The sequence below is a fragment of the Dipodomys spectabilis genome, unplaced genomic scaffold, assembly GCF_019054845.1.
Source record: "Dipodomys spectabilis isolate Male_0828 unplaced genomic scaffold, ASM1905484v1 ptg000002l, whole genome shotgun sequence".
Classification (NCBI taxonomy): domain Eukaryota; kingdom Metazoa; phylum Chordata; class Mammalia; order Rodentia; family Heteromyidae; genus Dipodomys; species Dipodomys spectabilis.
The window spans coordinates 2,094,977-2,239,155 of record NW_024870679.1 but is presented as its reverse complement, the minus strand read 5'-3'; the positions used below and the strand labels follow the sequence as shown (position 1 = coordinate 2,239,155).

General features: G+C 40.2%; 3 protein-coding genes and 1 pseudogene across 9 annotated transcripts; 2 read left to right on the top strand and 2 right to left on the bottom strand.

Annotated features, from left to right (window-relative positions):
- Positions 1–36,506: 36,506 nt before the first annotated feature.
- Positions 36,507–37,271, top strand: LOC122109041 (annotated as a pseudogene).
- Positions 37,272–45,902: 8,631 nt separating this feature from the next.
- Positions 45,903–67,153, bottom strand: Dram2 (DNA damage regulated autophagy modulator 2). 3 transcript variants are annotated; one of them, XM_042674228.1, is made up of 10 exons: positions 67,047–67,153; positions 66,544–66,687; positions 64,655–64,724; positions 59,699–59,843; positions 57,152–57,219; positions 55,162–55,301; positions 49,140–49,317; positions 48,563–48,645; positions 47,016–47,108; positions 45,903–46,189 (listed from the first exon to the last, which is right to left on the bottom strand). In XM_042674228.1, the coding sequence occupies exons 4-10, from the start codon at positions 59,827–59,829 to the stop codon at positions 46,082–46,084; spliced, it is 801 nt and encodes a 266-aa protein (XP_042530162.1). In that variant the 5' UTR covers positions 59,830–59,843; positions 64,655–64,724; positions 66,544–66,687; positions 67,047–67,153; the 3' UTR covers positions 45,903–46,081. The 3 variants fall into 3 exon arrangements, with proteins under 3 accessions (XP_042530162.1, XP_042530154.1, XP_042530170.1); XM_042674220.1 differs by having other exon boundaries at positions 66,544–66,645; XM_042674236.1 differs by lacking the exons at positions 64,655–64,724; positions 66,544–66,687.
- A 76-nt stretch (positions 67,154–67,229) lies between these two features.
- Cept1 (choline/ethanolamine phosphotransferase 1) lies at positions 67,230–114,567 on the top strand. Of its 3 annotated transcripts, XM_042674219.1 has the most exons (10): positions 67,235–67,314; positions 75,360–75,366; positions 75,859–76,265; positions 84,234–84,381; positions 87,433–87,574; positions 102,531–102,615; positions 110,688–110,819; positions 111,993–112,151; positions 112,887–113,012; positions 113,797–114,567. In XM_042674219.1, the coding sequence occupies exons 3-10, from the start codon at positions 75,927–75,929 to the stop codon at positions 113,914–113,916; spliced, it is 1,251 nt and encodes a 416-aa protein (XP_042530153.1). In that variant the 5' UTR covers positions 67,235–67,314; positions 75,360–75,366; positions 75,859–75,926; the 3' UTR covers positions 113,917–114,567. The 3 variants fall into 3 exon arrangements, with proteins under 3 accessions (XP_042530152.1, XP_042530151.1, XP_042530153.1); XM_042674218.1 differs by lacking the exons at positions 75,360–75,366; positions 102,531–102,615 and adding an exon at positions 95,597–95,681 and having other exon boundaries at positions 67,230–67,314; XM_042674217.1 differs by lacking the exon at positions 75,360–75,366 and having other exon boundaries at positions 67,231–67,314.
- Positions 114,568–117,166: 2,599 nt separating this feature from the next.
- Dennd2d (DENN domain containing 2D) lies at positions 117,167–141,058 on the bottom strand. 3 transcript variants are annotated; one of them, XM_042678584.1, is made up of 12 exons: positions 140,947–141,058; positions 134,118–134,293; positions 133,178–133,290; positions 131,736–131,805; positions 130,981–131,058; positions 129,707–129,847; positions 127,428–127,576; positions 124,567–124,744; positions 119,977–120,018; positions 119,263–119,347; positions 118,463–118,702; positions 117,167–117,667 (listed from the first exon to the last, which is right to left on the bottom strand). In XM_042678584.1, the coding sequence occupies exons 6-12, from the start codon at positions 129,809–129,811 to the stop codon at positions 117,591–117,593; spliced, it is 876 nt and encodes a 291-aa protein (XP_042534518.1). In that variant the 5' UTR covers positions 129,812–129,847; positions 130,981–131,058; positions 131,736–131,805; positions 133,178–133,290; positions 134,118–134,293; positions 140,947–141,058; the 3' UTR covers positions 117,167–117,590. The 3 variants fall into 3 exon arrangements, with proteins under 3 accessions (XP_042534518.1, XP_042534511.1, XP_042534503.1); XM_042678577.1 differs by lacking the exon at positions 140,947–141,058 and adding an exon at positions 140,453–140,645; XM_042678569.1 differs by lacking the exon at positions 140,947–141,058 and adding an exon at positions 134,872–135,176.
- Positions 141,059–144,179: the final 3,121 nt, after the last annotated feature.

Here is a 144,179-nt window from a genome sequence, read left to right as displayed (position 1 = left end):
AGGTTTGTGCTAAGATGTCTGATATAATTCTGGGAAATTTGCCTTTGTAATTTGACACATTTTTCTGACAGCTTTCAATATTTTTCTATACTTTGGGCATTTTAAATAAAATACTACATGGAGACATCCTTTTCAGTCATATATATTTGAAGGTTTGAAAGGCCTCCTATATATGGATATCCACAGTTCCTCCTAGATTTTGGAAATATTTCTGCTATTTTCACCAAATAGTTTCTCCATGGCTTCGGTTTGTAGGTAAGGTCCTTCTTATAAAACAAATGTTCTTATCATTCAACTATGGCCTCAAGATCTCGAATATTAGGGTCATGTTTGTTTCTTGCTTGCTTGCTCTATCACATTCCCTTGATTTGACCTCAGTCTCTGATATTCTTTCTTCTGATTGGTTTAGACCATTGATAATGCTTTCAATTGTGTTTTAACATTAAAAATTTTATTACCAAGGTTTTAAGTTTTTATATAATCTCACCTTCTTTGCTGAATTTCTCATCCAACTTAGTGAATTTCAAATCCAGGTATTGAACTGATTTCCTTATCTATTTGTATGTATCATCCTGAAGTTATTGATATTTTTTTAAAAACTAGACTTTTGAGTACTTTTTGCAGTATCCAAACCATTTCAGTATCTACTTTGGGGTCAGTTTTGGAGGAAGTATGAATTTTCATAGATGTCACTTAACCCTTTTTCATATTTCTTATTTCTTGTTTCTACTATGTGGCTTAATGATCTTTTGAAATGGATACTTCTTTCACTTTTTAAATTGTATTTTTATTATGTTTAAGTACTTGTGCAAAGAACTTACCATTCAATGTGTCAGTTTATGAATACATTGCATCTCAATCAATGTCACTTGTTTCATCCTTGTTTCATGCCTCCCCACAGCACCCATCCCCAGTTTTCTTAGTTTCATAGGATATACACTAAATAGTATGACTCTGTTATCCCTATTCCTCTCTTCATTTATCTACTCCTTTGCCTTCACTGTACACACACACACACACACACACACACACACACACACACACACACACACACACACACTTCAAGTACTAGCCTGATATTCATTTTGGTGAGTTGCTTGCTATAAGGAATTACACCATTTGAATTCTCCTTTGCATATATGATACATGACTTAATACATTTGTGTGCATGTGCATATGATCCCATATGTGTTTATTTGTATATTTATACATTATACCTACCTTCCCCATAAGAGAGAAAGCATGCATCATTCACATAAAATGGTTTTTCCAGGTCCATTCATTTCTTTGCAAATGATGTAATATCATCTTTCCTAATGAATTAGTAAAACTCCATTATGTGTGCATACCATGTTTTGTTGAAGGACATCTGGGCTATTTACATATGTAGGCTATGATGAATACTGCAGTAATGATCGTATTTGTGCAAGTGGTTTAACTATCCTGTAGCCTTTGTATGCTACCCATCTCTCCCCAAAGCCACATACCTGATTTTGTTTCAGAGTTGTGGAGACACAGTACAGTTCTGGGTGTGTTTGACACAAAATCTTTCTGTTACCAAAAACAAAATAAAAAACAAACAAACAAAAAAACTTACAGAAACCCTTGAATGGAATATTCTTCCTGGTGCTATTCATAAATTTGTGAGCCATACCTGTATCTTTTTTCTTGTCTTTGGCAAGATTCTTTTTTTATTGTCAAGGTGATATACAGAGGGGTTAAAGTTACATAAGTAAGGTAATAAGTACATTTCTTGTCAAACTTATTTTTCTTATTGTTCTCCTACTTTCTCTCCCCCTCATCCCCAGCTTGTACAGATCATTTCCAATATATTGTCTTGTGTAGATCACTATTGCATTGGTTCCCCCCTTGTCCTTTGTCTCACTATTCTGTTATTCCCCTTCCCTTCCCTAATTCAAATAAATGTATATACAATGCCAGGGTACCAAAATCAAATACAGTGGCAACAAGGGATATACCATTGGGGGAAGAACATAAAAGAGAAGTAAAAAAATCGCATAGTACATTTAAAAACAACAATAAAGAAAAGCCTTTTCTGTCCCTGTCTTGGAGTTCATTTTGCTAGGGTGATCTTATATGGCCATATGTACATAGCTATTGAGCTATTCGGCTCATCTGCTAAGATTATCCTAGATGTATACTAATTATTCCAAATAAGGGGAAACCTATGTTTCTTTGGATTGGGCTTACTACACTTAAAATAATTTTTTCCAAGTGTTTCCATTTCCTAATAAACGGGGCGGTGCCAATCTTTCTGATGGAAGCATAGAATTCCATTGAGGGTGTATATATATATTATATATATGTATATATATATATATATATATATATATATATATATATATAATATACCACATTTTCTTGATCCATTCATCTACTGAGGGGCATCTGGGTGGGTTCCATATCTTAGCTATGGTGAATAATGCTGCAAAAAATATAGTTGGGCATCTGGGTTGGTTCCACATCTTACCTATGGTGAATAATGCTGCAATAAACACATCTTTTTTAGTTTTTTTTTTTACATTTTTTATTGTGAAAATACTGTACAGAGGGGTTACAATTACATGAGCAAGGTAATGAGTACATTTCTTATCAAGCATTGTTGCCTCCTCCTTTGTTTCCCCTTCCCATCCCTTCCCAACTCCCCCTCCGACCCCCACCCCCCATTCTCACCCCCGCGCCAAAGTTGTAAAGTTCGTTTTTTAAAATGGGTCCATCTGTATCCCTATTTAAACATTTTGTTTTTTCCCTTCCCCTCCACAAAGTATACCAACATCAAAAACAGTGAAAACAGGTTATACCGTGGGGAAGGGACATACAAAGCAACAATGAAATCATCTTACAAATATGTTAGAAACAATAGCAAGAAAGAAAAACCATTTGGATCCTTATCTTGGGGTTCATTTCACCTTACATCAACTTATCGGACCATTTCTGCTTGCTCAGACATATACTAGTTATTGCAAATAAGGGAAACCATGGGAACTATGTTTCTTTGGGCTTGGCTTACTTCACTTAATATAATTTTTCCAAGTCTTTCCATTTCCTACCAAATGGGGCAATGTCATTCTTTCTGATGGAGGCATAGAATTCCATTGTGTATGTATACCACATTCTCTTGATCCATTCATCTACTGAGGGGCATCTGGGCTGGTTCCATATCTTAGCTATGGTAAATAATGCTGCAATAAACATAGTTGTGCTGGTAGCTTTAGTATGGTCTTGTTTGTGATCATTCAGGTAAATGCCCAAAAGTGGGATTGCTGGGTCATAGGGGAGCTCTATGTGGAGTCTTTTGAGGAACCTTCATACTACTTTCCAAAGTGGTTGAACAAGTTTACACTCCCACCAATGCAGTAGGGTCTCTTCTGTCCCCTCCAGCATCTGTTATTGTTATAGTTCTTTTTTTTGGGGGGGGGGGTCCGGTCGTGGGGCCTGAACTCTGGGCCTGGGTGCTGTCCCTCAGCTCTTCAGCTCAAGGCTAGCGTTCTACCACTTGAGCCACAGCGCCACTTCTGGCTTTTTTTCTTTATGCTTATGTGGTGCTGGGAATCGAACCCAGGGCCTCAGGCATGCAAGGCAAGCGTTCTACCACTGAGCCACCTTCCCAGCCCCTGTTGTTACAGTTCTTGATTACAGCCATTCTGACGGGGGTGAGGTGGAATCTCAATGTTGTTCTGATTTGCATTTCTTTTATGGCTAGGAAGGTTCAGCATTTCTTCATATGTCTATTGGCCATCCTTCTTTCCTCTTCAGAGAAGTTTCTCTGTAAATCTTTAGCTTACTTATTTATTGGGCAGTTGTTTCTTTGAGGATGTGCTATTGAGGGATTTAAGTTTTTGAGTTCCAGGTATATTAGATATGAGACCTTTGTCCATTGTATGGCTAGTGAAGATCTTCTCCCAATATGTGGGCTTTCTATTGATCTTTGCCATGCAGAAGCTCTGCAATTTCACGCAATCCCATTTGTCGAACCTTTCTTTGATTTGTTGTGTTTCTGGGTCTCTCTTAAGAAAATTTCGCCTTGTGTCAAGGAGCCCTAGAGTTTTTCCTATTCCTACCTGTAATGTTTTCAGGGTGTTGGCTTTTACTTCGAGGTCTTTGATTCATTTGGAGTTGATTCTGGTACACGGTGATATATAAGGATCTACCTTTAGTTTTCTACAAGTGGTTAACCAATTTTGCCAGCACAATTTACTGAAGAGGCTCTCTTTCTTCCATTCTATTTTTTTAGTTCCCTTATCGAAGATTAGATGGCTATAGGTCTGTGGGTTCATTTCTGGGTTTTCAATTCTATTCCATTGGGCCTGAGGTCTGTTCTTGTGCCAGTACCAAGCTGTTTTAATTACTATGGCTTTGTAGTAGAGTTTGATATTTGGTATTGATATTCCTCCAGCACTGTTCTTTCTTTTAAGGATTGTTTTGCTACTCAGGGTCTTTTATTGTTCCATATGAATTTTTGGATTGCCTCTTCTATTTCCTTGAAGAATGAGGCTGGAATATTGATAGATATCGCATTGAATTTGTAGATAGCCTTGGGAAGTATTGCCATTTTCATGATGTTGATCCTTCCAATCCAGGAGCATGAGAGGTTTTTCCACTTTCTAAGTTCTGTTTTGATTTCCTTTTTCAGGTTTTTGAAGTTTTTATCATAGAGGTCCTTCACTTCTTTGGTTAAGTTAATTCCTAGGTATTTTATTTTTTGTGTGGCTAGTACAAAAGGAGTTGCTTTCCTGATTTCAGCTGTGCTCTTCTCTTTATTGCCATACACAAAAGCCATTGATTTTTGAGGGTTTTTTACACCCTGCTAATTTGCCAAAGTTTCACATCAGCTTGAGTAACTTCAGGTGAAGTCCATGGGGTTCTTACATACAAGATCATGTCATCTGCAAAGAGGGAGAGCTTTACTTCAACTTTCCCTATTTGGATCTCCTTTATGTTTTCATCTTGTCTTATTGCTCTGGATAGGCATTCAAATACTAAATTGAAAAGGACTACAGAGAGTGAACATCCTTGTCTTATTCCTGAATTTAGATAAGACTTTAGCTTTTCGTCATCAAGAGTAATGCTGGCTATAGATCTGTGATACATAGTCTTTATTATATTGAGGAATGTTCCATGGATTCCTAGTTTTTCTAGAGCTTTCATCATCAAGGGGTGTTGGATCTTGTCAAATGCTTTTTCCGCATCTATTGAGATAATCATGTAGTTCTTATCCTTGCTCTTGTTGATGTGATGAATTACATTAATTGATTTGTGTATATTTAACCAGATTTGCATCCCTGAAATGAATCCTGTTTTATCATGGTGTGTGATTTTTTTTGGTGAGTTGTTGAAGTCAATTGGCCAAAATTTTGTTAAGAAGGTTTGCATTGAAGTTCATCAAAGATAAGGGTCTTTAGTTCTCTTTATTTGATTGGTCCCTGTCTGCTTTTGGGATGAGGGTTATGATGGCTTCATAGAAAGAGTTGGGTAGTGAACTTTCAATTTCATTGAAGAGTTGGAGGAGTATTGGTGTGAGTTCTTTTGAAGGCCTTGTAGAATTCAGTTCTGAACTTATCTGGTCCTGGGATTTTCTTGGGTAGGAGGTCTCTATTGTTGTTTCTACTTTGATGCTAGAGATGGGTTTGTTAAGTTGATTTCAATCATTATGGCCTAGTTTGGGCATATCAATATTTGCTAGAAATTCATCCATTTCTTCCAGATTCTCAAACTTATTAGCACAAAGTCTGAGAAGCATTGCCTTACAATGTCTGAATCTTGGTTGTTTCTGTGGTGATGTTCCCTCCTCATGTCTGAGTTTGTTTATTTGGGTGTGTTCTATTCTTTTTCTGATAAGATTTGCTAAAAGCCTGTCAATTTTGTTAAATTTTTTAAAGAATCAATTCTTTGTTTTGCTGATTCTTCTATGGATTTTTTTGAACTCTCATTCATCTAATTCTAATTTTAATTATTTGTTTCCATCTACTGGATTGGGATTGGCTTATTGCTCTTTTTCTAGGAGCTAAATTTTTGGCTACAGATCTCTCCAATTTGTTGATGTAGGAACTGAGAATTATAAATGTTTCTCTGAGAACTGTCTTTGCTGTGTCCCACAGATGATAATTTTTATGTTCACTTTTTTTAAAAAAATCACAAAAATTTGAATATCCTTTCTAATCTCTTCCATGACCCACTTGTGGCTCAACAGTGTGTTGTTCAGCCTCCATGTGTTACAGGGCTTTCTTTGGTGGCTTTTGGTGTTGAATTTCTAATTTTATTCCCTTGTGGTCTGAGATAATGCAGGGCATAATTTCAGTATTTCTGAATTTGGACAAATTTGCTTTGTGACCTAAAATGTGGTCGTTTTTGGAGAATGTTTTGTGTGTTGCTGAGAAGAATGTGTATTCTGATGCTGCTGGGTGAAATATTTTGTAGATGTTTGTTAGGTCTGGTTGGTCTATGCAATTGTTTAGATCCGAGGTTTCTCTGTTGTGTTTTTGCCGGGTTAATCTATCTAATGGGGATAGTGGTGTGTTAAAGTCCCAAACAATTAATGTCTTTGGATCTATGTATGATTATAGGAAAAGTAGTGTTTCTTGGATAAATTTGAGTGTTCCAGTATTTGGGGAATAGTTGTTTAGAATTGTTACATCCTGAAGTAGAGTTCCTTCTATTAGTATGCAATGACCTTTTGTATCTCTTCTCACTAATTTGAAGTCTATTTTATCTGCTATTAGGATTGCAACTCTGGCCTGTTCATGGGGGCCATTTGCTTTGTAGATTTTATTCCAGAATATGTTCACTTCGGGGGGCAAGCTGTGTCTCCTGAAGGCAGTAGACAGAAGGATGTTGCTTTGTTGTTGCTGTTGTTTTGTCAGTCATGGGGCTTGAACTCCGGGCCTGGGTGCTGTCCCTCAGCTCTTCAGCTCAAGGCTAGTGCTCTACCACTTGCGCCACAGTTCCACTTCCGGCTTTTTCTGTTTATGTGGTGCTGAGAAATCGAACCCAGGGCCTCATGCATGCGAGGCAAGAACTCTATCACCAACCCACCTTCCCAGCCCAGATCTTGCTTTTTGATCCAACTAAACAAGCTATGACACTTAATTGGAGAGTTAATTCCATTAATATTGAGAATTAGGACTAACAGGTCTTTGGTAGTTCCTGCTATGTTATCTACCTTCTTGGGGGCTGTGCCCACTGGGTTCTTCCTAAGATTCTTGGATTCTCTGTTTGGGGGCCGTTTCTTGGCCTTTATTGTGCTCTTGTTGGTTTTTCTATGTCTAGGACATCTTTAAGTATGTTTTGTAGGGCTGGTTTGGTGGAGATATAGTGTTTCAATTTTTCTCTGCTGTGGAAGGTTTTTATATGTCCTTCTCTTATGAAGGAGTGTTTATCTGTGTATAGTATTCTTGATTGATAGTTGTTTGTCTTTAGAGCATGACATACATCATTCCTGTCTCTTCGTGCTTTTATTGTCTCTGCTGAGAAATCTGAAGTTTTCTTGATTGCTTTCCCTTTATGGGTAATTGGCTTTTTCTCACTGACAGCTTTAAGGATCATTTCCTTGGTCTGAATTGATTTTGCAAGGATTGCAATGTGTTGTGGTCTGGTCTATTTGGGGTTCTAAAGGCTTCTTGTATCTGAATGGGCCTATCTCTTTGTATGTTTGGGAAGTTCTCTGCTAGGAGTCTGGTAAATAAATTTCCTAGACCTTTTGTTTCTGTCTGTAGGCACTCCTCAACACTCATTAGCCTTAAACAAGGCCTTCTGCTGGTATCTTCTATCTGTTGAATAGATCTATCATATTTCTTGGACTTGTATTGAATACTTGTCTGCTCTTTTTCTATAATGCCTAGGCTATCTTCAATCCCAGAGATTTGATTTTCTTCAGGGACTAACCTACGTCAAGACTTTCTACTTTGTTTTTTATTTCCTTTCCTTTTAATTTGTCAGATCTGATGGCTTCAAATTCTTTGTTGGACCTTTGTTTTAGATCTTGTATGGGTTTTTTTTTTTTTTTTTTAACCTCCTTGATTTGGTTTTCAGTGTTCATTCTCAAATACCTTAGTTGATTGGTTGTTTCATTGGACTCCCTTACCTTCTATTGGGTTTCATTCAGCATTCCCATTTTAGCCTCCATGGATTCCTCCAGCTTTCTGTTTGTGGATTCCGTGAATCCCTCTATTAATCTTTGTTTATTCTCATCCCACTCACGCAATTCCTCTATTAATCTTTGATTAGCCTCACCTCAGTCATGGAATTCCTCTATTAATCTATTAATCTTTGGTTAGCTTCATCATGCTCATGCATTGTCCTATCATGGTCACACAAAGCCCTTTGCAGGCTTTCAATCTTTTCATTCACCATGTTTACCAGGAGTGTTTGTAGAACATTTTGGGACTTTCCTCTGGATTATTCATTGCCAGCCCTGTTGCCTGATGATGATGAGTGGGAGATGAGGTTGCTTGACTTGCCATTTTTCTTGTCTCTACAGCTTGTTTTGCACATTTGGATATGAAAACAAAACCAATTCTGTTTTAAGGCAAGCATCAACCAGAACCCTGTAGTTTTATACATTTTTTGACAGTGAAACTGAGTACAGATACAACCTAGTTCAATAACAAACTACTAGGGATCAATGGACTAAGAAAATCAAAGGAGTCAGGAGACCAGAAATTAATTGGCATAGGGAGAACTGTGAGGAGAAAATAACATTAGAGCAATGAAAGGAGAGAGAGAAAGAGAAGGAGGATAACTAAGACCTAAATTCAGAGAGCAGAAAAAGAGAGAAGGAAAGGAGAACTAAAGAAAAAGTAAAAAATAAATTAAAAAAATTTAAATGAGAAACTTTAAAAACTATATAAGTTAATCAAATTTAAAAAACTATGTTAGTATAATGAAATAGTATTACAATTAAAGGAACTAAGGTTGGGAAATTGTGAATTAAGTAATCGATATCTAAATTAAGTTTGCACACAATGAAGGATAAAGTCTAATAATCAAAGATGGGTATGTATCTGGGGATGAACAAAGCAGCAATTAAGTAGAGCAAAGAAAGAAAAATGACCAAAAGGGAAAAGGGGAAAAAAGAGGAAACAAAATGAAAAAAAAGCAAAAAATTAAAATTAAAAAATTAAGAAAAAAGAATTCTTTGACTTATTTGGTGGATCTTGTGTCTCCTCTGTGTCCGTATTCTGTCTCTTGGTTGTATCTCTGATTTGCTTGTGGTGTCTGGTTTTCCTGTAGCTTAGTAGTTTCTTAAGTGTGTTTGAGCAGGCAGAACAAAGCTCTGCCTTACTGGCTGCAAGTACTTTGTGACCCTCCTCCCAGACTAGTTCAGTGGGAGGATTACAAAAGAGGGAGATAGCTTAGAGTTGCTGTGAGGGAGCTTGAATGTGAGTGGGTTTGTGGCCTGTCAGCAATCAGTAGCTTTTCCCTGAGGGGCTAGCTTGTAACACACTCTTGTGGCCCAGCCTGGAGCCACTCTCAGGACTTATACCATTTGCAGTTCCTAATTGTTTCTTTTACCCTCCTGCAGCTGGGAGAGCTGCCTGTGCGGCAGAATGGCAGGGCATCTTCTAACTCTGTTTACCCAGTGAAGAAAGTTACCCTGCCCTGAGCAGAGCTCCCCAACCTGGGAAGGGCAACCTTTCCCTGGGTGTTGCTGAACCTGGTCAGGTTCTTTTGACCTGTTCAAAAATGGCTGTTCAGTGCATGCTTGTAAGACCTGAGTTATCTGCTAGCTTCTCTGACCTAGGCTTTACCAGTATCAAAGATGGCATTCTTCTGTAGTGGTAGGGAAGGGGCTACCTTCCAAATGCTCTTCTGTGAAAAAGAGTGAGGATGTCTTGTGGGTAGTCATGCCTTTCCTTTGGCTTTAGGGCCATCCATCGTCTGTGTTGGTCTCTGGTCAGCAGGATGATTTCCACTCCTTGTTGGTTCATGTTGGAAGTAAGTAGAAGCTGCTGTCACTCTGTCTCTGGTGCCTTTGTCCCAGGCTCTGTTGATATGGCAGGAGTGGCACCTGCCACTGCTGCTGCTGCCCTGGCCCCCAGCGAGTGCTCAAATCTCTCCTTAGAGAAGCTGCCTGAATTTTTTCCTCTCTGGCCAAACTCTTTGTACTATTATGGCATATTTGGTGTGACTCTTTAGCCTTGGATTTTTCACTGGAACTCTAAAACTAGTTTCTATGACAGCGCTTGGTCAGCTCCTAGTTGCTCCTTTGCCATCTTCCTCCATCTCTGGGGTGTACCTTTTAAAAAATCAATTTCATCCTTCCATTTTCGATCTTTGCTACTGTGTGAGTTTCTTGCAGACATCAAGCCATTGGTTCTTGACTTTTCAATCTAATCAGCATCTTCTAATTGAAGAGTTAAAGATAATTTACACCTAGTGTTAGAATTCAAAGATGTATACTATTTCCTACTATTTTTGTTTGCTGGGGTATAGTTGTTTTTTAAATATTGGGTTTCCTGTTCTTTCTTATCTGTCTTAGAGTTTTGCTAGTTTATTGAATTAATATTCTTTACTACTTTCCATTTGTTTTTCTAATTTTCTAGTTTTGTGATGACACTGATTATGATCTAATAAAAAAGAGAATGGGACCAGATAGTGGTAGCTCACACCTGTAACCCTAGCTACTCAGGAGGTTGAGACCTGAGGATCACAGTTCAAAGCCAGCCTGGGCAGGAAAGTCCATGAGACTCTTATCTCCAATAAACCACTCAGAAAACCAGAAGTGGTGCTGTGGCTCAAGTGGTAGAATGCTCACCTGGGGCTGAAGAACTGATGGACAGTTCCCAGGCCCAAAGTTCAAGCCCCATGACTGACAAAAAAAAAAAAAAAAGAATGGGTACGGAAAAAAGAAAGAAGTAGACAGAAAAGGAAGGAAAATAATATGAGATAAAGATATGAGGAAAATTTGTTAGCAAAAATAAAACAAATGTAAAACAAAATAATCAAATGGGGGATTGCAAAATGTTCTCCATACTGAGTAGGTTGAGATGCTGCAATATTTATTTTCAAGGCTTCAGGTTTTACTTTGCAAGCCAGAGAGACATGGCTGTTTGTTATGTTCTTTCACAATTCTAATCAGAAAGGTCAAATCACATGGTACCATATTGAGTCGGAGCCCTGACCTACATTACCTGTTTACATGATCTAAGACGATGACTGAGGAGAGTTTGTATTCATACCAATGACCTCTACGTGTATTTATGAGGATGCTAGAAACTGGAGCTAGCTATATATGAACTATTCTTGACATCATTATGACAAAAATAAAACATTTATAAATATTGATGTTTCAAAGTGGGCAATGGAATGCATAAATTAGGTATCTCTACCTATGCAATATATGAATCTAGGGGTTTTTTTCCCATGGCAAATGTTTACATAAAGTGAAATAGATCTTTGGGACTGGTTTTATTTTTTAGAAATACTGGGGCTTGAACTCAAGGCTTTGTATTTGCTAGGTAGTTGCATTTAACATGAGAATAATAAAATAATAATGTTTATTATATTGTATAGCTAATCGTTTTTTTAACTTCTTATATTCTATACTTACTTGATTGGGAGCTACTGGGATGGTTGGGAAGTATGCCTTCACATTTCTCTAGAAACTTTAAATGAAGGTATTTGAATTCTTTGTATTAGATTCCTAGCACCCAAGCCATTGATGCAAAACCCATAGACTAGCACTTAATACAGATCATGGTTCAACGCCAGCTTGGGCAGGAAAGTCTGTGAGACTCTTATCTACAATAAGCCACCAGAAAACCAGAAGTGGCACCGTGGCTTAAGTGATAGAGTGTCACTCTTGAGTTGAAGCACTCAGGGACAGAGCCCAGGTCCAGAGTTCAAGCCCCACAACCAACAACAACAACAACAACAAACCTGAGCCAGGCACTGATGGTTCACATCTGTAATCCTGGCTACTCAGGATGCTCAGATCTGAGAGTCATGGTTTAAAGCCAGACTGGGCAGTAAAGTCTGTGAAATTTTTTTTCCAGTTAACCACCAAAAAATCCAGAAGTGGATCTGTGACTCAAGTGGTACAGTGCTAGCTCTGAGCAAAAAGAATTCAGAAACAGTGCTAGGAACAGTACAGAAGGCAAGAAAGAAGGAAGGGAGGGAGGGAAAGAGGGATGGAGGGAGAGAGGGAGGGAAGGAGGGAGGGAGGGAGAGAAGGAAGGAGAGAGAAAGGAAAAGAAAAAAGTCTGAATGATACTCCATTCTTAATATTGACATAATATTTCACATCTAGGCTACTACGAATCAGGCTTACTATGGTGGATATGGAAGTTCAAATGTCTCTTCAAGATCTGATTGTGATTTTTTTGAAAAATTTCTAACAAGAATTACTTGACCATTAACAGTTTTTCTATTTTTAACTTTTTGATGAAGAATCTCCCTGTTATTTTCAAATTGGCATTCTCACCAACAATGTACCAGGGGCTCCAATTCCATACAGCAATACTTACATGTGTTTCTTCTAAATAATAGCCAACTTAGCCAGGTGCTGGTGGAGCACTTCTGTAATCCTAGCTACTCAGGAGGCTGAAATCTGAGAATCAAGGCTCTCAGGCAACCTCAGAAAGGCAAATCTGAGGGGCTCTTGTATCCAATGAATCAGCCAAAAGTTGGAAACAGAGCTGTGGCTCAAGTGGCAGAGCACCAGCGTTGAGTAAAGAAGCCAAGCAAGAGCACAAGGCTCTGTGTTCAAGCCCCTGTACTGACACAATAAATACACAAATATCATCCTAATAGGCATGACACCTATTTCTGCTCAAATGTTTTATTATTTTTCATTGCATTTTATTGTTATTGTAGAGGTCATGTATACAGGGGTTGCAGTTATATAAGCCAGGTAATGAGTACACTTTTTTTCTTTTTTTTTTTTTTTGTTGGCCATGGGAATTGAACTTTGGGCCTAGATACTGTCCCTCAGCTCTTCAGCTCAAGGCTAGCACTCTACCATTTGAGCTACAGCACCACTTCTGATTTTCTGGTGGCTTATTGGAGATAAGAGTCTTATGGACTTTTCTGTCCAGGCTGGCTCTGAACCATGATCCTCAGATCTCAGCTTCCTGAGTAGCTAGTATTATAGGTGTGAGCCACCGGCACCCGGTGAGTACACATCTTTTTGAGCCACGTCCTTCCTTCCGTTGCTTTCTCCTGGTTTTTCCCTCCTATCATCACCACAAGTTGTACAGTTCACTTTGGACATAGTGTCTTTTGAGTACCACTGCTTTATTTGTTCACCTTTTGTCCCACATTTTCTGGGCCTCCCTTTACCCTCCCTTCCAAAGACAAATAAACTAATAAACAACACAAAAGGAAAAGGCAACAATAGCAGCAGCAACAACAACAACAAAAACCTCTTGTTTCCATTTCTTGGAGTTCATTTAGAAAAATATTTTATATGATCATATGTACATAGGAATTGAACATTTTTTATCTGCTTCTATGAATATCCTCTTTTGATTTTGCAGTGTGAATGTCTAGAGCCCTGTATAATTTATCATGTGCCAGTACATATATATATATGTATAGATGTGCATATATGTATATATACATATATATGTAAACATACATGTATACACGTGTAAGTATACATATGTGTATATATGTGCTGGGACATGACAAATTATATGTATATGTGTATAAAAATATATACCTTTATACATATTTATACACAATATCTACATATATTTTATACATATTTTGGGGGGAGGATCCAGTCATGGGGCATGAACTCTGGGCCTGGGCGCTGTCCCTCAGCTCTTCAGCTCAAGGCTAGCATTCTACCACTTGGGTCACAGCGCCATTTCTGGCTTTTTTCTTTTTGCTTATGTGGTGCTGAGGAATCGAACCCAGGGCCTCATGTATGCAAGGCAAGCACTCTACCACTGAGCCACCTTCCCAGGCCCTATACATATATATTTAAATATACATATTTTCCCCTTTACCATCAGTGTGTTTACTTGCAGATTTATTGACATATTCTAGTTACCACAAGTGAAAAAAACTACTCAATCCATGGTTTTGCATCTGGCTTACTTCACTTCATAAGTTTTTTTCAAAATCTTTTAATATTTTGAAAAAAATTATGAAGTGAAGTAATCTGGGCCTAAAGAAATATAGGTCCCATGGTTTCCCTTATTTGCAATTACTAGTATGTTTAAGACAAGCAGAAACGGTCAGATAAGTTGATATTAGGTGAAATGAACCCCAAGATAAGGATTCAAATGTTTTTCTGTCTTGCGATTGTTTCTAACACATTCATAAGCTGATTTCTTTGTTGCTTTGTATGTCCCTCCCCCAAGACATAACCCCTGTTTTCACTGTATTTGATGTTGGTATACTTTGTGGAGGGGAAGGGGAAAAAAAACAAACTGTTTAAATAGGGATACAGGTGGACCCATTGCAACAATGAGATGTACAAGACGTTCTGTCGAAAAACGAGCTTTACAACTTTGGCTGGGGGCTGGGGGGCGTGTAAGGGGGTGGAGGGGTGGGGGAGATGGGAAAGGATGGGAAGGGGAAACAAAGGAGGAGGCAACAATGCTTGATAAGAAATGTACTCATTACTTTGCCCATGTAATTGTAACACCTCTATATGGTATTTTCACAATAAAAAAATAGTTGTAAAATGAAAAGAAAAAATATTTCCATTTTCTTAAGAATGGTACAATATCATTCTTTCTGATGGAAGAGTATAATCCCATTGTGTATATATACCACATTTTCTTGGTCCCTTCATCCACTGAGAGGCATAGGTTGATTCATATCTTGACTATGGTAAACAATGCTGCTGCAATAAAAATAGTTGTGCTGGTAGCTTTAGTATAGTCTTGTTTGTGTTCTATAAGGAACGAACCTCTATACCACTTTCCAGAGTGTATGAACAAGTTTACATTGCCACCAACAGTGTAGAAGAGTTCTCTTTTGGCCACATCCCCACCAGCCTTTTTATTGTTAGTTTTCTTGATAATGACTATTCTAACTGGGGCCAGAGGGAAACTCAATGTTGTTTTGATTTGTATTTCTTTTATGGCCAGAGATTTTGAACATTTCTTCATAAGTCTATTGGCCATTCTTCTTCCTCTAAGTTTCTCTTGAAGTCTTTAGCCCATCGATTAGTTGGGCTGTTGATTCTTTGAGGGTTTATTTTGGGGGAGTTAAAATTTTTAGCTCTACGGTTTAGATATGAGTCCTTTGTCTGATGCAAAGCTGGTGAACATCTTGCATTCTGTGGGTTTTCTATTCCTTGTTATGTTCTTTGCCATGTAGAAACTCTTCAGTTTGATGAAATTCCATCTATCCAGTCTTTCTCTGTTTTGCTGGATCTTTACACTACTTTGGAAGTTTTGACCCATGCAAGGAGCCCTAGTGTTTCTCCTACCCTTTCCTCTAATATTTTCATGGTAGTCAAGTCTTTGATCAACTTTGAATTTATTCTGATGCAGAGTGATAGACAAAGACCTAGCTTCAGTTGTCTGCATGTGGATAGTCAATTTGCCAACACCATTTGTTGAAGCTCTTTCTTCCATCCTGTGTTTTTGGCTCCCTTATCCAATATTAGGTGGCTTCATGTCAGTGGGCTCATTCCTGGGTCTTCTGTTCCATTCTGGTCCTTAGGCATATTCTTGTGCCAGTTTCAAGCTGTTTTATTGTTTGTTTGTTTTTAATGACTCTAGCTTTGTAACCGTGTGAAGTTTGGTACTGATGTTCCTCCAATACTATTCTTCCTGCTAAGTAGTGTTTTTGCTATTCAAGATCTTTTCTTATTCCATATGAAATTTTGGATCTTTCTCGATTTCTTTGAAAGAAGTTGTTGGGATTTTGATGGTTATTGCCTTGATATTGTAAATTGCTCTGGGCAGTATTGACATTCCTATGGTGTTAATTCTTCCAATTCAGGAGCATGGAAAGTTTTTCCATTTCCTTAAATCTGCTTCAATTTCTTTTCTGATTTTTAAAGTTTTCACAATAGAGGTCCTTCACATCTTTTGTTACATTAGTTACTAGGTCATTACAAATGGAATTGCTTTCCTAATTTCAGTCTCAGTTGTCTCATTGTTGGCATGCAGAAAAGCTACTGATTTTTCTAGGCTGATTTTAAACCTAGATAATTGGCCGAAGTTTGGAATCAGCTCAAGTAACATGAGGAAGGAATCAATACAGTTCTTTAAATACAGGATCATGTCATCTGCAAAAAGGGATAGTTTTACTTCTTTCCTTACTTGGATCCCCTTTATGCTTTTCTCTTGCTTTAATACTCTTCCTAGAAATTCCAGTACTATGTTGAAAAGGAATAGAGAGAGTGGATATCCTTGTCTGATTCCTGATTTTAGAGGAAATGGCTTCAATTTTTACCACTAAGTATAATGCTGGCTGTAGGTTTGTCATATACAGCCTTTATTATATTGAGGAATGTCCCATGGATTCTTAGCTTCTCCATAGCTTTTATCATAAATGGATGTTGACTCTTGTCAAATGTTTTTTCTGAATATATTGAGATCATCACATGGTTCTTGTCCTTACATCTGTTGATGTGTTGAATTACACTTATTGACTTACATATATTGAACCAGCTTTGCATTCCTTGAATAAAGCCTGTTTTATCATAGTGTATGATGTTGTTGAATTTGGTTGGCCAGAATTTTATTGAGAATTTTTGCATTGTTGTTTATCAAAACTGAGTTTATAGTTCTCTTTCTTGGCTGGATCAGCATCTGCTTTGGGGATGAATGCTATGCTGGCTTCAGAGAATGAGTTTGGTAGTGATCTTTCCCTATTTCATTGAAAATTTTGAGGAGTATGGGAGTTACATTCTCCTTTGAAAGCCTTATAGAATTTGGCTGTAAATCCATCAGGTCCTGGGCTTTTCTTGGATGGGAGGTCATATACTGCCATTTCTATTTCATTACTTGTTATAGGTCTATTTAGTTGGTCTAAATGTTGTTGGTTCAGTTCATGTGTATCAATGTTCTCAAGGAATGCTTCCATTTGTCCCAGATTCCCCGATTTGTTGGCATAAAGGTTGGCAAAATATTCCCTTATAGCATGCTGAATCTTGCTTGTTTCTGTTGTGAAATTCCCATTTTCATCAATAATTTTGAGTGTGTTCTCCCCTTTTATAAGTCAGATTTGCTAAAGGTCTCTCAATTTTAATTTTTCCAAAGACTCAACTCCTTTTTTTTATTCTATGTTTTCTTTAGTCTCTAATTCATTTATTTATGATTTAATTTTTAATTATTTGTTTCCATCTACTGGTTGGGGTTTGGTTTATTTCTGTTTCTCAAGGAGCTTGAAGTGCATCGTTAATATGTTCATTTGAGCTTTCTCCAATTTGTTGATATAGGCACTCAGAGCTATAAATTTTCTTCTGAGTACTGCCTTTGCTGGTATTTTGTGTACATTTTTACTGAATTCCAAAAGCATTTGAATTTCCTTTCTAATCTCTTCAGTGAACCACTGGTCATTCAGCAATGTGTTGTTCAGTCTCTATGAGTTAGAGTATTTTCTGCAATAGCTTTTGTTGTTGAACTCTAATTTTATTCCATTGTGGTCTGACAGGATGCAAGGAATAATTACAATTTTTTTAAATTTTCACAGATTTGCTTTGTGACCTAAAACATGGATCTGTCATAGAGAATGTTTCATGGGCTTCTGAAAAGAATGTACATTCTGATACTGCTAGGTGAAATATTCTGAAGATATGTTAAGTAGTTAGTCAATGCAATTATTTAGGTCTGAGGTTTTGTTGCTGAGGGTTTGTCTGAAGGATCTATCTAGAGGTGACAGTGATGTGTTGAAGTGGCCAACAATCAATGTGTTTAGATATGTCCACTTTTTGATCAAGTAGTATTTGTTTGGTGAAGTTGGGTGCTCCAGCATTTGTAATCTCAACTACTCAGGATGGTGAGATCTGAGGAATGCAGTACAAGACCAGCCCAGGAAGGAAAGCCTGTGAGGCTCATCTCCAGTTAACCAGCAAAAAGCTGTAAGTGGAGGCATGGCTCAAGTGATAGCTAGTCTTGAGCAGAAAAGCTAAGCAAGAACATAAATCCCTAAGTTGAAGCCCTAGAACACACACACACACACACACACACACACACACACACAGAGAGAGAGGTAAAGTCTAGGACAAAGTAGACAGGTTGCTGGGGACAGTGATGCTTAAAGAGATTTATGTAGTATTTGTGGGATCCCAGTTAGGGAACTTAAGGTTGATTTTATTTTTAAAAAAGCGAAACTGTTCTTTACTTACTCTCTATCTTACCATGTTTTTGTTGTTACACTAAGCACTATGATGCCTTCTGCCATTATGTGACACAGAAGAGACTTCACAGAACTCTTGACATGCTGTATAGAACTTCTGTGTCCAAAACTGTAAGCAAAACAAATGAATCTTCTTTATATATCACCTAGCCTTAGATATTGTCATATAGTAACAGAAAATGGACTAGCATAATCTCATTCTCATGAACTCAGAAGACAGTGGGGGTTAAGTTCCACCTAAAGCTTTTTCTTAAGAGTCTATAGAAAAGTCCCAACTTAACTAGAACATCTTGAGTCCTGATTAGATTGGCGGCATCTGCTCCTTATTGTATGTAAACAAAATGGACAGAACAAGGCTTGAACTCTGGAATGACTGCATAGAGTGCTGCTGAAAGTGAAACAGATGGAAATTGCTATTAGAACCATCATTTAAAGAATACTCTTGATGGTGGGAGTATAGCTTGTGTAAGCTGTTTTGTTTTTTTTTTTCTTTTTTTTGGCTTTTCAGGGAGCAAAGGGAGGGATGAAGGGTGAATAATGTAATTATGGTACTCAGTTTACACTATGTGAAAAACGAGCTATGTGACTTATGGGCAGAGATAGGAGGGGAAAACTGGGAAAAAGTGAAGGAAGGGATGACATTGTCCAAATTGTACAAAATACCTGGATTGTGAAGTGGCAATTCCTCTGTATGACATCTTAATAATAAAAATACAATTTTATTTTAAATAAAACATTTAAAAGCCAGGCACTGGTGGTTCACACCTGTAATCTTAGCTACTCAGGAGGCTGAGGTCTGAGGACTGTGGTTCAAACTCAGCCTGGGCAGAAAAGTCTGTGAAACTCTCATCTCCAATAAACTACTCAGAAAAAGCCAGAAGTAGCACTGTGGCTCAAAAGTGTTAGCTTTGCGAAAGAGGAGGGTAGGGACAGCACTTTGACCCTGAATTCAAGCCCTAGAACCAGCAAACAACATTTCTACAAGTAGTTCTAAGGAAAAATAGTAAGTAGGAAAACATCTACTCAAGAAAATCTATAAATATTATATTAGAAAGGCTACTCTATGGAAAATGAACCAAGACAGCTCCTCTATGATCTCTCAGCTCAATGAGGTAGAAAGTCTACTGTTTGTTTCTGCACAAGAACACAGGACTTCTTGCTTTAGGTACCAAGTGGACAGCCTAAAAGACATGCCTGTTCAAGAGCACATACATATGAGTGTGTATTCTGTGTGTGGATATATACATATGTATATTTATGTATACACAACATGATTCTAACTATGGGACTCTTTCGAAAAATAAGGAAAGAGGGAGAGGGGAAAAGAAAGACGAAAAGTGAATAATGAGGAAGTGGCACTGTGGCTCAAGCGGTACAGCACTAGCCTTGAGGTGAAGAGCACAGGGACAGTGCCCAAGCCCAGAGTTCAAGCCCCACGACCAACCAAAAAAAAATGGTGAATAATTTAATATTACAATGCAACTGTGTATGAAGATAACATAAGGAATCTCAATAGAAATCTGTTGATCAACAGGAGTTGGGAAAAAAGAAACCACTTGAAAGGGTTATTCTGATCAAAATGTATTATATGCACATCTGAAGTACCCTTGGTACAATTAACACATGCTAGCACAAAATGACAAAGAAGTTAACTGGGCTCTGTTATGGGGGAGTGGAGAGTGAGTACTAGCTAGGGGCAGAGAACAGAGCACACAAACAAGCATTCTGCAACAATATAGTTTAATATAAGAGAGCTGCAATTCATGCAGCAAACAGACGACTGGAAAGGGAGTGTCTTGCAATTCTGAGCTTGTTCACTGAAACCATTTTGGGGAATGACTATGAGAGAGGTCTTATAGTCCAAGCTTTCCAGTGGGGGAAGAGAGTCCCTGCATGTTTATATATCCAAACCACTGAAGCATCCCTTTTCCACAGGCTGAGAAACACTCCCAAATGATTGCAAGTCCAGGAAATGGGTTGTAACTTAAATGTAAATCTGAGGCACAGGTCTATGTGGTTGGGGTGTGAGCCATGCAGAAGAGAAATGTAGAGGGTCATTACTTCAAGGAACAGCAGCCCAACCTCTGGGAAAGGAGTAAGACCAGCTGTGTGTGCTATGAGGAAGGGGCCAGCTAGGATACAGGCAAGGGAGGGAGAAAACTGGAAGAGAGAAAAGGAAGGAGTGACACTGTTCAAAAAGAAATGTACTGGAAGTGGTGCTGTGGCTCAAGTGGTAGAGCACTATCCTTGAACTGAAGAGCTTAGGGACAGTGTCTAGGCCCAGAGTTCAAGACCCACAACCAAAAAAGAAAAAATAGTGAAAAAGAAATGTACTCATCACCTGACTTAAGAAACTGTAACCCATTTTTTTTAAGAGGGATACATGGACAGAGAATGCGTAGTGGCAGAGTATCTCTGTCCAAGGGGGCATCTAAATTGGTAGTCCTCAAACTAAGATTGTAGGAGAAGCTTGAGAGCAAGTCCACACTTGCTGGTACTGAGTACACAGAACACTAGCAAGAATTCAGCCCAGTCACAACCAATACCACACATATATACCCAGGAGGGAAAAGCTGAGCCAGGCTTAGGCTAAGAAACAATGCTTTCTGGTCTAATCTGTTCAGAGAAAATTATTCAATACTTCTAGTCTCTACACTGGGTAAAATGGTATGTTAAATGAAAGGGAAGGGGCAGGAATCTCCATCCTCCATCTCAAAAGAAAAAAATTAAATGTTTTAAATTTGTTTTATTGTGTTTTCCTATTATTTCCTCACACCTCATCTGTTTGCTTTCTCATTTCTTCTTACTCCAGTCTCCTTATTACTTATTAATATTTTCACCTTTACTAATTTTTTTTCTTTTTTTGTCTGTCATGGGCTTGAACTCTGGGCCTGGGTGCTGTCCCTGAGCTCTTCAGCTGAAGGTGAACACTCTACCACTTGAGCCACAGCACCACTTCACCTTTACTAATTTTTAAGTACTTAGTTTATCCTGTGATTATTCTAGCACCTTTCTTTTCTATTCTGTGAAGTAGTTTCTTTTTCTTTTTTACTATATGAAATATTTGGTTAGTTGCTAATGTGGTCTGCTTTCTGTCTAGGGTTTAAGAACTGAGCAAATCCAAGCCAGAGGTGGAAATAATAATAATAGACGAAACCACTAAAATCAAAATTTGGTTCTCAGAAAACATACAAATAAGCAAACCTTCATTCAGCTAAATGAATTTTCTTTTTGGTTTGTTGTTAGGCTTGAACTCTGAGCCTCGGAGTTGTCCCTCAGCTCTTCAGCAAAAGGCGAGCACTCTACCACTTGAGCCTCAGCACCACTTCTGGTTTTCTGGTGGTTTATGGGAGATAAGAGTCTCATGGACTTTCCTGCCTGGGCTGGCTTTGAACTGCAATCCTGAGATCTTAGCCTCCTGAGTAGCTAGGATTACAGGCATGAGCAACCAACACCTGGCTCAGCTAAATGAATTTTAAAAAGTAAAGAAGACTCACATTTTTTATACTAAATAATGAAAATATAACTTTATAGTATTATAAAAACTCCCCCTTGTTAGAAGGTGATATATTCTAAGGTAACTAGTAGAAGTTCTAAAACTGTGGAGAGTTCCTAGATTAGATATATGAGGGTTGGAGGAAGTGGTGAGAAATGAGATAAAGATACAAAATTTCTATAATTCAGTAAATCAGGCTTAGATAAAAATTAATGCCACTAAAATTGGTTAATCATCTGTATAAAATTAAAGCTAGATCCTTATATATCACCCTGCACCAGAATCAACTCCAAATGGATCAAAGACATTGGAGTCAAAGCAGACACCCTGAAAACATTACAGGATGGAATAGGAGAAACTCTAGGGCTCCTTGGCATAGGCCAAAATTTTAGACTCAGAAGCACAACAAATTAAAGAAAGGTTGGACAAATGGGATTGCATGAAGCTGCAGAGCTTCTGCATGGAAAAAGACATAGCTAGCAAGATCAATAGAAAGTTCGGGAGAAGATCTTCACTAGCCATACAATGGATAAGAGTCTCATATCTAAAATATACCTGGAACTCAAAAAATTAAATCCCCCCAACAACAAATCCTCAAAGAAACAACTGCCCGATAAATAAGTGGGCTAAAGACTTAAAGAAAGACTTCTTCTGAAGAGGAAATAAGAATGGCCAATAGACACATGAAGAAATGCTCAACCTCTCTAGCCATAAAAGAAATACACATCAAAACAACATTGGGATTCCACCTCACCCCAGTTAAAATGGCTATAATCAAGAAATCTAATAACAACAGATGCTGGAGGGGATGTGGCCAGAAGGGAACCCTACTGCATTGTTGGTAGGAATGTAAACTTGTTCAACTACTTTGGAAAGCAGTATGGAGGTTACTCAAACGAGTACACATAGAGCTCCCCTATGACCCAGCAATTCCACTTCTGGGTATTTACCCAAACGATCACAAACAAGGCTACCAGCACAAGTATGTTTACTGCAGCATTATTTACCATAGCTAAGATATGGAGCCAACCCAGATGCCTCTCAGTAGATGAGTGGATCAAGAAAATGTGGTACATATACACAATAGAATTCTATGCCTCCATCAGAAACAATGACATCACCCCATTTGTTAGGAAATGGAAAAATTTGGAAAAAATTATATTAAGTGAAGTAAGCCAGGCCCAAAGAAACATAGGTCCCGTGGTTTTCCTTATTTGCAATAACTAGTATGTGTCTAGGACAAGTAGAAAAGGTAAAAAGCTATGTATATATGACCAGATAAAGTTAAGTGAAATGAACCCCAAGATAGGGACACAAGTGGTTTTTTCTTTCTTGCTATTGTTTCTAACATATTTATAAGGTACTATGTGATTTTTTTATTTCTTTGCATGTTCCTCCCCCATGGTATAACCCCTGTTTTCACTGTATTTGATGTTGGTATAATTTGGGGAGGGGAAGGGAAAAAAACAAAATGTTTAAACAGGGATACAGGCTGACCCATTGTAACAATGAGATGTACAAGACACTATGTTGAAAAATGAACTTTACAATTTAGGCTGGGGAGGGAGGAGAAGGGGGAACATAGTTGTGGAACTGGGAGGGAAGGGATGGTAGGGGAAAAACAAGGGAGGAGGCAACAATGCTTGATAAGAAATGTACTTATTACCTTGCTCTTGTAACTGTAATCCCTATGTACAGTATTTTCACAATAGAAAACTTATAAAAAATTAATGCTACTGAGTGTATCTACTCAAAAAAAAAAAAGAAAGAAAGATCCTAGGATTGGAAGAGGTGAGTTAGAATGATGGAAGGGGTAACATTGATCAAGATGCATTATACTCATAAATTGACATGGTGAATTCAAACTCCTTTGCAAAACTACTTAAAGATAATAACATTAGGGTCGGGAAGGTGGCTCAGTGGTAGAGTACTTGCTTTGCATGCATGAGGCCCTAGGTTCGATTCCTCAGCACCACATAAGCAGAAAAAAACCAGAAGTGGTGCTTGGCTCAAGTGGTAGAGCGCTAGCCTTAAGCTGAAGAGCTCAGGGACAGAGCCTCGGTCCAGAGTTCAGGCCCCACGACTGACAAAAAAAAAAAAAAAAAAGATAATGACATTAGAATAATAAAAAAAAGAAGTAAGTTTCTAGAAACAGAAAAGCAAATAAATCCAAAGTCAACAGAAGAAAAAAAACAGAAATGACAAGAAGTATTTACTGGACTATTAAAAAACGTTACATAGGTTGCTAGGCACTGGTTGCTCACCCTATAATTCTAGCTACTCAGGTTGCTGAGATGTAAGTATCGTGGTTCAAAGCTAGCTGAGGCAGGAAAGTCTTGGGAGACTCTTATCTCCAATTAACCAGAAAAAAGCCAAAAGTGGAGCTGTGGCTCAAGTGGTAGAGCACTAGTCTTTGAGCCAAAAAGCCAAGTGAGAGAACAAGGTCCTGAGTTCAACCCTAGTACTGGCACGAAAACAACAAAGATAATGTAAATAGATGCATAAATCTATATGCTAGAACTAACAAAGAATATATAATAAATGTTTTAACTCAAGGAAATAATATAATCTACTAGAAAATGTCAAGACATAAACAGTTATTGCTAGGGATAAGATACAAATGAAAAACAACCATCTGAAAAAGTCTTAGCATCTTTAACTATGAGGAAAATACCAGCTTAAACCAAAATTTAACTACTACTTAAAACACTAAAATTAAAACTAGTGATGTCATCAAAGATATCTACGTGTATACAGAATCTTAGTGGGAATGTAAAATGGCACAGAGACACTATACTGGAAAGCAGGAATTTCTGGGTTCCTTCTAACCTAAGAGAAACCCTTTTTTTTCCTCTCTTTTTGATTATGTTGGTGCTGGTCCTGGGGTTTAAAGGCCTAGACCTTACCTTTATTGCTCAAGGCTTGTGCTCTACCACTTAAGCTGTAGCTCTACTTCCAGCGTTTTGGTGTTTAATTGGAGATAAGAGTCACACAGACTTTCCTAGCTGGCTTTGACCTTGATCCTCAGATCTCAGCCTCCCGAGCAGGATTACAGGCATGGGCCATTGCTACCCAGCTTGATAGTTCTTTTTAATTATGAAAGAAACAGACTCTTGTAGAAAAGTCATATCCAACTACTTTAAAAATTAACCATAACTGTGTAATAATTGCTAACATAGTACTATCATGTTCTCTAAAAACGTACATTTAAAAAAAGTGTGTATGAGCCAGGTGCTGGTGGCTCACACATGTAATCCTAGCTACAGATAAGACAGAGGTCTAAAGATTGTGGTTTACAAAGCCAACCCAGGCAGAAGGGTCTGTGAGACTATTATATCCAATTAACTAACAAAACACAAACAAAAAGAAGTGGATATGTCATTCACATGGTAGACTACTGGCTGAGTGAGAGACTAAGCAAGATGGTGAGACATTGAGTTCAAGGCACACTATGGGCACATACACATACACAGGATATATTTGTATGTTTACACAGGATGGGCTCCTAGTTCACATGCTTTTCTTTCAGTTTCCTCAGTCACCACTTCAAGTAGTCCACAGTATGGATGGTTCACAAAGTGTTTAAACAATCATACTCACCCTTGTTTTAGGTCAGTATTGCATATAGATATCATTGCCAGGCTCCCCTCTTTCTCCCTTTGATCTGGTCTGCTTTGAGCTGCCCTATTGGGAACATGTTCCAGCCTATCACATTCCCTTTCTCTTAATAAAATGGATCTCTGGATTCCTAAGTCATAGAAGCAAGCCTGGAAGATAACTATCAGAGAGGCTCAGTGCCATAGCCCTACTAATACTGTAGGTGAGGATGCTAAAGCCAGAGATATTTTCCTCAAGAACATTCTAGACTTAAAGGTACTGCCCTACAGAAGCAACTTCTCAGAGGATTATCTGCTGCTGCCCTCTATTGGCTAAATATAGTATTGTGCCCAAAAAGTCTTCAAAGGCTGAGAACTGGTTCTTTGTGGTTGGTCCATGAGCAGTTGTGAATTCCCAAGAACTTTGAAAGGATGTTAAATTGTCTCATGACTAGAGAATGCTTAACAGATTAGCCCAGTGTAGATCCAGTGATTTATGCTTCAAGTGGGACCACTGCTATTTTGCCTGGAGCAAAAGATGATTCTTTGTGTAGATGCAAGATATTGGACATAGTATAAAGTTATGTGGCACTGAAATGGTCATGTTAACTCAGCCACCAGTAATATACATCTCAGAGGCTTTGTTAATCCTACCACCCTTCCCAGTTGTCATCACAACATTAATAGTGGCAGTCCAGAAATACTTAAGACTATTCACTGCCTAATTAATTTTCAGTTCTGATGGAGGGTTGGGGTGTCTGGCAGAGGGCCCTAAGCCTCCAGTAAATCCCAAACTGACATCTGGGGTCAGAAATCCATACCTCAAGTTCAAACACTTAAGAAACCTCCATTCTAATAGGATGCTGATCCTACAGCTAAGAGATGCTGCCAACTAGTGAATGGATGCTGAAGAAGTTGAGATCAACACCTGAATCTGCAGGAAAACAAAACCAAGGCAACGAGGGGCAAGAAAAGCTGAGTCCTAGAACATAACTGAATATCTGAAATTTGTTTCCTTCCATGCAGAATGTTGCAGGTGGTGAAATGAAGGAAAGGTGAGCAAGAAAGGGAAATACTGGTCAGTGATACAAAGTTTCAGGGAAGAGGAGGCATTCCATTTTGAGAATTTCTAATAAAACTGAATGCCCTGACCATATGACTCAGAAATTACTGTTTGAGGAATTTGTTACAGGAAAAGGAAATTATTTATTCCCACCAAAGCCTGTAGCAATGTTAACAGTAGCTGCTAGGCATTCATGATTCATGCCTATACTAGCTACTCAGAAGGCTGAGATCTATGAACTGCAATTTGAAGCCAGCCAGGGCAGGAAATCACACGAGATTTTTTTTGTTGTTGTTGTTGGTCGTGGGGCTTGAACTCTGGGCCTGGGCGCTGTCCCTCAGCTCTTCAGCTGAAGGCGAGTGCTCTACCACTTGAGCTACAGCACCACTTCCGGTTTTCTGGTGGTTTATTGGAGATAGGAGTCTCACGGTCTTTCCTGCCCGGGCTGGCTTTGAACCGTGATCCTCAGATCTCAGCCTCCTGAGTAGCTAGGATTACAGGCGTGAGCCACCAGCGCCCGGCTTCCCACGAGATTCTTATCTCCAACCAACCAGAGAAAATCTGGAAGTGTAGCTATGGCTAAAGTGGTAGAGCAGTAGACGTGAGCAAAAAAGCTCAAGGGGCAGTGCCCAGACCCCGAGTTCAAGCCCTAGAAACAAACTGAAAACAACCCAAATATCCATTACATCTGTAATGATGAATATCAATAATCAATAAAAAGAGTAATTATTGATGAACATGAACAATATGACAGGTCAAAAGGAATTATGGTTGAGGGAAAAAGTCAATCTGAGAGGATCATATAATGTTTGACTCTATAGTTAAATTGAATTCCTGAAATGATAAAACTATGAAGGAGAAATTTTCTAGGGCTTAGAGAGAAGATATGAAGGACTATGAAAATTAGCATGATAAATTTCCTTTGTGATTATGTAATCTTGAGATGGTGGTCATACATGGGATGAAATGAAAAGGAATTATATATGCACCAATCAATGAATATAAAAAATATTATAAAACAAAAGTGTATAGTCTGGAAAACAGTTTGTACCAATAGCAATTTCCTAATTCCAATACTTTACTAGGCTCTTCATGAGCGAAAAAACTAAGTAAGGGCTCAGGACTTAAGTTCAAGCCCCAGTATTAGCACAAAAAAAGGAAGGAAGACCTCAAATTTCAATCTTACTGTCTTTACCTTGTATCTGGAAATTCATTCCTTGCCTTATATTAATTTTTAAAAAATAAAAAAAAATGAACACTCTTGCCAGGTTTGGTGGGGCACATCTGCAATCGCTGTACTCAAGAGGCTGAGATAGGAGGTTCGCCAGTTTAGGACTTTATAGACTACAGTGTGAGTTCAAGACCAACCTGGGCTATATAGCTGGAAAGACCATGAAAACATAAAAAATAAAATTTAAAAAACACACTCCAAGCGGTTCCGGGAAGATGGCGGAGGAGAAGCTGGAATCTGAACAAGCTCTTGCATAGAAAACAGTTTCAGAGTTCCAGTGAACAGTCCCAAGCCAGAGAATCACACCAAGTGTGCCATCACAGGACAGAGAGTTAGTCAAGAGAGGGGAAGCCAAGCAGACACATCTGAGCGCCTGCCAGCAGCTGCTGCTGCGGCGACAGGGTCGCAGCGGCGACCACAGCCGCGGCCATACCTGAGCGCTCACACAGAGAGTCCGGGACGAAGGAGCCAGACGCAGCGGACGAGCGGATTCTAATCAACACCAGCAAGAACCGACAAGGAGCAGACAACTTCATCCTGCACTTTGCAGACCAGAGACGACTCAGGATCCAAGACTCGGCGTGAGTAGAAGCCCCACTTCCTCACTCCTTCCCAGGGAGCAGAGGAGGGAAGGCCACCCCTCCCCCCACCCAGCACCGGTGATCTCCATCTTGGATACCGACAAAGCTCGGAGGAGCGGCTAGCTCCAGCTCAGGCCTTGGAATAAAACGAGTCATTTAGCAGGTCACAAGAACTTAACTGCGAAGTGACCTCACAGACTCAGTTCCATCCAGGGAAAAGTCACCCAGCTCAGGCGCCAGCCATTGGAGTGGCTCTCCTCACCGGGTAACCAGAGCCAGAGGCTGCCCCTCCCTCTAGCAGCCACCACAATCAATTGAAAAACAGAAACCCTGAGAATGGCTCCAGGCTGGGTGCTGTGAGTTTTTTTTCACAAAATAGCCCCAGGGAAAAGCTACTGTTTGTTGAAAGGCCTCAACTCTACCCAGAACCTAGCCTCATCACTGCATCCCCCTCTTTTGTGATTCTCAAAGCAGATCACCCTCCCAGTAAACTAACCTGGGAGGGGGAATCTCAAAATCTTGGGTAAAGCCGAGAATTTTTCTGCCTGTTCCAACAAACTGACTTAAGAAACCAATCAAGCCACAGGACCTCAAGCTGACCAGAGACTCCAACCACACTCTGGTTACAGACAAAAGGGAGATACAGGACTCTTCCCACCCCTCCCAAAAAAAAAAAAAAAAATCAAAGAACTTTTTTTTTTTCTTCTTCTTCTTTTCTTTTTTTGTTTTGTTTTTTTTCGTCCTATGTTACCTTATATATATAAAAAATTTTTTTTTGCTTTTCTAAAACTTTTATTAATCTTTAATTTTTGCCTCTTCTGAAAAAATAATTGTTTTCCATTAACTTTTTTTTTTTCTTTCTCCTCTTATAATTTTTATTTTAGGAATACGTGAATGTGTGTTTTCCTTTCTTTTCTTGTCTTCTTTCTCTTTTTCTTTCATTCTTAATTATCTTTTTGTTTTTTGTCTAGCTCTACTGAATTTCTGATCATTTCTTCTCACTCTCCTATCCTTTCCATCTTTTCCTCTTTGTTCTTCTTTATATGACTTAACTCTTGTCCTGCACATCCTCAGATAAACCCGTAGTTAACCAGTAGACCCTATCCCCCATTGTGTACACACTTAATCCACAAACTTATTACTCAATTCAAAACCTCTGAGACTTAAATTCATTAATAGCAGTACTACCTCTTTATACCTATATAATATTTTAAGCATTTTTTTAAAGTTTTTCACATCTCCTCTATGTCCCTCCCTTTCTCTCAACATATTCATATTCCTCTATAAATAGATGGTCCTTTAATCTCTAAAATAACATTAATCTTTACGTTTCTTTTTTTTTTCTGGTCTCTTTTCATTCCCCTTTCCCTTTCTTCTTTTTCTCTCTCTCTCTACTTGCATCCTACTCAACCTACTTCCTGCATTGTGATTAGGACATAGTTAACTCTCCCTGTGCCTCCCCACACCAATCTATTCCTATTTTTTACCCACATCTCTCCCTAACCCTAATAATTTCTGGTTTTCCAAATTCTTCTCTGCGGTTCGAAGCCCTTTAACATACAGTTGTTTGATGTCGAATAGATGTATCTGTTGAACTAGATTGTATCTGTAGACTATTGACTGTACAAATGCAAACTTTGGTTGATGGTTGCCTTAAGATAGTGTTCTAGCACAAAACTGGTGCTATCTTCATCTCAAATAGGCAGAGTAAGCCGGAAAAACACAAGAAAAATGGCAAATTCGGGTATCTCAATTCCCAATCTTGATAATCAGGGGTTAGAAGAGATAATGAATAATCCAGAGGAGAGTTCCCAAACAGCTCTACAAACACTGGTGGCAAACATGATAAATGAAAAGTTTGACAACGTACAAAGGACTCTGTATGAGCGTGATAGGGAGAGAGAGGAGGCATCCCAGAAGTTTATACAGGAATATCATAAGCGTGAGGAAGCTACTCAAAAACTGATACAGGATTTGCGTGAACAACTTGAGAATACTCAAAGAGAAAGGGAGGAATGGCGTGAGCAGGCTGAGAACACTCAAAGAGATCTGCAGGAATCCCACGAACGGGAGGAAGCTAATCAAAGAGTAATACAGGAATTGAGAGACCAGGTAGAGAACACACAAAGATCACTAAAGGCATTCATGGAATCCATTAAGAAAGAGCTGAAGGAAGTCAGGGAGACCACAAAGGGAATGCTGAATGGAACCCAACAGAAGGAATGGGAGCCCAAAGAAACCATAACCAATCAACTAAGCAATTTGAGGACAAACACTGAACACCAAATTAAGGAAGTAAAGAAATTCATACAAGACCTAAAACAGAGCTTCAACAAAGAACTTGAAGCCATCAAAGCTGACCAACTAGAAGGAAAAGAGATAAAAAACAAAGTAGAGAGTCTTGACAGCAGGTTAGACCATGCAGAAGATCGAATCTCAGGGATTGAAGACAGCCTAGATATTATAGAGAAAGAACATACAACCATCCAAGACAAGTCCAAGAAATATGATAGATCTATCCAACACCTGGAAGACACCATCAGAAGGCCTAATCTAAGGATAATGGGTGTAGAGGAGCACCTAGAAACAGAAGTTAATGGTCTAGGAAATTTGTTTAACAGGATCCTAGCAGAGAACTTCCCAAACATGCAAAAAGATAGGCCTGTCCAGATACAAGAAGCCTTTAGAACCCCAAATAGACCAGACCAGAATAGGACATCCCACTGCCACATTATAATCCACACAGGATCAACGCAGAACAAGGAAAAGATCCTTAAAGCTGTCAGAGAGAAAAGGGTAATCACTTATAAAGAGAAACCAATTAGAATCACCTCAGATTTCTCAGCAGAGACAATCAAAGCAAGAAGAGCCTGGAATGATGTATGCCATGCCCTAAAAACAAACAACTATCAGCCAAGAATACTGTACCGAGCTAAACTCTCCTTCATAACTGAAGGCCAAATAAAAACCTTCCATAGCAAAGAAAAATTGAAACAATACATCTCCACCAAACCAGCCCTACAAAAGATTCTTAAAGATGTCCTACACATAGAAAACCAACAAGACCACAATAAAGGGCAAGAAACTGCACCCAAACTGAGAATCCAAGAACCATAGGAAGAACCCAGTTTTCGCAGCCCCCAAGAAGGTAGATAACATGGCAGGAACTCCCAAATACCTCTCAGTCCTATCTCTTAATGTTAACGGACTGAACTCTCCAATTAAGCGACATAGACTGTCTAGTTGGATTAAAAAACAAGACCCTTCTATCTGCTGCCTGCAGGAGTCACATCTTGCCCGTAAAAACAAACACATTTTCAATGTTAAAGGCTGGAACAAAATCTACCAAGCAAACGGACCGCATAAACAGGCGGGAGTTGCAATCCTAATATCAGATAAAATAGACTTCAAATTAAAATTCGTGAAAAGAGATAAAGAAGGTCGCTACATACTAATTAAAGGATCTCTCCTTCAGGAGGATATTACAATTCTAAATATCTATTCGCCAAACAATGGAGCACCCAAATTTATCAAAGAAACACTACTTTCCCTCAAATCCCATATAGATCCAAAGACATTAATTGTTGGGGATTTTAACACACCACTCTCCCCACTAGATAGATCAACTCGGCAAAAACTCAACAGAGAAACCGCAGATCTAAACAGCTGCATAGATCAACTAGACTTAACAGACATTTACCGAACATTTCACCCAGCAGCATCAGAATACACGTTTTTCTCAGCAGCACATGGAACGTTTTCTAAAATAGACCACATTTTAGGCCACAAAGCAAACTTGTCTAAATTCAGAAACATTGAAGTTATACCTTGCATTCTCTCTGACCACAAGGGAATAAAATTAGAACTCAACACCAAAAGCCACCAAAGAAAGTCCTGTATCACATGGAGGCTGAACAACACACTGCTGAATCATGAGTGGGTCATGGAAGAGATTAGAAAGGAAATTCAAATGTTCATGCTATTCAACAAAAATGAACACACAAAATACCAGCTCCTCTGGGACACAGCAAAGGCAGTACTCAGAGGCAAGTTTATAGCTCTGAGCTCCTACATCAACAAATCGGAGAGATCTGAAACTAACAATTTAATGACACATCTAAACCTCCTTGAAAAAGAGCAGCAAGATAAACCCCAATCCAGTAGACTGAAAGAAATAATCAAAATTAAATCAGAATTAAATGAATTAGAATCCAAAAAAACTATAGAAAGAATCAACAAAACAAAGAGTTGGTTCTTCGAAAAACTTAACAAAATTGACAGACCCTTAGCAAATCTTATCAGAAAAAGAAGAGAACACACCCAAATTAATAAACTCAGAGATGAGAATGGAAACATCACCACGGAAACAACCAAGATTCAGACCATTATAAGGGAATACTTCTCAAAACTTTATGCTAATAAGTTTGAGAACTTGACAGAAATGGACCTCTTCCTAGCAAATATTGACATGCCAAAACTAAACCAAGATGAGTTAAACTATCTTAACAGGCCCATATCAAGCATTGAAATAGAAACAGCAATAAGAGACCTCCCAGCTAAGAAAAGTCCAGGACCAGATGGTTTTACAGCGGAATTTTACAAGGCCTTCAAAGCAGAGCTCACACCAATTCTCCTCCAACTCTTCAATGAAATTGAAAGAGAAAGCTCACTACCGAACACATTCTATGAAGCCATCATAACCCTCATCCCAAAACCAGGCAGGGACTCATCAAAGAAAGAGAACTATAGACCCATTTCTTTGATGAACATTGATGCAAAACTTCTCAACAAAATTTTGGCCAACCGACTTCAACAATTCATCCAAAAAATCATACACCACGATCAAACAGGATTCATTTCAGGGATGCAAAGCTGGTTCAATATACGCAAATCAATTAATATTGTTCATCACATCAACAGGAGCAAGAATAAGAACCACATGGTTATCTCAATAGACGCAGAAAAAGCATTCGACAAGATCCAACACCCCTTCATGATGAAGGTTTTGGAAAAATTAGGAATCCATGGAACATTCCTCAATACAATAAAGGCTGTATATGACAAACCTACAGCCAGCATTATACTCAATGGTGAAAAACTAAAGCCATTTCCTCTTAACTCAGGAACAAGACAAGGATGCCCACTCTCCACTTCTCTTCAATCTAGTATTAGAATGCCTAGCTACAGCAATAAGACAAGATGCAGACATAAAGGGGATCCAAATAGGGAAAGAAGAAATAAAACTCTCCCTCTTTGCAGATGACATGATCTTGTATTTAAAGAATCCCATAGACTCCACTCCCAAATTACTCAAGCTGATTCAAAACTTTGGCAAAGTAGCAGGTTATAAAATTAACCCTCAAAAATCAATGGCTTTTCTGTATGCCAACAATGAGAAAAGTGTGGCTGAAATTAGGAAAGCAACTCCATTTGTAATAGCCCCACAAAAAATAAAATACCTAGGAATTAACTTAACTAAAGAAGTGAAGGACCTCTATGATGAAAACTTTAAAATCTTGAAAAAGGAAATCAACACAGAACTTAAAAAATGGCAAAACCTCCCATGCTCCTGGATTGGAAAGATTAACATCGTGAAAATGGCAATACTTCCCAAGGCTATCTACAAATTCAATGCAATACCTATCAAAATTCCACCCTCATTCTTCAAGGAAATAGAAGAGGCAATCCAAAAATTCATATGGACCAATAAAAGACCCCGAATAGCAAAAACGCTCCTCAACGGAAAGAACACTGCTGGAGGAATAGCAATACCAAATTTCAAACTCTACTATAAAGCCATAGTAATCAAAACAGCTTGGTATTGGCATAAGAACAGACCTCAGGACCAATGGAATAGAATTGAAAACCCAGAAATGAACCTACAGACCTATAGCCATCTAATCTTTGATAAGGGAGCTAAAACAATAGAATGGAAGACAGACAGCCTCTTCAGTAAATGGTGCTGGCAAAACTGGTTAACTACATGTAGAAAACTAAAGCTAGATCCTTATATATCACCCTGCACCAGAATCAACTCCAAATGGATCAAAGACCTTGAACTCAAAGCAGACACTCTGAAAACATTACACGATGGAATAGGAGAAACCCTGGGTCTCCTTGGCTCAGGCCGAAATTTTCTGAATAGAGACCCGGAAACACAACAAATCAAAGAAAGGTTGGACAAATGGGATTGTATAAGGTTGCAGAGCTTCTGCAGGGCAAATGACATAGCTAGCAAGATCAATAGAAAGCCCACGGACTGGGAGAAGATCTTTACTAGCCATACAACGGACAAGGGTCTCATATCTAAAATATACTTGGAACTCAAAAAATTAAACCACCCAACAACAAATCCTCAAAGAAACAACTGCCCAATAAGTAAGTGGGCGAAAGACTTAAAGAGAAGCTTCTCTGAAGAAGAAAGAAGGATGGCCAATAGACACATGAAGAAATGTTCAACATCCCTAGCCATAAAAGAAATGCAAATCAAAACAACATTGAGATATCACCTCACTCCAGTTAGAACAGCAAAAATCAAGAACTCTAACAACAACAGATGCTGGAGGGGATGTGGACAGAAAGGAACCTTACTTCATTGTTGGTGGGAATGTAAACTTGTTCAACTACTTTGGAAAGCAGTATGGAGGTTCCTCAAAAGACTCCACATAGAGCTCCCCTATGACCCAGCAATCCCACTTTTGGGCATTTACCCTAATGTTTACAAAAAAGACCACACTAAAGCTACCAGCACAACTATGTTTATTGCAGCATTATTTACCATAGCTAAGATATGGAACCAACCCAGATGCCCCTCAATAGATGAATGGATCAAGAAAATGTGGTATATATACACAATGGAATTCTATGCCTCCATCAGAAAGAATGACATTGCCCCATTTGTTAGGAAATGGAAAGGCTTGGAAAAAATTATATTAAGTGAAGTAAGCCAGGCCCAAAGAAACATAGGTCCCATGGTTTCCCTTATTTGCAATATCTAGTATAGGTATGAGTCAAGCGGAAAAAGTCAGAGAAGGTGATGTTAGGAAAACGAACCCTCAAATATGTATTTTAATGTTTTTGTTTCTTTCATGCATGTGTTTCTAACACATATATAAGATTATTTCTTGGTTGCTTTGTATGTCCCTCCCCCACAGTGTAACCCCTGCTTTCACTATATTTGATGTCAGTATAACATGTGGAGGAGATGGGGACAAACAAGTCGTTTAAGGATTCAGGTGGACCTGTTGCAACAATGAGAAGTACAAAATGTCATGTCAAAACCAGCTTTACAATGTCGGAGGGGGGGAGGGGGGGTATGATTGGGTGGGGGGGAGGGGGGAGGCTGGGAAGGGAGGTGAAGGAGGAGGCTGCAATGCTTGGTAAGAAATGTATGCATTATCCTGACCATGTAATTGTAACCCCTCTGTACACTATGTTCTCAAATAAAATAAAATAAAATTTAAAAAAAAAAAAAAAAAACACACTCCAGAAGCCTTATTTTCAATCTCCAATGCAAAACAGCAACAAAAAGAAATTAAAAAATCAAACAAAAAACCTTACAGATATTGAACACTAAGACATTTTATTCAGGAGTAAACTTTGGTTGTCTATGCCTTCCAATGCTGGGAGAGGTTTTTCCAGATTAGGGTTTGCTTTTATTTAACATTATGTACATGCTACGATGTGGTTCTCCCAAAGCAATGAAAACTCTTGTACGTGCAATTGAACTTTGTTTAAAGATTGCAAATTCTGACAGAAGTCTGGAAGACCAATCATGTCAACAGATTAACGGAGTTCCAGTTAGTCTGTGTGAGAAGTGTGGCAAGGGTGTTATCTGTTAACTTCAGACATGTGAATGTAACTACAAACCTCACCAGGACTCTGGAGTCTTGTAAGGACAGCAGCAGTCAGGAGAAAGAGATGGCTGCCAAAGATCGTCAATGTGAGAAGAAGCTCTATAACCAACCTATTCTACGAACACACATAAAAACATACGGCTGCAAGCAGTGATTGGCCGATGGCCCTTTTCTCCCCTGCAGCTGCCAGAAAAAGACTAAGATGAACAGAAAGGGAGCAGGGCCTAGACTCACCAAGCGCTTAGTGGCACCTTGCCACTCTTTCATTCTTTTGTCCAGATGGGTAGGGATGGGAAGGATTATTCAGAGTACACACCGGAAAATTGAGAAAAACTGATAGGTTAGATCATGATTCTTCTTGAATTCAAAACCCAAGGCTCTGCAAGGAGCCGATGTGTGAGGTGGCCTTGGGAGTAGCCCAGATCCATGGGAACACACTGGGTCTCATCAGCTTTAGTCACATAGGGCAGGCAATTGCTGTTTGAGCTAAGGCTTTTGGACTCAACATCATATTTTATAACCCCTACTTGCAGGACAGGATAGAGGGGTCTCTGGGCGTGTAGAGTGTCTACACCCTACTGGACCTGCTGTGTCAGATTGGCTGTGTTTTCCTGTGCTGCAATTTCAATGAACAAAATGATCAGCTCATCAATGACTTTGCTATCAATCAGATGAGGCAGGGGTGTTCCTGGTGGAAGAAAGCCTTAGCCCAGGCACTCAAGGAGGGCAGGATACGAGGGGCAGTTTTGGATGAATTCTGCATGAATCAGAGTCCTTTCACTTTGCCCAGGATCCACTCAAAGATGCACCAAATCTCATCTGTACCCCATACACAACCTGGTACGTGAGCAAGCCGCACTAGAGATGAGGGAGGGAGGCAGCCGCCATAGAGATCAGCAGCACCATCACAGGTTGCATCCTTTCCAGAAAGCTTAAGAAACAGTGTCAACAAGCAATTCTTTGTCACATCAGCTCCTTGGTCAGTAATGGACCAGCAAGCAATTCATCCAGAGCTCAATGGTGCCACATACAGGTATCCGCTGGGTATCATGGGTGTGCCTCACAGTCTCCCCACTGGGGCCCACCCCTTCCAGGCGCCCCCTCCCAACCAGCCCACAAAACATGGAGGCAATAGAGAACACCCCAATGAGCAATAGCAGACAATGTTGAGAAGTAACCATTCAGATAAACTGGCGACCAAGAGACAGTGCAAATGGATGAGCTGAGAGAAAAGGAGTATGATGGTCTTTTCAACTGATCCCTGGACATAGGCATCATTGACATGGCAGTGTTAAAGCTACAGGAGCTAGAAAACAAGATCTTGTCTGCTCCAAAAGCGCTGATAGGTGAGGACATGATTTATTAACAACCAACTTCTGTTATTATGTGTCATTATTTCATCTGTGCATCCAATCACAAAGAGTAAATAGAGCTTTTTTCTCATCAGTCCCCTGGGCATAGCAGTTCTTGAGCAACTTGCTCTAGAATATGGCACAAGAATTCCAAACATCAAAATAAGAATATTGAGAGGAGGGCTGGGAAGGCGGTTCAGTGATAGAGTGCTTGCCTTGCATACATGAGGCCTAGGTTCGATTCCTCAGCACCACATAAGCAGAAAAAAGCCGGAAGTGGCACTGTGGCTCAAGTGGTAGAGCACTAGCCTTGAGCTGAAGAGCTGAGGGACAGCGCCCAGGCCCAGAGTTCAGGCCCCACAACAGACCAAAAAAAAAAAAAAGAAGAAGAAGAAGAATATTGAGAGAAATCCCCCACCTTGAGTTTCCAGGGGCTTCTTACCTCTTTTTGCTAGTAGGAAGATTGAGTTACTATGAAATGGGGAGAAACAGCCTGCCTGCATCAGACATCGGCACACACAGGAATGAATCCAACAGAGTTGTGCACGGAAGTGTCTCCCATTTGACCTGCAAACTGAGCTGGCAAGTTGGTTCTAAGTTCAGGAATACCCTCTGATGATGCAAAAACAAAATTATTAAGTTTCACAAGCTGTTTGTACTCAAGTATACTTTTCTCCGTTTCAGATCTTTAGCTATTTTATTGGGTGGAAAGTCTCGAGCCTTAAGAGTTCAAGAATAATGATATTGGGGCTGGGAAGGTGGCTCAGTGGTAGAGCGCTTGCCTTGCATGCCTGAGGCCCTGGGTTCGATTCCTCAGCACCACATAAGCAAAAAGAAAAAAGCCGGAAGTGGCGCCGTGGCTCAAGTGGTAGAGCGCTAGCCTTGAGCTGAAGAGCTGAGGGACAGTGCCCAGGCCCAGAGTTCAGGCCCCACAACCGGACCCAAAAAAAAAAAAGAATAATGATGTCACATTTGCTTATATCTCAGACAACACTTTTTATGGTAAACTGTCAGATTGCCGATGAACAAAACCACTTTTTGAGACATTGATAAATTCTTTTCTTCGTAGATTTTATACAAAAACACCAGATGTGTTATTAAATGTGACTGATTTTAATAAATCTTGTTAGATTTGTATCAACTAGTTACATGTTCTATTCATAGTCTTTTGTGAATCATTACCTTTCTATTTAAAAAAGATGGCTTATTTTGAGCCTTGTATAGGTACATTCCCATTTTTATGACAAAAGAAAAACCATAAACTGTTCCAAACAGGAAAATAATAGCTATTTAGAAGTATGTTTTGTTTTATTTTGAGTTAGTTACTGTATTTACTTATTGAAAAATGGACATTTAGCATTCCTTGTAGTTTTCAATAAAAACTAATTAAAATTTGCTTTAAAAAAATCAAGGCTCTGGCTGGGAAGGTGGCTCAGTGGTAGAGCACTTGTCTAGCATGCATGAAGCCCTGGGTTCGATTCCTCAGCACCACATAAGCAGAAAAAGCTGGAAGTGGCACTGTGGCTGAAGTGGTAGAGTACTTGCCTTGAGCTGAAGAACTGAAGAACAGTGCCCAGGCCCAGAGTTCAGGCCCCACGACCAGCCAAAAAAAAAAAAAAATAGAAAAAAAAATCAAGGCTCTCTTCTCTACAGTGATAGTTTCCCTATACATGAAGTCGTGTGTGTGTGTGTGTGTGTGTGTGTGTGTGTGTGTGTGTGTGTGTGTGTGTGTGTGTGTGTGTGTGTGTGTGTGTGCGCGCGCGCGCGCGCATGTAGTACCAGGGCTTGAACTCAGGGCCTCGGTGCTGTTCCTGAGCTTTTTCCACTCAAGACAGATGCTCTATCACTTGACCCACAGCTCTACTTCTTTTTGATGGTTAACTAGAGATAAAGAGTCTCATATTTCTTCTGCCTGTGCTGACTTTGAGCCACAATGTCAACCTTCGGAGTAGCTAGAATTACAGGTGTGAGCCACCAAGATTCAGCACCAAATCCTTGTAAACAGTCCTTCTGTTTGAAGAATTGACTATAAAAACAACCTGTAGGAAAATTGTGTTCTTGTAGCAGCTCTGATAGCAAATGACCTCAATTAACCCCAGGGTGTGGCTGGACCTCAATCGTAAGAACAAACATGACATGAACATTTACTCTGGTAACAGCAGGTGGTGCTGGCAACCTGTTATTTTTCTTCTGCAAAACTGAAAGCGCCTTTGTTGAGGCTCCTTTTTTAATAAGGTTGGTTTTATTTTTTGGTAATAGCAACAACAACCAATCATGACTTTGTTGACTGTTCTCTGGGTTAGCTTCCAACAATTAAAAAAAAGTCCTTTATCTCTTCAAATCTTTTTTTTTCTGGACTCCTTTCTCACCTTTACCTTGTACTCCTCAATCACAGGACAGATAGACATTTGATTTTACTTTCACATCTTAGATGTGAATTCTTGTCTTATCAATTCATCAATTCATTCCTGTGTTTTCTTATATCAAATTCAGTTCTAGAATTGCTTCCGTAATTTCCATGGCTCTGCTAAAATCTTATTTTTTTCATATATGGTTCTCCCTAAAACAAACAGACAAACAAAAAGCCCACAAGTAGGTACAGTGCTTGTGGATCACGCCTGTAAACTTAGCTACTCAGGAGGCAGAGATCTAAGGATCCCGGTTCAAAGACAGCCCAGGCTAGTAAGTCCTACTCTTTACCTCCAACTAACCACCAAAACATCAGGAATTGGAGCTGTTGCCCACATGGTAGAATGCTAGCCTTCAGCAAAAGAGCTGAGGGACAATATCCAGGCTCTGAGTTCTGAGTTCAAGCCCCAGAACTAGAAAAACAAAAACAAAAATAAAAAAAAAAAAACATGTCTAGATCTTTCAGCATTTGCTATCAGCTACCAGTCTCCATTAATTCATACATTTAAGAATCTCAGAATCTGTTTCTATCCAATGTTTCTGGCTCAAAATTTTCTGCTCCTTTTCCTGAGTGCTACACTTGTGATTCAGGTGATAGTGCACTTGCCCAGCAAGCATGAAGCCATGAGTCCAAACCCCAGTATTGCCAAGTAGTAAAATTATAATTATAAAATTTTTAACTTACAAGGTGTTTTCTATGAAAGGATAGTACATAAGAAAATGTAACCTCCAGAAAATAACATGCCCTTTCTTTTGCCAGGTTCCTAGAGTGGGAAGACAAATCAATCTGACCAGCAGCTGAAGAGCTGGGCTTCACTGGAGCTATCATTTCATTCATTTCCCCTCAAATATTATGGGTGGCTAGACAGAATCTCTTCCCAGTAGGAACTGGGATCCAAACATTGGTGAGATTCTAGTGGAAATTTTGTGCTTTTCAGCAGAGCTACTGGCTTTCTAAATAACTTTCTCTCTGCACTTTATCACAGTAGCATGCTTTAATCTTCCAATAATCTCACTGTGTCCTTGACATGCTGTTCAGCTAAAGAATTCTCTCAGTCAAGTTATTGTATTGTGTTGGGGAAAGTGGTGGGGGTATTGGTACTGCCTAGGGCCTGGGCACTGTTCCTGAACTTTTTTGCTCAAAGCTCTCTATCACTTCTGGGTTTTAGTGGTTAATAGGAGATAAGTCTGCAGACTTCCCTGCCTGGGCTAGCTTTGAGTTGTCATCCTCAGATCTCAGCCCCTGAGTAGCTAGGGTTAGAGGTATGAGCCACTGGCACCCAGCTACAGTACCATGACTTTTGAAGAGTAGAATTGCTCTTATTGTTAAGATCAATTATACCTTGTACTTGTCCTTTGTTTTAGGTCTGTTCTACATTCTTTCCTTCCTAGTATGAGTATACCCTTTATAAAATCAGCACTTTGGCCAGTTGAAAATAGACAAGAGGTACATTGTGAGATTTAACATGCTAGGTATTTGCTGAGTGAGTCTGTAGTAAACACTGCAGGAAGGATACATTTACTGAGTAACCACTGTTTAGGACTCCATCCTAGAAATACACTAGGGCATCACAGTAACTCAAAAATAAAGACATATTAGGTTCCTAAGTTATAGTTGATCTCAAGTTTTATTTTCTAAATTTGGCCATTAGTAAATTATTGTAGGTACCTTCCACCCTGATTCTGCTAGATTTTATACTCTTGTTGTCATTACCACCCAATGGGTACAATCTGCAAGGGACCCTTCTTGTTACTCAAAATCTGAATATAAAAATAACAAGCATATGCAATTTACCTTTTATAATTCAGTCACATGATTACATCTAGGAGGCTAGGAGATAAACTGTTGCTGTGTACTGAAAACAAAAAGGAAGATTTTGACCATCAGTTCACAGTACTTGAAAACTTTATTATGTTAAGAGCTCATATTCTGAAAGCTGATTTTTAAATTTGTTTTTTGCCAGTCCTGGGACTTAAACTCTGGGCCTGGGCACTGTCCTTGAGCTTTTGTGCTTAAGGCTAGTGTTGTACCATTTGAGCAATGGCTCTACTTCCATCTTTTCTTGTAGTTTAATGGAAATAAGAATCTCATGGACAGGGCTGGGAAGGTGGCTCAGTGGTAGAGCGCTTGCCTTGCATGCTCGAGGCCCTGGGTTCGACTCCTCAGCCCCACATAAGCAAAAAGAAAATAGCCAGAAGTGGTGCTGTGGCTCAAGTGGTAGAGCGCTAGCCTTGAGCTGAAGAGCTGAGGGACAGCGCCCAGGCCCAGAGTTCAGGCCCCACGACCGGACCCCCCCCCCAAAAAAAAAAAAGAATCTCATGGACTTTCCTCACAGTCTGGCTTCAAACTGTGCTTCTCAGATCTCAGCTTCCTGAGTAGCTAGGATTACAGGTGTGAGCCACCAGCACTTGGGTGAGAGCTGAATATTTGACACTAAAAATAGTGATTGAATAAGCTGTTCATTAGCTATTCACCCTTTATATGGTCAAAATAAGGTTGTTTTTGAGGGACAGCATGGTTGTCTCTCAAGTTTAGGGATAAGCCCACATTCCAAATATCTGAGTTATAATCCCTTTTTTAAATGCACTAATATGGGGCTGGGAAGGTGGCTCGGTGGTACAGTGTTTGCCTTGCATGTGTGAGGCCCTGGATTCGATTCCTCAGAACCACAAAAGCAGAAAAAGCAGGAAGTGGCACTGTGGCTCAAGTGGTAGAGCACTAGCCTTGAGCTGAAGAGCTGAGGGTCAGCACCCAGGTCTAGAGTTCAGGCCCCACAACCGACCAAAAAACAAAACAAAAAAATCATTAATGTTTTCAGCCTATCTTACAGCTGAAAGTAAAAATAATGGGATTTTTTTTTTACTTAAAGTTTCTTTGGGGCCATGTACACATGTACAGTGGCTTACACCTGTAACTGTTGCTTAGGTCAGCCCAGGGAAAAAAGTTACCAGGACTCTATCTCATTCCAAAAGGCAGGAATAGTGGTGTACATCTGTGACTCCAGCTACACAGGAAGATCACAATCTGAGACTTGCCTGGACAAAAATAGGAGACTTACACCTACACTCCTAGGCACTTAGGAAGCTAAGAAAGGGAGGCTCATGGTTTGAGGCCAGCCCAGGGTGCCCCCTCCCCCCCAAAAAAGAAAGTTCATAAAACTCCTCATTTCATAGTTGGTAATGCTGGTGCATGCCTAATATCATTAAAGCACATGGGAGACTGAGATGCAAAGGACAGAAGTTCAAAGCCAGCCTAGGCAGAAGAGTTTTTTTTTAAGATTCCATTTAAACAAAAAGAAGCTGGGGACAATGGCACACACCTGCCATGTCAGCTAGGACAAGAGGCCTAAAGCAGGTTAACTGTCATCCTGGTGGTAACCTAGGCAGAAAACAAGACTATCTGAAAAATAACCAGTGGAGAACAAAAGGACTGGAAGTATGATTAATCAGCAGAGCACTAGCAAGTGTGAAGCCTTCTGTTCAATCTCTATGTTACTAATAAAAACACTCAAACCCTATCTCAAAAATAATTAAAGCAAGGGCTGGGAAAGTGGCTCAGTAGTAGAATGCTTGCCTTGCATGCATGAGGCCCTGGGTTTGATTCCTCAGCACCACATAAGCAGAAAAGCCGGAAGTGGCGCTGTGGCTCAAGAGGTAGAGCATTAACCTTGAGCTGAAGAGCTGAGGGACAATGCTCAGGCCCAGAGTTCAGGTCCTATGACCAACTAATAATAATAAATAATAATAATTATAATAATAATAATATAAAAAGCAAAAAGAAGCTGAGAGCACAGCTCAAAGTGTTAGAGCATCCAGTGTAGGGCTTTGAGTTCAAACCCCAGCACCACCAAATACAATGCTTTTTAATGGACGGTAATACCTAATTTAGGAATAAGTAATTCTAATAAGTCAATGGCTTTTCCCTGTGCCACACACACACATAATTTGCAGTTTTAAACACTTCGATTTAATTTGCTTCTCACCATACTATGGATGTTTCATCATATGAATTAATTTCCTCGACATCAGAACTGGATGACCCTTCCAGGTATGGCTGCACCATGATCTACAAAGACATGTTTTTGTTCCTATTATGCATCCAACTGTGTTCTGAGTGATGCCAGGATTCAATCAACACTTGCTAAACTATATCCTGTGTTCACTGCTGCTTGATATTGGGAAACAGTATTCCTCTCCATTTTCTACCTAATTAGCACAAAATATTTCTTTGGAAATACTGTGTACTTACTTCTAAGTACTCAGACCCATCAGTTCAGTATTTTCCCTTAAATTGTTCCTTACTTTTTTTGTGTTTGAGTCCTGAGGCTTGAACTCAGGGCCTGGGCTCTGTCCCTGAGCCTCTCTGTGCTCAAGGCTAGCCATAGCACCATTTTCAGCTTTTTCTGGGTAGTTTATCGGAAAAAAGAATCTCACAAACTTTCCTGCCCGGGCTAAGAACCATGATCCTCTAATCTCAGCCTCCCGAGTAGCTTGGATTATAGGTGTGAGCCACTGGTTCCCAGCTGTTCCTTACATTTTTAATTATTTTCCTCAACATCTTTTCTTCTACCCTTTCAATATATTCTCTAAAACTATAAACCTTGTTTACAGACCAGTTTGCCACAGGGTATTTCCAGATGAACATTTCTTCCTTTTAATCTTATTAAAGATCTATGAAACATTCTTCATTTACAAAGCGATCCAAGGAAAAATTATACAATCAATTTGCACCTTAAGAGAAAAAGAAAGCAAAATGGCATTTTGTTTGTCTTTTGTCCTGGTACTGGGCTCAAACTCAGGGTGTCAAGCTCTCTGTTGGCTTTTTGCTCAATTGCTGGCATTCTATACATGAGCCATATCTCAAGATTAGCTTTTTGCTGGCTAAATGGAGATTAGAATCTAGAGGTTTTTGCCCATGCTGGCCTCAAACCTTGAGTAGCTAGAATTACAGGTGTGAGCCACTAGTATAGCACATGGCAAGAAAACTGTTTTGCTACATAGAGGATTCACTATTCCCTTGGATGTAGGGGTTTTTTTTTGTTTTGTTTTGTTCTTCAGAATTTGGGTTCTTGGTTTTGTTCTTCAGAATCTGGGTTCTAAAAAGATCACATTCCATTAAAAGGTTCATTTATCTGCTCAAGAATACTTTTATTAGAAATTATTTCTGAAAGCTTCTTGACTACAGTTTGGTGTTATTTTTATTTGGTATTACCATATTTGTTGTTCTTCACTAATTTTTCAGCTGTGTTTATAAATATTAACCCTTATTTCATGTAAAAAGAAAGATGGGAGTAAATTAACATCTTTCACTAGAAATGAAAATCCTCATACCAGACAGATATCTAATAAGATCAGTTAGCTCAGTACTGGTCTATCAGCTATACATAATTGATAAATTAGTTAGCATAGTAACTGGCACCTCTCTTGTACAAAGTTTAAGCTATTAGAAGAACTCACATGAATTTAGGTCTGCTCCCATTTAATAATAGATTGGGGTGGAGAGACACTTAATACTATTAAAAATCTTTTCACATGTTAAAATTCCACCTTCAAAATTAATTGCTGACAAAAACTGATGATTTGGGGTCATGGAAATTTCTCTCATCTAAGTGCTCTTAACAAAAGATGCTTTTACAATGCATTACAAAATGTGTAAGGTGAGCTGTCCAGACTGCTTGATATACTTCAGATATTTCTCTTAAAGTAGGAAAAAAAACTTACAATGTTGTAGTTCTTTGGTTTTATTTTGAGATTTTAAAAAAGTATAGGTGTAAATGTTTTTAAATAGGCTTCTTGATGATATGGGTCTTTTTTTTTCTTTAGGCTGGGCCTGGGGTCTTGAACTTAGGGCCTAAGTGCTGTCCCTGAGTTTTTTGGTTTTTTTTTTTCCCCTCAAGGATAGAGCCCTCTATCACTTGAACCATAGCTCTATCTCGGGCTTGATTAGAGTTAAGAGTCTATGGCTTTTCCTGCTCATGCAGGCTTTGAATCATAATCCTCAGATATCAACCTCGTAAGCCACCAGAGCCTGGCTTGATGATATCCTTTAAGATAATTAATCAAATGGCTTATTTCATGTCTCTTGATCATAAATATTCATCAATGCCACTGTCTACCTTAATTAAGTGGTTGAAATTTCCAGAGTGCAATAACCTTTTCCCAATCCCTGAGAATCATGATCACCACAGAAATACTTTATCCTCTCCTCAAAAATTTCTGGAAAGTAGTGGTGTTCGTTCATTGGCAACAGGGCACGGGGCAGTGTCATAGAGGGTTAATCCATGTAAATTGGCTTCCACTCGTAAAGAAATTTTCTGGAATAGAAAAGAAAATTATATAGGGAAGTTTATTCCTTGAAGAGAGATGATCTGGGTAAAGTTACTCTTTAGACTATCCTATGTGATTAGAAATAAACATTCATCTAACAGCTAGCAAGAGAGCTACTGCATCACCAAAGGTATCATCCTCAGGACCAAATGTAAAGAAAAACAATGTTCTCTATTTAGAAAGTTCTCCATTTTTCTTTCTCCATTTTTCTTTGTGTTTTTTTTAAATGAAAAGTTAGTAAAACTAAATATTTAAGGTAGCCTATGTAAATGTACACAGATTACAAAAATTCAATGAAAGAATTTCTTCACCTGTGTGTGTGCACACGCACGTGTGTATGCATGTGTGCATGTGCACCAGTCTTGGGACTGGAACTCAGGACCTGGGCACCGTCCCTAAGCATTTTTGCTCAAGACCAGCACTCTACCACTTGAGCCACAGCTCCACTTTTGGATTTTTGTAGTGATTAACTGGAGATGAGAGTCTCATAGACTTTCCTGCCTGGGCTGGTTTTGATCTGTGATTCTCAGATCTCAACCTTCTGAAGTAGCTATGATTACAGGCATAAGCCACCAGCACCCAGCTATGAAATGTTTTCACAACTGAGTATATGGAAATATAGCAATCTACTACTTCCCCCAACTCAGGAACCATTTCAACGGAAAAGTTATTCTTGCATCTATCAATGTTTATGGTTTATGACTGTGGTGTCAAATTTTAAAGTTAATTGTTAAAAAAATTAGACACAATGGAATGTTCTGTTATTCCACTTGAAACAAGTTAGACTGTATATACTGAATACTGTTTTCTTACCTGAAAATCACGAACATATGTCAGAAAAAAGCCCAAGAAGGAAAATGACATAGACCATTCTGCTGCTGTAGTAACCAAGTGAAGTACATAACCCTTGAGTGACAGAAAAAAAAAAGCATAGTTTTGTAAAATTTTATTGAAATAATTCATAATACTCTTTAAATTAAAAAATTCAAATTCTCACCAGGTATTGGTGGCTCATGCCTAGCTACTCAGGAGGCTGAGATCTGAGCATCATGGTTCAAAGCCAGCCCAGGCAGGAAAGTCTGTGAGACTTTTATCTCCACAAAACTACCAAAAAGTAGTGCTGTGGCTCAAGTGTAGAGCACTAGCCTTTAGCAAAAGAAACTCAGAGACATCATCCAGGCTCTGAATTCAAGCCCTAGAACTGATACACACACACACACGCACACGCACACACGCATGCACGCACAAAATTTTAAAAGACCGCCGGGCGCTGGTGGCTCACGCCTGTAATCCTAGCTACTCAGGAGGCTGAGATCTGAGGATTGCGGTTCAAAGCCAGCCCGGGCAGGAAAGAACGTGAGACTCCTATCTCCAATAAACCACCAGAAAACCGGAAGTGGCGCTGTAGCTCAAATGGTAGAGCGCTCCCCTTGAGCTGAAGAGCTGAGGGACAGCACCCAAGCCCAGAGTTCAAGCCCCACGACTGACAAAAAAAAAAAAAAATTTTAAAAGACCAATCCACCTTCTGATCTATTGGAAATACCTTGAGAACTAAAGAGCAGACATTAAATATTTTAATTTTACTTACAACAAATGAAACTTACACCTAAATAACTAAAGCATAACAGAATCATGGAACTAAGATTAGGAATGTTCTCCATAAACTTTTAATAAGGTCTATTCGTAGAATTTTAAATATGTACTTTATAATTAGGAGAATCTAATAAGTTATTTCATTCAGTTTTAAAAGCTAATCCTAGGGCAAATTCTAAAAATAAATGGTTTAAAATAAAACTAAATAAATATCAGCTTGGGAATAAAATATCAGTTTGTGAAAACAGATAAACGTGCTTTATCACTTAGTGTATACACACACACACAAACACACACACACACATATACTAGACAATAAGAATTTGGAGGAGACATCTTTTTAATTATGAAAACAAGTGTTTAGAAGGAGAGACAGGGAAGGAGGGAAAAGAAAGGAAGGAAGGGAAGGGAAGGTTTAAAAAAATGAGAGAAAGAATGAAAAAAAGAAGAGAAAGAGAGAGGAAGAAAAGAGAGAGAGAGAAAGAAAAGAAAGAGAAAAACCTCAGTTGGGCGTATTGTATACTATATACATATTCTGGAGAGCCAACATCCCGGGAAACTGTTCCCTTCATGTCCTGAAAAGATCCACATTTCTCAGGTGTCAGGAAAATACGAATAAATTCTACATAAACTCTATCTAAAAAATATTCCCAATACATAGTTATTCTACTAAAAAGGACTCACTGTTGGTAGCAAAATGAAAGCATATCAAAATAAACCAAAATAATCATCTTCAAAGCTAAGCTTTATACTCTCCAAGTTCTTACTTTGTCCTCTGAATTCCAGTGGAGTTTCTGATATATATCAATGCCAAAATCACCACTGTACAAAATGACTGAGCTAGTCAACACTATAGAAAAATGTCAAGGAAGAATCTCAGAGATTTGTTAAGTTTTAAACCCATAGAACCAAAACAAAAACATCACTTTGAAAAGTCTAAAAGAGTAACTCAGACATATATAACCATTCATTTTCTTAAAGAATTAATATCACATGACAGTAGTGAAACTACAACTACCTAATATATCACCAAAAAATAGTTCTTACAGCTAATCCCTCACTAGTTTGGTTGGAAAATGAACAATTCTCTCATAACAGACTCTGGCTAGCTAACTTTGTAGAAAGGACATTAACTCAGCTTTCATTTCTTTGAATCTGATATGATTAGGCTAAATACTGGCTTTGTTCCTGATTCCCTTACTACATTTCAATCTGCATTTCAGGTTTCAAATCCTTCAGGTTAGGATTACTAACCCCTCAAAAGCTGCTGCCCACTAGGGTGCTCACTGAAATTCTATGATTCAATTCCCCTCCAACTGTATCACACTTTTCAGTGAAGGATACTGCTCAATGCACTCACTCCACACCAGATCACCAGCAGTAGTCGGATCCAAAAGATTTGTTTACTGTGAATTTTGGGCTGCATTTTGTAGGAAAGGATGGTCTGAACAAACATATACAACGAGCCCATGCTGAATGTAACCACAGCTCCAGTTTCATGTACAACAAAAATGGTTGTTTTCTGAGAAGTAGAAAAAAGGAATATGTCACAACTTCGTGCCAATACATTTAAATGCAAGAGACACCCCCCACCCCCACCCCGCCAAGGCATTCATTGAGCCAAGGAGCTCAGAAAATTCTAAATTATTTCCTTCAGTCATTTTCGCTCACAGTATTCAACATAAATCTGTAAGTTACAGCAAACCTTAATGATTTAATATTCTACCACTGGAAATGAACAAAATTTTGCTCACTTAAAAATATGGCTTGGGTCTGGGAAGGTGGCTCAGTGGTAGAGCACTTGCCTTGCACGCATGAGGCCCTGGGTTCGATTCCTCAGCACCACATAAACAAAAAAGAAAAAAGCCAGAAGTGGCACTGTGGCTCAAGTGGTAGAGTACTAGCCTTGAGCTGAAGAGCTGAGGGACAGCGCCCAGGCCCAGAGTTCAGGCCCCACGACCGGACCCCCCCCCAAAAAAAATATATACATGGTTTGGTCTATAGCCAGCATTATACTTAATGGTGAAAAACTAAGCCATTGCCTCTTAACTCAGGAACGAGACAAGGATGTCAACTCTCTCCACTTCTCTTCAATTTAGTATTAGAATGCCTAGCTACAGCAATAAGACAAGATGCAAACATAAAAGGCATCCAAATAGGGAAAGATGAAGTAAAACTCTCCCTCTTTGCAGATGACATGATTTTGTATCTAAAGAATCCCACAGACTCCACTCCCAAAATTACTCAAGCTGATTCAAAACTTTGGCAAAATAACAGGGTATAAAATTAACCCTCAAAAATCAATGGCTTTTCTGTATGCCAACAATGAGAAAAGTGTGGCTTAAATCAGGAAAGCAACTCCATTCGTAATAGCCCCACAAAAAATAAAATACCTAGGAATTAACTTAACCAAAGAAGTGAAGGACCTCTATGATGAAAACTTTAAAAACCTGAAAATGGAAATCAAAACAGAACTTAGAAAGTGGCAAAAACTCCCACGCTCCTGGATTGGAAGGATCAACATCGTGAAAATGACAATACTTCCCAAGGCTATCTACAAATTCAATGTGATACCTATCAATATTCCAGCCTCATTCTTCAAGGAAATAGAAGAGGCAATCCAAAAATTTATATGGAACAATAAAAGACCCGGAATAGCAAAAATGATCCTTAACAGAAAGAACAGTGTTGGAGGACTATCAATACCAAATTTCAAACTCTACTACAAAGCCATAGTAATCAAAACAGCTTGGTACTGGCACAAGAACAGACCTCAGGACCAATGGAATAGAATTAAAAACCCAGAAATGAACCCACAGACATATAGCCATCTCATCTTCAATAAGGGAGCTAAAAAAAAAAAAAAAAATAGAATGGAAGAAAGCCTCTTCAGTAAATGGTGCTGGCAAAATTGGTTAATAACTTGTAGAAACTAAAGCTAGATCCTTCTATATCACCCTGCACAAGCATCAACTCCAAATGGACCAAAGACCTCAAAGTAAAAGCAGACACTCTGAAAACATTACAGGATGGAATAGGAGAAACCCTCCCTGGCACAGGCCGAAATTTTCTTAATAGAGACCCGGAAACACAACAAATCAAAGAAAGGTTAGACAAATGGGATTGCATGAAATTGCAGAGCTTCTGCATGGCAAAGGACATAGCTAGCAATATCAATAGAAAGCCCATGGATTGGGAGAAGATCTTCACTAGCCATACAATGGACAAGGGTCTCATATCTAAAATATACCTGGAACTCAAAAAATTAAATCCCCCAACAACAAATCCTCAAAGAAACAACTGCCCAATAAATAAGTGGGCTAAAGACTTAAAGAGAAACTTCTCTGAAGAGGAAAGAAGGATGGCCAATAGACACATGAAGAAATGCTCTCTAGCCATAAAAGAAATACAAATCAAAACAACATGGAGATTCCACCTCACCCCAGTTAGAATGGCTATAATCAAGAACTCTAATAACAACAGATGCTGGAGGGGATGTGGACAGAAGGGAACCCTACTGCAAACTTGTGTAAACTTGTGAACAAGTGTAAACTTGTTCAAGCACTTTGGAAAGTACTCTGGAAGTTCCTCAAAATACTCCATGTAGAGCTCCCTATGACCCAGCAATCCCACTTTTGGGCATTTACCCAAATGATCATAAACAAGACCACACTAAAGCTACCAGCACAATTATGTTTATTTACCATAGCTAAGATATGAAACCAACCCAGATGCCCCTCTGTAGATGAATGGATCAAGAAAATGTGGTATATATATATACACAATGGAATTCTCTGCCTCCATCAGAAAGAATGACATTGCCCCATATGTTAGGAAATGGAAAGACTTGGAAAAAATTATATTAAATGAAGTAAGCCATGTCCAAGGAAACATAGGTCCCATGGTTTTCCTTATTTGCAATAACTAGTATATGTCTGAGACAAACAGAAACTGTCAGACAAGTTGATGTTAGGCGAAATGAACCCCAAGATAAGGATTCAAATGTTTTTTTCTTTCTTGCGATTGTTTCCAACATATTTATAAGATGATTTCTTTGTTGCTTTGTATGTACCTCCCCCATGGTATAAGCCCTGCTTTCACCGTACTTGATGTTGGTGTAATTTGTAGAGGGGAAGGGAAAAAACAAATTGTTTAAACAGGGTTAGACGTGGACCCATTACAACAATGAGATGTGCAAGACGTTATGTCGAAAAACGAACTTTACAACTTTGGCGGGAGGGGGCAATAGGGATGGGGGAGACTTGGGGGCACGGCGGGGTGGAGAGGAGAAGGGATGAGAAGGGGAAACAAAGGAGGAGGCTACAATGCTTGACAAGAAATGTACTCACTATCTTGCCCATGTAATTGTAACCCATCTGTATGGTATTTTCACAATCAAAAAAAATAATGTTTGGATGGTGATTAGTAGGTGTCAAGCATTGCTATAAGTCTTCTGATATATGACAGAAACCTAGCCGTCAGAATTTACATTCTAGCTAAAATTCATAAACAATAAAAATGAGCTTTAAAAATAAGGAAAATCTCCAGTATGCAACATGGTGATAGGGTAATAGAAAAAGAGTAGTATAAGGTAAGCACAGCACTAGAATAGGGAATTTCAATTTAAGTCTAACTTAAATTTCAATGTCATTTAAGGCCTTCTTGTACTGGTTTGGTTTAGATTATACAGAAGAGATTATCTTTTCTTCTTTGTCTTACAGGTGTCTACTTATTTTTACGTTCTAACATTTGATGGATCAGATAGATATAGAGACAGACAGATAACTTCTGCTTAAAAGTGACAAAAGGTTCTCTCCAAAATTCTATAATTAAAAAGTTTTCATCTGAGCACCAGGGGCTCATACCTATAATCCTAGCTACTTAGAAGGCTGAACCTCAATCCTAAAATCTCAGCCTCCTCAGTAACTAGAAATTTATTTTATTTTATTTTTTTTTGGTCCGGTCGTGGGCCTGACCACTGTCAGGACCCACTGGGCCTGGGCACTGTCCCTCAGCATTTCAGCTCAAGGCTAGCGCTCTACCACTTGAGCCACAGTGTCACTTCCAGCTTTTTTTTCCTGCTTTTGTGGTGCTGAGGAATCGAACCCAGGGCCTCATGCATGCAAGGCAAGCTTTCTACCACTGAGCCACCTTCCCAGCCCCTAGAAATTTATTTTTTTAGAGTTGAAATAGACCTGAACCTCTAATACTAATCTATAATAACAAAAAATCAGGTTGGTATTGGCATAAAAATAGACACGAAGAGGAATGGACAGAGTAGAACACTTGAAACAAAACTATATACTTACAGTTATCTGACATTTGATAACGAAGCCAAAGACACAGGAAAAAAAGTAGCCTCTTGGGAAAACTGGGTATCCATATGCAGAAAACTAAAAGTAGATCCTTACTTGTTACCATGCACTAATATCATCGCAAAGTGGGTTAAAGACTTCAACATCAGACCAGACTTCGAAATTACTGCAACAAGGAGTAGGAGAAATACTAGAACTTAAAAGTCATAAGCAGAAACTTTTTGAAAAGAGTTCTAGGGTCACAGCTGGTAGAAGAAAGACTCGACAAATGGGATTATGTCAAAATAAAATGCTTCTGTACAGCAAAGGATATATAATTACCTAATGAGAAAGCCAGCCAACAGACTGGGGAAACAGCTTTACCACCAATACATCTGACAAAGGCCTACTATCCCAAATATACAAAGAGTACAAGAAATTAATCCCTCTCCAAACTAATAAACCAATCACTGAATGGGCAAAGGAGCTTAAGGAGAGTCTTCTCAGAAGAAGAGGTAAGAAAGACAAAGAAACAGATGAGGAAATGCTCAATAACCCTGGCCATAGAGGACATGCAAATCAAAACAACTCTGAGATTCTATCTCACCCCACTTAGATTGGCCAATGGTCATGAATTCAAACAAACAAAAAAAAAAATGATGGCAGGGAAGTGAGAAAAAAAGAATTCTACTGTACTGTTGGTGAAATGTAAACTAGTACACCCACTCTGGACAGCAGCCTGGAGTTCCTTAAAAACTGAAACACAGCACTGAGCTACAACCCAGTCATACCACTCCTAGGCATCTTCCCAGAACATCACAAGCTAGGGTACCATAAGGACATTTGCACATTCATGCTCATTGCTGCAATAGCCAAGTTATGGAAACAGCCCAGATGTTCTACAATACATGAGTGAATCAAAAAAAGAAAAAGTGGTACCTATACACAATGGAATTTTACATAGCCATTAGAAAGAATGGAATCATGTCCTTTGCAGGGAAATGGGTGGACCTAGAACAGATCATGTTGAGCGAGGTAAGCCAAGCTCAGAGACAGAAATGGCATTGTTTTCTTTCCTGTGCAGAAGCTAGATATAAAATACAATGGGACATGATATTCTCTAGACATTTGTAAAACTCTGAAATCTGAACTCTCTGGTCCCAAGCAGTTCAGATAAAAGATATTCATCTGTAGTGCTAACCATTAATTAAAAAAAAAATAAAAAGATTGGGCATGGTGAGGCATGCCTATAATCCCAGAAAGTAGGGGAGCTGATACAAGAGTATCTTAAGTTTAAACTAACCCAGGGACAGGACTAGGGGCTTATCTCAAAAGTGCCTGCCTGACAAACATAAAAGCCCTGGCCCTAGTTTAGAAAAGAAAAAAAAATCTACAAAAAGTAGCCAAAACTAATCAAAAGCATTAAAAATTCTTTGAGACTTATAAAAAATTATATTAAATGAAGCCAGACCCTAAGAAATGTAAGTTGCACAGTTTCCCTCATTTGTAATAATTAGAATGTGCCTATGAATCTACAAGTAAAAAATGGATAGTGAAAAAAATGGATAATGAAAGACAAAAAATTATACTTGCACAAGATAAGTTAAACTGGACTCTAAACATTCACAGTGAGACCAAAGGAGGATATTCTTAGGAGAGGATCACAAGGACTCAATAGCTATGTATATATGATCATATAAAATGATGCTTATTGAAATGAACTCCAAGAAATGGAAATAAGAGATTTTTATTGTAATGTTTGTGTTTGTTTTTTTTAATCTTGAAATTACCTCCAACTACTGTCTTGTGGATCCCAGAGAAAAAATTATAATGATTTGTTTTTTTTGATTATTAAATATGAAATTTTCTAGTTGTCAAAGTAGTTCTAAAAAAGTCCAAAAATACCAAAGGCAGTAAAATGCCATTTTGTTAAAGTAAAGGTAAAAAGAACATTAACAGCAGGTAAACCTTTAAGATTTTCTTACCAGGTTAATAGCAGGAAATGTTAAACATTAACATTCAGGTTTCCTTTTTAACACAGAAAAATACCTACAGTAGGTTAAAACACAAACCTGGAAATTTGCCACAATAGAAAGTCCTAAACAACTCAGCATTCCAAGTACAAGGCCAGCCTTGTTTAATTTGATGATAAGGTTTTCTTCAGGATTTAGGGCATGAACTTGCTTATAACGAACATAAATGGTAGCAATGTCTGGGAAGAGATAATCAGAAAAACAACACAGTTGCCAATGCAGAGTTCACAAACAACACTTCTATCCAGATCCCAGGATTTTTTTCTTTTTAAAGTCATGTGAGAGAACAATACACACACAAAAAAAATAGATTTTAAGGTTGCATCATAGAACATCTGTTATGTATCTGAGAAACTCATCTGACCTCTATGGGCCTCATATCTATAAATATTTAGTAAAAAGTTTTAAGAGAAATTTCTCTGAAAATTTCTCACAATAAGAGTTACAGGGCTGGGAAGGTGGCTCAGTGGTAGAGCGCTTGCCTTGCATGCATGAGGCCCTGGGTTCGATTTCTCAGCACCACATAAGCAAAGAAAGAAAAAAATCAGGAAGTGGCACTGTGGCTCAAGTGGTAGAGCGCTAGCCTTGAGCTGAAGAGATCAGGGACAGCGCCCAGGCACAGAGTTCAGGCCCCATGACCGGACCAAAAAAAAAAAGAGTTACATAGCCTGGCACCAGTAGCTCACTCCTATAATTCTAGTTACTCAGGAGACTGAGTTCTGAGGATCAAGGTTGGAAGCCAGCCCACGCAGGGTAGTGTGTGAGACTGTTATCTCTAATTAACCACCAAAAAGCCAGAAGTGGGAAAGCTCAAGTAGCTCAAGTAGCAGAGAATCAGCCTTAAGAGAAAAAGGTAAAGAACATCATCCAAACTCTGAATTTATGCCCCAGTACTGGCACACACACAAAAAAAGTTACAAAACACACAAATTCTTTTTTTCATCTGCATAAAAAATAACTAGTTCTAGAATGTAGATGAAAAGTACATAAGCAAAAAGAAGCTTATCTGCCTTACTTTCATATCATTTCAAATTATTACAACTTGGCTCAATCAGATACACAGTCCATTGCACAAAACAATAAAGCCCATTTGCCATACTTATTTTTCAAGAAAATGCAGAATCAAACTTCTAAACCTTCTACTGCAGAAACAGTGCCAAAGTATACAAAGTATTACAAGTATAGAAAATATAATACAGATATATCTGAAGAACTTACATATAAATAAATTATATATCAGATATTATACATATAAACTTGATATGTAAATTAGATACAAACTTTCTGTAATTTGTATTGTTTTCCTATTTCCTTTTGGTGCAAATAATTAATACCTAAAACAATCACATTGGATGAAAATATTTTAGCTATAAAGCTTTGGTTCACACACAGTAATGTAAAACACTACAGAACATTTCTTTGGCACTAGAATATCACTTAGAAAATCAAAACAGGGGATAGGAATGTGGATTAGTGTAGAATGCTTGCTAGATGCATGACGTCCTGGGTTCAATTCCTCAGTTCCACATAAACAGAAAAAGCCAGAATTGGCATTGTGGCTCAAGTGGTAGAGTGCTGGCCTTGAGCAAAAGAAGCTTAGGGACAGTGCCCAAGCCCTGAAGTCAAGCCCCAGGACTGGCAAAAAATACACAAATAAGTAAGTAAAAATAAAAACATAGTTCCATCTCTGTTCATACATTTCTGAATTGTTTATTTCCAAAGGAACTTGGATCTGATCAATTTTATCAATAGTTTGTGTCCCTAATGTTTGTTGAAGAAGTCTAGCTAAGGCCTCATGGAATATTTGGTTCTCCTTAGAACTTCTACTTGGTAAGTAGCCAAATAACCCTTACAGATATTCTTCTAGATTTACTTTCATAATTTGGCATTTGTACAAATCCTTTTTCCCTTACAAGGAGTATAACTGTGATGAATTATTGAGTGATAGCATTTTTTCAAATATTACTAGAAAGATGCATAATAATAGTTAAAAAATAAAATTCAGCTATTAATTTTGATTAATACTTACATAAGCCTGCAGAAATATTTAGCATTGCCCCAAATAAGCATTTTTCTGGAGCTATTGTTCCTGTGTCACTGAAAGGTAAAAAGAAAGTATGCAGATTTCTCACATTAGATAATAGGAATTATTTCACATCTTTCTCATTTAAAAGCCCATGGGTAAGCCCAGGAGCTGGTCATACTTGTAATCCTAGCTACCCAGGAGGCTAAGATCCAAAGATCAGGTTCAAAGCCAGCCCAGGCAGGGAAATTCATAAGACTCTTTATCTCCAATTAACCACCAAAAATTCAGAAGTGAAGCTGTGGCTCAAGTGATAGAAAACTAGCCATGAGTACAAAAACTCATGGACAGTGTCCAGGATCTGAGTTCAAGTTCCAGGACCAGAAAAAAAAAATCTCATGAGCTCCACTCCTACATTAATTTATAAAGAGACAAGAATAATAAGTCCCTAAAAATATTTACCTACCTCACTTTTTCCTATCACTTAAGATTATTACATAATACAAATCAACATAAAAATGTGTAATATTTTCCTTGACTATAATCCAACCCACTCAAGAGGCTAAGATCTGAGGACTGCAGTTCAAAGCCAGCCTAGGTAGGAAAGTCCATGAGACACTTATCTGTAATTAACCACCAGAAAACCAGAAGTGTCTTAAAGTGGAAGAGCACTAGCCTTGAGTGAAAATGCTCAAGGACAGCATCCAGGCCCTGAGTTGAAGCCCCACAACCAACAAAAATAAGTAGACAGATATATAGATAGTTGATAGATTTATAAATGTGCAATCTACATTAATATATAGTATGTATTATGTGTATTAGTATCTATGTATGTATGTCTTTGTATATTTATGCAAAATTAACTGTTAATACTTAATGTGTTAGAAATATCTAACCAGCATGTCATAAAGAGCACAGCCCCTAAAGCACAGCCAAAAAGCCCAGGTTTGTATCTTGATTTCAACACCTACTGAATCACTGTATTTTAGAGAAATCACTTAGTCACCCTGGACTCTCATTTCTTCTGCTATAGTTTAGATATTGAATGGCCCCCAGCGTTCCATGTTTTAGAGGTCTGATCCCCAGAGAGGCACCTGGAAGTTGTGGACCATTAAGAGGTAGGGTTTTGTGAGAGGGCCTTTAGGTATTAGAAGCATGCTCCTGAAGGGAATTATCACCCTTTCCTTACTCTTTTCTGATTCTAGGTCATGAACAAAAGTTTTACTTCCCTACTGCTTCCATGCTACTGCATGACAAGCTGCTTAGTCATAGGCCAAAAGCAACAGTTCAAATTGATCAGGGACTGAAACCTCTCAAACTGTGAGCCAAAATAAACCTTTTTTCTTTAAAAGCTAATTATCTCAGATATTTGTTATAGTAACAGAGAGCTAAGTAACATAACGAGAACAATCCCTACCTCCTATGAATGCTGTAAGGATTTGGTTATCTACCTAGAACATTGCTTTGAATACATTAAGTAGATCAATAAACCTGTTGATACTATTATCTTTTCCAACCATCATTGGAAAACAACTATTGTTGTTTACAATTTTTTTTTATTTTAAGGGGAAAATAATTTCAATTTTTTTTGTTCTGAGGAAACATCAAATACTTCTTTGGAAGACAAAGAACTAAAGAATGACAACTAAGCAGTTCATTAACTGTATCATATTTCTGTCTCCATACTTTTTGTGTGTGTGTGCTAGTACTGGAACTTGAACTCAGGGTCAGGTGCTGTCCATTAGCTTTTTCACTTAAGTCCAATGTTCTACCTCTTAAGCCACAGCTCCACTTGTGTGTTTTGGTGATTATTGGAGTTAAGAGTCTCACTAACTTTTCTGCCCAGGTTGGCTTCAAATCATAATTCTCAGATCTCAGCCTCCTGGGTAGCTAGGATTACAGGCATGAGCCACTGGTCCCTGGTTTGTCTCCACAATACTGTATCATAGAGAAGGAATTAACTAAAAGCTATAATTTATATTCCCTTTTATTGTTGAAATGCCAACATAGAAATCGGAATTTTAAAACACTGTCATAAAATGTCAGCCTCAACATAAGCTATGAATGAATCGTACAGATTCTCCTTTTTTGTTGTTGTTGGGTGTGCAACTTGAACTCAGGGCCTGTACACTGTCCCTAAGTCTCTTTGTGCTCAACGCTAGCACTCTACCACTTGAGCCACAGCTCCACTTCCCATTTTTGAGTGGTTAGTTGGAGATAAGAGTCTCATGGAGACTTTTCTGCCCAAGCTGGCTTTGAACTGTGATCCTCAGATCTCAGCCTCCTGAGTAGTTAGGATTACAGCCACCAGCACCCAGCTTATGAATTTTTATTTTATTTTTTCCCAGTCCTGGGGCTTGAACTCAGGTCCTGGGCATTGTCTCTGAGCCTCTCTGTGCTCAAGGCTAGTACTCTGCCACTTGAACTACAATGCTACTTCTGGCTTTTTCTATCTATATGTCAAACCCAGGGCTTAATGCATGCTAGGTAAGCACACTACACTAAGCCACATTCCCAGCCATACAGATTCTCTTACAAATATATTTCACTGACCTGATAAAAGGCAAAATGGGGTCGACATGGTGGAGAGTTATAGCAGTAATGTAGGAAAATATGAAAGTAGTGGATGTCCAAATTACAAGGGCAGAAGGGAAAAAACAGAGGCCTTGCTGAAACCACCACATTTCAAACAGGTCTTCTGAAAGAGAAAAAAAAATAGACACAATAATTTATTAATAAGTTTCCTCCATTCTACATTAGCCATCCACTCCTAGAGCCTTGTACTTATCACCCAGACCTGCTTCCTTTCTGAAAGCATCCCTCATGCCAACCCAATTCTTGCTTTTCAGTAAATAAACAAAGATTCATTCACGCACTAGCCACAGAAAAACCTTTCTGTCTTTCCCACAAATGACCAAGTACCAATACTGTTTATTCGCCTCAATTTCCAATCTACCTCTTTTCTCAATCTTCATTGCCACTAATCTATCTAAAATATCATCATTTTCTTTCTTTCTTTCTTCTTCTTTTTTTTTTTTTGTTGTCGGTTGGGGGCCTGAACTCTGGGCCTGGATGCTATCTCTGAACTCTTCAGCTCAAGGCTAGTGCTCTGCCACTTGAGCCACAGTGCCACTTCTGGCGTTTTCTGCTTATGTGGTGCTGAGGAATCAAACCCAGGGCCTCACACATGCAAGGCAAGCACACTACCACTGAGCCACCTTCCCAGCTCCAACTAATCATCATTTTTAACCAGATTATTTTCATAACTTTCTAAATGGTCTTTGCCATAATGTTAAATATATGGTCATCTGCATCATCAGGATAATTGGTCCTCATTAATACTAAAATATAGAAATGCTTAAGGCCCTTAGGGGCTTGGCCTCTTAGGGTTTGAATAGTGATCCAGGACCTACCTAAAAATGTCAGTAGGGAAAGGGCCTAAATACATATATATCACACATTTCTTTCTGTCTTAAATTCACTCAAATAGCTGTAGCTATTATGTAATAATTATGTAATCATGCGATCTGAGTGCTAAGAGTGTGGCTCAGTGGTTGTGCACTTGCCTAGCATGTGTAAGACCCTGGGTTCCATCTCCAGCAGCACAAAATCAAACTAAAAATAGTAGTAATAATGTATATTAAAAACCATTACATCTTAATACATTTATTTAAATTTTTTTAAATACAGAAATAGTTTTAACTGAGAACCAATGACTCATGCCTATAATCCTAGCTACTCAAGAGGATCTGAGGATCAAGCCTTGAAACCAATTCATCAATAACAACAACAAAAACCACAAGTATACCTATGGTTCAAGTAGTAGAGTGCCAGCCTTAAATGAAAAACTAAGGCACAATGTCCTGGCTCTGCCTTCAGGCCCCAGTACTGGCACAGAAAAACAAGCAAACACATACCAAAAAAAACTGTTCAAACTACAAGAAATTTTTCCTCATAGCTTGATGGCCTAAAAATTTTAGTTATCTTCACGAACTCCATAAATATCCTTAGCACTTCTCTTCTCTACAGTTGATGGTTCTCAACTTCCTCATGTCAGATGGACTTTCTAAAAAATGAATTCTCAGACAGTTTTCACTTGTCATGTGCGCTAATCATTTGACTTCTTGCTCAATAAGGACATTTTCATCTTGCTCTGTAAGTTTTTCTTTTGTCCCTAAAATCACCATGATAGGCGTGATTTGAGGATCTTCCTGCTAGGTTACCATGATCTCCTCTTTCTACTTCTTTTTCTTGTCAGCCCTTACCAGCCCATCAATTATTCATTTTCTTCCTCGACTTAGTTAATTGAACACAAGCACCCATCGGTATTTTTTCCAGCAGCAGTTACTGGAAAAATAATCCTCAATTTGTACAAATTTTTAGTCATGTCCAAAGTCTTTCATCTTTCTTCTCTAATCTCTTTAGGTGCTATTTTAATTTCTGTTTCCAGCAATTCTCACTTCCTGTCTCCATATTCATTGGTTCAGCCCATTCTTGCATGTACTTTATGGTTTCCAAAAAGATGTCTGAATTTAGAAGAGCTTAATCTGAGAGCATTAAAAAAGACTTAATTGAGGGTAAATTAGGGAGCATCTATATGTCCTTTTGCAAGTACCTTGGCACATTACTAACAGGAGCCAACTTTGTATTAATTTTTTGGCTGTCAGTTTTTCCAATCATGTAGAATGTAAACTTGAACCTTGAACCTGAGTGATTGCAGACACTACAGCTTCAAGTACCCAAGTGGTATCTTTCTTCTCCCACCTAGAACTGTGGTGAAAATAGACAAATTTCTTCTTGACCATCCTGTGTGCCAGGAGGGAAATATACTTCTGTCTTACCTTTCACTGAATGTGTAGACTTCTGAGATCCTGACTAAATTTGGGAAGAAGTGGTTTTCCAAGGCCAAGAGTTATATAATTTTAAGTGGAAAATTTTACATTTTACTTTCTAAAAATGTCACCCACTGAAGTATAGATACCATTTGCACAAACTACCATATGAAGAGTGTCTGTTGAAGTTGTATACTTGAGGTCACATGGGTAGGCGTGCTATCTGCCTACGCTGGTATGACCGTAGGAAGCCTATCTCATGGTCTTCCTTGTGCTTCATTCTATCAACCAAATGACCCCAGAGAAAACATACTTGCTACTCTATCTTCAGCTCTGTATTACTTTTCAGCCTTGAGGATTTCCCTTTATTTCTGTGTAAGATCTGATATGCATTTATTTACAAGGATAAAACTATTACTTATTCAGTATTTGGATGTTTTGGCAAAAAGGATTTCAAAATATTTTGTCCATCCCACTGGTAGAAGTATTACTTCTGCTCCAATTTATCTTTTTACACATATAGATCATTCCTATTCAAAACAGACCTCAATCATTCTCTTGGACCAACAACTTTCCCTCATCCCTATCTGGAAGTAAGCGTCTATTCTTCTGAGAATACTTGACTTGTTCATCTGTTGCAAATCTTTTCTTTTACAGTAGGAAAATTTAGAAGGGTGTCTCCAGTAGATAAAGCCTTTGCTGACTATACTTAGCAGAGTCACTCAGTATTTATGGAATGAACAGGCAGTCAAAACTAAACCCTCTTTAACTCTCATTATTGATCGTTTTTGCTTTGTTCTGTTTTTGTTTACTGTAGAATACAGTGTTATTTTCTTCCCTGGGTTTTGCAGCTATGCAGAGAAACTGACTTTCTTCAGAGCCCTCATAAGCTACACCAAGTGATAATGGCACTCCTATTTCTATAACTTGCTTAAGATTATCATTCCTCCAACTGTACATTTAATTCAGATTCTCATTATAATTCAGACTCTCAGCTCTGTTGGCCTGCTTCATTTCCCCTCAGCTAGGCTATCTTCATTGCTAAGTTAACATTTCTAAGACAATCCTCGGATAAAAAACAAATTATTTTAGGGCTGGGAAGGTGGCTCAGTGGCAGAGTGTTTGCCTTGCATGCATGAGACCGTGGGTTCAATTCCTCAGCACCACATAAGCAGAAAAAGCCGAAGTGGTTCTGTGGCTCAAAGTGGTAGAGTCCTAGCCTTGAGCTGAAGAGCTGAGGGACAGTGCCCAGGCCCAGAGTTCAGGCCCCATGACTGGTCAAAAATAATAATAATAACAACTTTATTTTTCTTTTTAAATTATCATTTAAATCTTGTCCAAAGGCTTTTCAATTTAACATGTCAGTTTTATGAGTACAATGCATCTTGATCAATATCCTCCCTTCCATCATTCTCCCCATCTCTTGTTATTCCATCAATTCTCTCAAGTTATCTGGTTTTAAAACTTTTTTTTAGGGGCTGGGAAGGTGGCTCAGTGGCAGAGTGCTTGCCTTGCATGCATGAGGCCCTGGGTTCTATTCCTCAGCACCACATAAGCAGAAAAAAGCTGGGAAGTGGTGCTGTGACTCAAGTGGTAGGGCTCTAGCCTTGAGCTAAAGAGCTGAGGGACAGCACCCAGGCCCAGAGTTCAAGCCCCATGACTGACCAAAAAAAAATTTTTTTTAAATAAAATAATGTAGCAGGGCGTTGGTGACACATGCCTATAATCCTAGCTACTCAGGAGGCTGAGATCTGAGGATCACAGTTCAAAGCCAGCCCAGGCAGGAAACTCCATGAGACTCTTATCTCCAATAAACCACTCAGAAAGCCAGAAGTGACGCTGTGGCTCAAGTGGTAGAGAGCCAGCCTTGAGCTGAAGAGCTGAGGGACAGCACCCAGGCCCAGAGTTCAAGCCCCACGATCAACAACAACAACAAAAATTATGTAAACTTGGTCATAATTCATAACTTCTGGGCTGGGAAGGTGGCTCAGTGGTAGAGCGCTTGCTTTGCATGCATGAGGACCTGGGTTAGCACCACATAAGCACCACCAGCACCACATAAGCAAAAAGAAAAAAAGCCGGAAGTGGCGCTGTGGCTCAAGTGCTAGAGCGCTAGCCTTGAGCTGAAGAGCTGAGGGACAGCACCCAGGCCCAGAGTTCAGGCCCCAAGACCAGACCCAAAAAACAAAACAAAACAAAAAAACTTCATAACTTCTTTGAAACAGTTTCTCCTATGTAGGTAGCACATACTAAGTAATGAATAGGAACATGCAGCTATATTAATTAAATTTTCAATTGGTTCAAATTAAGTAAAAATTACAATCTCAGTTCCTCTGTTAAAACTCTCACATTTCAAATGCTGAAAGCCACATGTGTCTATTGACAGCTAGGAGGCCAATAAAGACATAGGGCATTTTCTTATTATGGAGTTTCACTGAGCAGGGCTAGCTAGTTATTACAGAGATTGTACTAACATGACAGAACAAGAAAATAAAAACCTAACACATTGCTGATGTATAATAAACAGTAACTGTTAGTACTGTGTGTTAAAATGTCTAAAACAATAGCTGCTTCATTGAGGTTTATTCAAAAAGTAAATGAGATAATGCATGTAAGGTTAGGGTACCATCATAGGTAGACAATGTGTTCCTCTTTTAGAAGATGAAAGAGAAATTACCTGTTTTATGAGTTCACAAAGTTTCTGTCTTCAGAACTCTCTAAACTGTATTTCTTTCAAATCTTGAAATCTACAAAGAAAGAATATACCAAGTTATTGTTTCTATGTAATTTTTAAACAGTATATTTTTAGAAATGCACCAAAACGCTCTGTAGCTTGAAAAATAACTCATCTTACCAATTATCCAGTGATAGGATTTTAGATAGGTTATTTAACTCATGAGCTACAATATTCTTATTTGTAAAACAGACAAACCCTCCAAGGACTGTTCCTTAGACTGGAATGGGATAAGTGTAAGAAATGACAGTGTATTTATTATTTATTACCATGGTATAGACCATGGTAAGTAACCACTCATAGACTCAACTGCTTTTTTAGTGTGTGCATGTACTGGAGCTTGAACTGAGGGCTTTGTGCTCCTGCTTAGCTTTTTTGCTCAAGACTGGCACTCTACCACTTGGTCCACATCTACACTTCTGGCTTTTTGAATTCTCAGATCTTTGTCTCTTGAATAGCTAGGATTATAGGCCCGAGTCACTAGCATCCTATAAGATTGAACTGCTATGTATAAATTCTCTCAATTTGCAGCAGGATTTGAGATAGTTTTAACATGAGTTTAACATGAGATAGTTTAACATGAGAAACTGAAGTACACAAATTAGGATAGAAAGATAAGTAACAGAGTAATTCCTAGCAAAACAAAATCAGAAGTTTAACGGTCAATACTTGCAGAAACTCTTTAAAAGACTTGAAAATATGTAGGGATAAACTTGACACAGCAGTAAGAATGTTCAACAAAACATTTTTGCATCTATCACCTATCTTCTGTGCTGTCTTTGAAACTCCAAGAATCAGAACTGCAGCTCCAATTTTTACAAATATGCAAAGCCACTGGTAGATGATTTCTGATGGTATTTTCTCCAAGTGGCAAATGCTAAGGAATAAGAAGAAACTGAACTGGGAGAAACAAACAGGACAAAAGAAAAAGAAAACAAAAACAGCAACAAAGGAAAAACCCTCTTCTTGGGAGGGTGGGACAAAGGGTGAACAAATGCAGCAGTGGTACTCACTAGATACTATCCGGGAAATGAACTGTATAACTTGTGGGTGGGGATGGGAGGGAAAACCTGAGAGAGAGCAAGGGAAGGTATGGCATTGTTTAAAAAGATATGTACTCTTTATATCTGACTTATATAACTGTAACTCCTCGGTACATCACCTTTTATAATAACAAAAATGCACGAAGAAAAAAAAATAATTCAAAACTTTTAATAAAGTCTCCCAGCTACCTGTTAATAAAAGAAAAGAAAGTAAATTGTGGATGTTTCAAGTGAACAGATGGAAAGCCCTGAGCTTCTTTCACTCAGGCAGAGAGTAAAGCATGAAAGAAAAACGATTATTTCCCTAAACTCTAATAATGGCCTCTTAACAAATGTAGAGTATTGGGCCTGTAGTTTAAATCCTAAAAGAATATAGAAGATAAACCTCACAATGGAAGAGAAATGAAAATTTGCCAATGTCACACAAATTGAGGTTCATTGGCTACTGATTCATGAACTAAAATTTGAAAGAACTGGGAACATTTTTTTTTCCCCAAGCCGTTTCCTGTTTTGCAAATGAAAAACTCCGGTCCTGAGGATACAAAAGACCAGCAACTTCCTGTCCGCGTGGGAACCACTCCCAGCATCACCAATGTGGGCAGCAGTAGACGGAGTTCCAGCAAACACAAGGTCACCAAGGATCCCAGTTTCAAACTGACTCCTGCCCGCGCCACCAGAATCTGTGGCCAGCAGTGACAAAGGGAACACGTACCCAACCCAAACCGTAGTGTGTGTGTGTGTGTGTGTGTGTGTGTGTGCGTGTGTGTGTGTTGGGGGGGGGGTTCTTACCCGCTTAGAAACAAAAACAGAGTGTTGAGATCTGTGCTTTTTTCTTTTCTCCGCCAGGTCCCACAGCACTGGAGCAGAGATCTGTTTCGCTTCACCTTGGGCCTCCAGGAGAAGATGCAGAAGACAGTTTACAAAGAAGCGCCGCTGTGGGGAGGGGGGGGGGGGGCAAACGAGCCGTGGAAGAACCAAGTAACGAGACAGCAAAGTGGGGTGCGGGGTCCGAGCCCACCTGCACTCACCAGCCCCTCTTGGGTCCCCTCGAAGCTCTCCCACCGCCTTGCACACCCCCCAGCCCGGCTCTGGCGTTCGCATCGCGCACCCCCAGGTGCAGACAGACCGTGGCGGGGCCCGGGGGGGGGGGCGGGTGGCCGGCTCCCGGGGAGACGGGCAGAGCCCCAGAGCACCCCCGGGGCCACGTCCCAGTCCGCTGACGCATTTCCAAACGTCGGGCTCCAGGCATCAAGCATCTTCCCCTCCTCACCTGACCTTCTGAACTGCCTTACCTGGCAGATCCAGCCAGCGTCAGCGGAGGGCTCCGGTGCTCACCGCCCGGCCGCAGCAGGAGACAGGGTGGAACTCTGGGGCGCGCTCCCGAGCCGCCCGGCCAGCTCGGGGACGCGCTGCCGCTCCTTCCGACCCCCCCCCCCACCCCCGACGCGCGCGCCCTTTACGGCAGTCGCGAAAGTGTCGTGAACGTGCCGCCGCCGCTTGGAGTCACCCGGGCGGCTGGACCCGGAGTTGTTATTCGTAGGTGTGCTTGTCGGAGTGCGGGTAAGGATGCTGGGGTAAAGTCTCGGGGGAGCGGAAGAGGCCCGGATGTGAAGGACGTGGAGGGGAAGGAGGGCGAGCTGGAGGCTCCGGGGAGGGCTCCTCGGCGGAGTGGTGTGTGGGGTTTCGCTGAGACGAACGCCGCCCTTCCTCATGCAGGGCGGCCTCTCGCGCCCGTGCGCGGGGCTCGGGCAGCGCCGGGGGGCGACCGACTGCCCCTTACGGGGGGCTTGGGAGACGGGGAGGTGGCAGAGCGCCTGCGCGGGCCGAAGCGGGAGTCGGGGCTGGGGGAGCGGGGACCGCGGAGCGCGGCCGGCCGGCGGCGGGCGGCGGGAGGGCTGGGCCGCCGCCCGGGCGGAACCGAGCCTGCCTGTCGGCTCTACACCCCGCGCTGCCAGCTCCACACACCGGGCAGCATCTCGGGCCGGCTGTGCCTTCTTCCCCTTTGGAATTGCCGTGGTGGTGGTGATGATGGCGGTGGTGGAGGTTTCCTGGCTGGGCCTCGCTTCTTGGTCAGCAACTTTTCTAGAAATTTCAGCTCATCCTGACCAGCGCAGACACACCAGCGCAGACACGCCAGCGAATGGGGTGTGTTTCCGCAGTATTCTTAGAAGGAGGAACGACGGGAGGCTTGCTCGGGTTTGCCAGGAGCCCCGGGGTGAATGGGATCTTCACCCTCAGCGGTGCCTTCTGCGCCTCGCAGTTTGGCCGTGTTACGTCCCGGACGTTTGGCATCGATGGCATTGCATTGTAGGCTTTGCCTTGGGAGTCTCGTAGTGCACGGTTAAATCTGTATGTGGTCAGAAGACTCAGTTCCGACGGGTATGCTCTAATCCGTGCCTGTTGAATTGACTCAAAACACAAACCACACTGGGCTAAGGCACTCGGTCCATTACCATTGACAACTATCTGTTCGTATGAAATCTCAGAGACAAGTTCTAACACTATTTTGTTGCGTATTCCACCCGTGCTGATTGAAGTTCCTTGTAGAATTTTTTCATTGCAACCAACCCTTCCTTAAAAGAAGTATATATTAGATAAATCTGCCTCGTTAGCGCTAATTACATTCTATTACATAGCAGATTCTTCTTTTGCTAGGCTTCTGTATGTTATTTAAGCTGACCAAAAGTGCTTTTGATATTCTTTTTTTTTTTTTTGAGAGTCATTCTGTGTTCATTTTCAGAAACTAGAAAAATATACAATGCCAGGCTTTTGCTGTCCCCCCCAACCCCCACCGTCCGTCCTTGCGGGGGGGGGGGGGGGGGGGGGGGGGAAAGTTATTTTTGTTTTAAGGAAGACAAGACTTCACTTTAGCAAAACACTACATTTAAGTTGTATTACACTGTAATTTTTTCTTCCAAGTTTGTGGTAAAAAGACTTTTGTATATGTAATTTGTGTGTGTGTGTTTGCACACACACACACACACACACACACACACACACACCTCCTGCACCCATAGTGGGCTGGGCAATATCACTTAGCTTTTTCACGAAAGGCTGGTGCTTTACAACAGCCATACCTCTGCTTCCAGCTTTCTCTTGCTGGCTATTGGAGATAAGGCTTTCATGAGCTTAACTGCCCCTGCTGGCTTCAAACGAGGATCTTCAGATCTCAGTTTCCTAAGGAACTAGGATTACAGGCATGAGCAAGCCACTGGTGCCTGGGTTGTAAATTTGTTTTATGTGTCACTTCCTAAACAATGCTGAACTTCATCCAGCGATTTAGTTTTGTTTCTCCCTTTCTTGGTTTTTGTCGTTGTTGTTGTTTTATAATTTTCCCCACCCATCATTCTCCTTAGTGTCAGCCATTGGTATTTTACTTTCATGGTGCTATGGAGTTGGGAAAGAGCAGGTTCCCCTGTGAGAGGCTTGTGAATATACTGCTGAATCAGTGCAGATCAAAACTTGGCACCTTAGACATGGGGGGTGGAATTCTGGAATTTCACATAACAGGTTGGATATTGTGCAAGTTTACCTTATGCTCTGCCTAGCAGTTGGGAGGAGTTGTTTGTTTTACTGGTATTTGTCCGGTGTTCTCCATGCAGAAGTCTAGCATAGGAAGGATGCTTTTATCCTCAGCTACTGTAAGTACAAATGTCTTACATGATGGGTGTTTAAGTCCCAAAATTGCATGTAGTTTCAGTGACTATTAAGTATTTGATTATATTTTTGTATCTTTGCTGAGCTTTTCACATAGATATATATTCATGCCTGTACAAGGAAGGAGGGTGCAATCTGAAGAGTAAGGTTCAAAGCCAGCCTGAGCAGGAAAGTTCCTGAGACTCTTTATTCCTAGTTAACCAGCAAAAAGTTGGAAATGGAGTTGTGTAGCTCAGGTGTTTGAGCATCAGCCTTTGAGCGACAGAACTCAGGAACAGATCCCAGGCTCTGAGTTGAAGCCCCAGGACACACACACACACACACACACGATGTTTTGTCAAACCATTAGTTCTACACACACACACACACACACACACACGATGTTTTGTCAAACCATTAGTTCTCCAAACGTTTGTTGGAAGGATGTTAGAACTTAATAAGACTTATCTCTCTCTGCCCCCCTTCCCCCACCTCCACACACAAACCTTTGGAGCTTCTGGACAGTATAAGAATGACATATCTCTGTTTTTCTGCTTCCACAAGATCTAGAACTACTAAAGTGTTCCTTAAATATAAGATGAATCATATCTGCTCATCATTCAATAAGTGTGATTACTTACATAGTGCTAAGGCTGGTATGAGACTATGGGAAAAGAACGTTAGCAAAACCAGCATGGCCTTTGCACTTGTGGAACGTACAGAGCAATGTGGGGAAAGACCAAAAAAAGAGTCTATGAACAAAACATTCAATGAGCTAAGTGCTAAAGCCAGGTTATAACAGAAGAGGGGTATTTACAGATTATAGGTGGGAAAGTTGCCAAAGTACTGTCACCAATATTTATAAAATGAACTTCAACAGGTGGCAAGAACTTTTTTTTTTAATATACTTTAAGGTACTCAGTTATTCTTACGATTTATGAAAATCTATCTTTGGTTAACAATTAGGCTGTGCTCCAGTGTTGTAGAGTTTTTATTTGTTTGTTTGCTTTGTTTTTAGTTTTTTCTCTCAAGACTGGTACTCACTACTTGAGCACTTGAGCCACAACTCCACTTCTGGGTATTTTTTTTTTCTTTTTTCTTTTTTTTGTATGTATGGTTGGGGGGGGGGGAACGGTCGAGGGTTAACTGGGACTGGTTAGCTTGAGATGAGAGTCTCAATGGACTTTTCTGCCTGGACTGGCTTCCAACCATGATATCAGAGTAGCTAGCCCCTAGTACCCAGCTCAATTTTTTTTTTGGGGGGGGAGGGGTGTTTTTTGTCTTCAAAGTGGTTTTTTGTCTTCAAAGATTTCAGGTCGCTCAATGTAAAATGTGCACTCCAAACTATTTTCTGACTCATTAACTTATTTTTCTTATAGTGCCCATCACACTGTGTAATGTTATTGCTTATTTGCCAGTTTTTAGCCATGGGGAAGCTAAAAACGTATCTGTCTGGTTCATTATAGTCAAATATTACTTGAATGTATTGGAACTTGGAACCATTTTTCCATAAAAACTATTTTCAGCAGGGTGCTGGTGGCTTACACCTGTAATCCTAACTACTCAGGAGCCTCAGATCTGAGGATTTTTAGTTTCTATACTGTAGAAATAAAGCACATTTTTCTGCTGCTTACCCCTTTGGGCATAGGTCTGGCACCATATAAAAGTTTTAAGCAGAGCCAGGTGCTGGTGGAGGCTAAAATCTGAAGATTGCAGTTCAAAGCTAGCTTGGCAAGGAAAGTCTGTGAGACTCAGGTGTGGCTCAAGTGGGAAGGCACCAGCCTTGAACAAGAAAGCCAAGTGAAAGTGAGAGGCTTTTTATTCAGGCCCCAGGCCTGGCATGCACCTCACACATATACGCAACCTTAAGTGGTTAAGTAATGTTTGTAATATTTGTACTACCTTTTCATATTTCCATTCTAACATCCTCGTGTTCCCTTTCTGTCCTGATCTTCCTGTTGTATCTATTGTAACATCCAGAAGGTCCTGTTTTTTTTCTGAGATGGCTTACATGACAATAGACGTGTTTGTTGTATCTATTGTAACATCCAGAAGGTCCTGTTTTTTTCTGAGATGGCTTGCATAACAATAGACGTGTTGAGAGTGTAAATGGACCTGTGTTAGTGACTGTTGCCAGTGACCTACCCACCTATTTATTGCAGTGTTTAAAATACCTGTCTAGGGCTATGTGTGTCTGAATTTATATTTCCAATATTGTTGCTAATAACTCACAGAGACTAAGTTTCCAAATTAAAATGTTGTCAAGAAAAATCTTAAAAAAAAAAAAAACTCATTGCCTCTTTTTATGTTTTTTTTTTTGGGGGGGGGGGGATTAGTTGTTTTTTGTTTTTTGCTTGGAGCTTGAACTCAGAGCCTGGGCACTGTCCCTTATTTTCTTTTTTCCTCAAGGCTAGCACTCCCCCACTTGAGATGCAGCACCACTTTCAGCTTTTTCTGTTTATGTGGTTCTAAGGAATCGAACCCAGGGTTTCATGCAGGCTAGGCAAGCACTAAGCCACATTCCCAGCCCCATCTTTTTATGTTGGATATATAAAAGTTAGATGTGGAAAGGCTTCCCAAGAGTAGGTTTTTTTCTAAGTGAGAAATAAAAGGTTAAAAGAAATCTAGGTCATGAGGGGGAAACTCAGAAGGAAAGTATCAGTTTGTAAACCATTCCTGCCAAATATTTGCACTTAAAACCACTCAGATCAGTTGCTTCAGACTGTTCAGTGCCAAGAGCAAGTTAACACCCCATTTTTTAATAATAGAAGGATAAAAGTTTAAACAATAAAATACAAGTGGAATTGACTAAACTTTTTTTTCCTCGGAGAAGTATCATATAAGCTAATTAGAGCTTACTAAATATGAAAATGCATTGTTTTACTTCATAAAGTTTGACTATTATAAAGCTAGTGTTTTGGTGATTACCAGCCTGTCATTTGATCTAAAGTGATACCATTCACTAGTTGTTTTACAATGTAGAAATATTACTTAAAGGGCCAGTAAGGTGGCTCAGTGGTAGAGCGCTTGCCTTGCATGCATGAAGCCCTGGGTTCGATTCCTCAGCACCACATAAGCAAAAAGAAAGCCGGAAGTGGAGCTGTGGCTAGAGTGGTAGAGCGCTAGCCTTGAGCTGAAGAGCTGAGGGACAGCACCCAGGCTCAGAGTTCAGGCCCCACGACCGGACCCAAAAAAAAAAAAGAAATATTACTTAAAAAACAGGTTTAGGACTTGGGGTGTGATGCAGTATAGCTAGAGCACTTGCCTAGAAAGCTGAGTTTAATCTCCAGTTTCAAAAAAATAGCATGTCAAATTAAGACCTTTTATACAGATTAGTAAATAAATGAAAAGAAAATGATTATAAATAAAACATTTTTAAAGAATTAATGAGTACTTTTGTGTGTGAGACACAACACTTTTGTGAGCAAAGGTTAAAAATTTAAATATTCGTTTATTTTAGAGGACCTCAATAGCTTAAATTGTGTCGTTGATTATTCTTTTGGGATTTTTGAAATTCTACTTCAAGTTATTTGGATTATGAGACTACAATGACTACTTTTTGAACCAGATGTTGAGAAAGATGATTGGCAAAGGTTTTGGATACCACCTCGGGTCATTAGTGACATGAAAATCTTGGAACTGAATATTTATGAGGGTGTAGAGGGAAAGTCATGGTCTGCATATGACGCCAACATTGTATCCTCATGTGCAGTCTAGACATGCCTAGGTGTCTCCTCTGGTGGTGCCACCACCTCTCCCCCAACTTCACTAGCCCTTGGCCCTTTAGCCAGTATCAATAAGGTAACAGCTACCAGTCTGTGAACCACTCTACAAGAATAAGCTAGATCTTACCACAGGAAAAATAACAGACAACAGTCATGTTTTGATACTAGATCCTCTATTAAGATGTCTTAGACCCTGCACCACATTCTTTAGTCACATAGTATACCATTTCTGGTAGTTTCCTATTGCTTTCTGGATAGTTTTCAACTAGAATATCAAATACCTTTCTCTTAGTTTAATGCCACTACCCTTTCAGTTCTATTAAGATTAATCTTTTTTTTCCCCTTCTAATCTTAGTGTTTCTGTTCCTCCTCCTACTCAATAACTATGAGTTTCCCACAGGGCTCTTTATCTTTTCCTTTTCTCTCCATAGTTAATACCTTCAAGAACCTTTCTACTTTATAGTCTTTATCTAGAGTTTAGCTCTAAGTAGTGATTTGAAATTTAATCTTTTGCTCAGACTTTAGTCTTTTGAACTTGTAGAGACTAGGCGTGCTGGAATAGACCTATAGTACCAACTGTTGTGAGGCTGAGGCAGGCAGACTGCTTGAGTCCATCTGCTCTAAGACTGTCCTGGGGAACACAGCAAGACACTATCTCTTTGAAAATTTTTATTGTTACTATTGAGGAGTTGTACAGCAGGGTTACAATTCCATAAGTCAGGTGATGAGTACAGTTTTTCTTAGACAATGCCACTCCTGCGCCCAGGCCCAGAGTTCAGGCCCCATGACTGGACCCCCCCTCCAAAAAAAAAAAAAAAAAAGACAATGCCACTCCTTCCTTCCTTCACTTTTTTTCCCCCATCCCTGCCCATAAATTGCGTATTTTTTATATGGTGTATATTGAATGCTATGACATTTGTTCACTCTTCCTAAAAGGAGGGAGGATGGGGTGCTGGATGGAGTATAAGCTCAGTGGCACATGGCCAGCATATGGCTAGCCCTAGATTTGCTCCCCAACACTGAGGAAAAAGACAATAAGCATTCTTTTTTATAATTGGGTGCAGGGAGCCTGAATCAAGTGCCTAAAGTACTGCCTAGCAATTATGAGGCCCTTGGTTCAAACACCAGTACTACTAAGTAAATAAAAGTTGAATATTTGGCTTCTTCCCCACACTTTTTTCCAGTTCCTCTTTTGCCCTGTATCCCAAAAGCCCAAAACGTAACAAACTTCTTAACTTTCCCTTTGACAGAAGTGCAAGAATTGCTGTTCATTGATTTTTCTTCTTACACTGAATTCTAAGAATTATCTGCTAATTCTTTTAAATAGAAATTACCCATAAACTTGACTGTCTTTCATATTTCCATTTTTGCCACCCTAGGATAGGCTCTCACCAGTTAAAACCATTGAGATATGTTAATTTTTAGTAGTTCTCGCTACTCTCCATTCTGAATTATGTATATATAGCAGCTCTACTAATCTTGAAAGTACTATATTAATTTTCTTACTCTGCTTAATTACTGATAATCATATTATGTCTAATCTTTTCTAAATCAAATGTAAGTTCTTCAGATATTAAACTCAAAAGTCCTCCAACAAAAGCTAACAACCAATTTGCTTGTGTTATTTTGGTTTTTTAATTTTTATTTTATTGTAATGATTTTGTACAGAGGGGTTATGGTTACATAAGTAAGGTAATGAGTACATTTCTTGTCAAGCATTGTTGCTCATGTTTTCTTACTACTACTTTAGTTTGTCAGGTAACCAACCGCCTATACACACACACACACACACGCACGCACGCACGCACGCACGCACACGCACGCACGCACGCACGCATGCAGGCATGCACAGTACTGTTTCTTAATTTTCTTTTTTGTTATTTTCCCCACCTTAATACCATCCATATCCTTTCCATCAATAAAATTTTTTAAATTTAGCTTGAATAGAAACCTTGTGTTTCTGTTTCACTTATTAGCTATGAATTGGACAAGTTAATTAGTCTCACTTTGTCTTAGTTTATTTTACTGTACAAAATGAGAGTAATAAATAGTTCCTACCTTCTATAGTTGTGGGGATTGAGTTACATATTAAGAAGTACTTAGATTGGAATGTAATGAAAGTGTTCAGTAAACAGCTTTTATGAAATAATACTAAGTTGCTAGACTTGGGGCTTGAGTTTCCATGCAAATGAAGTATTTGTAACATTATACAACTAAAGGAGTAGGGAATAGAAAGAGTATGAGCTGCAAAGTCAGCTACACTATGAAGTAACAAGAAGCACTTGTCTATTAAAGTCCCTCAGTAGCCAGGCATCAGTGGCTCATATCTGTAATCCTAGCTACTCCAAGGCTGAGATCTAAGGATCACAGTTCAAAGCCAGCCAACAGGAAAAGTCTGTGAGACTCTTCTCTCCAATAAACCACTCACAAAACCAGAGGTGGCACTGTGGCTCAAGTGGTAGAGCACTCACCTTGAGCTGAAGAGCTGAGGTGCAGCACCCAGGCCCAGAGTTCAAGCCCCACAACCAATAGAAGAAAAAAGAAAGTCCCTCAGTAGTTTCCTCTTAAAGATAAGGTCTTAAACTTTCAATAAGAACTAGAACCAAGATCATCAGGTCCCTAGTTTTCTCGCTCCTGTTTTATATTATTCTTTTAGGATGACTTTAAATTTTTATCTTGTTTGGTTATATTAGAAGTATTAGACAAACATCTCTCTCTCTCTTTTTGTTGTTTTGTTTTCCAGATACATTGCTGTGAAAAGCTACAAAATCAGATAAATTGCTGTCTCCAAATAAAAGAAAACCAAGATCCATGAGTGGGCACCGGTCAACAAGGAAACGATGTGGAGATTCTCACCCGGAGTCCCCTGTGGGCTTGGGGCATATGAGTACTACAGGTTGTGTATTAAATAAGTTGTTTCAGTTACCTACACCACCATTGTCAAGACACCAACTAAAGCGACTAGAAGAACACAGATATCAGAGTGCTGGACGATCCTTGCTTGAGCCCTTAATGCAAGGTTATTGGGAATGGTTAGTTGGAAGAGTTCCCTCGTGGATTGCTCCAAATCTCATCACCATCATTGGACTATCAATAAACATCTGCACAACTATTTTATTAGTCTTCTATTGCCCTACAGCTACTGAACAGGTAAGAGGGATTTCTTATCAACAGATGACATTTTTTATATACCAGAAACATGGTCATTAGTGTTCTTATGTCATCATAACTAAAGATATGTCAGTCATTTGTTATAAGTATAACCTATTTTATATACTTAATATAATAAAGGTTTTTGGGGGTTTTTTCCCCAGTTCTGGGTCTTGAACCCAGGGCCTAGGCCTGTCCCTGAGCCTCTCTGTGCTCAAGACTAGTACTCTACCACTTGAACCACGGTGCCACTTCTGGCTTTTTCTTTATATAATACTGAGGAACGAACTCAGGGCTTCATGTATGTTAGGCCAGCACTCTACCACTAAGCCACATTCCCAGACCTATACAACAAACTTTACATACTGCTTCATATTAGAACCAGAAAGAGACAAGTGCTGGTATCTCATGCCTGTAATACTAGTTGCTCAAAAGGCTAGGACCTAAATGATCAAAATTTAAAGCCAACTTGGACAGAAAAGTCCCAGGAGACTCCATAATAACCAGAAAAATCTGGGCTAGAAGTATGGTTCAAGTGACAGTCCCCAGCTATAAGTAAGCAAGCAAGCAAAAGAGCTCAAAACCTAGATGTTGAAGCCCTAATGCTGGCTGGCGATATAGATAGATAGATAGATAGATAGATAGATAGATAGATAGATAGATAGATAGATAGATAGATAGATAGATAGATAGATTGATTTAGATATACACGCACACACACACTTTGTCCCATGTTAGCATGAAGCACATGTGAAATCTCAATACTTTTCATAAAAGAATTTTTTTTTGGAGGGGGGGGTCCGGTTGAGGGGCCTGAACTTTGGGCCTAGGCGCTGTCCCTCAGCTCTTCAGCTCAAGGCTAGCGCTCTACCACTTGAGCCACACGCCACTTCTGCCTTTTTTCTTTTTGCTTATGTGGTGCTGAGGAATTGAACCCAGGGCCTCAGGCATGCAAGGCAAGCGCTCTACCACTGAGCCACCTTCCCAGCCCTCATAAAAGAATTTAAGTAAGTCTTAACAAAGTTTAAAATGATCAGAGAGAAAAATCTCTGGTATGTAAGATGGCATGACTATAAAGCAGGCTAATCAAAGCTTTTCTGAGCCTCAATATACTGAAATCCTAGCACTTGGGAGGCTGAGGCAGGAGGATCACAAATTTTAGACAAGCATTGGATATACAGCAAGGCATTATGTCAAAAAAAAAGTCTTCTTTTATTACAGTGAGAATTGTTGAATTTTTTTTCTTGTAAACATGTCTGGCTGGTAAACGTTGGTATGTCACTCTTATTCTAAAAAGGTATAAGTAAGGAAAAGTCAAGGTGATACTTTTCTGTTCCATATCTTGCTCTGGCTGCCATTAAGAAAGGAAATGTGGTATTGCTTACAAAGACTCTTTGCTGATCCTTGCCTCTAATCTGTTCTTTTTGTTTTTTTGTTTTTTTGTTTTTTTTTTGTGGGTGTGGGGCTTGAACTCTGGGCCTGGGCACTGTCCTTGAGGGCTTTAGCTCAGGCTAGCACTCTACCACTTGAGCCATAGTGCCACTTCCAGTTTTCTGGTAGTTAATTGAAGATAAGACTCTCAGACTTTTCCTGCCTAGGCTGGCTTTGAACTGTGATCCTCAGATCTCAGGCTCCTGAGTAGCTAGGATTACAGGTGTGAGCAACCAGCACTCAGCTTTTATCTTCTATTTTTGTTTGTACCTGCTGCTTGAGATTGGAGCTGAAACTCTTCATGAGAATGAGTAAATTTGGTTTTATGATTTCTTTATCAAATGGCAAACCAAGCCTATAATCATAGGCTGTAATTGAGAGGCTGAGGCAGGAGGGTCAAGGCTCAAAGGCCAGCATAGGGTGCATAGTAAGACCCTGTCTTAGTTGTTTGTTTTTTGTTTTGTTAAGGTAAACCAAGGTATGAATGAGATAAAAGAGAATCAGAAAGATTTATTCTGTGCATATTAATCAGAAAGTTCCATCGCAGGTAATCCTGAACCAGCAAAAGTTGATCTGCAACTTTGAAATCTTTAGATGTCAAACACTCTGTGCTATATGAAATCATAATAGCCACAAGCTTAAGTAACCTTAAATAGGTTTTCTTTATTAAAGTAACCTTTCTAGTGCTTTGTTCTTTGAGATACAATTACCATCATCTAACTTTCTTTTCCTTGTATTAATCATTTGCTTTTTGTCTCCATCTGTATCTCCTGAAGCGACTGACTAATGAAGGTCATAGTTACTATAAAATACGTGATTTTGCCGGGTGCCGGTAGCTCACGCCAATGATCCTAGCTACTCAGGAGGCTGAGATCTGAGGATCCCAGATGCTTATTTCCTTCCATAAACTTTGAATATTTTTATTTTGATTCCTCTTTTGCTATGCAAATATAGTTCATATAGATTTTATAAATATATTTCTGATTTCCTCTCATTTCTTCTTTTCTTTTTAAAATGTCTTACTAGAAATATATATGTATACATATATATATCACAGTTGAGTCTGAAATTATTTTAATTCCTCTTTTACTGTGCAGCCTCCCAGACACTGGAATTATAGACGTGTGTCACCATGTCTAGCTGCTTATAACTATCTTATTGTACCTTAAAAAAAACACAAAAACCAGGAGCCCGGGTATGGCAGTTCCAGAACTTTGAGACTGAAGCAGGAGGATCCGAAGTTAAAGGCCACCTGAATTATGCAGAAAAACCTTTTCTTAAAGAAGAAAAAAATCCACAGTAATAACAACAACAAAATCCACTATGGGCTTGTATTATCTTATCACATGTCCTTTGGACTGTTTTACATGTGGTTGCCTAAGGCCTGTACTACTTCCAGAAGAATTTGGTCTAGTATCCACATGTCATTGTAGATGTAGTATAACATCTGGGAAATCAGTTGTTTGCAATGGAAGCCTTCCAGTAGTCTTACCTCAACTAGATTTAGGATGAGAACCTGGGAGCGAGAACTGATTCAAAGATAGCTTGGCCACTGATCTCGTTTATTCTACATCCTAGTATAAGTCAGGTAATTATGTTCCCACTGTTGTTAAGTGACTTGAAATTACTAAAGTAACACACGAATTAGCTAAACTGTTGAGGAGACTTCCAGAACGGGAAATGTTGTGGTCAAGGGGACCTTTTCGGAATTGTTCCTGGGAAATGAGCCAGTGTTTGGTCCTCTTCAAAGAAAGGATATGTCCTACACAGGATATGCCTGCATGCATTTATAGCTGAGTAGTAGAAAAACTTGCTAGGCCCAGAATAGAATGCATTAAAATAAGTGATGATGGGATGGGTGTGTGGCTCAAGTGGTAGAGCACCTTCTTAGCAAGCACAGGCCCTCATCCCACTCCACTTCTACCCTTCCATAAATGATAATGGCTAGCTTCCATTGTAAGTCTTATTATCTATATGATCTTCAGGAAGGTGTACAAATTCTCTAAGTTGTATTTTATCTTTCCAGATTTTATTGTGTGGTATTATGAGAATTAAGTAGGACCAAGCATTCAAAATACCTAGCATAGAATGCTCTGTAAATCATAGATGGTTATTTATCAAATAAGATTAATCTTACACCATGTTCTTTCACATAGCCTCCACCCTTTCCCAATTTTCTCCAGTAATATATAACATAGAGAACCACAGATTCATCTAACTCATTATTGAGGATTTTACATTTTTTTCTTTTGTGAGCATTTTGTACCTCAAAGGTTCCCTGAACTTAACACTCAAGAAAATTTCCATTCACTATAGTCGCAATTCCTGTGACCCTTTACCAGTAGTGATCATTAGTTTCATGTACATACATGCTTACTTTCATATACATGCATATTTTAATATTGCAATTTTTTTTAATGATTCAGAGTTTCAGATACCATTCTTGCTAATAGAAAGCAAGGGCAACAGCAACATTTTAATGACTTGTTTTTCATTAGAAAAAGCAAACTAGCACTAAAGAAAATGTGTTAATCCTTATTTTTCAGATTCCGAAGATAGAATTGTAGACTTATCTTTTCATGTGGAGTACCAAAATATCCTCTTAATAGGTTAAGTTTTAATACCGGTAACTAATTTGGGTTATGTTTTGTAGCTCGATGTATGTTAATATGTTACACTTACAACATAAAACAAATAAAGGAAGTAGATGTTATCTATTTTATACATAGGAAAACCAGAACTGAGTGATGCAATTACCAATAAGAGTTTTGTTGATTTTATCAGTTCTTACAAGAGCTTCTAAGTTTAGATGCTTACTTGTTTCTGTTTTTATATTGCTAACTTTAATGCTTTGGTTTAACTCACTGTAAAACAACTTGTTAGGCCTTTTTTAACATAGAAAATTAAGATATGGGGCTGGGAAGGTGGCTCAGTGGTAGAGCACTTGCCTTGCATGCTCGAGGCCCTGGGTTCGATTCCTCAGCACCACATAAGAAAAAAGCCGGAAGTGGCGCTGTGGCTCAAGTGGTAGAGTGCTAGCCTTGAGCTGAAGAGCTGAGGGACAGTGCCCAGGCCCAGAGTTCAGGCCCCATGACCAGACCCCAAAAAAAATAAAAGAAAATTAAGATGTAACACAGCCTATACTCTCAGTCAGAGGGAATGGAATAAATAAAATAGAAAAACTCAAACAAAAATATATAAAACGGGCTGGGAAGGTGGCTCAGTGGTAGAGCACTTGCCTTGCATGCATGAGGCCCTGGGTTTGATTCCTCAGCACCACATAAGCAAAAAGAAAAAGCCACAAGTGGCGCTGTGGCTCAAGTGGTAGAGCGCTAGCCTTGAGCTGAAGAGCTGGGGGACAGCGCCCAAGCCCAGAGTTCAGGCCCCACAACCGGACCCAAAAAAAAAAAAAGAAAAATATATATAAAAAACAAAAACTAAAATTCTTTTACTTGTCTTCCTACCTTTTCCCTCAATCCCTTCTAAACGTAATACTTAATTAATTTCTTCATATGTTCTTGGCCGGGGGGAGGCCGGGGCGAGGGGGCGAGGGGGCAAAGAGGGGCAGGGGTGGAGGTAGGGGAACCTTTCCTGCTAGCATTGGGTGTATATTTGTGAATTAGGTGAATCCCAAGTCTGTTTCTAGAGCTCAGCAAAACTGTGTTCCAAATTTTTCATATAATTTACTCACATTAGAATACCTCTCCCAAGACTGCAAACCGATTTTCTTCCAAACCCATATATATCTACATTAGTGATGTTCTTTCACTCAGTGTATTTTACAGGCTCTTAATTTAGATGAGGCCATCCTTATTGTTGTACTGGTATTTGTGCTCACTGCTTATGCTTTCTAGGCAGGTGCTGACCACTTGAGCCATGCCCCTAGTAAGACCGTATTTCTTTTAAACATACCTCTGAGAGTAGTAAAACAATAGAAACAGGAAGAAGGATATAAATACTAAGTGTCATGTATTTACAGTAAAAAAGGAAAATGAAGGTGAAAACTGTAGTCCTTTTTACATATATAATTATTATTTTGCCATTTTCTGAGATTGTGTGTATACTAATAGATGAAGTTATCTATGTTGTCATAGTAATTCTTGCCCATTAAATTCCTAAATTTAATCTCTCAGAAGGACCTCGCTTTTTCAGTTCTCAAAGGCAGAGCTATGTCTGCATGTTACACTATAGTAACAATAGCTCCATGTAACTATTTGGAAGGTGTCCAGTGTAACTAAAGAACTGACTTATTTTTATTAATTTAAACTAAAATAGTTGCACGTGGCTAGAGACTACTGTCTAGGACAGTACAATCCTAGAGGTATTAGATCCTTTAGGAGCAAGAAATAGAAAACCTAAAGTCCAGAAGGAGTACTTAGTCACACAAGAGTATTTGCCCATTTCATTGTACTTATTGAACCACCATTATCATTTTCAGGGTTTGTAACTCTAGCTTAATATACTATGATTGTTAAATGTTTAAGAAATATTTAAGAGATCATAGCTGAGTTCTAAACAGATTTTTTACAAAGAAAATGCTAAATATTATTTGAAGCCCTGTGTTAATACAGTATACCCTGAAACCAATACCTGAGAAAATGTCTTTGACTATAATAAAAATTGTCGCCAGGTACCCGTAGTTCACATCTGTAATCCTAGCTACTGAGGAGGCTGAGATCTGAGGATCACAGTTCAAAGCCAGCCCAGGCAAGAAAGTCCGTGAGATTCTTATCTCCAATAAATAGTCAGAAAACAGGAAGTGGCTCTGTGGCTCAAGTGGTAGAGAATTAGCCTTGAGCTGAAGAGCTGAGAGACAGGACCTAGGCCCAGAGTTCAAGCCTCATGACCAACAACAACAACAAAAAATATTGCCATGACCTTGGTAGGAAAATAGTGAAAAGTGATTTTTAAAAATCTACTTTTGGGGGCTGGGAAGGTGGCTCAGTGGTAGAGTGCTTGCCTTGCCTGCATGAGGCCCTGGGTTTGATTCCTCAGCACCACATAAGCAGAAGAAGCCGGAAGTGATGCTGTGGCTCAAGTGGTAGAGCACTAGCCTTGAGCTGAAGAGCTGAGGGACAGTGCCCAGTCCCAGAGACTTTTTAACTATTAAGGATGATAACCCAAGTAAGAACTCTCTTTTAAAATATAACATTCTGGCCGGTGCCAGTGGCTCATGCCTGTAATCCTAGCTACTCAGGAGGCTGAGAGCTGAGGATCGCAGTTCAAAGCCAGCCCAGGCAGGAAAGTGAGATTCTTATCTCCAGTTAACTACCAGAAAACCAGAAGTAACACTGTGGCTCAAGTGGTAGGGCACTCACCTTGAGCTGAAAAGCTCAGCAACAAGTTCAAGCCCCATGACCAACCAAAATATATATAAATAAAACATTCAAATTCAATAACAGAAGTTCATTTTCTTGACAATGCAACATATTTAATAAACAAAGCTCTATACTAGATCATCATTTCCCTAGTGTTATTCTGTGAAGCATATTTAAAAATAATATTGGTGAGTACTGGTGGCTCATGCCTGTAATTCTAGCTACTCAGAAGGCTGAGATCTGAAAATCGTGGTTCAAAACCAGCCAAGCAAGAAAGGCTATGAAATTCTCATCTCCAATTAACCACCAAAAAATTCCAGATGTAGAGCTATGGCTCAAGTAGTGGAGCACTACCCTTAAGCACAAAAGTTTAAGGACAGCACCCAGACTCTGAGGTCGAACCCCAGGACCTCCACAAAATATAAAGTAAAAATAATTTACCTACTCAAGTAAATGTGGAAAATGTCAGTATATTGTTTCCCTTCTTTGAATATTCATAGTATGTTTAGCATTGTAAAGGGCTAGAACTCCTATAGTAGTTTGTCATTGTTTAACCCAGAATTTCCCACATGAAGTTAGCATGGAATTTTTCTTTTATGTGATATACCTGTAAAAAGATACAATTTGGGGGGAAACTAATGTATTATCACTTGACTCTTAGAGTCTGTTAGAAGAACTAGCCAATAAGTGTCCAGAGATGTCTGTAAAGTACAGTTACAAGCAGTTGGTCCTAGTACCTTGTCACAGATGCCTGTGCCCCTTATGTAAAGTTGTATGTGGTATTTGCATATAAATTACATGTGTCCTTCATATACTTGACACACTATAAATGCTATGTGAATAATAGCTGTTACATTGTCATACTTAAGGAAATGACAAGAAATCAAGTCTGTACATATTCAGACTGATAGTTTTTTTATGCCCAGTAGTTTAAAGCTTGATTAATTGGATCCATACATCTGCACCCAAATATAATGTATGACACACTGTAGTTAACCAGTATCAACTTGACCCCTAAAGGTGGGAAATTTAATTCCCCTAACAATCCTAATTAAGTCATTAAGTTCATCCTTACGCAACACTTTGATCTATTTCATAGTTTCCAACCAATACTTCTCTAGAAAGTGAAGATAAACTTATCTGTGAGTAAAAAATGTTCTCCAAACATAGTGACAGATGTGTCTGAACAACACTGTTGCCTTTCTTACTTTATTTACAGGCACCTCTGTGGGCATATGTTGCTTGTGCATGTGGCCTTTTCATTTACCAATCTTTGGATGCTATAGACGGGAAACAGGCAAGAAGAACCAATAGTAGTTCTCCCTTGGGAGAACTTTTTGATCATGGTTGTGATTCACTATCAACAGGTATTGTTACATTTTTAATACTAATGATTATTAACTGATAAGAAAAATATGATAGTATTAGGATAAATAAGAGATTTGGTTATTAGCACAGGGGTTTTATATTTAATTTTAGTTTTGCAGGACCATGAATCTGGTTAATATTATTGTCAGTATTATCAAATTTAATAACTAATTCTTTTCTTTTTTTTTTTTTTGATCTGTCATAGGGCTTGAACTCGGCCTGGGCACTGTTCTTGAGCTCTTCAGCTCAAGGCCAGCGCTCTACCACTTCAGCCACAGCGCCACTTCCAGCTTTTTCTGTTTATGTGGTGCTGAGGAATTGAACTCAGGGCCTCATGCATACAAGGCAAGCACTTTATCACTGAGCCACCTTCCCAGCCCTCATTTATTTTTAATGTTAAATATTGTTTTCAGCATCTTCTTTTTAAATTCTTATGGCATATTTGTCAGTATCAAAAGTCTCAGCCAGGATGTGGTGGCTTACACTTATAATCCTAACAGTTTAAGAAGCAGATCTGAGAATCTCAATTCAAAGCCAGCCCAGGCAGCCAGATCTGTGAGATTCCTTTCTCCAATTAACAGCAAGAAGCCAGAACTGGAGGTGTGACTCAAGTTGTAGAACACTAGCTTTTCATCTTAAAAGGCCAAGCAAGATTGTGAGGCCCTGAGTTTAGGCTGTAGAACTAACACCAGAAGAAGAAAAAAAATCCTCATAAATTACAGATGGTAATACAAACATAGTAGTAGGAGACTAGTTTGGTAATTCTTAGTCTTTATATTTATTTATTTTTCCTTCATTATCTTCTTAAGTAATGGTTTATTATTCTATAGAAACAAGCCTGGAGAGAAGCATTGAGTGAATTCTGTGGCTTTGGTCTTTATATTTAAATCAATCCTATGTAACCCTTAAAATTATAAAGTTGGGTTAAAAATATGTGATGGTGACTTGGATTTTTTAAAAGAACTAAGATGAATAAGAACTGCAGTTAATAATATTGTTTTATATATTGAAAATTCGCAGAGTATATTTTAGGTCTTACTGCCCTAAGGGAATAAAGTAAATGGAAGACAATTAACAGGCTAGTATGCTTAATTGTAGTAATCATTTCACTGTGCACATGTATATCAAAACAGCATGTTGGATTCCTGAAATATATATAATTTAAGGAAACAGTTTTAAAAGTACTAGCAATAGGTGTGTTTGTTCCTGTGGTTAGATTGTAGGTGATAATGTCCTTATTTGCACTACGTTGAAAACTTTTCAAGTAATTTTAGTATTTTATTTTTTTGTCAGTCGTAGGACTTGAACCCTGGGCCTGGGCGCTGTCCCTCAGCTCTTCAGCTCAAGGCTAGTGCTCTACTACTTGAGTTACAGCACCACTTCCAGCTTTTTCTGTTTACGTGGTGCTGAGGAATCGAAACCAGGGCCACATGCATGCAAGGCAAGCACTCTACCACTGAGCCACCTTCCCAGCCCCCATTTTAGTACATTTTTAAAGGATTTAGAGGTTGGGTAAACTGGCTCATGACTATAAACCTGGATTCTCAGGAGATTAAGATCTGAGGATTGTGGTTCAATGCCAGCGTGGACAGGAAAGTATGTGAGATCTCCAATTAAGCACCAAAAAAGCCAGAAGTAGAGCTTTGGTTCAAGTGGTAAGAGTGCTAGCCATAAGCCCAAAATGCTCAGGGACAGTGCCATGGTCCTGAGTTCAAGATCTAGGACACACACACACACACACACACACTGAGATTTAGAACTTACATGAATTTCTCACTAGGGTTCCTGACAAGTATGCTGCTTCTCTAATTTTAATTTTGACACACACTCTCTCTCTCTCTCTCTCTCTCTCTCTCTCTCTCTCTCTCTCTCTCTCTCTCTCTCTCTCAGATTTAGAACTTACATGAATTTCTCACTAGGGTTCCTGACAGGTATGCTGCTTCTCTAATTTTAATTTTGTCCCACCATTGTTTTATCGTTTGAGATGGCATTTTAAATATTTTCTTCAAAAAGGAATAAAACATTCCTTTATAGAGTTTAGATTTATATATGTAAGTTAAGTGCATTCCTGAGTTTAGATTTTCATATGTAAGTTAAGTGCATTTTGTAATCATTGAACTAGTACAGTTATGACACGAAAGGCTAACAGCAGCTTGCTTATTAGAGAAGAGCAGCTAAGCTTTTATAATTTCTAAAAGCCTGGAAAAATTGAAAACTTCCACTGAACAAAAGCTGGTCAGGTAACTTGAAAGGCTATCATAATTTAAGCAGGTGACTGAAGAATATTAGATATCTTGGTTTTTTTATTTGACATAAATCATTTTGCATTATAATCTGAGTTTTAAACTTTCATAGGAAGTCCTATTCTACATTTGAGATAGAGTCTTCCTGGGTAACCCAGTCTAGCACGGAATTACCTATGTAGTTCACACTGGCCTCAAACTCATAGTTTTCCTACTTCAGCTTCTGGAATAATGGGATTACAAACCTGCACAGCACACTCGGCTGACCTATAACTTTTTACAGTTCATTAAGTTTGAAGACTATTGCAAAAATAAAAATGTGAGTTTTAGTTGCTTTCAAAAACTTTGGTTCTACTAAATTTTAGTGTAAAAGGGGTTGACATTATATTAAAAGATAATATGAGCCAGCCGCAGGTGGCTCATGCATATACTCCCTAGCTGCATAGGATGCTGAAATCTGAGGATCACAGTTCAATGCCAGCCAGGGCAGAAAAAGCCATGCATCTCTCATCTCTGGTTAACCACCAAAAAACAGGAAGTGGTGCTATGCCTCAAAGTGGTAGAGCACTAGGTTTGAGTAGAAAAAGCTCAGGGATAGCACCCAGGCCCTAAGTTTAAGCCCTATGACAGACAAAAAGAAAAAAAGATGTAAAAGTTTCTATAGTAGATAATGAAGTAGATGGTACATTCACAGCATATAATCTTTTTATCTCATCCAAAATCATATTATGCTCAGTTAATATGTATTTGTTAATATGTGTATTATTTGTGCTGTTCAGTTTTTCATTGTGATTTTTTTTTCTGCAGTTTTTGTGGTTCTTGGAACTTGTATTGCAGTGCAACTTGGGACAAATCCTGACTGGATGTTTTTTTGTTGTTTTGCTGGTACATTCATGTTCTACTGTGCACACTGGCAGACATACGTGTCAGGAACATTGCGATTTGGAATGTAAGTAACACTTCATGGGGATTTTGTTTTTGCTTTCAACTATAAACAGTGTTGCTTACAGGTACTTATTATCAAGAATTGATCAAATCATTGAGTTGGTTTAATAAAAGTTTTTTTCAAAAAATTTAAAATATTTTATTAAAACTGTTGTCATACAGACTGTTAAATATCTATTATTCTTTTGAAAGGAAATACCAGAACCTCCCAACCAATATTTTAATAGCAATATGAAAAGTGGTAGCTCTTTTCATTCATCTCCATTTATCTTTCCAGATGCATTCACTTTTTTCTCCACATCATTATTCACCTTCCCTCTATGCTTTATTATGATAGATAAAAATATTAGGAAGTAAAAGGTAGTTTCTGAGAGGAAAAAAAATATGAAACTTGAATCTCTTAAATATCCTAGCTTCTTTAGTTTCTTTTTTCCTCATTGTTTTTTGTTTTTTTTTTTTTTTTTTGCGTCCGGTCGTGGGGCCTGAACTCTGGGCCTGGGCACTGTCCCTCAGCTCTTCAGCTCAAGGCTAGCGTTCTACCACTTGAGCCACAGCACCACTTCCGGCTTTTTTCTTTTTGCTTATGTGGTGCTGAGGAATTGAACCCAGGGCCTTAGGCATGCAAGGCAAGCGCTCTACCACTGAGCCAACTTCCCAGCCCCCTTCCTCATTATTTTATTAATTTATTTTTGAAGAATCTAAGCTCTCAGTAATCCAATTGACATGAGCACACCATGTAGTTTATTGTTGCCAGCAAAATGCCTGAGAATTTAAAATAAAATAAAAATAGATCTCTTTTTTCTCTCTCTCTCTCTCTCTCTTTATGTGTCAATCCTAAGGCTTTGATTCAGGGCTTAGGTGCTTTCTCTGAGTTCTTTTGCTCAAGCCCAGCACTCTTAACACTTGAGCCACTGCTCCACTTCTGGCTTTTTGTTGCTTAATTAAAAATTAAAAGTATCATGGATTTTCCTGCCCAGGCTGGCTTTGAATCACCATCCTCAGATTAGCCTCCTGGTAGCTAGGATTATAGATGTGAGCCACCAGTACCAGCTCACACAGATCTTTTGGAAATATCTTATTAGCATATATCATTTGTACAAAAACATTTCACTGTGGTATTTTTCTGTATGCATATTATGTGCTTCAATCAAATTCAACCATTCCTTTACTCTCCTTATCCTTAGTTCTCCCTTGTTTAAGTATTTTTTAACAGTTTTCATTATTCTATTCCATACATACATGTAAAGTACTTTGATCATATTTTCCTCCCTCCTTTACCCTATCCTTTCTCCCACTTACCCTCCTACTGACTCCCATCACCAACAGTCTCCACAAATGTTATTTAAACTCCCCAGTGAAGGCTTTCCTATCTGTTAATAAGTACTTTTCTATAAGGATTAATGAGTAAACTAGTCCTGGAATGTCTTTAAGCATGGCATTTACTAATTTTTAATCAAATATCACATCCAATTTACAATATTTGAGTTATTCTTTTTTCATAGCATAGGATTCACAGAGGAAAAAAAAACTTGTACCTCCTGAAATGCCAAAATAAAAATGTCTGATGGCAAATGGCAAGAGACCATCTGAACCTAGTATATAAAGTGAACCTAGTATATAATTAATTGATGAGCTTTTTTTTAAGTTTTAGATCACTGGTAAGTTTTCTAGGCCTTTTGCAAAATGTATAGATACAAAGAAATTCAGTTCAGGTAATCTTTGCTAAATTAAATAGAAAATTAAAGAAATCCTTATGGCAGTATTTGAGTAATTATTAATAATTTACATGTTAACTTTTTTTAAGAAACAACTTTTTTTTTTAATAAAAGGATATAGAGACTGTGTTCAAGGGCCATTTTAAAGTGACACCTTTATTATCAGAGCCCATTGCAGACACAAATAACCATGTGAAATTAATGTGAATATGTATTCAGCATTTTTTTTTTTTTTTTTGGGTCCAGTCGTGGGGCCTGAACTTTGGGCCTGGGTGCTGTCCCTCAGCTCTTCAGCTCAAGGCTAGCGCTCTACCACTTGAGCCACAGCGCCACTTCTGGCTTTTTTCTTTTTGCTTATGTGGTGCTGAGGAATCGAACCCAGGGCCTCAGACATGCAAGGCAAGCGCTCTACCACTGAGCCAACTTCCCAGCCCTGTATTCAGCAATTTTTAAATAGACAAATGCTCTCAGAAAATGGTAAAGAGTTCTAATATAATTGAATATATGTAAAAGTTAGCCAGGTGCTGGTGGCTCATGCTTGTAATCCTAGCTATCCAGAAGGCTGAGATCCTAGGATCATGGTTCAAAGCCAGCCCAGGCAGGAAAGTCCATGAGACTTTTATCTCCAATTAACCACCAGAAAACCAGAAGTGGCCCTGTGGCTCAAGTACAGTGCCCAGGCCAAGTTCAAACCCCATGACCAACAAAAATAAATTAATTAATTAAATAAATTTGAAAAGTTAATTTTCAAATAATCTTGAGAACTTATCAACAGTCTTAATGTATTCTCTTTCCCTTTTAAATAATGAAGCAACCATGTGGTTGATATGTTATGGGAACTAAAGGACAGAGAATTAACCTTGGAAGTAAGAAAAAAATCAAAATAGACATTATCTTTAGGAGGGATTTGATATCACAACTTTCTATCTTCCAGTCTTAGAATATCCTAGTGAGGAAGTATGTCTGCAAGGGACCCATATGGTTGAATCATACGATGCCTTTAGGGTAATAGCAAGAGATAAGACTGGTGAAGATCCAGAAAAATCAAAGGCCTTCTGCCAAGAAATGTGGGCTTACATCTTAAATCTTCAGAGAACTTTTACCGGACCCAAAGCTGGGAAATGACAGAAAGAACTTTTAGGAAAATTAATCTGGCAATGTTAGAAAGGCTTAGTTTGTGGCCCAAACTAACATGATGACGGTACTCTTGTAGAAAAGGGGATAGGTGAGAGAGATAAAATGAACGAGAGGACAGAGGCTAGAATGACTTCTATAGTTCCCTCCCTTGGGAGGTTGAATGGAAAAAGGAACCTACCCAGAAAATGTATGCAGGGATATTAGGTATCCAAATAGAATAAGGATGGTAGAAAACTTAGAAGGGCAGCTTAGAAAGGAACTTGTGAAAATTATTGTACAGCGAAACAGGAACCATACTAGAAAGAAAAACCAGGAGAATGATAAAATTCAAAGAGAACTGCTAAATGCTGCCAAGACTCAAAATGAGAACAAAGAACTTTACATTGAACTTGGCAATATGAGCTATCTAGAGTAGTTTCTGTGTAATAGTGGGTCAGAAGCCAGATTGTAGTAAGTGCAGTAGGTGCTTTTTTTTTTTTTCTTTTTGAGACCCGGTCTTGCTATGTAGTTCAGGCTGATCTAGAACTCACTATATAGCTCAGGCTGGCCTAGAACTTAAAATCCTCTTGTCTCAGTCTCCTGAATGCTAGAATTACAAGTGTACACCATCACATCTTTAAAAACTGTGTGGCTTGCCAGGCACCTGTGGCTGACACCTGTAATCCTAACTACTCAGGAGGCTGAGATCTGAGGATCACAATTCAAAGCCAGCCTGGCAGGAATGTCTATGAGATATTTATCTCTAATTAACCACCAGAAAACCAGAAATGGTGCTGTGTCTCAAGTGGTAGAGTGCTTGCCTTGAGCTGAAGAGCTGAGGGACAGCCCATAGTTAAAGACCCACAACGGACCAAAAAAAAAAAGTGTGGCTATGATAGGAAGGAGAGAATCATTGTTAAAAGAGAGGACACGGGCTAAAAGGGAATAGTGTTTTGTATTTTCATGAACTTTTCTGTTGTAACACTAGAGTTTGAACTTAGGACTTCTCACTTACTGGGCTGGGATGATAATGCTGAGCCAGGCTTCTAACCCTGGGGTTTTGTGTTTTTAATGAAAAAAATAATAGAGCATATAGAAGAAAGCCGCTAGGACAGAGATTGAAGATGCTAAGAGAAAAAGGGACTGAGAGACTGGCTTATGAAGCAAGACACCTGAAGATGACACAAACCCGAGGGGTTTTAGAGTAGCAAGTAGAGAATAAGGGAAGAGGAAACTACCACTGAGAATAGCATGCTTTCTATATACCTCTGTTGAAAAATTTAAAAATTGCACCAAGCACCAGTGGCTCATTCCTGTAATCCTAGCTACTTGGGAGACTGAGATCTGAGATCATGGCTCAAAGCTGGCCTAAGCAGAAAAGTCTGTTGAGTCTTATCTCTAAAAGTCACCCAACAGCCAGAAGTGATGTGGGGCTTTAATGGTAGAGTGCTAGTCCAGAGTAAAAAAGCTCAGGGGCCAGGTGCCAGTGGCTCACACCTGTTATCCTAGCTACTCAGGAGGCTGAGATCTGAGGATCTGGTTCAATGCCCCCTGATCAGGAAAAAAAAAAACAACTTAGGGATAGCTCCAGACCATGAGTTCAAGCCCCAGGATCACCCCTTTCCTCCCCAAAATAAAACTATAATAATATTGTGGCTAGTTTAACATCCAAAGGATTAGTTTTGATTTGAGAAATTATACCCAATATTTAGGAATTTGGCATTCAGTTTAAAGCAACTTTGAATTCCTTTTTGAAATTAAAATCAGGCTATAACATTCATAGGAAATACTATGAATATAAATAGGATTAGAGCCTGGCACCAATGGATTATCCTTGTAATCCTGGCTAATCAGAAGACAGATCCAGATGATCTGATTTGAAGCCACTCCAGAAAAGTCCATGAAATTCCATTTCCACAATAACCAGCAAAAAACAATGCTGCAGGTGAACTTGGTTGTAATTTGAGTCAAAATTTTTAAATATTTATCATAGAGGAAAGTGAAAGTAATGTTAAGAACAGTAGGAATCTTTAAAACATTTTTATGAAGCGGAATATATAATCCCAGTACATACTATATGAATGTAGGGACTGTCACAATGAAAACTCCACATACAATTAATATGCTAATAAAACATGCAAGAAAAATATTCTAGTATGAATTGTTTCATATTTTCTATATAATAAATTCAGGTTTTATACTTTTACGAACAAATTCCAGGCCTACCTAGGCTACAAAGTGAGGCATTGTTTCAAAACCTTTTTTTTATTTAATAAGAAAAAAAATTGTTCTCTTGTTCTTTAAAAAGTATTTTGAATTCCTATTTTAAGTTAGCTTTAAGGTAAGTAGAAGATTTTAATTCATCTAACTATAAATAATTTACCTTCAAAGTCTTATACTATAAGAATCCATATATGCTTTGGACAAATCTTCACTGCATCTATGAGCTGTATCTTCAAGTGCTTTATACTGGGTATAGAGAATTTTAATACAAAACCCTGTCCTCACAGTACTGCTTGGCTAAGTAGGTAAAAAACTAACAGATAAGTACTGTTCATAGGACTTTCCATAACCCAGCTTAGGCCTTTGGGATTTTCACTAGCCTGCACAGGAAAGACTGGGGAGGGAAAGAGATTAGAGAACTCACAGAAAACTTGAGTTGCCAGGAGAAGAAAAGTATTAAGAGACAAAGCTCACTTGTAAATAGTTATGAATTTTTATTTGATTATGAAACATATTGAATGGAAGAGTTCATATTTCCACACTTAAATTATAACTTTAAATTCTTAAATTCATAACTTTGTATAATCATTTTTATAAAATAAGTGCTTAAATCCTAAGGAATCTTTAAGATATACTTATGGAAATGAAAGTATATCATCTTTAAAGTATATCCTTACGATATACTTTAGGTCTTTAAAAATCTTCCACACTATAATGGCAGAAATCATGTTTAAATTATTATTTAAGGCTAGATGTGGGGGTTATGACATGCCTATAATTCTATCACTTAGGAAGCTGAGGCCAGCCTCATCTACATAGCAAACCCAAGCTTCAAAAATCCATACCCTCAGCCTCAGAAAAGGAATTATGTCAGAAGAGGGGGAAATTCCCTTTGTCTTTTCCTGTAGAAAAAGAAAACAATGAAATTTTGATAAATTGAACTTAGACCAGTATATCTTGACTCAAGTGTTACCACCAAATTATCTTATCAGCTTGAGCTAGCCTCATACCTTTCATGAGCCTTATCTCCTAATTTGTTCATTGTTCTGGATTATCTTTAAGCTCCTTCTTACTTATAAAGTCTGCTGATTTTACAGATATTATCTCTAGTCTTATTTATAGTTTGATCTTCACCGTGTTTTTTACTCTTCTTAGTTCAGACATCTGAAGTTTTATATTTACGTTAACTAAAAACCAAGACTCAACATTTCTGTTTAAGCAAATTTCCAGTTTTTCAGGCTGGAGATGTTACTTAGCAGTAGAGCTTCTGCCTAGAATGAGGCTCTGAATTCAAATCCCCAAAACTGTCCCCAGCCCGCCCCCCCAAAAAAAATTCACTTCTTCACCGTCATTCTGAAGACTATTTTTTGAAGGCTTTTTTTACTAAAAGATTGCTTGTTAATGTGTAATTCACTTACTGTTTAAAAATTAGGGAATTTTTTGTCAAATACCTATGTAAAATTGTACATTTCTTCAAGATAGCACATGAATATTAAATACTAGAGATCTTCATTTTTGTTTCTACCTTTTCTGTGTAGTTTCTTTTCCTCCCTTAGCAGTGATGAATTCTTTTGGACTCTAATTTTGTCCACTTTACCTTAAAAATTGTTACAGATAATATTCTGAAACCATTTTTATTCATAGAAGACCTAGTGTAGTTTTGAGTTCTAGGATCATTAGGTAAAATTATAAACATCTATTTCATTGCCATTCTTCAGTTCTTAATTGTGATTGATTTAGAATATTTTGTTTTTGTTTTCAGTTGGTACCAGAGTTTGAATACATTGTCTCAAACTTGCTTGGCTGGCACTCTCTCACTTGAGCCATGCCTCCAGCACACCCTTTGGTTAAAGTCTCTGAGATGTTTCTACCCAGGCTGACTTCTATCTGAAATTCTCTGAACCTCAGCCTCTTGAGTAGCTAGAATTACAGGCATGAACCACTGATATGTTTTTACTTGAAGCTTTTTCTGTACTACGACTTTTTTCTGTTATTAGCTGTGTTCTGAAACTTCTTCAGTGATTGAACTAGATTGTTTTTAATCACTAATAAACTAATTTATATATAATTGTAGTGCTGGTGTGAAATTAGGGAGGAAGTGGAAAAAGGAAGATTCTGAAATAGACATCAGATAATAGGATAAGGAGAGGGCCAATCTGATTTTTTGCTCCATCCATACACAGAGAAAAGACTAGATTTTTTTTCCCCGTTACCCTTTCCATATGCCTCTCCTAGTTTCTTGGAAGTAGAAATGTGATAAGGTCTGGAGTAGTGAAGGATAAGAAGATTACTGATTTTTGAAATATGTATATAGGGCTTTGGCAAATAAAAATAGACTTTACTTTTCAATTTAGAGGGGAAAGATGTTTAAAAGCCTGGAAAAGGGGGCTGAGGATATAGCTCCATGATAGCATGGTTGTTTAGCTTCTACAAGTCCCTGGGTTCAAACCACTGCTATCAGTTCTCACAGAATGTCATTTAAATACCTTTATATTCCTCGCTAATTTTTGAATTACAATTCAGTATTTAGTGAGATTCCTCACTGAGAAATAGAAATGAAGTTCATAAACTAGTCAGGACTGGAAGTGCAGCTCCTGTCTACAAGGATAGCTTCTGTCTAGTTTCCTACACCCAGGTCCTATGTAGTTGTTTAGCAAGTAGTGTTCACTGCTCCTAGGAAATTTCAAGTTGACTCAGTTTTTAATTCTACTGTTCCCAGCTGCCTACTTACAGATCATTTTTTTCAGTGTGCTAGTTGTGGTTTTTTAAAGGTTTCTATTAATTTGATTTAAATAAAAAATACTTGCATATGCAATAAGGATAGGATAATAGTACACAAATTGTATTTTTTAATCTAGGTGTCTATAAGGAGAATGCTGCCTTGTAAATCTGTTTTTGCTACTTGTTTTAGGGCTGTATTAGCAAAAGCTCTGAGTAAAGTTATTTTGAAATGTTTGTTTCCTTATGCATAGATTCGATGTTACAGAGTCCCAGATCATAATTATAATATGCCAGCTTCTCACAGGAACCCTGGGGCCTTGGTTCTGGAACTTCACGGTAACTGCTAGAATATTCATGCTGTCTAATGAACAATGGTGTGAACTCAATGAAGACAGCACCTTTGTCATGCACAGAGTTAATTTCAGAAATCAAAAATCTTTCTGGTGGTGTTTTACTGATCAGGTTACTAGAAAATAAATGATTGCAATTCATTATAGGGCAATAAAAATCCACCCTGTTAACACATTTTTTTAAAGCATTATTTCTGATGATTTCATCTAATACCAATTCCCTCCTACATTTACATATTATGCCTATTATTTTCACTCCATATAGTATTTTTTACATGAATACCTTTCCACCATTAGTTTTTTATGGCTTTTTTTTACTGTCTTTATTTTAAAATCAGTAAACAGTTTTTACTTAGCAAGTTGAGAAACGTTTACTATTTTCCTAACATTATTAGTATACCTTCTAAGCATCAGAGTTCTGCTTAAATTAATATGATGCTGATGCCAGAAAACATTTATGCAGAAGCTGTTCTCATTTCTACTCATTCTCCTCAATATTTCTATACTGTAGTTGTGTTTTTAAATTGAATGTCCTTAGTTTTCCAAGTCACACTCCTCATCCTTTGAGTATCTTCCTTTTTTCTTTCTTTGATAAATGCATATTTTACTAAAGTATTACATGTTGTATATCATTTTCTTTTCCTGTTAGAATTGTAAATTTGACTTTATTTCTTAGAAGTTCAAACATTTGTTAGAAAATATTTTCCAGTGAAATTATTCTCAGTCCTTCAACTATAACATGAAAGTTTATTAGAGAAAAATAGGATTTAAATTCACTGTTATTTTACAGTTCAAGGAATGTTAGGAAAAATTAACAGATCAGTCTAACATTACAAGGCTTCCTTAGGTTTCCAACATTAAGTCCTTTGGCCTCCCTCAAAAGAATTATAAACATTTTAGTATTGTTTCAATAGAAATAGCATGTCTTTTGTTAGTGTTCTTTCTGAAAGGTATATTGCAGTATTATAAATTCAAGTTGTTCAGTCTTGGTATTGATGACTTTGAAGACATTTTTATATCTCCTTTTGAAATAACCTTGACATATGGAGAAGACTTAAGAAATACTGTAGGTATATAGAAATACATATTCGAGGAGTAGAAGAAAAGCAAAAACCCTTTTTAGTTGAATCCACATTGTATATGGGATTTACTCTTTTTCTGTTTACCCTTCTCTTTCTGGTACTTTCTCCAAAGTCCTGAAGCTTTAAGCTCATTGTCATAGGTTTACATTTTTTGGAAGCTTGTTTATCATTGTTGTTTATATTGTCCACATAACTCCTCCATTGTTATTAATGAAAGCTATAGGATATTTATTTTCTCCTTATTTGTTTTGTAGCTCAGTGGAAGAACATTTGTTTTCTCCAGATGCTAACTGGGAGAGATTTTCTCTTATTCTTCATATTTTTCCTTTAACATATTTGATTATTGCATCAGTGATCAGTGATGTTGGTTGATTAAATCTTCAGATGTATTCCCCTTTAAAAAAAAAGAAATAAAAAGCTTTTAAAAAGTTTTAAAAAAAAGCTTTTAAAAAGTGCTGTTACCGAGCACTGAAGGCTCATGCCTGAAATCTGAGGAAGCTGAGATCTGAGGATTGCAATTCAAAGCCAGCCCATTAAGAAAGTCTATGAGACTCTTACCTCCAAGTCATCACCAAAGAGCCAGAAGTGAAGCTTAGTGGTAGAGCACTAGTCTTGAGCATAAAAGCTCAAGGACAGTTCCCCAACCCTAAGTTCAAGCCCCAGTACTGGCACCAAAAAAAAAAAGTTATTCTGTTTTTAAAATTAAATTTATAACATTGAAATTTTTTTGTTACCATGTATTACCTGTTATACTCTAACATTTTTTGTAAAATTGTATTGAAGCATGATCCTGAAAATGTATAGGTATTGTAGCAATAGAAAGTAAAAATGGAGGGCAAATGTTTGCCTCAAGTGATTAGTAGACTAAAAATTGAGAGTTGTAGTCCTGCATTGGGACAGAACTCCCAATGTCAGTCAAGATTCTAGCTCTCATTTTCTCTGTAACTTTGGAGAAGTCATTTAACCTTTTTAAGTTCCTTCATGTATAAAATGTTAGTTGTATTTCCTCCCTTGTAGAGCAGTTATGAAGAAGATGAAGGGTTTTTTTAAAGGAATGGAATGAGTCCTCCTTAACATTATTAGCATATTAATTTTAAGATTTGCATTAGTAAAGTCTAATAGTTCTCAGGTTTTTTTCTAGAATTTATTGATAGAAAGAATAAGTCATTGTTGATTCCTTAACTTCAAGATTACTACTAAGTGAGATGAGATGGTTCTCATTTCTTCCCTTTCCCAAGGTGATACAGACAGGCTGTCCAATAGAATTGAGACATGAACTATATTTTTCTTACATTAGAGGACTTTTTAGCTGTCCTAACTTTTGGCTGTATTTTCTCTATTTGACTATATTTTCTCCAATATTCAGTGGGCTTTCTCTTTCTAGAAAACCTAAGGATCTATACAAGCATCCATGTAGTATAATAGAAGATAATACTGTTTTGAGTAAGTCATCTATTTTAGTTACATTTGGCTCTTTATACATCTACATTAAAAGTTATTATTTAACCTTATGGTTAAACCCATTTAACATTAATCAAAATTTGTCATTCCCAGTTTGCCCTTACCAAGGGTAGAATAAAATATTAGAATATAGTACATTGAATTTCTAGGCTAATCTTTATTTCTGTCCACTAATACTTCACCCCACCTATAGCAGTTCTGTTAAAGTGCATAATGAATGTCTTAAAAGTGCCCTAGAAACTTAGAGCCTTTTAGAGGTAAATCTATAGCTAATATCAGTCCTTGAATGTTATTCCTGGTGCCTTCAAACTGATAGCTTTAAAACTGTTTCTTTTTAATATAAATTCTCAAATCAGATTATTCCAACCAGGGTTCCTTAGACTTTGTGAATTTTTGCATACTATGTATTTGTATCTATTATATGTTAACTAAATTAGTAGCCAACTCTTAATTACAGCCCACTTATACTTAATATTTGTGATTTAATACAAATATGAATTACTGCAAGTTCTTTAAAATGCTTATGTCACATTTAGAAGAAAAATTATCTTCTCATTTAGAGAGGAAAGGCATTAAAATTCCTAGAAAAGATGATTATCATGCTTATCAACTCTTACAGAGTATCATTTAAATCCCTCCAAGAGCCTCACTGAATATTGAATTAGAACTCAAACATGCATTTATTAGATATTTCTGAACACTACAATAAAACAAACTTGCAAACTAATCAGGGCTGATGATGTTGCTTAGTGGTAGAGTGCTTATCTTCCATGTATAGGACCCTACGTTCATGCCCAGCTCTGTGGGGTGGGGGAGGCAGATCAAAATATTACCTTAAGAGAACTTAGATAGTTGGAACTTATTATACCCCTTTATCAGTTTTAAAAGCTATTTTGTACTAAAACTGCCCTGATCAGTTTTCTAAACTGCCTATCTGTGGTGACCAAGGCCTCTGAGATCCTCTCTGACTATTCCCTTGTTTAAAAGTTAAAATTACTCATATTCATTTATATTCATCAAAGGGCTTTTTGTTTATTCTCTCTACATTTTTTTCCTTTGAGGTGAGGTCTTGCGATGTAGATCAGGCTGATCTTGAACTGTGATTCTATTAACTTTGCCTACCTCTGCCTTCCTTGTTCTTTTTGCAACATAATCAGCAGACCATCTATTACAGTGGTGCTTTGGGCTTTAGTATAGTTATCAAAGGTCATTTTGACCTTGGCCTGCCACAGAGCTTAAGCTCCACATTGGTTTGCTTTTTTTGCCCATCTTGCTAGTGTGACAGTGATCCAAACAGTATTTGTTTCTGGCTTGAAGTAATTTAAATGTGTTGACCAGTTTTCATAATAAGTTATCCATAGCAATTGAAGAAATACTATTTTTGTCCTTTGACAACTTACATTAAAGTAGAAACCGGAAGTTGTTATTTTAAAACAATACCAGTCAAGATGTTCAAATACCTTCATGGACACTACAATTTTGTTTTCTCCCTCTGAAACTTCAGGAGATAGAAATCTAAGGCTGCATATAAAAATTATTTTTCCATATTTTTAACCATTCTAGTGTTTTGGTGTTTTATACCATTTATCCCTTATATCTTGAAGGGCTTGCTCTCTTTCTCTTTGTGTCTCGTGTCAGTCTGAAGGGGTTCTCTGTGTGTGTATGTATCTGTCTATCTGTCTTGTCTGTCTGTCTGTCTGTCTGTTTCTCTCTCTGGTTCTCTGTCTTTGTGTCATTTCTCTCTTCTCCCTACCTCTTTCCCCCCAGTCTTCTTCCTTCTTTTCCTGCTGTCCTGCCTCTCTGTCTCCCTTCATCCATCCTTCCATTCCTCCCTTCTTCCTTTTGTTGTTTTGTTTTTGGTTTTTGTATTAGTGGTGGTTCGTTGCTTTCTGTTTTTGAAGACTATTCCCAACACTTGGGAATATTATCACTTATTTTTTAAATAATTATTTAAAAAGTAGTTATAGACATGCCAACTTTCTGCTATAAGTAATACTCTACCTGCGAGGCAACTATATCCTTCTTTCATGGCCAAAAAATACTAAAATGAGCCCCTCCTAATAAGTGTTAGAATAATTTGAACCTGTACTGAGAGACTTCTTAGTAGAAAAGTGGCAAAATGAACTGTCATGTAAATGATATCTTCTAAAGCAACATCAGCTGTTTTATCTGTCGTTAACCTCTTCTGCCACCTGCCGCTTTGCTTGCTTTCATTCCCACGCCTGGGAATATTTTCACATTGTACTCTTTATTCTCAGTAAAGATTAGAGCCACACTTTCAGGAGCAATGATAGGCAGTTTTCATCCTGGAGTTCAGAAGATTATTCTAAATCAGACGAGCAAATAGGAAAAAAAATCCCTAACTACCTAACAACTGGTAAGTTTTCCCTGACCCTCTTTCTTAACATTAAAGCACTCTTGGTCTAAATACAATGACTAATCTGAATAGTTCAGGAAGTTTTAAACAGGTTATTCCATAAAAAATTTTCCCTAGGAATCCCAAATTGAGACTTTATAATATCTTTCATGTTTCCTTTTTTTTCCCCTGTCTTATATTCATCCACAGTACAAAGATTAATTGCATGAAGTTCCCTCCATTTTTTAATTTTGTAATTCTATACTTCTGGCCCTTCCCCTTCCAAAAGGCTACTTCATATGCCAGCCAAATGTTGTAAGATGTCTACCCTCCTTCACCCACGACAGAGTCGATCATCTTTGACACCTACCTGCTTAGTCTCCTGAGTCTGCTACTGATTGTAATTCCCTTTATTGGCGACTCCACCCACCAGGTCAGCTCTACAGGTTCTTTTTAGCCTAATTCAGTCCATTTTTTTTCAATAAATGTGTGTATCAAGATAACTATCTCACTATTTGTTTACAGCTAAGTAAGCATCAGTTTTTAAAATATTCTTAAGCAAACAAAGATGAGTTTTTTAGCTACAAGAGACTGGTTTTATCATGAGCATGAGATCTTACAAATCTAAAGCTCACAAATTAGATAATCTATCTTAACTATCCATTTTAGAAATAGGGGCTCTTTTCTGTGGAAATTGAACCCCTTTGCTCTTATTGATATGTACTTTTCTTTGATTACTGTTAACAATTCACTTTGCCATATATATATGATATTGTTAGAAAGAGTACCTTGAGAAGTCTCTTTATTTTTATCTCTTAGCTGCCTAATTTCCATCTTCCCAGTTAGGTGTAGCCAGTTTGAATAGTGTATAATGAAATCTTCCAGAAACATGTTATGCTATTGCTGGTTTAAAAAGAAAGAAAGGAAGAAAAGAAAATACTATTTGTCTTCTTGTTTTAGCACAAGAAGTTGCTTGTACATATTCTACAACTTTTCTTTCAGTTGACAGATAATCTGGTACTTCTCTGTATCATCAGTTAGGGAGCTCTTCTTCCCCACTCCCTTTTTTAAAGCTACAGAATATATTCTGTTACATGGAAATAGTATAGTTCATTAACCACTCCCTTCTTGGGGGACTTTTTAAAGAATTGCTACTAAAAATAACGGTTGTGTAGTATAAGCAAGTGTATCTTCAGTAGTCTGAGACTGATGATCTGATAGCTACACAGAAGGAAGGGAACACAAGCATACACTTTTGCTCCTCAATCCTTTTTGCCCATATTCTTTTTGTTCTTTCAGACTTTCAGGCTTCTAATTTCTACTGCCTTGCTTTTGTGCCATGTTTGTCTCTTGATTGTAAGATCATGTTCAGCAATCCCAAAGTTAATTCTTGGCTGCTTTCACTATCTTTTGAAAAATTTGAGGGTAGTGAATCTAATGAGAACAAGAATTTAATTGAGAATTTAGTGAAATACTTTTCACATCCATAGCATGGCAGGTAGTAAGCTTCACAAGATCTCAGTGATTCATATTACTGTAATTAAAGTTTATTTTTTTCTCATTCTGTACTAGAAAGTCATTTCAAAATTTTATATACCCAAATTTTAACACACACACCCTCATACACACACACGGTTATTTTTTTTCTTCTTTTTGGTGGGAAAGGTTAAGTTGTAGGTACAGCCTACTTTGAATAAGGCAGAAATTTCCTTTGGAAAGGAAGGGTTTTTATTGCTCTGTGAAATTTATCAAATTAAATTTGCAAGGTCTGGGTTTTATTCTAGTCATACAAGTTTTTGAAACCTTCTTTTCCCCTTGGCTTGGAATTTGAAATTGTTTTCTATGTGCATGATAGAGGAATGCTGCTTTGCTTGCAAATAATTAATGTGAAATGTTTTGAGTAATTCTGCTTTTTTGGCTTTTTGTACCTAATCAGAATTGATGTGACTGAAGTGCAAATCTTCATAATAATCATGCATTTGCTGGCAGTGATTGGAGGACCTCCTTTTTGGCAATCCATGGTAACTTTGTTCACATTGTGTATCCATGTAATGCATGTTTTTGCTTATATTTTCTAATATAGGATAATCCAATTAGAGGGTAATGTGTGCACTTTTTTCCTGAAAGCAAAAATTTACAAGACAATAGGACACAAACTTCTCTTTAGAATATAGAGGATTTTACTATTTGAAGTTATATATACATTAGATCTATTCCAGGGCTATTATTTTTGAAGGCCACTGAGAATCTGAATCATTACTGTCATCCATTTTACATAGGAGGAAACAACAGGTAACGTAACAAGTTAACAGGTTAACAATATTTAAACTTATTCTCTCCTTGAACTATGAGTCTGATAATTTTCTTCTCATATGCTCAGGCAGATAGCAGTTTCAAGATTGTAAATTAACTGTGATGCAAAAATATAAGATTCAGTGTTAATTAATGAAGTCAGTGCCATGGGATTGTTTAAGAAGCCAATAGAGGCCCATCTAAAACTCTGCAAACTTTACAAACACAAATTTTTTTCCAGGAACCTGAGAAATGGAATGTAATATTGGGCTAAAAACATATGCCAGGTGTCAGTGGCTCATGCCTGTAATCCTGGCTGCTCAGGAGGCTGAGATCAGAGGATCGCAGTTCAAGGCCAGCCCAGGCATGAAAGTCCTTGAGACACTTATCCCTAATTAAATCACTGAAAAAGCCAGAAGTGCTGTGCCTCAGGTAGTAGAGTACTCGCCTTCAGCAAAGGGAGTTTAGGGACAGTGCCCAGGCCCAGAGTTCAAGCCTCAAGACCAGTCAAATTAAAAAAAAAAAAAAAAGAACCCATGCTTTAAAACTAGACTGCCTTTGTTTGTTCTAGTTGCTACTGCCAACTATGCAGACTTAAATGTTAGGTAATTCTGCTGGCTCAGTCTTCTGAGCCAGAATTCATAAAATTTTGTGGCTTAAATGAGGTAATATTTGTAACACTGTTAGAATAATGCCTATCAAATTAGTAAGAACTCCACGAAAACCAGTTCTGCTCTTAGAACTTTGATTTTTTGTGACAGGATCTCAAAAACACAACCTTCTTGCATCAGTCTCCCCAGTGCTGGAATTTCAGGTGTGCATCATCACACTTAGCCTCAGTTCGAATGTATTCTTTGAGATTTGGCCAAAGTAGTGTGTTCTTCCTGGTCACCACTTCCACCCCTTATTCAGTGCAATCTTATTAAAAGTATTTACTGAGCTTCAATGAATGTAATTTCTAAAACTCAGATTAAAGTATAAGGGAGGTTGGGAAGGTGGCTCAGTGATAAGAGTGCTTGCCTAACATGCATGAAGCCCCAGTTTCATTCCTCAGTACCATATAAACAGAAAAAGCCAGAAGTGGTGCTATGGCTCAAATGGTAGAGCACTAGTCTTGAGCAAAAAGAAGGGCAGGGACAGTGCCCAGGCCCTGAGTTCAAGCCCCACGACTGACCCAAAAAAAAAATAAAACTATAAGGGAAATTTACTGAAGAAAATATTTCCTTTACATAAGTTACTTTATGTGTTAAAATAATTGATGTGTTTCAGAAAGGTAGAATGGTAAATTTCCATAAGCACTACCACTCATTAGTCATTTGCCTTCTGTTGCAAGGATGAGCTTGTGAAGAAAGAAGGGATGAGGGAATAAAAATAATTTACAGCAAACCAGGAAAATTTTGAAACCATTCATGCACATAATATCACTCATACTTTAAATGTCACTAGAGTAAAACTATTGGCTTTTGAGACTGATGTGTAGAAATAGATTTAGTCAGCTTTGCCCAACACTAGTCTCATTATATTTTACAATTTACCCTAATAGGAAAGAAAGAATAGATTCTGTTTTTTTAAAACCAGATCATAAACCATAAATTGTATCCCAAGCCCCATTTAACTATGTTACTGTTTTCATAGACTTCATTGATTTGTGCTGAAATAGCCCCTAAAATACTAGTTTGTATGTCTTAATCATGTAAATTGCTTGTAAAAGCTCAGCATACTGGTATCAAAATGTGAGATTTTTTTTTTTATTTGTTCTTTTGAAAACAAGTCAGTAGTTGATTCATATACTTAGTTATCCTTAAATATAGAAAATCATGAAACCTTTTAAATTAAAAAACATTATGAACTTATGCCTTATTTCTTGGAGGGTACCTGGAGTGAATTTCATCACATATGCTTTTTGCCTTTCCCACTAGGATTTATATATACAGTACAGTTGGCATAATTTTTTAAGTCAGATTATTTTAGCATTCTAATTAATGTAATCACTCATTTTTATATTTGGGAGAGTTGGTTTCTGATTGGGATATTTATAATTGTTGGGATGCTTTGTTTTGTTTGAAGCAGTGTAGTCTCACCATGTAGACTCTGGCAAATTACAAGGGAAACTCAGATATAAAACTGAAATGGAGTTCTTATACTGAGCAATCCACATTCAGAGTTAGTGAGGGAATTGCAGCAGTAAAACAATTTGCAGTCCCTGGCCTGTGGTTAGACAAGTTGGTTTCTACTATAAGCAACATCAAACTAATGACAGAGCCTTACTTCTCTGGAGACAGAGACCTAGTGAAATAGTATATATTCTTTGAGCATCTCTCAGTACAAGTTCTCATAAGGTTCAGTATTAGTAAATAGAATGCCTGGAACAAGAGGTATTTTAGAATTTGAGTCATTTTGGGTTTGGGGATTTTGCATTGACTTTTGTCAGCTGAATATCCCTAATTTAAAAGTCCGGTATCTGAAATAATTCAAAATTTGAAACTCTTGACCATCAAATTGGATTTTGGAGCATTTCTGATTTTAGCATTAGGAATCCCTTGACTTGTGTTCATTTTTCCTTTTTCTTTTGCCTATGGATTATTGCTCAGTATACTGCTTTCAACTGTATGGTGTTCAAGAACAGTTGGTATAAGTAGTGTCTTATATGTTTGTACGTGAAAATGGAAAAAGCATATTGATTCAGATCAGATGTAAATTTTTCAGCTCTTTTAAGGCTGAGGATATATAAGTAGGCATTGCTTTCCAAATCTTCATTAAAAGCCTCCTACTAATTTTTAGAAATCAAATTTATGGTAAAAACAAATATCTTCATAAGGTTGACTCGAGAAGATCAGCCATTTTTCAAAGGTAAGTAATTTATTGTGTCTATTGTATTTTGATTATTCTTGGTTATTCATTTTCTCCCCAACAAAAAAGATGGATTTCTGCTATAGTAGAATGTAGTTAATGTTGTTGCTGTTTGGAAGTGGGGGTTGTTTTTATACTTTTTTTTAATGGAAAATTTACATTCATGCACAAAATTAGTGCGTGATTTACACATTGCAAAAAACAAAATAATATTGTTTGTGTTTGTCTTGTTTACTCCAAAAGAATATTTACTTTTGAAATACTTGAAACTCTTTTGGTCTCCTTACTGTTTAAGAAAAACAGTATATTCTTCCTTTGGAGAATTGATTCTTTTAAGTATAGTAAGTGATGATTAAATATAACTACAGGGCATATTTTAGCAGTTAAAGCAGTTACACTTGTGCTACAGTAGTTGAAGTTTCAGGATGATTTGGTAGGACTGAAGACTAATATATAATTAATATATAAAACTCAGTTGAGAGGGAGGGGTTGGGGAGAAGTGGGAGAAAATGAAGGAGGGAACACTGATCAAAAAGAAATATACTCATTATCTTATGTAACTCACCCCTCTGTAAATTACCTTTACAATAAAATTTAAATAAACTGGATAATCACATTCTTGAATAAATGAGTTTTCTTTTCGCAGAGCTGGGAATCAAATTAAGTGTCTCAGACATGTTAGACAGCTTTTCTACCACTCAGTTATACCCCAGTGTTTGAACTAATAGGCATTAAAAAGTACCATTACATGAAGTGACACTGTGGCTCAGAATGGTAGAATGCTAGCAGAAAAGCTCAGGGACAGCACCCAGGCCCTGAGTTCAAACCCCATGACCAACAAAGAAAAAATAGTATCCTTACAATTTAATGATTCAGACATAATGATTTTTTCTGAAAACTTGGTGGACACTGTAATTACATTGACATTTACTGTGTTTTCATAGACTTCACTTACACCAAAGTGACTTACAAAGAGGCATACTTACAAAGAGGCATTTCCACATTGGAAGAAAATATCTAATCTTAAAATATTTTCTATTCTTACAAAACCTGTTGATTTCCATATTGATGTACAACACTTGTGTTAGTCCAAAATATTTGTTTATGTAATCTTATAGAGGTACTAAAATTTAAGATTTTTTTCACCTCTAATCTTTTTAAGAAATTGTGTTAAATTGCTATTATTTGTTGATTACACTCTTGTCACAAATCCAGTCGATTTTCCACTGTCTGTTGAAAAGACTCCATAACCTACAAGAGTTCTTAGTCTACCCAACTTTTAAAGACTGCTTACAGCAACTCTAGACAGCCCTAAAATAAGATGCTTCTTAAACAGCTCTTTCACTGTTTCTATAGGTTAATTGTACTTTGGCCATCTTTGAAAAATGATGACAGAAAAAGGAAAATGGAGACATCTAGACTGTGCCTATTCTTCTTGATCTTGAGTGTAGATTAAAAACAGTAACACTTTGAATATTTTTTGTAAATGGTTCATTTGCTGCTGGTCTTCAATGGACTGTCTGATAAGACTTTAATTTCCTCTGAGTCCAGTTTTCTCTTTACCTGCTTCACATTTGCTTGTAGCTAACCACCTTTTTTCACTGATAATGTTGAGAGTAAGGTGTTTCTTCCTACTTTCCCAAACAAATTCATAGACACAACAAGAAAAAGGAAAGGATCCTAATTCTCATTCAGCAAATATATATTGAGCACCAACAATAACCAAGAATACAGAGAGAATACAAAAAATCATTTCAAACAGGGCTGGCAAGGTGGCTCAGTGGTAGAGTGCTTGCCTTGCATGCACGATGCCCTGGATTCGATTCCTCTGTACCACATAAGCAGAAAAAGCCGGAAGAGGGGCTGGAAGATGGCTCATTGGTAGAGTGCTCGCCTTGCATGCCTGAGGCTCTGGGTTCAATTCCTCAGCACCACATAAGTGCAAAAAAAGAAAAAGCCGGAAGTGATGCGGTGGCTCAAGTGGTAGAGCACTAGCCTTGAGCTGAAGAGCTGAGGGACAGAGCCCAGGCCCAGAGTTCAGGCCCCAGGACCGACTCCTCACCCCCCTAAAAAAAAAAATCATTTCAAACAGAATCTTAAACTCAAAATTATATTTTGGTGTATATAGCTAACATACATAACAGAAATCATGAAAAACCTAGCTTGCTTACATTGTGACCCAAGCCATATAATAACTTGCTTAGCTTTTCTAATGTTTGTGCTTGTTATTTCTTGTTCAGAAAGTAACAATTTCCATGATCCTAAAGCCTAACTATAATATAAATGTAGTTATAACATTCACGCTGTTCAGTTATGACACAAACATCTTAAGAAGACTTATTTAGTACCTTAGCCATAATAGAGATGCCCCTGAAATGCAGTATGTTAGGCTTTTTTAATGAACAGAAATAGCATTTCCTTATTGCCAAAGAAGTCCATTTTCTCTATGGAGAGAAAAGTACAAGGGGTTGGAAGGTGACCAGGAGGTAATAAAGTAACTAGAATATTGAATTGCAGCTTAGGTACATCTAATTTAAGATTGTAGTATCTCTAGTTTTCTGAATGAGAACAGGAAAAAAATACATGTATTTTTGTAGGTCAAAGCAACTGTGGTACTTATTTTCTCTATTGAAAACATGTTTTGAGTTTGGGCTATAGAGATTCGATTATGAATGAAGGATATACACACCACCCACACGCACACACACGCGCACACACACACACACAGAGAGTATATTCTGTAAAGTTCTGGATTTATAACCAGGTGGTGGCTCACGCCTGTAATCCTAGTACTCAGGTGGTGAGATCCAGAGGATCCAGGTTCAAAGCCAGACCAAGCAAAGTTCGCAAGACTCCATCTCCCAAAATAATCAGCAAAAGCCAAGGTAGAGGCATGCTTCAAGTAAGCCTAACAAGTACAAGGCCCCTGTGTCGGTGTTGGGAGTGGGGGAAAATCCTGTACTTAGTTTTAGGTTAACTTGTTTCATTTTTTTTGGTCATTAAACAGTAATTACTACACTACAACTTGAAATTTGAACAGTTGATTTTTTTTTTTTCTTTTTTGCTTTTCTGTTTTGCTTCTTAGAGCTTGCAATTTTGCAAGAGGTCATAGTGTTGGATAAACAAAATGAGTTCTTGAGAGTATTAAAGAAATGGAATGTCCAAATATTAAGATTTATTTCTGCTAATTTTACTTGGTTTTTATTTCATTTGGGTTTATTTTAGTGTCCTTGCTTTTTTCTGCTTTTTATGAGACAGTGTCACTACTGTCAGCTCATACTGGCCTGGAACTTATTTTATACAGTAGCCCACCTTGTTTTCAAACTTGTGGTCCTCCTTTCTCTACCTTCAAAGTGCTGGTACCACCCACCAGTGACTGAGATTATTTATGTACCAAAAAAAAGAGAAAAACAAAAAACAAAAAAACCTGATTTGGACAGTATAGGCAGTTCCTACTTCAAGTGCTTTTGTTAAAAGAATTCATTGCATGTCAGTCTGCTGTGGGTCTTTGCAGTCTTGTTCCTATAATCATGGTGTAGGTTTCTTTTCAGTGCATGCTGGACAGATTTTGAAACCAGATAAACCAAAGGAAAATGCAGATTTTTAAAATTTAGTAAAGTCTCTTCATGAATATTACCAATTCATTCAGTCTCCCCCCCTCACACACACTTTAATCAGTGCACATTTTAATTTATAGCCCTATAGCATTTTTCTGAAAAGTAAATTTAATATATTAAAATTGAGGGTTGTAGAGCTGTAGTTGTTTGAATGTGTTTGAGGTATTTTTTTCTTTCCTGAACATGAATACCACCTCTGTTATACTTACTACTTATACTTACTACTTATACTTACTACTTATACTTACTTATGCTTACTACTTATACAATTTATTTGTCCTTAATAACTTGATACTGGGAATTCTGAGTAGAATGTTTCTCTTGCATTCTCTACAGATTTTCTTCTTCTTTTGGAGACACAGTCTTATTATGTAACCCAGGCTAGCCTAGAACTTGTGATCCTCTAGCCTCAGCCTACCAAGTGTTGAGATTTACAAGCTTGTGCCACCACACTTTGGATTACTTTGCTGATTTTAAAAAACCTAGTTGCAGGGGCTGGAAATGTGGCTCAGTGGTAGAGTGCTTGCATGAAGCCCCGGGTTTGATTATTCAGTACCACATAAACAGAAAAAGGCAGAAGTAGCACTGCGGCTCAAGTGGTAAAGTGCTAGCCTTAAGCACAGAGAGGCTCAGGGACAGAACCCAGGCTCTGAATTCAAGACCCAGGACTGGCAGAAAAAATAAATAAATCTAATTGCAATTTTTTTTTTGTCAGTCATGGGGCCTGAACTCTGGGCCTGGGTGCTGTCCCTCAACTCTTCAGCTCAAGGCTAGTGCTCTAACACTTGAGCCATAGCTCCATTTCTGGCTTTTTTGCTTATGTGGTGCTGAGAAATCGAACCCAGAGCCTCATGCATGCAAGGCAAGCACTCTACCACTGAGCCACCTTCCCAGCCCCATAATTACAAATATTTCTATTTTATGCTTCATATTTTCTTTTACCAACTAGGAATGCACTACATATTTAGAGATAAGATTTTTGAATATACATAATGATAAAAAAAAAAAAAGCAAATACTTCCATAAAAATGCCAGAAAGCAGCATAGTTCACTGTTGCCATACCTCTGGGGTGCATTAGCAGAACCTTAGTTCACTTCTAACACAAATTAAGTCAAATTGTTTTAAAATTGTTATTAGAAGGACAGTTAATACAGTCTCATCTATTGAGACTTACATTGCTTATAATAAAGAAAAAAGCTTCCATTACTTTGACATTAACTGAATTGGAGAGAATGGAGAATATTTGGAAATATGAATAAAATATTTGACTGTTACTGCTTTCTTAGTTTGGTTTATACGTATTTTAATTGTTCTTTCTCTTTGCCCATTAAAGATTCCAGTGCTGAATATTCAAATGAAACTTTTTCCTGCACTGTGTACTGTGGCAGGGACCGTATTTTCCTGTACAAATTACTTCCGTGTAATCTTCACAGGTGGTGTTGGCAAAAATGGATCAACGATAGCAGTGAGTATATCCTAAGATTTTCAGCAATTTCCAACAGAGACTTGATTTCATGGTCACTTCTTTTTTTCATTTGGAAGGTATAAAATTATTTGTTAGTTTAGAATTTCCAATTATTTTTTTAGATCTAAAATTGCTCAGTATACATATTCATACATAGTTTGTTTTTTTTGGGTCCGGTCATGGGGCCTGTACTCTGGGCCTGAGCACTGTCCCTCAGCTCTTCAGCTCAAGGCTAGCGCTCTACCACTTGAGCCACAGCGCCACTTCCGGCTTTTTTTCTTTTTGCTTTTGTGGTGCTGAGGAATCGAACCCAGGGCCTCAGGCATGCAAGGCAAGTGCTCTACCACTGAGCCAACTTCCCAGCCCCCATACATAGTTTTTTGTTGTTGTTTTTTTTGGTCGGTCATAGGGGCTGAATTCTGGGCCTGGCACTGTCCCTCAGCTCTTCAGCTCAAGGCTAGGGCCCTACCACTTGAGCCACAGTGCCGCTTCCAGCTTTTTTCTGCTTATGTGGTGCTGAGGAATAGAACCCAGGGCCTCATGCATGTGAGGCAAGCACTCTACCACTGAGCCACCTTCCCAGCCCCTCATATATGCTTTTATATGCTTATATAGGCATATTTTGTGCATGAGCACAAACATATACATACATCTATATGTATGTGCCTTGCAAAGTAATCACCTAGTGTGTAAAAGATAAGGATGACTCTATCAAGTGAAATCCTCAGTTTCTGCCTAGCCATTTCATACCACTGCTTTTCATTAGCTATTCTTAGGTACAGTTCATAGTTGGCAGACACCATAGGGGTTCTGGAAATTTGGGGATGCAGCTTGATGTGGTGGCCCATTCCTGTAAACCCAGCTATACAAGTATAGGTAGGGGATTATGGTCTGAGGCCAGTATTGGGCAAAAAGCACGAGACCCAACCTGAAAAGTGACTATGAAAGCAAAATAAGAACAAGAGTGTTCCTTAGATAGGTTTGAGTATCTAGCAAGCATGAGGCCCCGACTTCAAACCCCAGTAACACCAACACCCCCCAAAAAAGTTTAATGCCAGCCTAACCTAGGTAATATCTCAAAAGAAGCAAAAACCTTGGTTGGAATGTGTTATTATTTAGTCAGGTGGTGTATCTGACAAGTACTGAATGCTGTTAACTCTTTACTCTGTACAGGGGACAAGTGTTCTTTCTCCCTTTCTCCATATTGGATCAGTGATTACGCTAGCTGTAATGATCTACAAGAAATCAGCAGTTCAGCTTTTTGAAAAGCATCCTTGTCTTTATATACTGACATTTGGTTTTGTATCAGCTAAAATCACTAATAAGCTTGTGGTAAGCACACCAATTTTTGTTTTAATATTCTTCTTAGTTTTGTTTTATGGACCTTGTTTTCATTTTGTGACTTCCCCAGCAAAGTTTGCAACAAAAGTTTCTTAGCAACAGCCAGGTGCTAGTGGGTCATGCCTGTAATTCTAGCTACTTAGTAGACTGAGATCTGACTATTGCAGTTCAAAGCCAGCCCAGATTGGAAGAGTCTCCTGGAAAGCCCATGAGACTATTTAATCTCCAATTAACCACCAAAAAGTTGAAAATGGAGATATGATGCAAGTGGTAGAGTACTAGCTTTAAGGACAAAAGCTTAAGGAAGTACCCAAGCCCTGAGTTTAAGGCTTAAGCCCCAGGATAAGCACATACAACTTTCTGGGTGTCAGCATGTGAGCTATTTTTATCCTTGTGAATTTACAATTAAGTTTGCCTAAGTTGTTTGAACTTGTGTAACCTTTCTCCGTTCTGTCCACTAATAAATTTAATGCTCATTTTATCTGTACTTATCAGTCTTAGCCTGAATGCTCACATTGTCTCCTTGTAATAAATAAATAAACAAGCTTAGTTGATAATAGATCTCTTTTTCTATGCCACAATTTGGTTTTGTTTTTAGTTTTGGGAATTTAGCCATTGCTAAATAACTCCTGAAACTTTGATATCTGAGCATAGTACTGATTTACTGTTACTTGCAGTAGCTCTGACATGAAAATGCCTGCTTCATAGATTCTGTTCTGTTTATAGGTTGCACACATGACAAAAAGTGAAATGCATTTGCATGACACAGCCTTCATAGGTCCAGCACTTTTGTTTCTGGACCAGTATTTTAACAGCTTCATTGATGAATATATTGTACTTTGGATTGCTCTGGTAGGTATTGTACTATGTTTTATTTTAACATTTGGAAGCTGCTAATTTTCTGGTTTTAATGGGCCAGGCCTCTGAAAGCTAGTAGAATTATAATATCTAAAAATATCAGTAATCCATATATATGAGCTGCTGGGAATGTTCTTTGTAACTTGGTATTTTAGCCTTTTTTTTTTTTTGCATTGTTCTTGCTAATGTTACCTAAATGATGGCTCACAAATTCCAAATTTCAAGATTATTTAAAACATTCAAACTACATGGACCCACAGCCTGTTTACCTAGCCATGGCCATCCATTTATGTATTGTCTGTGACTGCTTTCTTGCATTATGGCTGAGTTGAGCCATTTTGACAGGCAATAAGACCTGCAAAACTTAAAATATTTTGCTCTCTAAGAGTTGTTGTATTTTACTGTCTAAGAGTTATTGACAGCCGGGCACCAGTGGCTCACATCTATAATCCTAGCTATTCAAGAGGCTGAGATCTGAAGATCACAGTTCAAAGCCAGCCCGAGCAGGAAAGCCCGTGAGCCTCTTATCTCCAATTAATCACCAGAAAACCAGAAGTGGCTCATGTGGTAGAGCTTGCACTCTGGGCCCATGACTGACAAAAAGACAAAAAAAAAAAAGTGTTGTTGATAAATCAGGAGGAATTTTGAGTTATTTATTAGTACAAAACTGAAGGTGACTCTGGAAGAAAATCAGAGATCACCCCTCTGTCCTTTCTGGAAGCTTAAGGAGGTCCTGAGCAGATGCTGAGAATCTCACCATCTCTTTTTTTCTCTCTAGGTCTTCTCTTTCTTTGATTTGATCCGCTACTGTGTCAGTGTGTGCAATCAGATTGCATCTCACCTGCACATACATGTCTTCAGAATCAAGGTCTCTACAGCTCATTCTAATCATCATTAATGATGTAGCTGGTGTTGAATAGAAATTCATACTTTCTACAGGAAAGAATCTATATTAAGAATGGGGGTGGATAAAAACAAATCTAATTTATAATCAATGTCATATAACTCTTATTCTTTGTTGTTGGTAACACTCCCTTATCTCTCCTGTGTGAGAATGGGAATTTCAGTCTCATCCTATAAATTGTACATGTTGTCAAGCAGAGTTTGCCCCAAGAAAGCATGCAGGGAAAAAAAATGCCATGTGTTTGTGATTTTCCTGGATTCAGAATAATATTACCATAAGGAGCAGATCCCCAGTGGTGGAAATTTCTACTGTAGAATATTTGCAGGTCTCAATATGGTTGCTTATTTTTTAATTTTAACAAATCATCATCTTTAAGTAACATCTTTGTTTTCTTGCTGTCTCAAGCTTTTTTTAGTAAGGAGCTCAGCTATGAAAGATACATGCTACTAGGTTGTGAAGTGAAATGAGTAATACAAATCTCGAACATGGATTGAAAGGTTTACAATATTGAGGGTGTAATTTTTTTATTGCTCAAGAAATGATATCTCTTGTGGGCGTGGGAAATCCTGTCAGCATGCAGAATAATGTGGTTAACTTTTGTCGATCCATTTTATTTTTTTAAATAAATATATGATCTAAAAGCCAGTTTTTTTCTCTCAGTTTTATTCAGTGGAACAATGCACTAAATTCTATGTCATTTTTTAAAAATATTTAAGCAAAATAGTTGTTCTTTAACGAACAAGCAAAGTTTGTCGGTGATTTGTCATATGTCCAATGACCTGTCTGGTAGAAATTGTTTAAAAAGGAAAACCAAGTTCCTTTTCTCCTGAAGTCATTATCTGATGTCAGTCATTTGGGCAATCACACCTTTCCCCCACTTCTTCAGTAATTTCCTGGGCCTTTCCAGAGGGTCACTTTATACTCTCCTAGCACTCTGCTTTTTGGAACTTTATAGTTTAAAATAGGAATCCACTGTCCTCCTTTAACTAGATCTGTTTCCATTGTTTACAACTTGAATGAATAGATAGCAGAAAAGTTTAGGGCTAAAATAAGGTACCTTATTATTGGCTTCTATTTGTACCTTGTTCTTTCATTAAGAATAAACCCTGGTGTCAACTACTTGCCTAATAGCCAGACTTGTGCTCTCTGGTACTTTTTTTTTTTTTCAGTCACTCCTGGGACTGTTAAAGTTTAGCATTACACCACTTGAACCACACAGCTCCACTTCCAGCGTGCATGCCTGCGTGCGTGCGTGCGTGTGTGTGTGTGTGTGTGTGTGTGTGTGTGTGTGTGTGTGTGTGTAAATTGGAGATAATAGTTTCACAGACTTTTCCGCCCAAGCTGGCTTTGAACTGTGATCCTCAGAGCTCAGCCTCCTGAGTATCTAAGGATTGCAAGTGTGAGGCACCAGCATCTGGCTCTCTTGCAGTAAAGCTTTCCACAATTCATTGCAGATCTAGATTGACAATGAGACATAAGCATTCAATTTCTTTGCTAGATCATAGCAGGAAAGGAAATCAATCTCTCACTGGCTTTGCTTGCTAGCAAATTCTTCAGCATCTGGGATAGAGAAATACACTAGAAAGTACCAAGGCAAAGAAGGACAGTTAATTTTTTGTTAGTATTGATATGTCTCTTGTCTTGTTTGATTATTTCAATAAATACAACAGGTGTTAATTACCTGGAAATTGAGGAATTTGGGGAAATTAAGGTCTGAAGAGGCTGAATACCAGTGTCACATATACTGATGTTTTTTTCAGAATGGAGCCCAAAATCCTGTCTGCTGAGTTTTAATCCATTGCTTTCTGCCACACAATACTAGGCTTTCATGAATTGAAGTTATAAACCGAGTTGTTAGGGTAATTGAAATGTGTGTTCTAGAATTTATTAGCATAAAAGGAATCTGAAAAACACCCAAGTATTCATTATATCCTTCCATTAGCCTTAGATAGCAGCAGCAGCAGATCAAAAGTACATTTATGGAAGACCTCCACCAACCCTGATTCTTCATTTACCTAGCCAACCATCAAAGTCACCCAAAGACACTTTTAGGAAATACGGATTTCCCAAGCTTGGCTTCGTGCTGCAGCTAATTAGGTGGAAGTTGGAGGCTCACACCTATAATCCTAGCTACTCAGAAGGCCCAGATCTGAGGATTGCAGTTTAAAGCCAACCCAGGCAAAAAAGTCTGAAATTCTTATTATTAACAAGCAAAAAGTGAGAAGTAGGGATGGGGCTCAAGTGGCAGAGTGCCAGCCTTGAGTGAAAAAGCTAAGAACGAATATAAAGCCCTGGGCTGGGAAGTTGGCTCGGTGGTAGAGTGCTTGCCTCGCATGCATGAGGCCCTGGGTTCGATTCCTCAACACCACATAAGCAGAAAAAATCTGGAAGTGGTGCTGTGGCTCAAGTGGTAGAGTGCCAGCCTTGAGCTGAAGGACAGCACCCAGGCCCAAAGTTCAGCCCCCATGACCAACAATATATATATATATATATATAAAGCCCTGAGTTCAAGTCCTAATAATCACACACACACACACACACACACACACGGAATAAGATGCCTCAGAACCTTTCCATCGGCTGGGAAGGTAGCTCAGTGGTAGAGCGCTTGCCTTGCATGCCGGAAGTGGCGCTGTGGCTCAAGTGTTAGAGCTCTAGCCTTGAGCTGAAGAGCTGAGGGACAGCGCCCAGGCCCAGAGTTCAGGCCCCACGACCGGAACCAAAAAAAAAAACAAACGTTTCCATCTCTTACAATGTTTAAACAGTTTGTCAGTAGTTATATAGGGGGGCAGGAGAATTAGGTGACCTCTAAATTCCTTCAGAGTTTTAACATTGTGATTCCTGTTGTCTCAGAATTTGTTGATACAAATGTGTTTAGCTAAAAGGGTTCTCAAAATCCAAGCAGTTGGACATGGAAGGTAGAAGACTAAAAGGACTAGTCCAGACTTAAGTTGTGGACAGGCCAGCCTATTTATAGAAGCCATGCAGTCTTACTATAGTCATGTAGGCTCTGAGGACTGAGATTCTTGCCCTCACACTACCCTAGGCTGCAGTTGCCTCTTTCCAGCTAGCAGCCTCTCCCCCCTAGATTGAGGATATTCCATGTGACTAGCGCTGATTGCACTCTGTGTTGTTACTGGCCCCTATGGTCCTGTGAGCTCAATCAGCATGCCATGACCAGATCCTCCACTTATAGCTCAGTTTATTTAAATGTATTGCCTCAGATATTGACACACATACATGTAAACAATAAAATTTTCATCTTTATTATCACCTTGAATGTCTATGGCTTTTGAAGCCTTTGGGCTCCAACAGCTTTTTCTGTTGAGAATTTCTTAATAGTGGTTCCTAGGAGATGGCAGTTGTAGCAGCTTCTAACCAAGCACCTACAACACCTGCACTACTGTTTCTCACTGTCACCTCTGCAAAAATAAAAAATAAAGCAGCTTTAGTCCAGTTTTGTGAACTTGAGGTCAGGCCTTCAAAGTCCTTCCAAAGCTGTCAACAAAGATCCCAAAATACACACCAGGTTCCAGCAAGAACTGGTCACCAGGACTCGGAAGGAGGCTGTGGGTTCTGGGGCTGAGAGCTCCACCATCCTACCACACTGGCAGTGCCAAAGTGCTGAACAAGCCTGCGGGTCTAGCTTGTCTTCCTCCCCATCGCTGTTATTTCACAGTCTTTTCCCTGGGTTTCTTCTGTTTCTTTCGTTCTTCATATTCAAGTATTTTCTGTTGGAAATAACCTGTGGGTTGAAATACATGTTTGAGGCATCTTGCCTAGTCAAACAGAATGTGATGACCTAAGAAATAAGAATCAGAAATAGAGCCGGGAGCTGGTGGCTCACGCCTGTAATCCTAGCTACTCGGGAGGCTGAGATCTGAGGATCACGGTTCAGAGCCAGCCTGGGCAGGAAAGTCCGTGAAACTCTTATCTCCAATAAACCACCGGAAAACCAGAAGTGGCGCTGTGGCTCAAGTGGTGGAGCTTGTGCCTTGAGCTGAAGAGCACAGGGACAGGGACAAGCCTCACGACCAACCCCCATAAAAAAGAAGAAAATCAGAAAAGGGCTGGGAAGGTGGCTCAGTGGTAGAATGCATGCATGAGGCCCTGGGTTCAATTCCTTAGCACCACATAAGCAGAAAAAGCTGGAAGTGGTGCCGTGGCTCACGTGGTGGAGCGCTAGCCTTGAGCTGAAGAGGGACAACACCCAGCCCAGAGTTAAAGCCCCACGACCGACAAAAACAAAAACAGAAACAGACTGTCTACACCCATGTCCCATGTGCCCTCCCATTTGCACACAGTTCCAACCCTACGAGGGTCGCCAGGCTCTCTCTGGCCTAAAAAAAGGCACACAAATGGGGCAATTAGCTGTTATTAGATCTAAAGTAAAGCAAATCGTCCTGGTGGACATTGACTTTTACACAACGTATATGAGGCATTTTCTTAGGTTTCAGGTTAGTTGTAGGTCTCTGGAGAAAAGCCGGGCTTTGTCCTAAAGAGGACCCTCTCTGGCATATGATGGGGACTGTCACTGTACCTGCAGGAGGATGCCTGCTCTTCTCAGCTTCCTGAATGAAAAGAGAGAAGAGCTGAGTCTTCACAAACTTCTTCACAAATCGCCGGTTTGTCTTGGAATTCAGAGCCTTATAGAAGGCCCGTTCTTGGAAGTGGCCTTGCCCATTGGTCTCCCGCTTGATATAGGAAGCATAGTGACCAACAGTTTTGACAAAAAACTGCACAAAAGGGCCTGAAACATGTTCGTTGATTTGTTCTGAAGCTACAGGAAACACAGAAAGGCCATCTCAGAGTCACAGAAGGATAAATTACCCAAACTAGCCTCCAAGAACAGCTTCCATTCCAGGTCAGAAACACGAGAAAGCATTGGGAAGGGCTCACAACTGATTGGCTAATTAGAATGGGAGTCTGGGTGTGGGTACTTGGCGACTGTTAGGAAAAATAAAATGTCATATTCAGGATCTAGGATTCTTTTGAATGAATTCACTTGAGTTAAAGGGAATGGTTGGGCCAACATTATTGGCTCATACCTGTAATCGTAGCTACTCAGAAGGCAGGGATCTGAGGATCATGGATCCAAGCCAACACAGGCAGGCAAGTCTGTGAGCTTACCTCTTGAATTAACCAGCAAAAATAAGGTAGAAGTAGAGGTGTGGCTCAAGTGGTAGAGTACCAGCCTTGAGCGGAAAAATCCAAGGGAGAGCACAGAGCCCTGACTTCAAGTCCTAGTACTGGGGGGAAAGATGGTGTGGGAGGAGGATTGGGAACCATGCCCTTAAATCACCTTGGAGAAATCCAAAGTAGGAGAGGCCTATGACTTACTCTTTAACTCATTGATCCCCTGGCCAAGAGAGGCTAAGATGTCATCCTGAAGCTTCGGCGGTAAGATGTCTTTTTCATCACCAACCTAGGAGAAGACAAGAGTCAGCTCAGAGATCATGCAGTTGGAGAGGAGAGCAGAAAAGCATGAAGCAGTGGCTACAGGCATGGTTGAAGTGGTAAAGCTCTTAACGAGCAAGTTCAAATCTTAGTACTGCCCAAAAAATAGAACTTGAAGATAGCATGAATTCCACACCCCTACTTTATCACTAAACCACCATAAACCACAGCTCAAACTAGTTTGTTGCCTCCACTTTTCCTTGAAACATTAGCAAGAGATCATCTTAGTCCAGGTGCTAGTGGCTCACACCTGTAATCATAGCTACTCAGCAAGCTGAGATCGGAGGGTTTGAGGTTTGAAGCCAGCCCTAACAGAAAAGTCTGTAAGACTTCTCTCCAATGACCAGCAACGAGCTGGGAGTGGAGATGTAGCTCAAGTAGTAGAGTAAAAAACAATCTAAGCACTCAAAAGTTCAATCTTCAGTACTAGCACACATACACACATAAAAGTAGCCATTGACAATTTTCTTGTAAGGAAGGCTTCTTGGTCTTTGCCTGTGTCTTCCTTGAGAGAGAAGTTATATTAACACAAGTTAATAGTCTCATGGAACATGAGACTAAAGTAGGCCTGCAAGGGCTCTGAACCCACATACTTACCGACAATAAGAAGACTCCTTCACAAAGATCCACCAGCAGCACCTGAAGTAAACAGAACGGCATCACCTCTTCATAAATCTCAGCATTTCACAGACCATCCCCATTTCTGCCTATAGCTATGCCTTTGGGCCCAGGTAACAACAAAATCAGCACATTCAATTCTCATTTCCAGCTTGGCATTCCCCATCCCTCACCATTTTCCTAGAAACCTGAGTTCTCTTCCAGTCAAAGAGTATGTGTATTTGCACATGGAAAGGGGATGGGAAATTTCACTAAGGTAAAAGGGGAGTAATATGAGAAAATCATAGCCAGTCACCCCCTTGATCAGAGAAATTATTTCACTATTTGAACATCTAACACATAGCACACAAGGTAAAAACTGCATAATTTATCTCATTAATCCGGGCAACATTTCTGTGAGGTAATTGCTATCTACATTTGGCATAGGAGGAAACAATCTTCAAGAAGGTAAGTTGCAGCCTGGCAACAGTGACTCCCACCTGTTAACCTAATCATTCAGGAATCTGAAATCTGAGGATAATAGTTTGAAGCCAACCAAAGCAGAAAAGTCTGTGAGACTGCAATTAACTACCCAAAAAAGCTGCAAGTGGAGCTGTGGCTTAAATGGTTGAGTGTCAGCCCTGAGCAAAAAAGACAAGGCACAGCATCCAGGCCTGAGTTTAAGACTCAATACAAGCACCAGAAAAACAATAATAATAATAACTGTAAGTTGAAAACTGGTTAACTTTTATCAGCATTATACCAGTTTTCAAGCCTACATTGAGCTGTCCTTGGCATTGTGTTCTGCCCTCTACAACTCCCCTCTCAGCTCATCTCTGGTCTGCTCAAGGATCAAGACAGACATGTTTTGACCTCTTGGTGCTTGCACCAACTTTATGTACAATTAATTGCTGAGATTCTGTTGCAAATTGCTTCAGTGAGCCAGTGGTGGAGTGTGTGCTCAATATGCATGAGACCCTGGGTTCAATGGCTACACCAAAAAAACTATTCTCATGAAATAAGCCCCATCAGAAAGTTGGAGCTTTCCACAGGAAATTCAGTAAGGGAAGAAAATGAGCATCAACAAGAAGAGGAAGGAGACAGAATAAAGAGACATTTGTTTTGGGGAGACAAGTAGGAGAAGCCTGGGGTACCATCCTGACCTTAGAGCCTGTCATCAAAACCAGGAACTACAAACAACCAGAAGATCTGTTTCTTGGGTCCTCAGAATTGGATTAGTTCCCAATATTTATGTTGGAATCTTTTCTCTGAAATTTGGGTTTTCAGACTTTTCCTGAAACATCCTAAGTTCACACACCATTCCATATTTTATTTTATTTTTTGGTCGGTTGTGGGGCTTGAACTCTGGGCTTGGGCACTATCCCTCAGCTCTTCAGCTCAAGGAGAGTGCTCTACCCCTTGAGCCACAGCACCACTTCTGATTTTCTAGTGGCTTTTCTAGAGTCTCCTGGACTTTCCTTGTCCGAGATGGCTTTAAACCATAATCCTCAGATCTCAGCCTCCTGAGTAGCTAGGATTACAGGAGTGAGCACCGGTGCCCAGCCCATTCCACATTTTAAAGGGCAGCATTCCATCAGGAGCTGGTGGCTCACACCTGTAATCCTAACTACTCAGGAAACTGAAATCTAAGGATCGAGGTTCAAAGCCAGCCCTGGTAGACAAATCTGAGAAAATCTTATCTCCAATTAATCACAAAAGGCAGTAGTACAAGGGTGGCTCAAGTGGTTGAGTTCCAGCCTTGAGTGAAAAAGCCAAGTGAACGCACTAAATCCAAGCCAAAAACTCAAGAGTAGCATTCAGCCATTCCCTTTTAGGCAGGGGTATCACCACATGGGGTCACCAGTGTGCCACAATCCCCCAAATCCTGCGTTGGGCCTCTTTTTTTTCAATGTGTTACCTAAGTCTTTACAGGAGAGTGAAGAATCTCCTATATGTTCCCTTCTTCCAAAACAGCCTAGTGTCTCCTACTAGGCTGATGCAGGCCTCTTTAGTAGCTAGCCTTTCTGCCCTTCTAGCCCTCTCTGCATGGAAGAGAGAGTCTGAAAATATGCCAAAACAGCACACACTGCAATTATCCATCTTTGGAGAAAAGCTGAACTAGTTCAGGCCTGAAACCGCTTGTATACATAGGCTCAGATGCTTTCGTGAAAGAAAGGCTGCTCATCTAGGGGGCTGGGAGGAATGATTGCACATGAAGAATTTTTTTTTTTCAAAGTTGCTCCCAAAAGTCTTCTTTGGGCATATTATGGTCTATGGAGTAATGTCTGTCCAAGAGCTTATAAGTAGAGTCAAGAGATTCTCTTCCCCCACCCCAACCCCAGTCACTCTGCCCAAATGACCCTCCTCCATTCTCACCTCCTGTCTGCTTCTCAGAGTAGCTGCTTAAGAGCAAAGTAAGCCAAGGCTTTGAAACAGCATGAACCAGAGTCTTTCTACCTTCCCCCGCTCTGACCATTGAGGGAGGGCCCCAACTTCCGAGGAACTGGAGGTTCAGGAAGTTTCGTAACTTTGGGGGTTGGGACATTTGAAGTTTAATTGCTAAACAGAAAGCTAATACTCTGGCCCAGTTAGTCACAGTGCTAAGGGCAGTTCAAAGGGCGTGTGTATTCAAGTCAGCAGCTGCAGGGAAGGGTGAGCGAGCTAGGGGAGCAAAGAAGGGCCATTCAGCCTGCCTCCCTGGCCCAGCAATACCTCCTGCAGGACTTTTCAACTTTGTACTTGGTTCTACGTGGCCTGTGTGGACTTCTGCTAAGGAAAGTGGATTCTCTGGAGTTCAACTATGTCTTGTATAAAATGGAGTGTCTCCCACTAGGCTGATGGAGGCCTCTTTAGTAGCTAGCCTTTCTGCCCTTCTAGCCTTCTCTGCATGGAATGAAATGGTGATTAGCCAGGGCCAACAGCCCAAGTAGCTCTCCTGCCTTCAGACATCAAAACATGCTAGCCTATTGATCCTACAACAATTGAAAGCACAGCACATGTTTCATGTTGTTCTTCTACACGGGAGATAGATTTCTCTAACAGTCATTTTCACACTGAATCCCTGTTCTGGGTCAGGGTCACAGACAAGAAATAAAGACAGGCTGGGTGCTTGTGGCTCATGCCTGTCAATCCTAGCTACTCAGGAAGATTTCAGTTCAAAGCCCCAGTCCAGGCAAAAAAGTCCATGAGACTCCATCTCTAATTAACTTGAAAAAATTTGGGCTAGAGGTGCAGCTCAGAGAGTAAAGTACCAACCATAAGCCAGCAAGCAGGGGGAGCACAAGGCTCTGAATTAAACCCCCAGTACCAACACAGAAGAAAAGGGGGCAAGGAGGAAAGGAGGAGGGAGAAAAAGAAGAAATAGAAAAAGGTGGACACTGGTGGCTCAACCCTGCAAACCTAGCTACTCAGGAGACTGAGATATGAGAATAAAGGTTCAAAGCCAGCTTAGGCAGACAAATCCAAGAAACTTGTATCTCCAGTTAACCAGCAAAAAGCCTCAAGTGGAGATATGGCTCAAGTGCCAGCCTTGAACAAAAAAGCTGAGCAAGAGCACAAGGTCCTGAGTTCAAGCCCCAGTACTAACACACACACACACACACACACACACACACACACACACACATACACAACTTAAATCAATAATAAAGCTAACAAAATCAAAGAGGATTTGAATGGATTTGTATCTTCATTTGCTTTGAGCTACTCAAAGAAATGGCACTTTATTACAAGAATCAATTTTTTTTTGGGGGGGGGGTTCCGGTCATGGGACCTGAACTCTCGTCCTGGGTTCTGTCCCTCAGCTCTTCAGCTCAAGGCTAACGCTCTACCACTTGAGCCTCAGCGCCACTTCCGGCTTTTTTCTTTTTGCTTATATGGTGCTGAGGAATCAAACCCTGGGCCTCATGCATGCAAGGCAAGCGCGCTACCAGTGAGCCACCTTCCCAGCCCAGGAATCAACTTTTTTTTTTTTGGGGGGGAGGGGGGGGTCCGGTCCTGGGGCCTGAACTCTGGGCCTGGGCACTGTCCCTCAGCTCTTCAGCTCAAGGCTAGGGCTCTACCACTTGAGCCACAGCGCCACTTCCGGCTTTTTTTCTTTTTGCTTATGTGGTGCTGAGGAACGGAACCCAGGGCCTCAGGCCTGCAAGGCAAGCGCTCTACCACTGAGCCACCTTCCCAGCCCTACATTTTTTAAGACTCATTGTTTGCAGGACAGCTCACTTCCAAGTAATCTGAACAGACTCCAAGGTGTGTGTGCGGTACAGACCAGCTATGGTCATCCACTCGGTTGGGAGATGAGATGCCTCCAGAGACTGCTCACTACAGCAGACTGGTGTAGGAGCCTCAGGATCCCTGAATATATCACATACTGCCCAAAGAGAAATCATCCCAGAGAAGAGAGCCCGTACTCTATGGATGTGTCAGGCCCCAGCAACTGAACACTTAGCTCCATCGTATAGACGTGGAATCTCGAGGCTTAAAGAGATGAAGTAACTTGCCCCAAATCAAACAGCTGTTAGCAGCAGAGCTGGGGTCCAGATCTAGGTCTGCCTGGCTCCAAATCCACGCACTCTTCTTGCTGCAGCATACCTCTTCCATGGGGCTGTCCATCACCTCCTGCCGGAAGCGCATTTGTACTCCAACCATGAAGGGGGTAGGGCAGCAGACAGTGGCCAGAAGACTCTCTGGGACGACAGGGATGTAGGTGTGTGCCCAGCTGAAGGGGTAGAGCAGCGCAGCAGCAGCATGGATGCACTGAGACAGAGTGCTGGAGCACAGAGCACAGAAGATGAGAGTCAGAGGGGTTCCCAAGCCTCCTCCCTTGACTCCCCCTCACAGCCCAATACATATAGCAGCCCTTGACAGTGCAACCTGTGCTGGTGTAGAAAGGCAAGTCTGAGAGCCATGGTGGTTACAGAACTTGTAGCTACTTGTTGTCAGGAGGGGAAGGGCAGACAGAGTGAGCCCTGGCTCTGCTCACCAGGGTGGAGCTTCCTTTCATCTCTTTGCCCAGTTACTCTCCTCATTTCTAATCCAAAATAGAAATAGCTCAGAAGAAGAGAGGAAGAAGAGATGTCTTCATTCGAGCAGAGAAATGATTGGGACTCTCTGATGTGAGGACATCAGAGGACATGGCTACTGGGAAAGGGTAAGACTCTGGCCCTGCTTTTAAGGAACTCACAGAGTAGGAACAGTCATGACCACAGAGAGACAAAGCTTTATCTCCTGTGTGCCTATCTACCCTCAACCCCATGTGACCTCACATGATTCTCTTGGGACCATTTGAGGTTATTGAAAGCTACCAAGTCAACGCCTTAGTTAACTTGGGAAATTCCTAGGTTCCAGAAACCTCTGTGCAAGGATTCCTTCATGGAAAGTCCCACAGAGGTGGCCACTCTAGACTTGGCTACAAAACATTCTTCACAGTCATCACTTAGTTCCTTAAACAGATAGATAGATAGATAGATAGATAGATAGATAGATAGATAGATAGATAGATAGATCAGAGAGAGAGAAAACACCAATTTCTGCCTTCTCTATTCTCTGCTAGCTTTCATGGCTCTTCATTTTTCCAGCCAAATTGTACCTCACTGAGGCCAATGAAAACAGAGATGCGGAAACCTAGGTTCCGATTCTTGGTACCAAGCTAGCACTTCCTGTATCAGAAAGACTAAGTCTCTGAAGGTCTAGTTAAATCCCTGGCTGACTGGAAGTCCCCTCCCAGCATGAGCCTCAGAATCTGAAAAATCTTTGTAGGAAGGAAGTCGGGAGTGAGGATATTTTCCTGGAGGTACATCCTCTAATCTTCTTCCCAAACGCTGATGTGAGGGAAAAGGCCGGAGCCTGAGGCCTGACCACCACAGAAAACCCCTGCTTCCATACAGGGCTGGAAGTGGACAAGCTATTTCCAAAGCACAAGATGATACCTCTTCACACAGGGATGAGCCTATATGACTCATTCTGTTGTGGTTATCACTGCTTTTCTTCCAATTTTCAATGCACAGACCCTAATCCCTACCAAAGCTTCTTTTCCTCTGGAGCCTAAAACATTCATCTCTCCTCTACCTCTGGCATTTCCCTAACTACCTTTTCCTTTTCCTTTTTCATTTTCTGTGTAGGTGCTGGGGCTTGAACTAAGGACCAGGCTGCTCTCCCTTAGCGTTTTCACTCAAGGCTGACACTCTACCACTTGAGCCACATCTCCACTTCTGGCTTTTTTCTCCTGGTTAACTGGAGAGTAGAGTCTCACAGATTTCTCTGCCAGGACTGGCTTCAAACCTTGATCCTCAGATCTCAGTTCCCTGATTAGTCTGGCTCCCTAATTTCCTTTTCTTTCCTAAAGGTTAAAAGGTTGTCAGCTCAACATCGTTGGTTCTTCCCATCCCTAATATAAAGTCATGATCATGTCCTGCTTCAAATGTACTCCACTGTGAACTTAGTAGGAATAGCAGCTAGGACTTAATCATGTGTACCTGGTAGGATACTAGCCACCTAATCTCCAGACCTTAATGAGATAGGTAAAATAATTTCCATTCTACAGATCAGATCATGACTTTCAGAAGTTAAGTAACTGCTGGGGACTAGTGGCTCACATCTGTAATCCTAGCTACTCAGAGGCTGACATCTGAAGATCTGAAGATCTGAAGCCAGTCTGGGCAGAAAAGTCTATGAGCCTCTTATCTCATTTACCAGCAAAAATCCAGAAGTGGCTCAAGTGGTAGAGATCCAGCTTTGAGTGGAAAAAGCCAAGTGAGAGCAATACCCCCTGAGTTCAAACCTCAGTATGAGCACCAAAAAAAAAAAAAGAGGAGGAGGAGGAGGAAGAGGAGGTAGAGGAAGTAGAGGAGGAGAAAGCAAAAGAGAAAGAGAAGGGAGAAGAGAAGAGGAAGAAGGAAGAGGAGAAGGAGGAGGAGAAGGAGGAGGAGGATTTGAAACTCCTGTTGATTTTAATCAATACCTATGCTTTTCACCTCTACACAATCCTGCTCCCCATTAAGGTCAAGGAGCTTATTGGTATCTTTCCAATGCTTGGCATCTGGCAGTTGACACATAATAAATGTTTGCTGAATGAGCGAATAAATGCATAGATGGGCTTACCCTCCATTATCTGTCTTCAAGTCTTGGTCTCCACCCTCTTCCCGCCCTCAGCTTTGCTTCGACAGAATGAGCTCGCATCCACCCTACCCTGACCCACCTGGCTGCCCAAGGGATAGTTTGTCCTTCTCAGAGCTACTACTGGAAGCTTCCTCAGGTTTAGGCAGCAATCAAGTTCAGAAAGAGGGGCAAGGTAGTTATAAGAACTGCTTCTCTAGGCCTAAAGTATAGCTACAGGAACTGGAAACAAGAGGGTAGGCATCCAGGTCCTTCAGTCTGACATCCTTGAGAACATCCAGCCTGCTCCCTTGAGCCCAGAGATACAGATCGAGCTGGCCATTCAGTAGTGGGCCCACCTGAGACCTTCTGCCAGGAAGATGATTTTTCTCTCCAGCACAGCAGAAGCGAAGATCTGAATAATCTGCTCAAAACTGAGGCAGTCCAACAGAGAACTAAAATCCACATGTTCAAGGTGGGAATCCAGGGGCCGAGTCAGTGAGATGAACTGTAGGAAACCAGGAGGTCATCACAATGCAAGATCACACAAACCCCAAAATTCAGGGCCTGGGTGAGCCCTACTCATTCTCCCCACAGAAGAGCCTAGCTCCCACGCTGAAAACTTACCAGTGGCTTTCCTCTGCTTTCATTTCTCTCTTCCTTCCTCCCTCCCTCCTTCCCTCCCTCCTTTCCTCCCTTCCTTCCTTCCTTCCTTCCTTCCTTCCTTCCTTCCTTCCTTCCTTCCTTCTCTTTCTCTTTCTTTCTCTCTCTCTCCCTCTGTGTGTATGTGTGTGTGTGTGTGTGTGAGAGAGAGAGAGAGATGTGGTGTGGTAGTGTGGTGTGTGTGCACCAGAACTGAGAACTAAGACTTTAACTCAGGGCCTCAAGCTTTCTCTTGGCTGTTTTGTGCAAGATCGGTGCTCTACCACTTTACTACCAGCTTTTTGCTGGTAAATTGGAGATGAGAGTCTACAGACTTTTCTGTCCAAGATGGCTTTAAACTGTTTTCCTCAGATCTCAGCCTCCTGAGTAGATAGGATTGCAGGTGTGAGCCAACTGGCAGTTGGCTAGTACTTTTCTCTACTGAGAGGATGGCACAGTATAATGTTTAACATGAGGTCTTCATGTCTTGAGCATACTCCTCTCCCTCAGTGAGTTTCTGCTCTTGAGCAAAGGCTATTTGCCTGAAGGTCTCATAGGTTGGGCTTTCCTCCTCTGCTCTCCTGTCTCATTCCATCCTCTTTCAGGCCTCACAGGCCTCCCTTAGTCATCTAATACTTGCTGGTCTTTTCCTCATGGAGTGCCATGGTTTTGATTTCATCATAATGTACTTAGTTTTAATTACCTATTTATTGACATGCTTATTTATTTCATGTATCTTTCCTCATCAAACATTTAGCTCCAAGAGGTCAGGGTTCCTTATGAATACCACTGTGTACGCAGAAAATAGTACTACTTAGCAAACAGCAAAGCATTTTGTACTTCTTTTGTCCTGTTAATGAAAAATTCTAGCCACTTTTCTATTTCTTTGTGGAAAAGCCAAGGCTTGGAGGTGCAAAAGGACTCTCCACAATTCCCAGGGGGTTGAGGCTAAAGTTCTAAACAACAACATTCTTCTCCTTGCTGCTACAGTCTGTCTGTGACTTAAAACCATACCAAACCATGTAACATGGGTGGGGCTTGGGACGGGGGACAGGCGATAAGAAGCAGACAGATGGAGGACGTGAGGTAAGTACATGGGACAGATGTACACAATAAGGTGTGGGGCCAAGTGGCAGTTTGGAGGCTGGGAGCAAAGTCCCTTACAGCACCCAAACCTCAATATGCATGGTATATTCATCACAACAAAAGACTCAGTGGCTGGGCATTGGATGCTGTAATCCTAGCTACTCCAGAGGCTGAAATCTAAAGATCGAGGTTTGAAGCCAGCCAGGCAGACAAATCCAAGAGATAGTTATCTTCAATTAACCTCCAATAATAATAATAATGATAATGATAATAATAATAATGGCCAGAAGTGGAGATGTGGATCATAGCATTAGTCTTGAGGAAAAAAAGCTTAGCGATAGTGCCCAGGACCTGATTCAAGTCTAACACTGCCACACACACATACACAAAAGTTTCAGTAGCCAGGCACCAGTGGCTCATACCTGTAACCTTGGCTACTCAGGAGGCTGAGATCTGAGGGTTACAGTTCCAAAGCCTGCCTGGGCAAGAAAGTCTATGAGACTCAACTCTAATTAACCTCCAAAAAAGCTGAAAATGGAACTGTGGCTCAGGTGTTAAACTGCTAGCCTTGAGCAATAAAGCACTAGAATAGCATCCAGGTCCTGAGTTCAAGCTCTAGGACTGGCACACACACACACACACACACACACACACACACACACACACACACACACACACACACACACACACACAAGCTTAAATGGACTAGTAAGTACTTAGTTGCTTAAGGGTATCAAATTAAGACACTCAGCAAATGTGTGTTTGATCTCAGCTCTGCCTAGAATTCTAATCAATTCCTAGTCCCCACCTGGCTTCGTTTCTCTGTCCTTTAACCTGATAAATGGAAGAACAGAGGTAAGAGGTGCCACAGTCAGGTGGAGAATGGGATCTCACCTATTTGTTAACCTACCTCTGTGCCTGAGTCAGGGATAAAGCTCTTGAGGGTAACAGTCTTTCCAGGCGCAGGGAAGGCAGCCTCTCGGAGGCCCTGCATGAACGGGTAGATGACGGCCATAGAGATCTGATGCCTCTTCTCCACTTCATCCAGGATCTGCAGGGAAAGGAGCATGGGAAGCCTGGTCCAGAGGATGCCCCTGAGCATCATGGGGCTCTCACACTGGTCTGGCTTATTTTCATGGATCTTCTGGGTCCCTTCACCAGCTAGTTATCCCTGACAGACACGGTCTCATGCCCAATAATCTGATTTCTCCATCCTGAACAAGATTTGCTTTTGCCTCACCTTCTGTTCATATTCCATATACAAATCCATGTCTCTCCCTTCTCACATACCAACATAAAACTACTGTCACCAGGAAGTCATTCCAGGGCAAAGTCATCATCCACAATGACACTGGCTGGAATAAGAGCCCGCAATGGTACCCTCTTGGGTGGTACTCTGTCCTCCAGCTCCCACTGGAGTCTCTCTAGGGCCAGAGACTACCTTTGGCCTTTAGGACAATACACAGATAAAAGCTCTGCCCAAGCAAAAGCTGACAGAATTCTTCTTCCAAGAGACCTGCCAAGGGGCAGTTCCTACCCACCAAGACAGGATGTGCCCCTTCTTTATCCTTTTTTTTTTTCTTGTACCAGTACTAGGGCTTGAACTCAGGGCCTTGCATTCTCACTTAGCCACTCAAAGTTGGCACTCTATCACTGTGGAGCCACAGCTCTACTTCTAACGTTTTACTGATTAACTGGGGATGAGTCTTTTGGGCTGTCTTCAAAGTGAAATCTTCACTCCTCAGCCTCCTGAATAGCTAGGATTACAGGTGTGAGCCACCAGTGCCCAGCATGCTCTACACCTCTCTTGGACCTCACAAAACAGCCCCAGAGCCTGGAAGGTGGTGATCATTAGGTCCATTTGACAGATGAGGAAACCAAATAACCTCAAAAGGCCTGAAGCCATTCTCCTTGACTGGCATCCAAGGCTTTCTTCCTTGAAGGAAATGGAAACAGTGGCTTTGGGGGTGGGGGAGGGTAAAGATGGACCTCTACAGTCACTTGAAATCAAGTAGATCAAAGCCCTCTCTCTTCTTCAGTCTGCCCACGTGCCCTGATGCTGACTGGGCTGTCAGGAAGCAGCTTCACTAAAGGCTCAGGTTGCACAGGTAGGGCCAGCAGCCAGACAGCGCTGGGAAGATGAACAGGCCCAACAGGCCCTGAGGAATCTTGTTCCACTCCTACCTTGGCAAACAAGCCGAAGGAGCCGGTGCAGCTGATGATGCAGTACACTTTGGGAAGGCGAGGACCAGGGCCTGTGGGCTACGGAGAAACAAGAGGATTCTTCAGGGCCACAGCCTCCCTAAGGGCTTCTCCCACCCAGGCTGACGGACACAGAGAAGGGTGGGGGTGAGGGTTAATGGCCAGATGCAGAAAGGGCCTGGCTGCGTAGAGGTTCCATTCATGGGAATGGCAGCAGGGAAGAAGATTGCCTTGAAGGGGCTGGGGTCCCAAAGGCAAACCCTCTTGCCTTCAGGGCCATTGTGATCTAAAGTTTAGGAAAGCGGAACAAGTGAGCTTAGAAATGAGAAAATGGCACTGTAAAGGTGCCTTGGAGAGCCCTCCAGAGACCCTAAAACCTCAAAGCAATTGTCTAAATCCCAGCCTCTACTTGGGAGGCTCCAGAAGCCCAAAGCAAGCAGGCCTGGATAGTGAAGATAGAGAGAACTCTCATGGAGTCTCTCACAAATGGACCTATTGAAAATGGGAGGGGGCACAGGTCAAAGCCTAGGGTACCAGGGGCAGGTGAGGAGGGGCCCTGTCTTGATTCTTGTGGGCTGGCAGAGGAGGCACTAACATGACAACAAGTGCAGGGCTGTACTCTCCCTACCACCACCACTGCTGGTGAGCCTGGGCTTTTGCAACTGAGACTTGAGCAAGCCCAGCTGTGGAGCTGAGAAGGCTACAGAGAGGAGAAGGCAGTTCTGAGCAGCACAGACCAAGAGGCGCCGGCAGTAGCCAATCTTCCTGCTCCCATCCACGTTGGTCAGGACAAAGGAGAAGGTCTCCCTAAGAAAGAGAAGAAAGTGCTTAGTTTGCGCACTAGATTTTGTAACAGGAAAGTAGTCAGTGTTAAGAAGACACAGGGGAGCTGTTTTTTAACCTGGTAGCAAGAACCCCGGTAATGTATGAGCGCATTCAGGGCAGTAAGCCCTCAAGGTATCATCTTACTTAAATCTCAAAACAATCTGTTAAGAGAGGTTCGATTATTACCCAAATTTTAAAAGGGAAGAAACAGAGGTTCTGGAATGGTCTTTTTTTTTTTCTTTTTTTGTACCTGTACTGGGTCTTAAACTCAAGGGTGCTGCTCCTTAGCTTTTTGGCTCAAGTCTGATGCTCTTATCACTCAAGCCTCAGCTCCATTTCCAGCATTTTTTTTTTGGTAGTTAATTGGAGATAAGAGTCTTTCCTGCCTTGATTGGCTTGGGGCCACAATTCTCAGCTATTAGTCTTTTAAGTAGCTATGAGAACTCATGTGACTCCCCAATGTTAGCTTGAAAAACCTCTCTCTCTCTCTCTCTCTCTCTCTCTCTCCCCTCTCTCTCTGGCTCTGGCTCTGGCTCTCTCTCTGGACCTGAGCTTGAGGCCTGGGCATTGTCCCTGAGCTTGTTAACTCAAGGCTCACTAGTGCTCCACCACTTGAGCCACAGTTCCACTTCTGCCTCTTTTTTTTTTTTTTTGGTGTTCAATTGGAGATGAGTGTACAGACTTTCTTGCCATAGCTGGCTCAAACTGCAATCCTCAGATCTCAGCCTTCAGGGTAGCTAGGATTATAGACTTGAGCCACCAGTGCCCAGTTCAGAGGGTATTTTTTATCCAAAGTCCACACATATGTGCTAAAGTCAGAATGTGAACTCAAGCAGTCAACTTCAAAGATTCCTGATATTATCTTCCTAGAGGTGCAAGGCCTTCTGCTGAGCCCAGCTTCTGCGGGTCAAAAGCATTGATTGTTGCTCTGGGGCAGGTGGGGGCGGGGATGGGGTGGAACATGACTGTGATCTGGCAATAGGTCAAAATGAAGCAAAGATCTTTGGCCTTAGCAACACATACTGGATGTGGTGGTGTATGCTTTTAATCCTAGTTATGCAGGTGGTCTGGGCAGAAGAATCCTGATCCCAGGCAGTTCACATTTTAAAAAGCTAGATGCTATCTAAAAAATAACTTTAAGTTTTAAAAAAAAGGGGGGGTAATCTAGTGGTGTGGCTCAAGCCACAAAGCACTTGCCTAGCAAGTATAAGTCTCTGAGTTCATATCCCAGTATGCACTCCATGGTCGGAAATCATCATGTACATGGGGTTAGGGAGCCACAGGAGCCACATGATGGCTCACACTTGCTCCTTCTCTTCCAATCTGACACCCGCGCCCCAAGGCTGAGTGTTACCTGGGATACTCGGTGAGTGGTGCCCACTCATTCCCATCTGGGAAACAGAACAAAGGGATGGCTTTGAGCAGTCGCTCTTCCTCCTCCTGCTGACCCCGAAGCAGGTTCTCTCGCTACAAGGAAAAGAGACAATGGATTGCTGGGGCATTAAAGAGGAACAGAAGCCTGATAGGGCTTCTTTTGAGGTAGTAAAACTATCAGAGGACAAACGTTGTCCATTGGCCAGGGGACCAAAGAATTCCTGGGCTCACTTCACACAAGTCTGCCTGGAATGGTCCCCTAAGACAAAACAGCTCCTTCTGGGCCACATCAAGATAAACTTGGGTAGACTTCCATATCTTCAGGATTTACAGAGGAAGGAAAGAGTTCAGGGGTTCCACTGATTACAGAGAGGCCCTATGGTGGCCCACGCCGTGGGAGGGTAACATCAGAGAGATACCACATCAGAGAAGAGAAACAGGCACTTCAGCTACTGCAGTTGCTAACGAGAGGAGTTAACAGGAAGATGCCCAATTCTCACCCTTTCACCCATTGCACGATCAAACACGAAGAAGTCTGATGCTTCGGTGATAGCTGAGCCCTGGGCCTGCCTGCTGGCTGGAGGCTGCCCCACCCTCTCCTTTCCCCAACAACCAGGGAGGAGATCAGGACAGGAGGTTTGACAGTAAGTAAGCTTCTCGGCAGAGAAAGGTGACTGAAGGAAGAATTTGGAAGAACAGGAGGCCCTAAAGGGGCAAGAACACACACCAACTTTCCCTGCTAGGGAGGCTCAGTCCGTCCATCACAAAGCAGACCTAGATTCCTTGGGTGATAGCAGAGCATGAGGTTCAGTCTACAAAAGAAATGAGAGCAGCAAGCTCAGAGCTCAAGCCCAGGCAGGTGGGGAGAGGAAGCATAAAATCCCATCACCTTTCAACACTTCTCCACGGTAAGTCCTTACCTTAGGAAACTGGTAGGTAATGGTGGGCTCATAGTCATCCCCTGAATGCTTTTTTTTCAGAGAAACCACTAGAAGGTATTCAAAGAAGTGCTGTCCCCCAGCAAAGCTGGATAGAGAATGGTCCTGGGTCCTTTCTGTTTCCTTGGTAGCTTCTCCTGCATTGTCCTGGGGGGTTCCTGAAACCGAGAAGCCAGGTTCCCTTCAGTATGTCATCCATCAGTCCACCTGGAGGCTTCTGGGTCAATCTGGGCAACTTCTCCCCCTCTCTCTTGCTCGTGCTGAGATGGCTGGAGCCAGTCCAGTACTGCCAGTTACCAGGGCCAAGTGGGCAGTTTCCACACCTGCCCTGGGAAACTGAAAACCATGGGAGAGCCAAGAGGAAGAAAGAAATCATAGACGTGGAAACTGAAAAAAGGTCCTAAAGAGGCCATGTGGCCACGTGCAGCTGGTACCATGGAATTTCGGCCCACCTGGCCAGTTCTGGAATGGTTTTCCAGGTGAATAAACTCATCTTAACTCATCAGAACATGCACACAGGCCCACAGGGCGAGAGGCTGTGAACACACCAGCCTCCACCCCCAACCTCCCAGAAGGAACAAGCAGCTCAACCCAGCAACCAGGCAAACCGAACCCAGACACGTGGGAGACCAATTGGCCTATAAATGAAAGAGGAAAAAGAAAAAAAAACAAAACCAAAGCCTATTTGAGAGGGTCACCATAAGATAAAGAGGAAGTGGGCAATCCAGTTCCTGACCTGCTCGGAGTCCAGGTAACCGGTTTCGGAAGAGCCTGAGGGCTTGGCCTACCCTCCGTCCTTCCATCTTCCTGTGCCTTTAGGAGCATGAAAGACTTTCCTTTTCACCCCCAGGCTGGCTACAAACAGCCTACGGAGGCTGCCGCTTCTGTCTCCAGCCACAACTCTGTGAAGCACAGCCACACTCTGTCTTCCAGAAAGGGTAGAGCAGTTTCCATCCTGGGCACTCCGTAATTGAGAAAGAAGGATATAACCAGGCCCAGCAGGCAACTGCACATATATAGTGATACTGACACAGCCAGCATCCTGGCAGTGCGGCTCAGCTCTCAGCTCCTCCCTACAGCCCCAGGGTGTGGTGAGACGAAAGGTCATAAGCAAACAGCAAACAGCGCTGAGGCTCAACTGCTTCTGGGCTCTGGGCTTTGAGTTCTGAGCTGTCAGTTTATTTACAATAAAGGCCCAATGGCATTGGACCTGTGGGTCAATCTCAGGACTAGGACCTTGCATCCTCAGGACTTAATGGGCAGCATTTCACTTCTCACCATAGTCAACAGAGCCTGAAAACCCCCACAAAGCCACCTGCCACATTCTAGAGACTCCAGGATTGCCAGATCTAAGAGCACAGGACAGAAAGAGGCTAGTCTTAGGAGAGAACCACAAAGGTGAAATGCCTAAGCACTTCTTCCAATTTATATAAAATAATATACATACTGAAATGAATTCCCAAGATATGGAAACAAAAGACTTTTGTTGTTGTTGTTTTGTTTTTGTTTTTCTTTTGTTGGTAGTGGGGCCTGAACTCGGGGCCTGGGCACTGTCCCTCAGCTCTTCAGCTCAAGGCTAGCGCTCTACCACTTGAGCCACAGCGCCACTTCTGGCTTCTTCTGCTCATGTGGTGCTGACGAATTGAACCCAGGGCCTTATGCATGCAAGGCAAGCGCTCTACCACTGAACCACCTTTCCAGCCCCACAAAAGACTTCTTTAAATTTGTTTTTTTCTTTTTCTGATGATTCTGTATTCTTTATATACAGTGTATTCACATGTGCATATGCAGGAGGATGGGCACAGAACTTGAAGAAAAAGGTTGGCAAAGTATAGCAGTGGAGCTCACTGGGCATTGCTGAAAGTGAACTATATAACTTGTGGGTGGAGATGGGAGGGAGGGAATGGGAAAGTGAGGGACCAGATGACACTGTATGAGAGGAAATGTACTTATTACCTGACTCATGTAAATGTTACCCTCTGTACATCATCTCTATAATGATGATGAAGTAAATTTTAAAACAAAACAAAAAAAAAAAAGTGAGGGGCTGGGAAGGTGGCTCAGTGGTAGAGTGCTTGCCTCCCATGCATGAGGCCCTGGGTTCCATTCCTCAGCACCACATATGCAGAATAAGTCAGAAGTGGTGCTGTGGCTCAAGTGGTAGAGTGCTAGCCTTGAACTGAAGAGCTGAGGGACAGTGCCCAGGCCCAGAGTTCAAGCACCACAACCAACAACAACAACAACAACAACAAAACAAGCACAGGACACATGGTTCATGCCTATTATTCTAGGTACTCAGGAGGCTGAGATCTAAGGATTGCAGAAAATTTGTGAGATTATCTCCAATTAATAGCCAAAAAGCCAGAAGTAGAGCTGTGGCTCAAGTGGCAGAGTACTACCTTGAGCAAAAAAGCTCAGGGACAGCATCCAGGCCCTGAGTTCAAGCCCTAGGACTGACACCAACCAACAAACCCTTCAGTCCATCAAAAGCACAGGACAGTGGCTCATGCCTGTAATCCTAGCTACTCAGAAGGCTGAGGTCTGAGGATCAGGGTTCCAAGCCAACCCCAGCAGGAAAGAACTGGAGATTTTGTCTGCAATTAACTATCAAAAAACCAGAAGTGGAGCTGTGACTCAAGTGGTAGGACACTAGCCTTGTGTGCAAAAGCTCAGGGACAGTGCCCAGGACAATGTTCAGATGGGTCCCAAGAACAAGAAGAGAAAAAGAAGAGTATAGATCCAAACACTCCCTGCCACTAAGGGGCCACGACCTTGCCCTAATAAAGGGAAATGCTTGGCCTCATAATTATCTAAATGGAAGAGGGGATCCTTGGAAGTCTGTATGGATTCCAAAGATTCTCTTCTGATAGAAGAGAATAAGCCTAGATCTGCGCTGAGAGTTGTAGATACTTCCAGAACAACTCCAATAACAACTCTCTTTCTCTCCTGTGGCATTTCCTGGGCTAAAGCAGATACTGGGGCTGTCCCAGGGTCCAGCAGCTTCCCTCTTTCCAAATAGGAAACAGTGACTCAGGAACTTATCCCAGCATAAAGTTGGGCACTGGCTGCATTAACTGCCAGAAGTCACTCAGCAGCAGTGCAAAGCATCCGGGTGATGGCCACCCCACTCCCCCTCCTGCTCTAACTTTCTCCTTGTTGAGCCAGGTCAGCAAGTTGAAATGCATTGTCTGGAGCCTGAAAAAGAGAGAAAAGATAGTACTAAACCATCTAGTATCCCTACAGAAACCTTTGTTCTGCTGAGGCAGGGTCTCAACCTGTAAACCCACGTAGCCCAACCATGATGGAACAAATCCTGCCAAGTGTAGGGATTACAGGTGTGCACACTCAGCTCACATACACTTTTGGAATAGAAAAGCCATCGGGTAAGATGTGGTAGGAAGTTGTCTCAGGAAAGGCAGGAGGCAAAGTGATTTGACAATAGTGCCTGCCATTCCTGCAAAGAATTAGCATCCCTTTGGAAAGGAGTGGGGTTTGAGAATAAGAAAGGGGTTTTAGGGTGATAAAGACAGGGAGCTAGCTCGCCTGCAAGAACTCTAGACAGGAACTAATAAAAGCCAGGATTCTAGAAGGATGGGGGCGTTGCTCAAGAAGCACACAAACCTGCCTAGCCATGTACAAGGACTTAAGTTTAGCCCACTTTCCCCATCTTTAGAAACAGCAATAGCCAGGTACCAGTGGCTCACACCTGTAATCCTAGCTACTCAAGAGGCTGAGAGCTAAAGATCAGGATTCAAGGCCAGCCCGGGCAGGGAAGTCCATGAGACTCTTATCTCCAATTAACCACCAGAAACTGGAAGTGGCACTGTGGCTCAAGTGGTAGAGTGCTCGCCTTGAGCTGAAGAGCTGAGGGACAGCGCCCAGGCCCAGAGTTCAAGTCCCACAACCAACAAAACAAACAAACCAAAAAGAAAGCAACAAAAAAAAGAAGGACCCAGTCATGACTCTAGGGAGAAGCCGGAAGCCCTAGTCACAGTAACGAAGTATGTTTTGAATATTTCACCAGGTGAAGAACGTGAGTCAGGACACACAGCCATCACTATGTCTTACAACCTATACTGAGGCCTGTTTGAGGAACTAGCAGCTTCCTGATACAGATGGGGAAAGTGAAGCATAAGAGCAACCAAGAGGTCATTTAATCAGAGCTGTGGAGGGTGAGATTTGTCCAGGCTCCTGCCTCTGAGAGTTTTCCACAGCAAATATCCCACAGAGTTTGCAAAGGGCCTTGAGAACCTGAATCTTCTCATGATGATCCAAAAGCTCAGGAAATCATGTCCTTTCCTAAATCCTTGGAGCAGCATTTTTAGCCTGTTTCCTCCTGCTTTATCAGAAGAGATAGGGGAACAGCCAAAGTCAGAAATCCTTGACCAAAAAAAAAAAAAAAAAGTGAACTAGACTTTTGGGCTGAGACCCAAGACCCAAGACATTTAACAAAAGACTGCTTTCTCTTCCTTAAGAAACTTCACATTTATCAAACTCAAGTATTTCATACCTCAGCACTGGTATACAGAGAGGAGAGAAGAAAGAAAGGGAGAAAGAAAGAAAAGGAGAAAGAGAGAAAGAGAAAGGAAAAAAGAAAGAGAAAGAAAGAAAGAAAGAGAGGAAGGAAGGAAGGAAGGAAGGAAGGAAGGAAGGAAGGAAGGAAGGAAGGAAGGAAGGAAGGAAGGAAGGAAGGAAGGAAGGACAGGACCAAATATTCCCTTCCACCAAGATATCACTGCCTTGCACTGATTAAGATTTTTTTTTTTTAAGTTTGGTCCAATAATTATGTCAATGGAAGAGGGAGTCCTCAAAGTCTACACGAAGCCAAAAGCTCCTCTCCTGATAGTATTGAGAGTACCCAGAGCCCTGGGTAGGAATGCTTATTTAGAGCAGAGAAGGGAGCCACCCTTTCAAGAGAAGAGCCAGGAGTCTGGTTACACTTGTTCCTCTACCAGGAAGCCCCTCCCATAGCCACCTGACTGAAGTCCCAGAATTGTCTAGAATGTAGGTATGGGGATTTTCTGGCATCTTGAGCGGATACGCTAGGGCTTCTTCTTCCAGCTGAGCTGTGTTCAACCCAGGACCAGAGGTCCACAACCACTAGTCCTCCCCAGTTAGACCTCCTCCCTCCCTCTGCCTCCTCCCCCAGGAAACAAATACAGTAGGAACGGAAAAATCCCCGGGGAAGCTGGAAGACCCCAGGGAGGTTGAGGACACAAGCCAACACAAACAACTCATCTACCCAGTTTGTCAACCTCTGGGAGACTCTCCCCCATACTCAATCACCAGACCTATGGTGGAGGGGGAGGGGGACACCACGGGAATGTCTCCTGGGAGCCATAGGAAGCCGACCCCAAGCACTGGAGCAGACTTCCCTGGGGGCTGGCGGGGGGGGGGGGGGGGGGGGGAACCAGGTCATGCTCTTGGAGAAGAGAGAACGGGCTGTCTGCCTTCGGGTGCAGTCACTGCGCAAGCCCAGCCTCCGCGCCCCCCTCCCCGGCCCCGCCCCACGGTGCAGGTGGATCTGCCCGGTGCTGGGAAGAGCAGCCAGGGTGGGAAAAGGGGCGACGCAGGCAGAATGAGAGGGCGAGGAGCAGATCGCGGCGCAGAGGGGAGGACACTGGCCTCCCCTAGGGCGGTCTTTCCAACGCGGGGCGCACTAATGCAACCAGCAGTGCCTCTCTTCTTATAACTGAATCCGCACCGTCGTGGCCAGGGGGCTCCCCGTGCGGGATGAGGGGTAGGAGGAGCGCCCGGGTCCCGGGCCACACGGGGAGGGCAGCGCAGCAGGTGTCCGCAGCAGGGCTACCTGCCTGCCACACCCTGCCCAGAACCCGCCCCCCCCCCCCCCCAGGGAGGGTGTGAATGTCATCCCAGAGACCCGTTTTTCGTGGCCGCGGGGTTCTGCGTGCGGGCGGGACCAGCAAAGGCAAGCTGCAAGCCCGGGCAGCGACGTGGGGCTGAGGCGGCGCCTCCTGGAGGGCACGCCGGAGGGGGGGGGGCAGGCGCTTCAGGCACCCCGCGGTTGCACCACAAGCTTCCTGGATGAAACGACACGTGGCCCGGGGGCCCCCACAAGGGTTTCCTCCGGGCTCGAATGGACCCGGCCTCTCCGCTGACCTCCACCCCGCCCCGCCCGGCCCGACCCTGGGCAGCTCTACCTGCGCGATCGCCCGCGCGCACCGGACTCACGCCCGCAGATCCCGACCCCCCTGCGCCGCCCTGCACGGGTCCCCAACACCCTCCAGCCTGCTACAGTCCCGGAACCCCGCGTTGTCCCCGCGCCCTCACCCCGGCAACCCCAGGCCCGCACTAACCCCCGTGGCCGCGCTTCAGTCTCAGGCTGGCTCGCAGGCGGCGCCCGAACCCATCCATGGCCCGGCGAGTGCCCGGCGCCCGCTCCCCGGTCCGCGCCGCCCCGCCCCCCGGCCGTGACCTCCGCGGGCCCGGAGACTTTCGCTTTCACGCGGGAATGGGGCGCGGGGACAGGGCCGGGGCGGGGCAGCGCACCTTCCGGGCGGCCGCCCAGCCTCCCTGGCGCACCTGGGAGGGCTCGCTCGGCCCCGAGCCGCTGGCAGGGCTGCGCCCCGTGCCCGGTGCCAGAGGGCGCTCGACGCGCGTCCGCGAGGGGCGGCGCCACCACGCGCCCACCCTCCAGGAAGCGCCACTTTCGGGATCCCCACAGTCCCGGAGCGCGCAGGATCGTGCCTGAAGGCGTCCTCACCTCCAAGGGCGCTTTCCGGGGAGCCCCAGACGAACCCCAGAAGCTCAAGCAAACTTCCAGTCCTCCACACCCATCTGCTCCCTTTACCTCTCTCCCTACAACTGTGTTGGCCTTTGGCGGTCTCCACGGTCTCTCGCGGTAGTGGATTGTCTTCCCACTAAAGGTGCATTAAGATGTGGACCAAGGCCTTCACCTTGCCTTTCATTCAGCCGTTGTTCTTTGACAGCTCAATAAGCTCTAACCTTGGTGACGTGACGCATGCTTGCAGCTACTCTGGAGGCTTGAGATTGGAGGATTGAGGTTGGAAGCCAGCAGGGACAGGAAAGTCCCTGAGATTCTTATCACCAGCTAATCACTCATCTCTCTCTCTGTCTCTCTGTCTCTCTCTCTGTCTCTGTCTCTCTCTGCCTCTTTCTCTCTGACACACACACACACACACACACACAACCAATTAGAAATGAAGCTATATAGCTCAAGTGGTAGAGAACGAACAAAGCTAAAAGACAGCATCCAGGCTCTGTTCAAGCCCCAGTATTGAAAAAAGGAAATAAAATAAACAGATGCTAATCTCCCTACCCTGAGCTGGATGTGCGCCTCAGGTTGTGGAAAACTTTCTGGTTGCTGTTACCAAACGAATTTAAGGGACTTACTATCCAGTACCAAAGCAGACTTGCAGTCTCTCCTCCCACGCTCACCTTCACTGACCACCTAAACCCATTCCAACTTCAAACTCAGATCCACCAAGATATGGGGCCAAGCACCACTTGCTCCAGGAGAATCCTCTGCTGACAAATCCTCTCCCTCCCAGGACAGGCTCTGTAAGGGATGGGTGGAAAGATTCACCTGAAACGTCACTATTCACTAATCTTAGTCTCCATTTCAGGCATGGGAGTCAGTGGGAAGATGAAACTCTGGCAGAAAAATGTCCGGGAGCTGTGGTAATGACCCTCAGACCCACAGCCCTTTTTCTTCTCCCTACAACCACAGACTGAAGGGGTGCCCAGAAGTTGGGAAGACAGCCCTAGTATTAAACTGTCTACTCTTAGCCTAGAGGTTCTAAAAATTGCCTTTACACTGGGCGTAGGCAATTTTTACTTAATTATACAGCTTTTTTTTGTTTGTTTATTTCTGCTTTTTATGCCAGTACTCAGGCCTGAACTCAGGGCCTGGCTGCTGTCCCTTAGCATTTTTTGCTCAAGGCTAGCACTCTACCACTCGAGCCACAGTTCCACTTACGGCATTTTGGTGGTTAATTGGAGATAAGAGTTTCAAAGACTTTCCAGCCGAGGCTGGCTTTGATGCATAATCCTCAGAGCTCAGCCTCCTGAGTAGCTAGAATTACAAGCATGAGCTACCAGAGCCTGGTTGCAAGTTTGTTTCAGTTCCCTGTTCTCAGGATTACTGCACATAAGGACGGACACAGCACTTCCTCAAGAGCCTTCCCTTATTGAGACCCATGCCCCATGTATAATGGTGTACCAGCATGAAAGATTTCTCTAAGTGGTAGACCACTATGGGTTGTAATTGTCCACATATTTTATGGTTCTCCCAACCAAATTACTTTCATCCTTTCAAATGAAGAGGAGCAGGGATGAAGCTCAGCCGTAAAGCACTTTCCTGGCATGCATAAAACCCTGGGGATCCCTTAATCAACCAACCAACCAACCAATCAATCAATCAATAATAGAGTCAGATGAGTCATGGTACTCACTTGCCATTAGAGTCCATGGGAACCCAAACTACTATTTTTTTTTGCAGTTATACACATTTGTTTCCTTTATAGCTCCTGTTCTCTGCACCATTATGCCTAACTTAGACACTGATCCTATTTTCAACTCCATGACGATAGCTGAGATCAGGGATAAGGTTTGTTAAGACTTTGCTGAGGAATTAAGTCTTTGTGATGGAAGAAGTATGTTAGAAAGGAGAACTCAAGCCAGGTATGGTAGTTACACCCATAATTCCAGCTACTGGGGAAACTGAGGTAAGAGAAGCAAAAGTTTGAAGACTGTATTTAGTGAGTTTGAGGACAGACTGGCCAACTTGGTGAGACCCTGTCTCAAAATTTGAATAAAAATATTTTTAAAGGAATAAGGATGTAACTATTAGAGAACTTGCTCAGTATCAGGAAGATAAGAGAAAGAGAAAGAAGAGGAGAGTAGAGGAAAAAAGGAGAGGAGAGAGGAGGAGGGGAGGGAAGGGGAAGGAGGAGGGGAAGGGACAGGAGAGATAACTTGCAGTACAGTTTTGCTGCATCTTGGGGGCTGTGCAGGGTCCTGTCTTGGAGATTTATAAGCCCCTATGCAGCAATGCCCACCTGACCTGACTTGAATGGAAATACCATCAAGCCCAGCCCTGCCTCAGTAGTCACATGATGTTCATTATGTTCAAGTTAACATCATGGACTTAGGTTCTTCTGGCAGTGACACCTGAATATCAGCAACGAAAGCAATAAGTCCATCAGTGCAATCACAGCATCAATAGCTCTATGCTGCTCCTCTTCCTGTTGAGATGATATATATCTATCTATATATCTATCTATATATACATATAGATAGATATATATATATATCTATATATACTTCTTGGCTTCTGATTTCCTGTGAGGATCAATGTGAACAATAAGCTATGCTTGTGCTAAGAACAAGCAATGACATCCAGGACTAGGGAAGGACATTTCAATATTGGAGACAAAGATGACCTTTTGCATTACTACACGGAACTCCTGGAGCCATGGTGCAAATCTCCCTCCTCCCCCTCCCTTTCCTACCATTCTCTCTTTCCCTTCTCCTTCCTTCCCTCCCTCTCTCTTTCCCCGTCTCTGTCTCTATCTCTCTCTCTTTCTCTCTTCCCCACTATATTTGTTAGCCAATACGTTCTTGGTTGATTTTGGGGGGAGGGCAGTACTCATACTTCTTTGTGTTTGCTGGTCTCATCTTGATATTTTGTCCCTCCCTCCTTAAACATCCTTCTTCCTCTTCCCATTCTTCCAAAGTGCCAATTTCCTTTTGTTCCTAACAGTGTGTGTGTGTGTGTGTGTGTGTGTGTGTGTGTGTGTTCCACAACGGAGGCTTGAACTCAGGGTCTTGTGCTCTCATTTGCCTTTTTCACTTAGGGCTGGTGCTCTACCACTTGAACCACATGTCTATTCCTGACTTTTTGCTGGTTAGAGTTAAGAGTCTCTTAGACTTTTCTGCTCAAATCTCAGCCTCCTAAGTAGCTAAGATTACAGGTATGAACCACCAATGCCCTGTGCCAGCATTTTATTTTATGCCTGTCCTAGGGCTTAAATGCAAAGCCTCAGCACTGTCCCTGAGCTT

What these genes read in the sequence shown, in the direction of transcription:
- Dram2 (XM_042674228.1), bottom strand. Translation starts at nt 59,829, where the DNA reads ATGTGGTGGTTTCAGCAAGGCCTCTGTTTTTTCCCTTCTGCCCTTGTA. An exon ending in CCCATTTTGCCTTTTATCAG is followed by an intron (nt 57,220 to 59,698) that starts GTCAGTGAAATA and finishes TTTACCTTTCAG; the next exon opens with TGACACAGGAACAATAGCTC. An exon ending in ACTGGAATTCAGAGGACAAA is followed by an intron (nt 47,109 to 48,562) that starts GTAAGAACTTGG and finishes CTGTCACTCAAG; the next exon opens with GGTTATGTACTTCACTTGGT.
- Cept1 (XM_042674218.1), top strand. Translation starts at nt 75,927, where the DNA reads ATGAGTGGGCACCGGTCAACAAGGAAACGATGTGGAGATTCTCACCCG. An exon ending in TTGTGATTCACTATCAACAG is followed by an intron (nt 84,382 to 87,432) that starts GTATTGTTACAT and finishes TTTTTTCTGCAG; the next exon opens with TTTTTGTGGTTCTTGGAACT. An exon ending in AAATCACTAATAAGCTTGTG is followed by an intron (nt 112,152 to 112,886) that starts GTAAGCACACCA and finishes TTCTGTTTATAG; the next exon opens with GTTGCACACATGACAAAAAG.
- Dennd2d (XM_042678569.1), bottom strand. Translation starts at nt 134,938, where the DNA reads ATGGAAGGACGGAGGGTAGGCCAAGCCCTCAGGCTCTTCCGAAACCGG. An exon ending in TCCCTGACTCAGGCACAGAG is followed by an intron (nt 127,577 to 129,706) that starts GTAGGTTAACAA and finishes GGTTTCCTACAG; the next exon opens with TTCATCTCACTGACTCGGCC. An exon ending in TTCCTGGCAGAAGGTCTCAG is followed by an intron (nt 124,745 to 127,427) that starts GTGGGCCCACTA and finishes TCTGTGCTCCAG; the next exon opens with CACTCTGTCTCAGTGCATCC.